This window comes from Rattus norvegicus, chromosome 1 (assembly GCF_036323735.1).
Source record: "Rattus norvegicus strain BN/NHsdMcwi chromosome 1, GRCr8, whole genome shotgun sequence".
NCBI lineage: Eukaryota > Metazoa > Chordata > Mammalia > Rodentia > Muridae > Rattus > Rattus norvegicus.
The window spans coordinates 35,315,078-35,437,937 of NC_086019.1; the positions used below are offsets into that span (position 1 = coordinate 35,315,078).

Consider the following 122,860-nt stretch of genomic DNA (forward strand, 5'->3'; position numbering starts at 1 on the left):
GGATTGGTATTTTGATGGGGATTGCATTGAATCTGTAGATCACTTTTGGTAGAATGGCTTTTTTTCTATATTAATCCTGCCAATCCATGAGCATGGGAGATCTTTCCATCTTCTGAGGTCTTCTTCAATTTCTTTCTTCAGAGTCTTGAAGTTCTTATTGTACAAATCTTTTACTTGCTTGGTTAAAGTCACACGGAGGTACTTTATATTATTTGGGTCTATTATGAAGGGTGTCGTTTCCCTAATTTCTTTCTCGGCTTGTTTCTCTTTTGTGTAGAGGAAGGCTACTGATTTATTTGAGTTAATTTTATACCCAGCCACTTTGCTGAAGTTGTTTATCAGCTTTAGTAGTTCTCTGGTGGAACTTTTGGGATCACTTAAATATACTATCATATCATCTGCAAATAGTGATATTTTGACTTCTTCTTTTCCGATCTGTATCCCCTTGACCTCCTTTTGTTGTCTGATTGCTCTGGCTAGAACTTCAAGAACTATATTGAATAAGTAGGGAGAGAGTGGGCAGCCTTGTCTAGTCCCTGATTTTAGTTGTCCCCAACTTTCAAACTCAACATCTGTAGCTATTATTTGCTTTTAAGGCTGAGACTCACGTAGCCCAGTCTGCCCTAGAGCTCAGTGCAGTGAGGATAATATGGGATGCCTGATCCACCTGCCTCTACTTCCCACTGCAAGGATTACGGGTTTACACAACAGTGCTTGGTTTATACAGTGGTGGGGCCTGAACCCCTGCACTTTGTGCACCCTGGGTAGCCACTCTGCCCACTAAGCTATACCCCCAAGCCTATCTTGGAGATTATTCTAGAAGGAGTATTGCTGACTAAATAGCTGTGTACACATCTCTCTGAGAGTGCTCCAAGGACAGAGACTGAGACTGTTTTCTCCCTCACGCTGGCTCGGTCATGATGGTGCTTCATAAATGGTGGACACATGACAGAGGAAGCCGAACCCTGACGATTGCCTACCCCAAAGGCCAGTACTTGAGCCGCCGAGACGCGCTTCTGAGATGTACCTTAGATATCACATCCAGACAAAGGTGTTCTGTCCCTTTTCACCCCGATCCTCCCTAAGGGACAGCTGCTCTTCCATCATTTATAAAAGGATTTCTGTGCCACTTTAGACCAGCACAAAGCCAGCAAAGATGACCCGTCCAGCCAGGCCTTCAGCAGGAGACACCTTGGACTCATGCTCACTCGCCGCCACTTTTAAAGTGTGTATCCCTAAGATCTGGTGACGATGTGGTGGCATAGAGTTCCCGCTGGCAGCCCTGTCAGACTCAGTGCTTCAGCTTGACTCCTGTAGTATAGGAGCCTGACAAGAAGCCTTATTCACAGTCTTCTGGAAGAGAGGAGGGCCTGGGACACTGCCTGTAGTCGGGGATGGATGGCGAGAAGTTGAGCAGAAAGGGCGCCAAGAGATCCAATAGCTAGCGCAGGATGAACCAGAGCTGCAGAGCTCCAGACAGGATGACAGGGTGGGGTGGCACAGATGTAGAATTTTTAAGTAAAACCTCACCTTTTTAATCCTAAGGCAAAGGGCAGAACTTAGAGAGGAGGGGGCAGGGGATACCTACCAGAGTTCCTGTTACCGATCATTGATAGTTCATAGGAAAGACGTCTGAGTGGTGGCTCCCTCTCCAGGGCAGAGCAACAACCACTACTGTGATGGATTTGCTGTTACACGTGAGACCTTCCCTGGAAATATGGCAGGAACAGGCAAGAAGGAGGCTGGTGACAAGGCGTTATCACAGATATACTTAACTCTTGGTGTGGTGGGCCACACGCCTATTCCCCCCGCCCACTACACAGAGGCTGGAAGCTGGTCCAGTCCAGTCTTACATCCCCGGGCCCAGCAGACAGTACACTCTGTGTGTTTGTTGATCAAGTGTATACTTGGCTCATCTTTGGAGACTTGGGACAGGAATGTCCAGAAAGCAAAAAAAGCAGTCACCACGAAATCTAAGTGTGCTTCCCAAGGTCCGCTTGTTGTCACCTTCACCTCCACAAAAAACCCTGTGCCTCTCATGTCTAGGCCTCAGGAGCAAATCTAGCAGGGGGAAGAAAGAGAGGAAAACAAATTACACAGGGTAGAGAAGGGACTGTTGTAGGCAATTCAAAGCAATTCAACAAAACAACGAAAGGCAGAGATCAGCAACAGTGTCTCCTGGCAGGTGCAGGGTCCAGGGATCAACCCACATCAGTGAAAACTTAAACCATAATTAAGGACAGTACACAAGGGCTAGAATCATACCCTCCATGATCTCTTGGTCTCCTCAACAAGGGACAGTGTTGTTGCTGATAAGCAGAAACATGACAATTGTTCTTACCATCATGTTCTGAAGGGAATGTTAAAAACTTCTGTGGTCACTGTAACAAATGACTAAAACTCCAGTGGTTCAGAAGAGCCTGAACTTGCTTCTCTTGAGTTCTGAAGTTAGAGTGAGTCTTACAGGACAAACATCATGGTGTCATTCATCATGGCTGCTTCCCTTGGGAGTCATCAGAGTAGGATTTAGTCCCTGACTCTTCCAACTGTGGAAGTTTTAGGGTTTTATTGCTGTGAACAGACACCATGACCAAGGCAACTCTCAGAAGGACAACATTTAATTGGAGCTGGCTTACAGGTTCAGAGATTCAGACCATTATCATCAAGGTGGGAACATGGCAGCATCCAGGCAGTCATGGTGCAGGAGGAGCTGAGAGTTCTACATCTTCATCTGAAGGCTGCTAGCAGAATACTGACTTCCAGGCAGCTAGGGTGAGGGTCTTAGAGACCATGCCCACAGTGACACACCTCCTCCAACAAGGCCACACCTCCAAATAGGGCCACTCCCTGGGTCAAGCATATTCAAACCATGACAGCATCTGTGTCTTGTCCTAATATTCTCTTCTCTGTATCTGTATGCTCAGCATCTCTCATTTATAAGGATGGGATTGATTGTACCCCTGAATATTAAAATAATACCCCTGTAGTCAGGCAAACTGATTGGCAGTCATCTTCCCATGCTGCCTTAACTTCATGACTGTAGACACAGCACAGCAGGGTTCTAGAGAGTAGAACAAGCTTTGCAGAGACATTGTTCTTCTTATTATATAAACATCATGGCAAAGTGGTAGGTGGGAACATAGGCATGCCTAAAACCAGGAGGACATCCTAAGCAATACAAACCCTCTCATGAGAAACACAGCAGGAGACCTCCCTGATATGACCTCCCATGCCTGATGAGTCATAAAAGAGGAGGGGGGAGATACTCATTAAATTTGTAATCCCAGCAAAGAAAAAGAAGGAGAAAGTGAGAAGGGAAGAGGAAGAAATGCTGGAGTATTTTTCAGCCATAAATGAAATCATATCGTTTGGATAGAAGTGAAATCCCATCATGTTAAACAAAATAAGCCGGTCTCAGAAAGACAAATATCGCACGCTCTATATATGTGGAATTTGGGGATTGGAGGAGCATGAAGGTCAAAGGGGACAACTGGATGGATAAAGGAGAATCTGGTGAGTTGGTTAAGGGTGACAGCCTAGCTACCGTTCTAATGCTCTACTGAGACACCATGACCCAGTCAGCTCTTTAAAAGAAAGTATTTAATTGGGGCTTGTTTACAATTTTAGAGGTTAGTCCACGATTTTCGTGGTAGGAAGCAGGCAGGCATGACATTGGAGCAGCAGCTGAGAGTTTACATCCTGTGATCCACAGACAATAGGAAGGAGAGAGAGACTCGCCCTGGGCTGGGCTTGTGAAATGTTGAGGCCTACTCCTAGTGACACTCCTCCAGCAAAGACACATGCCCCAATCCTTCCCAAACACGGCCACCAACCGGGAGCCAAGAACTCAAACATGTGGACACATTGGGACCATTCTCAATCAAACTACCACTGATGACAATAGAAACCAATATGATCAAAAGATATCACATCTGTGTATGGAAATACCATAATGAATCCCATTGTTATGTAACCAGTGCACACCATAAAGAAACGAAGAAACAGAACCAAGATGGATACCTTGGAGCAGGTAATCCAAAAACATGGCCTCTTCTACCATACAGAGGCCAGAAGCTCGTTATAGTCCCCAGACTTCCTGTAGTAAATGTGTAGATGAGTGTATGGAGACTGCCCCAGCCACAGGGCTGAAATAGACTGGGACTTGATATTGACACCAGGGGAGGCACCCAGTGGGTGAGCTCTGGAAAAGTCTGAATTTCAAGTACTTAGTTCCCAGTGGCCACGTTTTGCATATTCAGCTGTAGGACCTTCGAACTAGACTCTAAGAATGGAAGGTCTCTGATAGACATTTTCTCTCCCTTGGTGATTTAGGCCAGATTAGCGCAGATTTAAAGTAGATAAAGGCAAGTTTATTAGGAGGCAGCTCTTGGGTGGGTCCACTGATCCAGGTGAAGTTCAATGAAGCCACACATTCAGGATAAACCAAGGGGGTTTTATAGCATTTAGGTGAGGTGTGATGATGTGCCAGCCAGGAGCTGGGATGGTGTCCACTCATGGTCAAAAACCAAGCCCCTAGGTGGGCACTCTTGGGTGGGAAGCTGCAAACAGAGAGGCAAGAATTGATGATTTGTTAGCCCAGAGTTTTCTTTGTGCGAGCAGGGCTGGGGAAAGAAGGGCAGATGGGGTTTCCCAACTTGTTCAGGAGATGAGCAGGGGGTTCCAGCCTAACAGTCTCCAATGGAAGACTTGGACAATCTTGTACCCATGCCCCTCTCTCTCCATGACATCTACGAAAACAATGTGAGGTGAATTCAAGAACTTGAGTTGTGACAGATGTTGCTGCCTAACATGTCATTACCCACCACAAGAAAAGACAGAAGTTACCTACCACTGTGGCTTGAATGATTCTGTGTTGAAAACCTGATCTGATATGTAGATAAAGAGCCTGAAGAGGTGGCTGGGCCATGGGGCTCCATCTACATAAAGTACCCACACCATTATCACACAAAAGGGTCTTTATCTTCCCCCTCTCTCCCTCTCTCCCTCTCTCCTCTCTCTCTCTCTCTCTCTCTCTCTCTCTCTCTCTCTCTCTCTCTCTCTCTCCTTCTCTCTCTCCCCACCCATCTCTCTCACCTTGCAGTGTCTTCCACCATGTACCATGACACTAGGAAATCTGCTGTGATATTGAGTCTCTCAGAAATGACAGGGAAGCTTCACCCATGATGCCCTAACAATATGGCAGCCAAAAATAAGACTGAACAAGGACAACACCAATGTTACCATGGAAGGGGGAAATCTCGTGAGGCCTCACTCACTGACAAAAAAACTACAGGAAACTAAGGAATGCTGGGAGTGGTAGAAATAGTTTTCCCTGAAGAAGAGCCCGCTAACTGGTCATACAATACCAAGCAGTCAACACACAAACCACACTAAATGGAAGGAGCAGAGTGTGTGTGTGTGTGTGTGTGTGTGTGTGTGTGTGTGTGTGTGTGTGTGTGTGTGCTGGAGCACCTGCCTGTGTCGAATGTGGCTCAGCTTGGCCTATCTCATGTTTTCTCACGCCCAAACCCAAGCCAGAAAAACAAACAAACAAACCAGCTACATTCTTAGACAGCTGAGCCTCCGTAAGAAGCAGGAGCTGGAGGGCAAGGTCGAAGGAGTACATGCAAAGCTCTGCTCAGCCATGAAAATGTCTGCCCACTCACTTCCAAAGCCTGGGGTTACAGGGCCCACCCCCTCAGATGAGACACACTGCTCCCCAAAACTGCAGAGCTGAGACACTGACAGGAAGTGTGACCATTTTTCTGATGCAGATAGAGGCAAAGGACCAGAGCATAGATGCAGTCATTACTGCAGCAGAGTCAGCCCCTGGGCTCTGGCTCCTTTACTAGAAGGACCTGTCTCCCACCTGGAAGATCCCTCCTACTCTGACTGTCATTGATCTGAGCATTTGTTCCCAGGGGATGGGAGAGGTATTCTGGACTAGCTAATATGAGGTCTAGTCTCCAGACTCCAGACCCTCGTAGCGTTGTGGTAGGGCACACATGGGGAGTTCCTTGACTCTTAGAGTAGACTGTCCTCATCTAGAGGGCTGGTGAATGGTGGTGTGAGACACAGACAAAACTGCAGCCCTTGGACAGCCATGGGCAGGGTGACTGGCACTTCAGTCCTGCCTTGTCACCTGTGATTGGCAATAACTAAGGTAGATAGACCTCCCAGTCCCCAGGAAATGTCTCTGAAACTGGTGAAATGCCACATAGAATGACAAGAGTCCCTGGTGATCAAACACGCATTCTCTCACAGAAACCCAAAAGCAGCAAGCCCGCAGTCCGAAGGGCAAGACCACTCACACAGCCAGAAGCAGAACCAGATCTCTGCTAGGTTAGCGCCGATCTTCAGGGCAAAGCAGAGTGTGATCTTCTGTGGGCTCACTCACTTTTCCTCCATTTGCAACGCTAGGGATTGAACCCATGACCCCATACCATGCCTGCCAAGGGCTCTGCCTGTAAGCTATACCCCAACCCTTATACATTTCTCTTTTTCAAGTAGAGTAATAATTTACAGTAACCTAGGAGAGAGAAGTTCTGATGACTTCTTACAAAATGGGGCAGTGTTAGCTAGCATCAATCTAGTGTGTGTTTTCAAATCCAGAAAAAGAAATCTTGAGTGTTTCTGTGATAGAGAAATAATCGTTAGCTTTGGAAATGGGGAGTTTGCACCAAATTTGACCATTACTAAATGTATGCACAGAATGGAAACAGAGCACGGAATATTTTATGCAAATGTATGAGTTTGAAATAAGAAGATACAATTAAACATTCAAAAACAGGGAGGTTTTTGATTACTGTGTGCTTCCCTGAGCCACATGGGACATTCTAGTTATGCTACGTTTTACCAATATGCTTCAGAGATCAGTGCCAACAGGGTGTGTGTGTGTGTGTGTGTGTGTGTGTGTGTGTGTGTGTGTGTGTCCACATGTGTTGTCTTAGGATTTTACTGCTGTGAACAGACATCATGACAAAGGCAACTCTCATAAGGACAACATTTAATTGGGGCTGGCTCACAGGTTCAGAGGTTCAGTCCATTATCATCAAGGCGGGAACATGGGAACATCCAGGCAGGCATGGTGCAGGAGGAGCTGAGAGTTCTACATCTTCATCTGAAGGCTGCTAACAGAAGACTCACTTCTAGGCAGCTTAGGATGAGGGTCTTAAAGCCCACACCCACTGTGACACACCTCCTCCAACAAGGCCACACCTCCTAATAGTGCCACTCCCTGGTCCAAGCATACACAGTCCTGTGTGTGTATCTTTATGGGTCTGTATGTGTTCTCAGGTGCAACATCATAATACAAAGACCCGTGTTATTTTTTTTCTCTTTTCCATTTCCCATACTGACCTTGAGCCAGCTGCTGTGACTCTATGTCACAAGGCTGCTCATTACAAAATAAATTCAGCTTTGGCTTTGATGAAGGAGGTAAGCGACTTCCCTGTGCCTAATCACAGCAGAAAAACTGAACTGCTTCAAAGTGCCTGGCCACTGTCTTCTCCCAGGACTCCAACTGGATACACACCGCTATGCAATCGTCAGTCTTGAGGTGGCTGTTCCATGATGCTCTGTAATGATTCCCGGCTCTGGGCATCCATGTTTTCTGGGTAGCATATGATTTGCCATTCCTTGAGATGGTAAATTAGCACTTCTCAAAACTCAGTACTATTTATAGATGCTAAATTGGGCACATCTCTTGTACCAACCATGAAAGAAGTAATCTATTGCAGGCATTTTCGCATGCTACCATAATTAACGTTATGATTCCTTTCTTCTCTGCGACACCACCCAGCTCAGTCCTACAGCCCCAGGCTCTCTTCTCCACCCGTGACAGCCTCTGCCTCGCTGCAGACCCCTGGGTGGAGCAACAGACACAGGCTGGTGGTTTGTCTGTCTGGCTTGCCAGATCCTCTCCCAAGGAGAAGCGCTGAGGTTCGGGAATCTTGCAGTGATTAATTACTGCAGTGGAGGCTCACACTGAGGAGTGAGTCAGAGAGACTGGAAAAGTCCCCTCAGGTCATGTCCTGGAGGAGCCGGGAGATGCCTAGCATTTTCCCAGTGTGTGTGTGTGTGTGTGTGTGTGTGTGTGTGTGTGTGTGTGTGTGTCCGTGTCTGTGTGTGTGTGATCACATAGGAGTATGAATAACTGTGAATGTGTATGACAGAGTGTGCCACAAAACACTCGCATATTGAACAGGTTCTTTTGTTTTATTATTAAACTATTCACTCGACAGCAAGCATGGGCAGACCTAATTTGCAGATCCTCTTGAACACTTAGGAATAGAATAAAATGAGATTTGTGACCCACGAAGGAAGCGATGGGGCAGACACCTGTGCCTAAGACACAGTCAGCCTCCCACAGACACTCAGACGGCAGTGTCTGGTGAGGAAACAGGGCTTGGAGTTTATACCCAGAGCTGAGAGCACCATCAATTCTCCAGGACAGCCGCTCTCATTGGGCCCCCACCCAGCCTACAGAAACCTAGCAAACGTCCCCTTGTTACTGGGCGTGGTATGATATAATATGGTATAGTATGGCATAGCATGATGTGGTGTGGCATGGTACAGTGTGGTGCGATATAGTGTGGTATCGTATGCTATGGTGTGATATGGTGCAGTGTGATACGGAATGATTGGTGTGGGGTAGTGTGGTCTATAGTATGGTATAGCATGGTACATAGAGTCTGCTGTTAGGGTACAGCAGTGGTGTTAGAATGGTACGTTGTGCTGTGGTGTGGCATGTGTGGTGTACTACGTATGGTATACAGTGCTGTGGTTTAGTGTTGGTAGTGTGATGTGGTGTGATATGTTATGGCATGGTATGGTATGATATTGTAAAGAGGCTTTCAATAACACAACAAGATGTAAGAAGAGCGATAGCCCCATGTCATGGGCTTTCTGGTTCCCGTCCACTGCTGGCTCCTCGGGTAGCTTCTGACATCTCAGTGGTTATATTGATGTTACTGAACTTGTGGGTTACAGTTTTATCTATCAGTGAGATGCTTTAAAAGATGCACATACCCCAACTTATGTCCTCTCTACTGCATCTAGCAAAGTTCACCACCATTTCAACTTTCCTGTTGGCTCCTTTGAAAAAAATAACACATCATTCTTTCTTACTCTACTTCACAAAAAAAGTTATGTCCTGACCCCAAAACACACATGCATACCTTGTAATGTGTGGTGCCAAACACACACCAGTCCCATGGGCCCTTCAGCAGTTTTGCTGGGGAGTTGATTACAAAAATCCCACCAAGGGTACCTCCCTTCCCTTCCCTTCCTTTCCGTTCTCTCTCTCTCTCTCTCTCTCTCTCTCTCTCTCTCTCTCTCTCTCTCTCTCTCTCTCTGGCACACACACACACACACACACACACACACACACACCCACACACACACACACACGTTCTCAGACAGGGTCACGTGTACCCCATAGCTCACACTAGCTTCAGTTTCCCTATATGAGGAAGCTGCTGAGCTTCTGTCCCTCCAAGTGCTGGGACTAAAGGTGTGTGCACAATCCCTTACTAAGATTAGGACTGTGTGTCTCTGGAGCCAAAGAGCAGGCTTTGGTCTCATTTCTTTTATTCGAATGAGTATTGCGTTTCCTGGGCATTCTCAACAGCCTTCATTTTAAAAGGATTTGACTTCTTCACCATCTTTTATTTTGTTATTTGTTTAAACCTTCCAGGATATATGCTGTTTAGTCAAACTTTTCTCTGCTTCTAGGAGGTCCTTTTCCTGCTTAGCCTCTGACATCTCTCCAGGCCACATATCCTCTGTGTCCTGACCCCAAAACACACATGCATACCTTGTAATGTGTGGTGCCAAACACACACCAGTCCCATGGGCCCTTCAGCAGTTTTGCTGGGGAGTTGATTACAAAAATCCCACCAAGGGTACCTCCCTTCCCTTCCCTTCTTTCCGTTCCCAGGTCCTGGGTCCTCACAGACTGAAGTATATCCCTGGGGCTGGGCATTGAAGTTTCTTAGTCTGGTTCCACTTTGTCTTAGTTAGGGTTTTACTGCTGTGAACAGACACCATGACCAAGGCAACTGTTATAACGGACAACATTTAATTGGAGCTGGCTTACAGGTTCAGAGGTTCAGTCCAGTATCATCAAGGTGAGAGCTGAGAGTTCTACACCTTCATCTGAAGGCTGCTAGCAGAATATTGGCTTCCAGGCAGCAAGGATGAGGGTCTTAAAGCCCAAACCCACAGTGCCACACCTATTCTAACAAGGTCACACCTATTTCAATAGGTCCATACCTTCTAATAGTGCCACTCGTAGGCCGAGCATATACAAATCATCACACATTTCTTGACCTTTCTCTGCTATTTAGTTATGAAGATACAGTGATCATCTACCCCACACCCCTGCCATCATAAGTCGTGTCACGCTGCATCAGGAGCCACAGTAAACCCTTCCTTTCTTAATTTGCTTGTGTAAGGTATTTTATCCCAGAAATGAGAAAAAGCTAGCACACCTTCGCTTCTGAGCTTCCCCCATGCCAGGCAAAACCTGATACATCTGTGTCACTTTTCTTCTTCCTTCATCTGAATAAAATTTATGTCTAGGAAAAAACACAGATAGGTAATGTTTTTAAATCTGCACATATGTCATATTCTATAATCCTCTTTTCATGGTTGCTGTTAGTTTATCTGAGTACAGAAAGCTCATGTGTCTCTGATACTTCGGCTGGGTAAAGAAGCCTCAACAAAAGTCACTGCTGTCAGAATTTGGAAAAAGCCACTCTACCACCACAACAGGCACCGAAGATAATGGCAGACCTCATTTCAACTGTGTGCTTGTGGGTGGGAAGAGCCTTCCTGTGACCTTAGGCTTCCTCAGGAATGAAAGTATTGGACTTTGCCTCATTCCTGGCCCTAGGGACCCTGTAGGATCGTCAAGTCTAACCTCGTCCTTTAATTCTGGAAAATTCTCCGTGTCTCTCCTTTCTATGTCATTTCTTCCACTCTATACATCAACTGTTATCAAGTTTGTTCTTCCAAAGCCTTATGTATGCATGATATACCCTTTTACTGCTTCCTGCTTAGCAGGTGCTAAGCCTCATGCACTGTTCTTCAGTACCTTCTCTTTCTCCTCTGGTATATCTGGTCTATTTTGTTATTTTTTTCTAGTTTTGATTTTTCTATATTTAATGTCCAACCATACACTGGTTTGCGTTTAATTAGAACAATTACTTTTTTTGAAAGATTTATTTATTATATATAAGTATATTGGAGCTGTCTTCAGACACGCCAGAAGAGGGCATCGGATCCCATTACAGGTGGTTGTGAGCCACCATGTGGTTGCTGGGATTTGAACTCAGGATCTCTGGAAGAGCAGTCGGTGCTCTTAACCGCTGAGCCATCTCTCCAGTCTGAACAATTACTTTTTAATGTTAAAAGTTATTTTTCATTCTACGATCAGTCCCCTTTTCATTTGTGAAATACCTTTTGATCTTCAAGCAATCCATCTTGATGCTCTGAAAAGGCAAATTTATCTAGTTGATTTCTTCTTACAAGGAGAGATGCTCTGTGTCTTATGTCTCAGCTGGTCCTAACCCCAGTGCCCATGGGCATTCTCCTTTCCACTGTTTTCTTGTTTCTTCACTACGTTGACAGCTTTTTCTTCTCATTGGAATCTTCCCCATGCTGGATCAGACACAAGACCATCAAAGCTATGGTGGACTCAAATGTGTGGACTCAGGGTATGAGAGTGGGCTCACTCCCTGGCTGGTTTCAGGTCCCTTCACTTGCCTATGGTAGAAGGGAGTCCCCACTATGCCTCAAATACTCTAAATGCAAGAAGACAGAGTGTGCTAGTTGCAAAACTAGTTGACACGTTTCACTGCCTGTGTCCTCCCATACTAGGCATCTCCCTGAATTTCTGTAGAAGACAATTCTACTTTTCAGAAGGGAGTTTGATGTGGCTGTGAAAAATGGATGTGTCAGTTGTTGTTGTTATAATTTTTGTTCTTTTAATTTGGAATTAAGTTGTAGGAATTGGATTATTTCCAATAATAGTTCAGTAGAAGTCAATATTTAGGAAGTGTACAACTATGACATAACCCTCAGAATGAGGAGCAGAGAAACCAGCAGAATCAGAGGAATTCAAACCCAGACTGAAGTGGTCTGGTATTCTTAGGTCATGATGAAGTTTAAATTTTTATGACATCTGGGATGAATACAAAACCACGGTGCATGGGGAAACCCTAACAAAATAGAGCACTTCAATTATCCAAACAGCAGTGTGTCATCCCTCGGATGCATGGTTTTGCTATCCCTGGCTTTCCCTTGCTTCTGTGTATCAACACTCCTCGTGTGATGTATGAAAACAGATGGCCTCATGAAAGCAGAAAATGCCTTTGTGTTTCCTGATTTGTGTCTTCTAATTTAAAAATGAAGAAACTGAGACCCAGGGGATTTTCCAAAGGTCACACAAGAAATTAGTGTGATGAAAAGAAATATGAGAAGGTAGTAAAATCTTGATACTTGGCTGTGTGTGTGTGTGTGTGTGTGTGTGTGTGTGTGTGTGTGTGTGTGTGTGTGTGTGTGTGTGTTGAGGGGTGGGACAAAAAACAAAACCCTGAGTCAATCACCCATAGAGAACAGAACTTTATCCCTCTTGGTTCTTGGCAAGCTCAAAGGTCCAGCAGGACTCAGTGTTGAGTGAGGTATTGGCCTCTGCTTCCAAGGTCCCTCTTCTTGCTGTAACTTCACATGGTAGATGGGAAAGTTCTATTTTAACACAGAAGCAAAAAGGGAAGATTGGGAAGGGGTGGGCAAAGGACGGGACTTGTACTGCACTCCCTATTTTAAAGCACACAACCACTGAATCGCCAACCAGGGAGCATGTGTAGGGTGGACCTAGGCACTTTACACATATGTAACAATTGTGCAGCTTGGTCTTCTTGTGGGACTCCTAAAGCAGGAGCAGGAACTGTCTCTGACTCTGCTACCTGCCTTTGGATCCCTTTCCCCTAACCAGGCTGCCTCTCTAGCCACACAAGGAGAACATGCACCTAGTCTTACCTCAACTTGGTATGCCAGGGCTGGTTGATATCCACGGGAAGCCTCCCCCTTTTCTAAAAAGGAAGGGGGAGGGGGAATTTCTTGGGGGAGGGAAGAAGGAGGGACTTGAAAGAGAAGAGGGAGGGAAAGTTGAAATTGGGATGTAAAGTAAATAAATAACATAATGAAAAATTCGTGTCAATGAAAAGGTCAGAGCACTTATGGCGTAATCGCTTCCCAAAGCCTTCATCTCCCAACACTGTCATGTCAGATCCTGACTTCCCTCTCTCTACCTCTGCTCTTGCTAGTTTGTGTTAGACTTATCTTACAGAGACGGGAGCTGAGCTGTGCTTGTGGTCCATTGGGTCAACACATAGGACCCAACAGAGATCTGGGGCATCTCATATCTCAGGAGGAGCTGACAAGATGGCAAACCCTGGTGACCTGAGTCCTCTCCCCAGGTCCCACTCGGAAGAGAGAGAGAGCCGACTCTCACAAGGACACACACATACACAGAGAAACACAATACAAACACATATACACACAAATAAATACATGCACATATATATAACACTCACTCACACAGTGACATGAACACACAGAGACACAGAGACACACAGAGATACACACAGACACACTCAAATACACACGCACACATACACAGAGAAACACACAATACAAACACATATACACACAAATAAATACATGCACATATATATAACACTCACTCACACAGTGACATGAACACACACAGACACACAGAGACACAGAGACACACAGAGATACACACAGACACACAGAGATGCACACCTTACACTAAATAAAAAGTGTAATGAAAAATTAAATTCTAATAGATCATGCAAAATATCAAAATTATCTGGTGCCTTTGAAGGATTGAGAAGACATGTCTGTGAACATTTACAAAAGTTCGTTAACCATTTATCCAGATAATGCAGGTGAAATCTTTCAATCTTTCTTCAGTTCTCTTTGGTTCTTGTTTTTGTTAGTTAGCTAACTAGCTAGTCAGTCACTTAGTTAGTTAGCAAAAGTATCTTACTCTTGTTCCATACCAACCTGTAACTCAAACTGTCTTTGAACTTGTTGAGGTTTGGTCTGTTGCTATGCATAGTGTGTTAAGTATGGGCCCCTAAGGCTTGGTTGCCCCAGAGACAAGAGACTCAAGTAACACTATGTGATCTTGCCCCTCAAGTCATTGTCTGCAGCTATAGCTGGGCAGAACTGAGATACCAACTGAGGCTTCGTGTTCCCAGGCTTGGGGTCGAGGAAGACTAGGAGGAGAGAGAGAGAGAGAGAGAGAGAGAGAGAGAGAGAGAGAGAGAGAGAGAGAGCTGGGAGAGGAGAAAGACGCATGGGTTAGGAGTCAAAAGAGCATGGCCATGAGGACTGGCCAGTTGGAGTTAAGAGAAACTCAAATGAAACATAGTAAGTAATCACTAGGGGTTATCAATAGGAAATTGATTTTAATAGCATAAAGGGTAGATATCTTTCTAGTCTTGGTGCTAAACTGGTAGCAATCCCCTGCTTCAGCCTTCCAAGTGCTAGGCCACTTCCCCTTCTCCTGTCTTCTGATCATTTGCTTCTGAAATGAGGTACCAAGACCAATGGCCCTTAGGGTTTTTTGTCTAACCTTTAGTATCCCATTTTTCTATGATTCAGATTTTAAGCCTCTTTCCCTGATCACGCAGTTGCAGCAGCAGCCATTGAAATGTCTCCTTGTTCTGACAGTTTTAAGCCAAAACCTGCAGGTCTCGTTATCCATGTGCTTAATGTGTTCCAAACTCACAGATGTTGGAAATTGTATGTATTTGAGGGAGAAGTGCATTAACAACCTTTGAAAAGCATTCTCATTGACTTTTTTGGTCTTCGTATTTCAGGGACATATTTCATCCTGAACAGTGCTGTTGACATTGACTTATAAATGCCAGGAGTGCAAATACACACACCCAGTGACAGAATACAGGGGGGATAATACTGTTTAAATAATTAAGTTTGATAAAGTAAAAAATCTCAAGTATAACTCATGGATATTCATGGGTAAGGGGACTTCTTTTTGAATCAGCAGCTCAGGTGAGCAAAGGTCTCAATAAATCCTCCTTGACAGTCCCCAGGTTAATGCCATGGCCCAATCGCATGTGCTCTCTGGGAGATGCCCAAGTGATAACTTATTTTCAGGGATCAGATATTTAATTTGCATAGACCACTGTACATTTGCCAGGACTAGAATGCTGTCTTAGGGTTTTCCATTGTTGTGAAGAGACACCAAGACTAAGGTAACTCTTATAAAGAATAACATTTAGTTGGAGCTGGATTACAGGTTCAGAGGTTCAGTCCATTATCATCAAGGCAGGAAGCATGGCAGCATCCAGGCAGGCATGGTGTGGGAGGAACTGAGAGTTCTACATCTTCAACTGAAGGCTGCTAGGAGAAGACTGCCTTCCATGTGGTTGGGAGGAGGGTCTCATTGCCTGCCTCCAGAGTGACAAACTTCCTCCAACAAGGCCATACTGCCTAATAGTGCCATTTGCTGGGCCAAGCACATTCAAACCACCACAAATGCTCTTTTAAAAGCTGCATAGCTGAGCAGTCTTTGCTACTCATTAAGGACACATCAAGGAAAGGCACTCTGGCCCCATATCTCCACAATTCCTGTGGCCCCAGGCATTCTATGCCTACAGCTTCTCTAGGAAAGCTACATAAGCAAAAGCCATCTGAAGTTTGAGCAGTAACCCAGCTCAGCATTGTGACAAGGTAAAGCAAGAGCAAAATGATATGGGAATGAACCGAGACACTGGAGAACTACAGGACCAGATGGCAGCCTGTGCTTCTTACCTGGACCTCAGTCCCCAGTCAGCTGTGCGAATGGGTCTCTGTCTTAAATATGGAGAGAGTTCCATGCAGAGTGTTCGCTCAAATGTCAGCCCAGAAAAATCTTGGGAATGTGTCCGTCAATTTAGATGTTATGGGGCATGAGGACACGTGTGTTCACATAAAGGTTCCATTGACCAAACCTCACTGACCTCTGAACTCCTATGTGGCCATTCTTGCTGGACAGACCCCCAGAACAAAGCAACAACAGTCGTAGGAGAAAAGCAGAGAAACCTCTCATCTCCCTAAAACAAGCATAGACAAAAGCCAGGGGCTCCTCAGATAGTTGGAGAATCTCCGGAAGCTTTGTGTTCTCTGTCATCATGGTGGGCTCTTTAAAGATCGTAGTCTATATTGGATTTATCTCAAATGTCAATTCCAGAAGAGTCTGACGTGAGCATAAAATTAAGCTCAGACCAGAATAATCAAGAGTAAGAATCAAGTGTGGTCCCATCTGGAACCGTCCCTCCAATTGCTGTGATCATGATACGACGGTAAAAGTCACAATATCCCCAGCCCTGAGCAGAAAGAAGGGACAAACCCTGCCTCCTGTCACCTCTATATTCTGAACCTGCAACCATGTCCGAGAGGATAATAGCTCAGTCTTGGGATACCTTCCACCATGGAAACACATGCTTGACAACCTTTGTACTGTCCAAGAGTGTATGCCATGGATACAGGGCCTCCTCTGTGATGGAGCACTGTGATGGAGCACTCCATAGTAAGCACCTCCAGTGAGCAAAACCACGGTGAGAAGCATCAAAGTAGAGGAACAGAAGCCTCACCTCCCAGGCAGAGCTCTGTTAAGGACAGCAGAGCCTGTTCTATTTTGACTCACACTGTTGAGCTTCCCATGCAGAAATTTAATAAGAAGACAGTGCAATGGAAAGGCTTGGGATTTGGTGGGATTGCTCCCAGCTCGGCGACGTGGAACAATTGATAAAGACATACAATGGTATTGCATTGCTTTGAAGTATCCCCCTCCCACTGTAGACACAACAGCCCTTTGAGGGTTGAAGTGCTCTCTTGTAAAAACAACTCTGGAGCAAACCATCTCTGCAAGCACTCGTGTGAAAGTGACAATTGAGACCTAAGAGGGAGTTTAACAATATGTTTGTGACAGATAACTTTGAATATTCAGGAGTGGAAAGATAACATTTCTCAACTGCTTCTTTAATTACAGTCTTGGAAGAAGAGGCTGTCAGCTCCACCTTCATTCAGGAAGCTGTCTGTGATGTCTCCATTCATTATGACTGTCTATGTACTGCAGGGAGGTTCTCAATTGTCCTGTATCACTCCTGCCCTGTGGTGGGTCTCGGACAGATAGAGGCTGATCCTATGCCAGGGGGCAGAGGGCAGTACAGGTCTGCAAAAGAGGATGGAAGTCAAGGGTCCTATGTTTAATTGCACACAGCTCAACCTTTGAAGAGGTGTGCATCAGAGCAAATATCATGGCCATTCCACACCAGCCCACCAAACACCAACCTCCCTGGGTTTTTGTAAGCCAAATAATATGTAGGAATCTCCAAGAAGGATTAATCCCCTTCAACTATGAGTTTTATCTCATGATTTACTTCCAAGTATAGAAATGTAAAGCAGTAACATGCAGTGGTCGTGTAGACACACCGAGGCCAAGGGTCAGTAGCATCACAGTGAGAACATTTGCCTTTGGAGTGTGCACAGGAGACAGGTTAAAACACTACCGAAGGCTCAAGCAGCACCCCTCAACACTGCCAAGAGGACGAAAAACCATGAGAAACGAATGAGAAACTGTCACAGACAAAGTTAAGGAGAATGATGAAATGGAGGCTGGGGTATCCTGCGTGGGATGCTGGGCTGGAAAGAAGAACATTCGTAGACAAATTTTAGAAACTCAAAACTCTCAAAGTCATGAACCAATGTTTATCTCTCAGTTCGACAACCTCACGGTAATTAGGAACGATGTTTACGTGAGGAATATGCTGTTAATTTTGTCACCCTGACAGCATTTAAGAGTCACCTAGGAGACATACTGGCTGTCTCTGTGAGGGGGTTTTCAGAGAGATTTGACAGAAATGGAAAGATCCACTATGAGTGGATCTTTTAAATGATCGTTGTGTTGTTGGGTAACTGGGTTTTGGTTTGGTTTGGTTTGGTTTTAAGATAGGAGGTCTTTGCTGCTGTCCAGTTCAGGCAGAGGTATAGAGGCCGTATACCAAGATCAAACAGTCCCCTGGCCAGAAGGTGCCAGTGGCCCTGTCAAAGTCACTGAACCCAACAAGACAACAAAAATGAAAAACAAAGGAGGAATATATCCCCGGTCCTCAGTGTGGGGAGGTGTAGGGCTTTGGGGCTAATTCCAGATGGCTAATGCCACCTATCCAGGCAAGAAACACACCTGGAAACTGGTGCCGTTTGTTGGGGGATGAGGAGTATTTATGCCTCTGGGGAGGCAGTCTGAGTCTCTGGGGCAAGGTTTCTGTGGCCATGGGCCATTGGCCAGGTCAGAGTGTTGGAAGATGTTTCATCTGCATACTCAGGGACTGTGGGATCAGGGGTAGGGGGCTGGGAACCCTTAGAAGGTCAAACAAGAAGTAAAGCTGGATAACTGTCAGGGTGGGAGAAGGAAGGGAGCCAACTCCTGCCATCCTCATCTGAGGATTGAAGCTCTCCTGGACCTTTCTCCATAATCCTGGGCCATTATGGTCCCACAGGAAGCATCATTCAATGGGCCAGTGAGCATCAGCATACATCTCTCTCTACTTCCTGACTGCAGATGTGACCGACCACCTCATGCTTTGGCCTCCATAGCTACCGGGCCTCTCAGTGTCACTACTACTCCACAATGCCTCAAACACTGTACCCCACAATGATGATTGTACCCTCAAACATTGATTCTTTCTTAATTTGCCAAATAAAGCCTTTCCTTGCCAAGTTTGCTTTTGGTCACCGTCCTTTTCATAGCAACAGAAAACAAACTAGAGTTAAATCAGAAAAGCATAAAATATCAAATAATCAGCAATCCAACTCAAAGTAAGTACAACCAAGACGAAGCCATGCCCTCAATTATTAGAAATAAAAAGAAAAGACAAAAAATGAGTAAAATTCAGATTCAAAACTACGAATGTTAAATAAAGCTAGTATTTTTAATTCAAGGAAATAAAACTGATAAAACAGCACTAAAGGGGGAGGGAGGGAGGGAGGGAGGGAGGGAGAGAGAGAGAGAGAGAGAGAAATGAAATCAAAGATTAAAGAGAGAGACACCATAACCAGTACTCAAGGTAATCCCTATCAAAATATCAGAGTCATTCTTCACAGAAATAGGAAACAACTTCTAAATTTGAAGATCATGGAAAAACTGAAATAGTCAAAAATTGCCGAGCAAAAAACCCCAGCCAAACCAAAAACCTGGAGTTATCATAGCACCTGAATTTAAAACATACTAACAGAATCAGAGAGGCAGAATCAATGGGGTCCTGGCATAAACAGACACACAGGTCAGTGAAACAGAATGTTTTAACCCAGGAATAAATTCACATTTGTAGCTGTTTGTCAGCAAAGGCACCAAAAGATACACTGGACAAAGAGCAGACTCAGCAATAAAAACTTCTGGGAAATCTGGGTTTTTATGAAAGAAGAACAAAACTAGACCTCTGTGTCTTACTGTTCTACCTTACTGTTCTATTGCTGTGAAAAGATCCCATGAACAAGGCAACTTTTAAAAGACAGCATTTAACTGTGGGTGTGCTTACAGTCTCAGAGAGTTAGTCCATGTGAATCACAGCAGGACCGTGGCAGCAGACAGGCGGGCGTAGTGCTGGAGCTGAGCGCTTACATCCCAGTATCCAGGCAGGAGGCAGAAAGAGAGCGACTGGGTCAGAGCCCACCCCCAGTGACACACCTCCTCCCACCTGTGAGCCTGTGGGGCCGGTTGTCATTCACAACGCCACAGCATCTAAAATAATCAAATCGAAATGGGCCAGATATGCAAATGTAAGTGCGGGCGCCATGAAGCACAGGACAGATACTGGCTCTGGAAGGATCCTTTGGATGTGACTCCAGAAAAACACAAGATTCAAAAGCAGAAACTGGCAAGTGGGATTCCGTCAAACTATAAAGTATCAGAACAGTGAATGGTCAACCAACAGAGAAAATGGTGTGGGAGGAAATAACTGCAGACTCGTCATTTATCTGCTGGAAGGACAACATAAATGCCACTTGCTTCCATTTAAGGACCAGGCCTGATTTCAAAAGGAAGGCCATAAGACACCAGCTCCAGGAATAGACCAGAAAATCCAAAAACAAGGTCATAAAAGCCCCTCCCAAAGAACAGCCTGGGGATAACCACAAGAATGGGGACATATCCCAGAACGGGCCATCTGTGCTGGGCAGCCTTATCTCACCCTGTTGCTAAAAGTTCATGACATAGGAATGCAGACCCCTGACCGCCTGTGACCCCACCCCACGGAATTTTAGATTACCTAATCCTTCTAGAGAGTCTCCCCCGATCGATCCATATAAGAAGGCCTTTGTCTGGTGTCGCCATTTTGAAGAATGGTTCACACACACACACACACACACACACACACACACACACACACGAATCATACTGGTTGTCTCCGCAGAATAAATGCTCTTTGTAGTTGCAAACCATCTGAGTCTGGGGTCTTCCTTCCGCTATTTTCGGACCCTTACGCTGGTAAGGGGTTAGTCTCTGGGGTGCAGTAGGAACCCAGTTAAGGGGCATGAAAACTAAATAACCTGATTTTAAAATGTGAAAAATATATTTGTCAAAGGACACGCAGATGGCCTCCAGGAAAATGAAAAACATCCAACATTCTAGTCATCAGTGAGGGGCAGATCTAAACCACAACAGGAGTCACTTCACTCTGGTTACAATGTCTGTCATTACAAAGACAAAAAAAGAAAAGAAAAATTAATGCTGGCAAAGGCACAGAGAAGGGAACTCTAATATAATGTTCATGGGAAAGTTATATGTTATGGAAAATAAAAACTGTAACTTAGCAGTGAGATGGCCCAGTAGGCAAAGGCACTTTCCACCAAGCCTGAACACGGAGTTCTGTGCCTGGGACCCACATGGTGGAAGGAGATAATAGACTCCCAGAAGCCGTCCTCTGATGTACACGTGTGCACCATAGCACTTTTACACGTGCACATGCACACGTACACGCACACACAGAGTAATAGTAGTTTGTTTTGAGTTTGTTTTGTTTTATTTTTAGAGCTCTCATATAACGTAGTAATTCCAACAATGGGGTTCAGCCAAAAGAAATTAGCTCCGTCTCTCAGGGGCACACCTGCTCACCACGTTTACCGCAGCAGTAGTCTAAGCAGCTAACGTATGGATAGCGTACTGACTCAACTTAAACTTCCGCTGCCAGACAAACAGACATAGAAAAGGTGGCAGATAGACACAATGGGACAATATTTGGCCAACTAAAGATAAAGATACTGTCATTTGCAGAAACATGGTTGGTCTTGAGGGGATGTTGTGTTAAGTAAAGCAAGTCAGGGACAGAAAGACACCACACTCACTCATGAGGGGAAGTTCAAAAGGCTGACCTCCTGACAAAGGGCAGAAGCGGGCGGACGCTGGATGCTAAGGAGACGGAGACTTGATAGTGAACAGGTTCTGGATAGAAATGAATCAGAGCAATGGCTCCCAGTGTCTACAGCAGAGTCGCTGTGGCTGAAGCAATTAGCCGTAGCTGAGTGGAAGAACTTCCAACATTCCTAGCCCCGATGTTGCAGGCATCACTTATGTGATCCGGTGCACATGACACTGGCTTCATGAATATTCGCCAGTTGTTATTCTGATAATAATAATAATGTTCTTTGTGGTTTTTACAAAACCATACATATTTTTAAAAGATGTTTGCTTCCTCTTCCCTAAAGAATTGACTATGTGGCTGTACCCATGATGGGTGGCATCCAGTTGCATCCTGCATTCTGAGATCCATGTTGTTCTGGCCACACCTAGTGTACTGGTTTCCAGGGCACCACTGGGATGTCCTCTGTCCAGGGGATTCAGCCTTTATAACAATGGATGTGGACCACATGGGTTTCATAGGCTTTGTGTCCCATCCTGGACTTACTATATATACAGTCAGGAAGGTGAAGACTTGAAACTTACAAGATAAACCAAGATGTGGACTATGGTGGAGAGAGGGAGTGGGGAGAAGTGATATTCTTCCAAGGAGAAGAGCCACCACCTACTTGGATCGTCAGCTAGAGCCCACCCACACGTGTGGCTGCACATAACTTCCTGCGTGATGCCACCAAACACCCACATGCCTCAAACAGCCTCCAGGCGTGTCTCCTCGGGTGACAAGCTCTGAGGAGCAGAGTGGGAGTACCTGGCATGGATGACCACATGGGCGCTCACGCAGCTGCTCCTTCACAAGGCGGAAAAGAAAGTTCAGGATCTGGGACTCTTCCCCGAGGAGCCGCCAGTGCTGGCAAGGAGGACAGCATGGTTCAGACCAAAAATGCATTTTCCGGAAACTCTGAAATCCTTCCCCTAACACTTGCCTCCCTCTGACAGAGCTGCCAGGCTTACGTTTCTCACTATTTTTATTTTCTGGAGAAAGGATCATCCTTATAAATAGCCTTTTAAATGTCAAACGAACTGTTTGAATAATTTATCTTGACTTCCTATCCTGTAGAACTTGCTTAATTTTCTTGGGCATGTCTAAAGGTTAAGGGGAAAGTGTTTTACAAATAAGCATCACCCATGGGGTGTGTGTGTGTGTGTGTGTGTGTGTGTGTGTGTGTGCGCACGCGTTCTTGAGCATGTATTAGGTGCATGTGTACATATATGTGAATGCACAAAGAGGCCAGAGATCAACCTTGAATATCTTCCTTAGTCATTTGCTTTTTGAGACAGTGTCTCTAAATTTTACCTGGAACTCACCGATTTGTCTAGGCTGTCTGGCAAGAGAGCTCCAGGGATTTACTAATTTCTGCCTCCCCAGGGATGGAATTACAGTGTACATCACCACAAACAACTCTTTAAAACAAACAAACAATAGGTTCTGGGGATTAAACTCAGAGTCCCATGCATGTGTGCAATGCAGACACATGACTGACAGGGCCACTTGTCCAGTCCCAAGTGTGCTTCCTTTATTATTATTAATTCACTTTACATCCCGATCACTGTCCCCGCTCCCAATCTCCCCTCTCACAGTCCCTCCACCCACTTCCACTCTCCTTTTCCTCTGAGAGCGTGGAGGCCCCACCAGGTATCACACACAAACACACACACACACACACACACACACACACACACACACACACACACCTAGTCTCTGTAGGGGCCCTGTGGCAATTTTATGAAAACCCTTAATTTAATACCCAAATTTGTGTTACCATAGCTAATTTCACTGCAACTAACACAGCCCAGGGGATGTAAATGACCTAGAGAAAACTGAGGCCCAACTTAAATCTCTCCAGTAAGCGTGCACATTTTTCCCATGAGAACTCAGCTCTCACGACCTCTGGGCAGTTCTTCCTTGTGCCACAGGAAGTAAGTGGATTTCCTACTCAACAGCTTCCCACGTCTGTGGGCCTTTCCTCCTTTCAATTAACAGTCTGCTACATTAATCCACAGATCATCTTTATTGATTTCATTTCATCTCGATTTGTTCTGCTTGAGACAGGGTCCCAATTATTGCAGGTGATCTTGAGTTCACTGCATAGCTCAGGCTGACCCTGAATTCCTGGTCTGCCTGCCTCGAGCTCCCAAGTACCAGAAGTGCAGTCCAACTCCACAACATATGCTTGATGAGGAGTAATGGACTGAACCAAGAGCCCTGTGCATTCGAGGCAAGCACTGTACCAGCAGAACTACATCCCCTGCACCATGTCTGCCTGCGTGCCACCATGCTTCCCACCATGACAGTAATGGACTAAATTTCTGAAACTGTAAGTCAGCCCCAAATTAAATGTTTTCCTGTGTAAGAGTTGCCATGATCATAGTGTCCCTTCGCAGCAATAGAAAACCTAAGACACCAAGACCAACCGTTTTATCCATTCCAGAAGAGTTTTGAGTTTTTTTAGACGTTTCTTATTCCCCACTCTAGTCAGGAAGTCCACTACATTGAATGTCTTGTCCTGCACACAAATGCCCAGGCTACAAGCTGTGTTTGGAAGGTCCTGCAGACTAGATAAGTTCAGAACCAGAAAGGCTGGCTCCCACTTCCACTCTTGAAGAGGATCTGTGTCCTTCAGCACCCAGGCTCCTAGCCTTCCATTCGAGGCACTTCTACCCAGAGTTCCCTGGGAAACTAGTGCAAATTCCTGGGGCTATGCACAGTCTGGGAGAAGTCGATCCTCTCTTTCTCTGTACCATCCTGGTGTGAGAAGTGTCCTTGGACCTACACATGGCTCCAGTGAAATGACCCATCAAGACTATTCACCATGTTTGGCATAGAGGGCTCACTGTGCGTGTTGGAGTTGCACCCATGAAAGGCTGCATGGGATGAAGGGACCAAGGACTAACAAGGGTAGTCAAAATCATTTTAAACTTCAGAGAAAGTGCTGTCCAAAGACAAGGAGAATTCCTTAGGACAACAGGCCTTTCATAGATTTAGGAGCGTTTTAATAAGTTAGCAAATGTATTGCATCAGTGATTAACCCTGAGTAAAAGCACAAGCAATGTTCTTTCGCCTTTACTTGATGCTAATGTTTCTTTTGAAAAGGAGGGAAGAAAAGACCTTCTAACCAGACCTGTGCTAAGGAATTGGGTGTATGGCAGAGAAATGTGGGTCAGTAGAAAGGGGTCATGTGCCCCAGCACCCACCTAAGAGGTCAACAAGACTACAGAGCAAGCCTCTTCTCCACCTTCCCTCCTCCTCCTCCTCCTCCTCCTCCTCCTCCCTCTTCTTCTTCCTCCTCCTGCTTCTCCTCCTTCCCTCCTCCTTTTCCTCCTCCTCCTCCTCCTCCTCTATGAGTTACAAAGCTACTTTTAATACTTTGGGGTATGCCCCACAGGAATAAAAATACTCTGGAAAGGGGTAACTCCTCACCCCTAGAGTGTTCCAGAGGGAAGAGAGGAGGCTACCTGAGGGGAAGCACACAAGGAATCGGCTCTGCAGCAGGGCAAAGGGAATGCCATCAGTGCTAGGACCAGGAAGAAACTCCATGGTGAGACTGGCTCCAGGAACACAGGTGTAGGGTAAGAGGGTTGGACGCAAAGCCACAAAGCTACGCAGGTTCCCCCGTCTTCTTGTTTGCCTTTCTCTGCTTCTGCTGCATGATCTCCAAGTCCTTCTGCTTGTGGGCCACAGCAAAAAGCCCATCATCTCATCTCTTCCCCTTTTGCTCTGCTTCTTCATGATCTTCTGGCCGGCAAGCTCTCACTGGCTACTGTGGGTCATGACAGCCGGTCATGACATGGAGACAGCAGCAGCTTCAACCTGCCTCCGCTGCATCCCCCAAAAGCCCCTTCTTAAATACCACACAGAAGATTGTCCAAGGAGATGATCTCTTCAAAGAAAAGCTGGCCAGAATAAAGGGGCATTCATCAAAGCTGCAGCATTAGCTGAGAAACCCAATGGTCCACGGAGGGGCATAAGGAGAAGTACATAGACAATGTGGGCACTGGGACAATGGGGTAGGTTGTGTTACTACGAAGGAGCCATCATGTCTGCAGCAGGACAATAAGGTAGGCTGTGTTATTTCAAAGGAGGTACCAAGTCCACAAACAAGTGCCCAAGGACCGGTGACAGGGAATGGCCAGGCTCTGACTCTAACAATTGTGGCTTCCTCCCCTCATTCCCTTTTGCATAGGAAAGCTAATCAGAGAAAATGGTGGACACCAAGGACTTTTTTTTTTTTTTCCGGAGCTGGGGACCAAACCCAGGGCCTTGCGCTTCCTAGGTAAGCGCTCTACCACTGAGCTAAATCCCCAGCCCCTCCAAGGACTTTTATCCAGTGCTCCCTCAGTGATATCACAGTGCCTTCAAAGGCAAGAAGGTGAGTTCTCCATAAAAAGCAGGTGCTGGAGCCAAGCCTAGGAAGGCCTGCTCTTCTCACACCTGACCCACACCCACACCCATCCCCTGTACCAATGCCACCTTTCCCAATGCCACCTCTCAGGCTACCAGCCTAATTTTGATGACCAACTAGTTGATACATAATCTGAAGAACCTTCCTGGTATCATCAAGCTCAAGTCCAGAAACTCATCTGACAAAAAACAAGAACAAGGGGTTGGGGATTTAGCTCAGTGGTAGAGCACTTGCCTAGCAAGCCCAAGGCCCTGGGTTCAGTCCCCAGCTCCGGAAAAAAAAAAAAAAAAAAAAAAGCAAGAACAAAACAAACCAAAAGCAACAAAACAAACAAAAACCACCTGGCCCTGCTGCCTACATGAAGCTCTGTCTTCTTCCCAACCCTCTGGATCAACAGACTAGTATCACACGGTGCTTACTTACCGTGCATGGGGTATTCTAGTGGGGTGCGGGGAAGCTTTATTCATTCAGTTGGCCAAGACTGAAGGAGAAGGAAAATTGTTTGATACAAAATTCAGGTATTCCATACCCCAGCTTAGCGCTGAAGGGTCACAGATTTTGGAATAGTAAATGAAACGTGTGTGCTAATGAAGGGAAGGAATATTTGTGTGGTTTCTGGGGACAGGTGAAAATCTTCCAGGAACTCAAATGCCACCTTTTCTCAGACCTTCCATGGTATGCCATTTCTAGTCTTTCACTTGGCAGGGGTTTGAAAGGAAACAGAGAGACAAGGTAAACCTCAGATAACTCTGCCCTATCTTAGAATTCTGAATAAAACGTTTCTCTGCATAAATAACTGAATCAAGGCAAAAGATAAGAGCAGAAAGGGGAAAGAAAACATGAAGGCAGAGAATGGCCTTCCACCATTGGAGGCCAAAGTACAGGTTCAGTGTTCTCATAAATGACTTCCTGTCTCTGAAAAGTAACCTAGGCGACCATGTCATCACAATCCACATGACAGGAAGTAGTGCTGTCTGCAGCAAAGCTGGTGGGAGACTGAAGATGTGTTGTGGGCTGCATGAACTCCCAAGCAAGTGAAGCTGGGGGCTTATATGACCGCAATGACACCATGGGGGCTTTATGATGAGACTTGACCCTGGGCGGACTGAGCACTTGCCACGGACATGATGTAAAATGAGCCTTTGTCTTCTGTAGCATCCAAAGTCCTGCAATGTACATGGTTCTGTAGCCGGAGAAACCAGGAACAAAATGGTCCTCAGCACTACATGGTGGGGCTGTGAGAGGGCAGACTTGGTTTTAAGAGGATGGGGTCCATCTCTCCAGATTCATGGAGTCAGTGACATCCTGTGAAAACTCGTGCCTCTGGAAAGAAGAAGCCCAGAATTTACCAAGTTTGTCGATGACCACATGATGAGTTCCACCCCACAGGGATAAAGCTCCCCTCCTCAAGGGTCATGGGTAAATCCCACACTGTTGTTCTGGGACTGCGGGACCAAGTGTTGTGCAGCAGCTAGGATTGTGTGTTCAATCTACCGGTAACTTATTCAGCTGCATATGAGCCTTACCTCTTTATATAATCCTGGACTCCCATGGGGGCAGCTTTGCCCCTGAGGAGTCATGTGACAATATCTGGGGACACTTTTCTTACCTTTGTGTGTGTGACTACTGACATCTCCCTGCTAGGGGCCAGGGACCCTGATGACCACCCTGAGCGACTAGGACAAGCTCCACCATGTGATGGGCTTTGCCTCTATGTCCAGTGTTGAGACAGCTGGCTGTAAGCCCTAAAGATTCTAAACTTCCAAAATTCTTCCAAATTCCAAATTCATTCATCCAAGCTAACTGTGCTAGCTCCCATATTTAAATAATTATATCTTAGAGACCGAAGTGGCACATTCGAGAGAGGGAAAAGACAGAAAATACAGAATCATTCACTTTCTGGGAGGCTTTCATTAAATTTGGACAAACTTATCACACCATGGTGTGAATGAAAGATTAAGCCCCAAATAAGACCAGGATGATGTTTGCCTGTGGCCTATCACCTTGCCATAATCCCCGATGTCCCCACATTAACAACCATGGCAGGAGCCCCGGCAGTACCACCTGTAAACACAATGTCAACTGAAGGAGAGGCATGGAATTACACCAGGCCAGAGACAGCGCTCACCAAATCGCATGCTCTCCAGCCTCCCACCTCGAAGTTTAATAATATCGCCTGTAATTATAGAGTGCAGTAGCATGTGATGTCACGGACACACTCGATATGTGCTTTGGGGATCTTCAGTGGCCACACTATACATCCCAGGCTTCCCCTGCGCACAGCCTCCCTGTAGATTTAGTCAAGAACAAAGGAAGCAATAAGACAGCTGGTACAGAGGCACCTGCAATCCAAATGCTGTGTCTCCTCTGACAAGAGCCTATGAAGACCCTTCAGCAGAATGTCCCTAGCTGGAGCAGAATGTCCCAAGTGTGACCTGGACCCCCCACCCAGACATAACCAGGGCTATGGTTGTCCCATTGTGGTGTTCTGTCCCTCTGTCCTCCCTGTAGGTGTCCTGCTGGCATAGCAAGGTGCCACAGCCCAGAGTAGAACAAACGTATTGCTTACTGTTATGGAACCCAAAATGTCTGAGCGGGAAATGTTTGCATCGAGACTCTAGGGAAAAACCTACTCTAGGCCACTTTCTGTGGTTTGTGGGTGGCCACTCCCCTTTTTCTCTCATCCATGTGACCATTGTCTGGTGGAAATAATCTAAGTGAGAATTCTTTCTGTTGAGTCACTCAAGGGTTCAGTCTGTGGTCACTTGGTTACTCTGGCTCCGGTTGTGTAGGAGAACATGGTTGGAAGCTGAAGTGTGTGACAGGAAGTCAAAGCTAGAGGTATGTGAAGAGGCCATGATAAGCCAAACCCTCCAGGAGTATGTTCCTAGAGAGTCCATTCAACTGGGCTCTGACTGGTACCTTCCACTGTTTCTCACTAATGCCATCACCATAAGGAATCTTCTACTACATTAAGCCATTCACTGGGCAGCCCTCAGGATCTGATCAGTCCTGGAGATGCCCTCACAGACACCAGAGACGTGTCTGGGGGCTTTGTCCTCTCTATCTCTCATTGACCTTATAATTTGTTTGTGGTGAGGTCTCACTCTCTAGCTCATGCTGTCCTGGTGCCCTCTGGGTAAGTAGCTTAGGGCAGCCTTGAGCCCTCAACCAATCCTCCTGCCTCAGCCTCCTGAGTCCCGAGATCTCAAGTGTAAAGGTCCTTTTTAGTTCAGTCAAGTTGCTGGCTAGGTCAGACATACCTCTCTGTGTCTTTTCACACTGTCTCCTCTCCATGCACATTTGCCTCTGTATCCAAAGGTCCCCTTCTTACCAGGACTGAGCTCCTATTGAATTAGATAAGACTCTTCCCCCATATATATGACCTTGTTATAACTGGATTACTATAAGTGGATTACATAGACCCTACTTCCAAATGCCTTAAAGTATAGGTGTCAAGTTCACTTTACATTTTTCAGAGGGGACACAATCCAACCCATCACCTACCTCTTTTACTGGATTCCTCTTTCGCAAAGGTCCCAGGAAGTAGCAGGAATTCTCAAGGACACTCTTGCCAGAACTCAGACTTCAGCTACATGCATTTCCACTTATACTGAGATAGATTTATACCACTACAAGTGGTGAGTCAGGCTTAGAACCTGGGTCTGATGGGTAGCAAAACTTAGGTCCTTCCTGGTCCCACTTCCTGCCACTTCTCTATCCCTATAACTAAAACAATTCAGCCTTAATTTAGCTCTCTGCACACCACCCAGCCCTCCAGCAATTCTGGAGGAAAAACCCTGGTTTGTCATGAACATGATGTTGGGAAACTCACTCCTTACACTTTTCTATTTTTGACTTAGGCAGCAAAAGTAACCCTTCCCCTTTGTAGTTATTTTCCAGATCCAGCTATTATGCTGTTGGAAATGCAGCCTCTGATGTTTCTGTTTCTGTTTAATGCCAAGTGTCTGGCCTTTGGAGCAGGAGGAAGCATGTAACGCCAGGTAGCACACTCCCTCTGCCTCTCAATGAGGGTGAGCCTCTCAGGACAGTGGGCATCAAACAGCTGGGTTCCCCACGGGACTTTGAAGTGTGTGCCAAAAGACCAAAGTCCAGATGAAGTCATGGTTTCTTCCCCATTGTCTCTGCTTACCTTGACCCAGCTCTGGTTACCCGTCTAGCCACAACTTGACTAGAAGGCAAACTATGTGCTTTTCCCCACAAATCAAGATATTTAAATTCTATCCACTTGAATATCCACTCTCAGTGGCATAATCCTACATTTGCAAAGGCACGCGAATGGAAACCGGAGTACAGCGGTTGGGGGTAAACTCACGGTCACTGCTGTCTTCCTGTTCAGCATCCCCTTTGGCACAGGGTCCTCCTGCTCACCCCATTCTTCCTGCTACATCAGGACCGTGCCGAATGTTCAGACAAGTACCACTGCTGTATTTTTTTCTCACCTGAGTAGGCACGACCTGGCCGTAACCCTAGTGCCTACATAATTACCTGATTTGCAAACCAGTAAAAATCAAAATGAGGCCCTTAGTGCAGCCCCTGAGTGGAAGCTGGCATCCTTGCCAGAAGAGATTGCACATGCGCTGTCAGGTACTGCTGACAGGTTGCATCATCACCTGGGAGAGAAGCCTATGTGTCAGGAGGGACCTTGAAGGCTGGCCCCACTAGGGTGAGAAACACACCCTGACTGACTGGAAGGGAGAAAGTGACCTGGGCACTCATGTGTGTCACTTCTGCTTGCTAACTATGGACACACCATGGCCAGCTGCCTCATTCTCCAACTACTAGGCCTCCCCACCATGGTGGACCGTATTGACAAACAGTGAGATAAATTAACCCTTTGTTCCTTAAGTTGTGCCTTAGTTAGGGTTTTACTGCTGTGAACAGACACTATGACCAAGGCAGCTCTTTTAAGGACAACATTTAATTGAGGATGGCTTACAGGTTGAGAGGTTCAGTCCATTATCATCAAGGCAGGAACATGGCAACATCCAGGCAGGCATGGTGCAGGAGGAGCTGAGAGTTCTACATCTTCATCTGAAGGCAAACAGGAGAAGACTCACTTCCAGGAGGCTAGGGTGAGGGTCTTAAGCCCACACCCACAGTTACACACCTACTCTAACAAGGCCACACCTCCTAAAGTGCCACTCCCTGGGCAGAGCATAAAAACCATCACATTCCACTCCCTGGCCTTGAGATCAGAGATCTCCTTACCTTGATCTCCTGGGATTAAAGCCGTTTACTACCTTGCCTGGGCCTAAGCTTTTCATGGCCACTATGCCTCTAGATCTCCCCGCCAAGACCCAGGTCAGAAGCTTGTGTCTTCCAGCCTCAAGATCTGGATCACAGGATCTGGAGCCCTCCAATTCTGGATTGTAGTTCATTCCAGATATGTCAAGTTGACAACCAGGAAGAGCCATTACAAGTTGCTTTAGTCACATGATCTCATAGCAGTGAGATGAATTAATTAGTACAGATTCGTAACAGGAAGAATCTAGCCACATCCCAGCAACACCAGGGAGAGGTAGAAATGACCTCTGCCCACAGTCTTAAAGGGACCATGGCTCCACCACAGTGTGGCTTGGCCTTCTGGCCTTTGTGACTCTCAGAGCACATGTCTCTATTGTTTTGGGTGACCCGTTGGTGAGTTTTCGTGGTGACAGCATGGGACACTAATAGCTCCTCAATTCTCTCTGCTCTGTAGTTCTGTCAGGGCACAGTTGCTCCAGTTGGAGATCAGCTCAAAAAAGAGTTTTCTGGGGGAGGGGGGAAGAGGTGGGGACTAAATCTGGTTTAGAAAAAGGAGACTTTTTAGAAATGATTATTTTCTCAGCTTTAAGGTAAAACATATAATATCCCTACCACTTCCTGTTGATCACCTCCTTTTACCCTAAGTAGGGACTACAAATGAGCACTTTGTGCAAAGGGCTGAGCATACAAGCTGAAGACAGACTGTAGGAGACAGGGGTGGGCTCTGAGTCACCTCCCACCTGCTGCCTGCGTCCCAGGACTGAGTCATCACAGAGCAAACAGCACCATTTCTCCGCAGGCTCAACTCTCTCCATCAAAACAGAAGCAGCAGACAGGCCACAAGCATGGGGAATACAGGTGCAGACTCTCTTTAAAGGACAAAGAGCCTCAGATTAGGTCACTAGAACCCTGTCTGTTAACTACATTTCCCATCTCTATGACAAAGTACCTCAGAGGAACTACTACAGGGGGATGTCTCCATGAGTCTCCCAGTGTCACAGTGGGATGTGTCATGGTGGAGAAGGCATAGCAGCAGCAGTGTGCATCTGTTCCTCATACCATGGCTGGAGAAGAAACAAGGAATGAGACTTTAAGCAGAGCAGGGTTGTAACCTTTAAATGCTGCCCCCTGTGGTCCATCCCCAGTATCCTCTAGTATGACCTTAAAAGTCTTGACCTTGGGTTGGGGATTTAGCTCAGTGGTAGAGCGCTTGCCTAGGAAGCGCAGGGCCCTGGGTTCGGTCCCCAGCTCCGAAAAAAAAGAACCAAAAAAAAAAAAAAAAAAAAAAAAGTCTTGACCTCCTACAGCACTGTCTGAATTTCCGTCAGCGTTCTCGCTGGAATGGCCTCCTTGATCTTCTTCCTCTAGCACTCTAAGGCCGCTCTTGCCCACATGTCTGAACTCCCACCTTCCCCTGCAAACTATTCCCAAAAGCCCAAGAACACAGTATCAGGTTCATCACAACAACCCTTAGCCAGCAGAGAACATGGCCAGATTGATGGTCCAGCCCAGTGACACACCTGTCAGACAGGGCCTACCTCCAAAAGGTCACACAACCCCCTGGAACAGTGCCACCGGCTGGTGATCAACTATTCAAACCCAGGAGCCTGTACAGCAGCGATTTTCAACCTTCCAAAAACTGTGAACCTTTAATATAGTTCCTCATGTTGAGGTGACTCCAACTATAAGATTATTTTTGTTGCTGCTTCATATCTGTAATTTTGCTACTGTTATGAATCATAATGTAAATATCTGATATGAGGGATATATGGCCCCTATGAAAGAGTCGATCCACCCTGCCTCCCATGGAGGGATTGCAGTCCACAAGCTGCAAAGAAAGGTTCAGAATCGAACGTAGCTAACATGTACATGCAATCCTTGAAGGGAGGCTTTGCAGTCTCTCCAGAAACTCCCTTTGGAATATATTGTGGCTCCTCCCATGTGCTATAGAGGATCCCCACCTGTTGTGGGGATCCAGTGTATACCTGCTAGTATTCTTTAATTAGAGCCATGTACACCCAATGTTTCAGTATTAGAAAAAACACATCGCTATGAGCATGAGCAGCAAGGTTTCATCTCTGTCTGCCTACATTCCTGTAGAATTTCCTGTGGTCCAGGATCCCTGCAGAAAATCTCCATCATTGACCAGAACCACATGTGTCTAACTTGCCAACAAGACTATATAGATAGACCAAGGAACAGCTTCAGGGTAGCAAATGCCTAATATTGCCTAACCAATACCCTCATTTGGTAGAATTGCTAGCCTATGCTGATCTCTGTCAGAGCCAACCATGGACCCACCAGTTGCCTTTGGGGTTCTAGAGCCAATGGATGGCCATGTAAAATGGATCCCTCACCTCAGAGAGAGTACACTAGCCACTATCTCACTCTCCACAACAGCACAGCAGGTGAGACTCACCCAGCAGAAGAGCAACTAACTCATTTAGAGAGACTATTGTGTCACAAGAGCCAAACTCATTCAGGCTGTGCAGGCCTCTCCCTCCAGCTCCAACGCATCTTCTCTGGAGTGAGCTGCCCTCTCTGAGTTCCCCTTTAAGAACCCAGGCTCCTTTCTCCTCCCCTTCCTCCTCCTCCCCCTCCTCCTCTTCCTCCTCCTCCTCCTCCTCTTCCTCCTCCTCCTTCTCCTCTTCCTCCTCCTCTTCCTCCTCTTCCTCCTCCTCCTTCTCCTCTTCCTCCTCCTCTTCCTCCTCCTCTTCCTCCTCTTCCTCCTCCTCTTCCTCCTCCTCCTCCTCCTCCTCCTCCTCCTCCTCCTCCTCCTCCTCCTCCTCCTTCTGTCACCCACACCACATGGATCCTATAGAAGTTGTAATTAGAAGTCCATATATTAGGAGCATTTGTTCACCCACTTCTTCGGTTAGCCCAGACATCATACTTCCCGTGTGTGTGTGTGTGTGTGTGTGTGTGTGTGTGTGTGTGTGTGTGTGTGTGTGTGTGTGTGTGTGTTTGAGACAGACTCACTCTCACTCAGTAGCTCTATCTTGCCTGGAAATTTATGTAGACAAGGATGGTTTCAAATTCACAAAGATCTGCCTGCTTCTCTCTCCCAAGTGCTGGTACCAAGGCCATGTGCTACCACACATGGTCATTGTCAGGTCACGTGCCTGGTGAGATCTTCAAATTCTCCACATCTGAGTCTCACCCAAGAGGATCTGTTAAATGGGCCCTCGGGGTGCCTGAATCTGTCAGACAACCACACACATTAGGCAGGCACACCTGAGGTGCCCAAGGCAAGAGAGGCTGACTTGGAGTAGAAGCCCCTTCCGGTGTCTGCTACTCCATTCTTTTCCTCTCTTTGTTTTTGGGTTTCCCTCCCTTTCTTGTAAAAGCCCAGCAGAGTCTGTCAGAGATGACAAACACTCAGTGAAGAAATGGAATCTTTATGTTGTTTTCCTGTCTAAAAGGACAAAGCGTGTTAACCTTACCTACTTCTCCAGAGGAGAGATATAGGAAGGTCACTTTTCTGTCACATTTTGATTCCTGAGTTTGTTGTTTGGCATGAAAGGAGGGGAAAATGAATATATTTTTCACACCTGTGAAATTGACTAACAACAGACTTCATTTGACTCAAATAAACTGGAGTAATTTGGCTTTGGAATTGGGTTAAATTCTGAGAGTAGCAGACATAAGCTATGAGTTGTAAACACAGGGAGCAGATGAGAACCGGTAAGTGAGAGGCTTTCTAACAAACGTCGGTAGGCACAGCAGCGACACTGAGTGAGCTGGGCGTCGAAGCTGGCAGTGCTATGCCTACTAACCTTCTCCGTTCTCTGTACAGCAGAAGCCCCAGTTACATGACATCTTTGTTGCCAAACTTCAAACAAACAACATCACTAAAGTTATCCAACCAGGCTCAAACACTTATGCAGCAGAGAAAAATCCTTCAAACAAATGAGAGATTAAGAAATGATTTCAAAAACTAAGTACATGATAAAAGGAAGAGGTCATGGGTGCTCTGATTGCTAACCATGCAGGAGTTCCAAGGATGTGTGCGGAGTCTCCTGATGTCTTTTTCACTCACAGGCGAGCTGCTCTGTTCAAAATGTACCATGAAAATTCACACGCCCTTGGATGTGCTTACTGGGTACCACAGACCTCGAGAATAGGACTGGCCTCCCTGTTGTGTGGCTGGTGCTTGAGGCTGGTGCTGGGGGATCTAACCCTTGGCCTCACATGACCTGGGCATGAGATCTTCCACCTGACACACCCAGTCCCATGGAACTCCATCACCTCTGTCACTGCCTTGACAGAGCGCCTGACAGGCAAGTGAAGGCAGCCAGTCATACTGCATCTGCCCTCAGGAAGCAGAATGAGGAGCCATTGCTCAGCTCACTTTCGACTTTTGTAAGTCCAGGACCACAGCCCATGGAGTTCTACCATCCAGTTTGAAGGTGAGCCTTCTTGCCTCATTAACCTAATTCAGATAGCCCATCACAGCCATGCCTAGAGCATTACCTCTTCAGTGACTCTAGATCCTGTCAGCCCAACAATCAATATCAATGTCATACCACACGTGCCATTTTCTTGAACAATCTATACCCAGTGTCTAATTCTGACTACATCCTGTAATAACATATGTATACATAAGACGCAGGTAAGTTTATATATTTATGTATACTTAATTATACATGTGCTTGTTGATATTACACTGATATTAACTGCATTGATCTTTTTATTATTTATTTGTTTATGTCTTATTTGTATTTAGTTATTTATTTATTTATCTATCTAATTATATCTTAGTGCTTCAGTATTTTGCCTTCAAGTTTGTATATGTGCAGGTATTGGACCCCCTAGAATTGGAGTCACAGTTGTGAGTTGCCATATAAACACTGGGAATTCAGCCTGGGTCCTCGGGAAGAGCAGCCACTGCTTAACCACTGAGACATCTCTCCAGCCCCAGTGATGTTCAGTCTTCATCGTCGGTGCTACTGGATCTATAACCACCTGGCAGAAACACTCTAGGCATTGAAGGCAATTCCAGAGAGGTTGGACAGAGAGATGAGAACCACCCTGAGATGGGTGGCCTCATCCCACGGGCTCGGAACCCATGAGAGTGAACAAAAGGAATGGAGAAGGTAAACCAAGGTGAACTATCCATGTCTCTGCTTCCACAACCCAGATGCAATGTCACCAGTCACCTCACACGTCCACAGCCATGCTTTCCCTGCTAGGATCAACCGTTAGCCCCTCAACCCCGAGCCATGATAAACTCTTTCTTACTTTTGTCTTGTGTTTAATTGAAGCAACAAAACAAGTGATTAGCATAGCTGTTTTCCCTTGTTGGCATAAAAATGCCAAGTCGAAGAAACTTCTTGGGAGAGGTTTATTTTGGTGAATGCTTTTCAAGGTTCACAGTTGGTTGGCTCCATCGTTCTGAGGACCACAGAAAGACCAGGCACACAGGGCTCACATCACAGGAGCTGAGAGGCAAAGAGAGAGAAAGATGCTGAGGTCCCAGTGTGTTCACCAAAAAGAGGCCCCATGACCTAACTCCCTCCAACTAGGCTGCACCTCCTCAAAGTGCCGCTGCTCCAAAGGGCCTTGGCTTTTACTATATGACTCATTTAAGATCCAGAATGTGTCAAATAGAAACCAAGCGTCTTGAGGTCAAGAGAAGACACATCCAGGGGTGAGCCTGACCCCAGGAATGGCTGAGTGATGTTTGCAGTAGTTTGCAACAACTATGGCTGGAGAGCTACCAAAATACAGTAGGCAGAGACCACAGATGGGTTACATGCCCTATAATGCAAACAACAGCCTCAAAATCTAAGAATTCTTTTACTCAAATCACTGATAGTACCAAAGTGCTATGTTGAAGGAGTGACATGTTTGAAGAATTAGACTTCTACAATGAAGACAAGGCTGAAGCTGAGTATCATAGGTATCTTCCAGTTCACTTGGTGAGGGGCCACAAATGCTTACCAAGTAGCTAAGCTAGCCGCCTGTACTGGAAAAGCTATTAGGATGAATCTAGCAGTCATTGTGAGTAGGTGTCATTCTTATTTGATTGCTAAGACACTCAAATTTCACAGAAATTAGACCAGTTTCCTCCCAAATCAACTCCTAGAGTAGTGTCCAGGAAATCAGCCCAGGAGACTGCTCACCAACATTTCCACCTCAGCCACAGGGCTTGGCCAGACTATGAGACACTATGAGGTCAGGGCAAACAGAAGCACAGCCCCACTCGTGTGAGGAAAGTGATTGCAGTGCTCACTAAAGTTAACCATCGCTGAGAGTAAACACCATCACCACTGTGTGGTGCCTGAACTCATGAGCCATGCTGACAAGGTGGTGCTCTAGGGACAAAGAGCTGCCTGGCTACCTCCATGACATTGACATCATTCCTAAAGTCCTTTTAGGACTTGATCATGTATCTCCTACAATCACATGCCCACTTCCTCTGAAACTCTGTGCTCTGCTCAAACACAAAATGAGGAGCAGTGGATCATGGATTGTTCCAGATTTGAAACTCTTTATATTCAGATTTCTCTTTTACAAAGTAGCAGGGGGCATAATTAAGCCTATCGCAGACAAACTTAGCTTAGGAGGTAATGGGACACTGGGAAGTCAACTTCACAGTAAGCAGCGTTTGACAAAAGCCTGAGGTAATTAAATGTTTTAAGGCTTATTTCAAAACACTCTCCGTCTAAGCATTTCTAGCTTCATACTATTCCCAAGTCTCAGCATTTATAAACTTTTAGCTTTGTAAAATCCCCCATATCTTGGATCTTGAATGCTCCAGCCTATCTTGTGTCTCCCTGCCCTCAGGGTGTGACGCTGGAAAAGTGTCACGGGCTGAGTTGCATTTCCTCCTCACACACGGCCTTGTTCTAGGTCACAGCACAGCTTTTGTGTGGAACTTTTAAAAATAGCCCACTCAGGTTCCAAGCGCAAGCTAGCTCATCATTGCCTAAGCAGTGCCTTGGAGAGGAGCCCAGACTGGAGGCTGCAAGAGGTGTGGGAGCCAGGCAAGGGAGCCAGACAGATGGGCTGAGGCTCTGAAGGATGCGCAGACCACAGTGCAACCATGAACAGCGTGCTCCACTGTAGTCCACACCGAGGAGTCAGACCTTGAGTCCCAAAGTCAGATAGACAATGGGAGAAGCCCACACAGGATCCCACAGCTGGTTCTCCAGCCTCCCCGGACAGCCAGTCTCAGCTTACTGGTAACTCCCTCTTTGGTTTTGGCGTATGCCCTTTCAGTGACAGCAAGACCTGATCTTCCACCCTTCCAAGGACCTGGTGCCTCAGGACAGGGAATGGGTGGGTGGCCCTTGTATTTGTCTACATGTTATTCCCAGAGGCTCTGCTGGAAGTGGGAGGGGAGTACAGGGTGAGGAAAGAGACCAAGGCCTCTCCCTACCGTTCTCTCGGTTTGTGTCAGTGTCCCCATCCTCACCATAGGTACTTGATGAAGTCCTAGGTTCCAGTGCTTGGCTGGACACAGGGAAGAGGGTGTGACCCACTCACTCACAGGCAGCTCATGACCTACATGAGGGAAAAGATTAAGCAAGATCAGGTCTTAAATTTCTAGGTGAATTCTGTCAAAGAGAACTAACTGAAGAGAGTCGCAGCACATACACAGACACACACCACACTCACACCTACACATACATACCACACACATACCAACACATACACCACACATATACATACACACCATAGATACACACCACACACACATCACACATACACATATACATTCCACACACACACACCAACACACATATACACACCACACATACCAACATTTACACCACACATATATACATACACCATACATACATCACACACACATACACACATCACACATCACACATACACATACCACACACACACATCTACACATACACACCACACACACCAACACATATATACATACACCATACATACACCACACACACACATATACACATCACACATACACATACCACACACACACATCTACACATACACACCACACACACCAACATAACACACACACACACACACACACACACACACACACAAACACTGTCCTACCTAAGTGTCCAGGATGGCCCCAAATGACATGATCGGCAACACCAGATAAAGTAACAATGTAGTCATCTGGGATAGAGATTTCTCTTCAGTCTGTGGCTTAACTTACTGATGGATGGTGAAATCACACAGAGGATAGCTGGGAGTTAATTCTAAACTGTCAGAGTTCAAAGCTCCCGGGTCATCTAGAATCTAATCACTGTGCCACTGAACACAGGTGCTGCCCTCAGTCTTAGAAGTGATGGAGGTCCCATATGCAATCACCAAACCCAGACACTATTGTTGATACCAAGAAGTGCTTGCTGACAGGAGCCTGATATAGCTGTCTCCTGAGAGGCTTTGCCAGAGCCCGACCAATACAGAGGTGGATGCTTGCAACCAACCATCAGACTGAACATTCAGACCCCAATGGAGGAGTTAGAAAAAGGTCTGAAGGAGCTGAAGGGGTTTGCAACCCCATAGGAAGAACAACAGTATCAACGAACCAGACCCACCCCCAGAACTCCCAGGGACTAAACCACCAACCAAAGAGTACACATGGGGGAACCCATAGCTCCAGCTGCATATGTAGCAGAGGATGGCCTTGTCTGGCATCAGTGGGAGGGAAGGACCTTGGTCCTATGAAGGCTCAATGCCCCAGCAGAGGGGAATGCTAGCGTAGTGACCCCTAGGGTAGTGAGGCAGGAATGGGTGGGTGAAGGGGGAGCACCCTCCCAGAAGATGGGGAGGGAAGAATGGAATGGGGGTTTGCAGAGGGGAAACTGGGAAGGGGGATAGCATTTGAAATATGAAAACATAAACTAAAAGTGGTGGAGGGGTCCACAGCTGTCCCCCAAACAGATCCTGCCAGGACTTCACACATCCACTTTCTACAGCTCAGGAATGCTGAAATGAAAGCCACAGCCATCTACAGTGAGCAAAGGGTGCAGGCAGAAGACAGGGAGCAAGTGCCACTTGGGTTGACAGACTCCTTGGAGAGAGGAATGTTCCTTTGTTTGGGCTGCTATGCAATAGGGCCTAGCTGGGTGGCTTAAAGAGCAAAACCTGTCACCCCTCATGGAGGTCAGGAGGGATAGCATGAAATCTCTCTTTTTCTACACTCACACACACATTCACTCCTCCTCCCTAAACTTCTCCCAGATCCACTCCCCTCCCCACCCAACTTTGGAGCAACACAAAGTGAGCTTTTTTTTTTTTAATTCCCACATCTTAAATGAGCACCGACCATCTTGAATTAGGACCCATCCAACCTCCTTAACCTAAAGACCTCTTTGAAGCCTTCTCTTGAAATACAGTCTGACCTGTGGTGTGGTACTGACAGGGACTCTGACCTCAAACAGTGAAGAAGAGTGACTAGAAGCTTTGCAGGGGTGGAGAGGCAAAGAGAAAACCACTTTCTGCTCTTGCAGAGGACTTGCGTTCAGTTCCCAGCACCCAGATAGCAGCACACAACCTACCTGGTCTCCTCAGGCAGCAGGGCAGACACATGGCTCACATGCAGGCAGAACAGTCAGTTACACAATACAATAAAAGTTACAAATCTTTAAAAAGCATTAATTTTAAGGGCAACGTGGTTTATTCCACACTGGGGAAATTGGAATAGGGAGGAAGGAGTAGACACACCATTCCCCTCCCCACTACCCATGGGCTCAGACATAGTTGTGTCGAGCTGAAGCAAGTTGTCACGTTCTGTGATGTGTTGTTGCCAAAAGTAGATTCTATACAGAGCTGGCTGTAGCCCAGCTTCAAATATAAACAAGATGCTGCCTGACAGAGTGTGCCTCCCTGTAACTGAGCTACTGACTCTCAGCCAATCACAACAGTTGTGTTTTAACCAGTCACAAGCCAGCTACTGATCAGACCATGTTTACCTAAGATATGTACCCTCTGCAGCCAATCACACATCGCTTCCTTTCCTCTGGCTATCAATAGAAAGCTTTTGTGTGGGGTCCATTCTTTGATCTGGAAAAATGCCTGGTTCTAAATTTTTCTGGGTAAATTTTGTTAAAGTAAGCTGGTTTCTGTTTTTCTTGTAACTGTCTTAGTTAGGGTTTTACTGCTATGAACAGACACCATGACCGAGGCAACTCTTATAAGGACAGCATTTAATTGTGGCTGGCTTACAGGTTCAGAGGTTCAGTCCAGTATCATCAAGGCAGGAACATGGCAGCATCCAGGCAGGCATGGTGCAGGAGGAGCCGAGAGTTCTACACCTTCATCTGAAGGCTGCTTGGAGAAGAACAGCTCCCAGACAGCTAGGATGAGGGTCTGATAGCCCACATCCACAATGACACACCTACACCAACAAGGCCACAGCTTCTTTTTTTTTTTTTTTTTTTTTTTTTGGTTCTTTTTTTTTTCGGAGCTGGGGACGGAACTCAGGGCCTTACGCTTCCTAGGCAAGCGCTCTACCACTGAGCTAAATCCCCAACCCCAAGGCCACAGCTTCTGATAGTGCCATTCCCTGGGTCCAGCATATACTAACCATCACACGGTTGAATTATCCAAATAATTGTCACTCCTCAGAAACCACTCGTAGATGTGATAAGGTCATCATGGGAAAGATGAGGGCATCAATTTTAAATATTCTTTTTTATTTGTTGGGAATTTTGTGTCCAAGGTATTTTGTTCATATTCACCACACCCTTCAATTACTCCTGGGTCCCCAACACATCCTGCTCCCAACTTCATCTCCCACCCCACACTTTTTTTAATAACCAACCTAGTGTTGCCCATGTGTGCATGAGTGTGGAGCCATCCACTGGAACACAGGCAGCCAAAGGGCCAATAAGGAAGACAGATACTCCCCTGCGGTTGCAGCCATCAATCACCAAGAGCTCCTTAGCTGTGGGTGGCGCCTTGTGAGCCCGTGCCCATACATGCTGACCTCTAGACTGGCTTGCTCCTGTGCAGGTCTTCTGAAAACAACTTTAGCTGTGTGTTTTCATGAGTAAGAGGTCCTGTTGTGTCCAGCAGGCACCTGCACAGATGCTCCTAACTTGTGTTGCCTGAGGGAGAGTAGGAGACAGGAAGAACTGAATGTAGGAGGAAGTTTTCAGGAAGGGTGATGGCGAGAACCAGAGGACAGGAGTGAGGGCTTGATTTCTTCCACTTCTCAGTCTGAAAGTGAGCCTCGTGCTAGGAACGGATGGGGAATTCAGCTTGCACACTGGTTGCAAGTAAAGTAGATCAATCAAAAGGATCCATCCAGGATGCATGTATTCATCAGGGTTATCCAGTGAAATAGATTTTATAGAATGAATCTATAGAGAGGGAGAGAGAGGATTTATTAGAATGGCCTACAGGCTATGGTTCATCTAGTCCAATATTGGCTGTGTACCAGTGGAAACTCTAAGAATCCAGTAGTCATTCAATCTTTGAGGCTGGATGTCTCAGCTGATTTTCAGTATATGCTGGAGTCCCAAAGACAATAAAGGAATGGACTTACCAGCAAGAGAGAACACGTAAACAGAGAGAGCTGGCTTCCTTCTCCCAGTGATATGGCTCAGTAGTAAAAGTGCATGTAAAACCCCAGGACAAAGCCAACTCTTGCACATTGTTCTCTGACCTCCACATTCATCACACACACACACACACACACACACACACACACACACACACACACATACACACATACACACACCTTTTAAGGAAGATTTTTAAAAGGCATTCCCTCATCTTGAACAATTCCCCTTCTCAAAATCCTTTAGAAAACATAAGTATCTTTTTAAATTCTCTAAGTTACAAGAAACTTCAAGTCTAAACTCCTCTAGTCAGAACCAAAATGCTGTTTACATAATAAATTTGAAAATAAAAGGAAAGTATTAGCAGATATTTTTCATGAATTCCAATAAGGGTATTACTCTGTGCAGAGGCAACCTAATTATAAAGCTACACAATAAACTTCCATTCTAAGAGTTATTCTTTTCTATTAGGAGGATGGTAATTGCTTTTAAAAATATGTATGTGTGTGTGTAACTCACGTCTTATCTGTTTGTAATCTCTTTAGAGGAAGTAATATCTATCTTTTAAATTGCCTACTTTTTATTCTGCAAAAACTAACTCGGAGTAAATTATCTTCTGAGGATGATTTTGCTGGCCTAGACCAAAATTTTAAAGGCAGTAAAAAATGAAACAGTATTTTCTCGAAAGCGATGAGGTTGCAAAGTGACAATAACAAGAAACTTTTGCTACCTGCTACTTGGGAATGCAGAAAGCAAAACAAAACAATCTACCACGTGGCAGCTAGTCCATACCCCACAAGGAATTGTGTGTATTATGAATGACTTTGTGCAATTGTTCTTGCAGTTTTACCAGAGCCATTCTATTTCTTTGAAAATTGGATTCAGATCAACTATCCCAGCTGTCACTCTTTCCTGGTGCCATAGTTGGTCTTGTAAACCTGATAGCTTTTAGAATTACCTAAGAAACGTACCTCTGGATGTGTCTGCCAGTACATTTCTAGAGAGAAGAGCAGTCCTCAGAGGGATTAGGACCTTTTACTGGGAACCTTCCACCTTCCACCCTCCACCCTCCACCCTCCACCCTCCACCCTCCACCCTCCACCCTCCACCCTCCACCCTCCACCCTCCACCCTCCACCCTCCACCTTCCACCCTCCACCCTCCACCACCTTCCACCCTCCACCCTCCACCCTTCACCCTCCTCCACCCTCCACCCTCCACCCTCCACCTTCCACCCTCCACCCTCCACCCTCCACCCTCCACCCTCCACCCTCCACCTTCCACCCTCCACCCTCCACCCTCCACCTTCTCAATAGAAAGGGCTCATGCTGTTGGACACCATTTTTCAGCTTATCTGAAATGTACTGAGAAGACCTGGAACGCAACTCAAAGGAGCATCTTTTTTATTGGGATATTTTATGTATTTAAATTTCAAATGTTATTTATCCCCTTTCCTGGTTTCTCCTCCAGAATCCCCCTATCACATCCCCCCCTCTCATTCTATGAAGTTTCTCCCCTCCCACCTACCCACTCCCTACTCACCTCCCTGGCATTCCCATACACTGGGGAATCGAGCCTTCAGAGGACCAAAGACCTCTCTTCCCATTGATGCCAGACAATGCCATTGTCTGCTACATATGCCGCGGGAGCCATGGATCCCTCCCAGTGTACTCTTTGGTTGGTGGTTTAGTCCTGGGAGCTCTGGGGGGGGGGGGGTCTGGTTGGTTGATATTGTTGTTCTTCCTATGGGGTTGCAAACCCCTTCAGCTCTCAAAGGGCCATGTTAAGTGTCACATAGCATCGAGGCACATAAAATTCTGATGGACTGGGAGGCTCAGGATCAAAACTGCATGCTCTGTGCCTGGGTGCTCAGACACAAGAAACAAGCCAGCGGCTCTGTGTGCGTGTGTGTGTGTGGAGCTGGTGTCACTGGGGTGCGAAGGTAAGGGAAAGAAGGAAGGATGCTGTTGCTGGCCAAATAAACCCTTTCCTCCCCAGCTTGCTTTTGACTCGGGATGTGCACCAAAACACCCACATTTTAAAGATAGATATGAACCCTGTGACTGTCTTCAGAGTCTTTTTCCTTCCAATGAAGTGCTGCAGATTTTATCCTCATGATACCTGAGTGTCTTACACCTCACTTCTGTACCTTGAGTGCATAAAATACACTTCTTGCTAAATATTTACAGCAAAATTGAATTTTCAAAAATAAATGACAAAACTGAAGTTTAAATATGGGTATGGAGGACAGAGGTGGGGGTGAGGGCAGATGTGGGGGTGAGGGCAGAGTAGTGGATGAGGACAGAGGGGGCTCAGCTTCAGTTTGTGGAAATCCAAGAGGTCATCTCCTCCCATACTTTCCATGCTCACCCTGAGTCATTTAATTAAGAATTCTTGAGCTGTGGTAACTTTTAAACTCTGAAGTCCTAATAGGACCAGCAGTTATGTTCTATAACGCCCATCCGGTGTGTCGTGTTCACTGACACCATTGTGTTTGACAAACTATGGTAGTCCTGTCTTTTATTTCTCATGAACATCTACAAAATTTCATTTTTCTCCCCAGCCTTCTCGTACATTTGAGAGGACTCTATTCTAAGCTCCTCTGCTGATGTGGTCATCCAAGAGGCCCTTATTCCTCAGAGGCCTGAAATCCTTCCCTCAGTCCCGCATTAAGATTTCTGGTGGCTCTGGGTTCTATAAGAAAGCAAGCTAAGCAAGCCATAAAGAACAAGCCAGTAAGTAGCACTCTTCATGGTCTCTGGTCAGCTACTGCCTCCAGGATCCTGCCCTCTTTGAGCTCCTATCCTGACTTCCTCCAATGAAGAAATGCACCGTGGGAGCACAGGCCAAATAAACCCTTTCCTCGCCAACTTGCTTTTGATTCATGATGTCTCATTGCAGCAACAGAAACTCTTACGACACTTCTCCACCATGCACTGCCTGCTGATTTGGGGGTTATGTTCCCAACAGCACACTGCCTGAGCTGAGACACCCTGAGACCTTTGGGAAAGGCTGCACACACTGGGCCATCCATTTATAACTGAAAAGGTCAGTCAGGTGAGGGCTCAGTGACAGAGGCTGACCTGTTGTCTCCTGGCTTGGAACCGTAAGAGGAAGGCTATAGGGACGGACATGTCTGGAGAGAACATCACAAGCTGTGGTGTGACGAGGATGCAGGCTTTCCACTGGCGTATTCATTCTTGCATCGCTTCGTTTCAACCAAAAACACTCTACAATTCAGAAAGTGACGCGCCCGCTCAGAAAGCGCAGCAGATATTATCTGACATCTTCTCCTTCCCGTTCCGTGAGAATCTCAAACTGTATGCAATGGATTTTAAGCACACACCTCTTAATCCTTCTCAAACAGCTCTACCAACTGGGGACTAAGTACCTGCCTATGCCTCTATGAGGACTATTCATAGCATCCTTGGCAGAGAACTCCTGCTGTAGCCACACTATTCTTCCTAAGTTCCTCTGAGATCCATGCTTACAGGTAAGCTTCTTCTCCAACTCTCCCCAAGTGCCTCCAGTCATGGTCCCCTCTTAACTTCATGTCTTCTTTCCATGAAGCACTGAGTCTAATCACTGCTGTCCCTATGTGCAGAGCTGTAAGGCTGTTCATAGTTTCATTGACAGTGACAACCTGTCAGGGGTCACAGCCCTGGGGAACCATCACCTGCTAAATCTCCTCAGCCAGGAGTGGGGCTTCCCACATCCCTCTGTAAAGATGTCCCTTGCACATGTTAAAGTATATATACATAGTCCCCTTTCCTTCCCTTCCCCTTGATCTTCCTCTCTCTCCATTCTCTCCATTCTTCCTTCCCATTTAGCTCTGTTCTTCAGTGTTAGGCCTTGACCTTTGGTGCCCTTTTCTCAGATATTTGGTGGTGTGTTCATTCCTGAGATACTGGCTGGGAGATGCTTCTCCTTGATGACTGGTGCACCTCCAGGAGGGGAAAGTGGTACTTCCTATGGGTGGTCGGATTTCAGTTCACCCTGAGGCATGCAGACGCACCATGATTTCTCGTAGATGAGAAAGCCTGACAGGCAGGGGCGCAGGACCCCCATATCTTTGGGTTGTTTTCCACTCTACTGTATACAGTCTCATTGCCTGTCTTGGTTTCATTACCTGTATACAGTTTCTATTGCTGTCATTTAAAATATCACGACCAAAGCAACTTGTAAAGAAAGCATTTAGTTGGGCTTACAGATCCAGAAGGCTACAGTGCATGTGGACGGCAGGAACAGTTGAGCTCTCACACCCAACTGCAGCCTGGAGGCGGGTAGCACACTAAGAATGGAAAACAGAACCTTTTGAAACCTCAACACCCACCCCACTGACACCTCCTCTAACAAGCCACACCTCTTAATCCTTCTCAAACAGCTCTACCAACTGGGGACTAAGTACCTGCCTACGCCTCTATGGGGAATATTCATAGCATCCTTGACAGAGAACTCCTGCTGTGGCCATGCTATTCTTCCAGAGTTCCTCTGAGATCCATGCTTTCAGGTAAGCTTCTTTCTTGTTCTCTAGCAGTTATGTTGATGGGAATATAAAATACAATCATCTTGGAGAGTCTGGCATTACCACATGAAGTTAAATCTGTGAAGTTAAATCCATTCCCACCTCTTGGTATAGTCCAGGCCATGCTTTGCCATCTGTGAAGAGAAGTAAAAATGTATCCTAAAAGACCTTAACAGGATCATTCCAGAAGCCGTGAGCACCACAGCCCAAGCCAGACGCAAGCCAAATGTACTCCAATGCGAGATGGGTAAACAGTCTCTGGTGTCTGAACGCAAAAAAAAAATACTTCCAGCCATAAAAAGCAAACTATCCCACACACAAGATGGGCCAGGCTCAGGATGAGACTATAAACTGATTGACAGATGCTCGATATGTGCATCGTGTATTCTTCCATTCGTATGTCACTTGCACAAAGACAGAGACAGAGACACAGAGACACAGAGAGACACAGACAGAGAATATAAAACAAAACTATGGTGATAGGAACCAAAACAGTGCCTCTGGCGAAGGGGTGATATGGGGTTGGCTACAGAATGAGATGGGAAAACTTTTTAGAACTGTGGAAATCCTTCGTGTATTGACTGGGGTGTTTCCTAAATTACATATGTGCCCCCCTTTTTTTTCTTTTAAAACCCAGAGTTATGCAGTTAAACTCTGTGTCTTCTGGTGCAAGTAAATGACTGTTCTATTTTACACAATTTTAAAAACCAGCTTCTAATATCAAACTCCTAGCTGAGTTAGAGAGGTTATTCTTGATTGTATTCTTCAAAGCTGGCGTTGTAGCTATAGACATAGTGACAGCAAAATAAACAGCAAAGATTCTCTCCCGCTCTAACGCTCCGGGAATATCTAATGTAACTGTGAGGCACAGTCCTTGTTTCAGCTAATTATGGGATTTCAGTCACCACCCTCAGCAACCACAAAACAGAATCAAGTTTCTTTTCTCAGAATACTACGTACGGTAGGATCTATATTTAGACCTAGCACTGGAGGTGACATGGGATAGAGACACTATCTTGACACAATGTCAGCTGTCATCCTGCATTCCACACAACTGGAGTGCAACTGCCTTTGCCTAAAGCAAAGATAAAAGGGATAGGAGGGATGAGACTCCTCTTCTGGAAGTCTCTTTAGGAGAAAACCATGTCTTCCTCAGAAAAGAATGTATGATTCATCTCGTCACTCAGCTGCCTTAGAAAACCTATATTCCGTGGTGACAAAAATCTCGATCCCTTTTTCCCTGCTCCCAAGCTGAGCACAGCACGTGGGGCAGATACTGGGTCCTCTAGAAACATTGAACCCACCTGTGCCAGCACCTGACCACAGAACATCTGGAGGTCACAGATGAACAGAGGAGCTGTGATGCTCCTAAGGTGCCATAGTGCCATGAAAGGAACACATCAGCCATGCACACACTGTTCCGTGGCAACTCCAGGACCATGACCTAGGTATAGGCTTGTACTGTGGAAGGGGGTCAGGAGAATTCTCAGGATGCTAGCCCCTTCTACTTACTTTTCCCTGTTCTGTTTCTTCCTTTGCTCTTAAATATCCCAACATTTTGTGACCGATTATCTAGATTAAATTCTTCTATTGGTAAAACCAGTGTACCTTGTGCTCCAAATCAGAGTTTAACCTGAAGTTCAGGGCTCACCATAGGGAATGTATCCAAACACAGAGAGCTATTGTCTTAGTCAGGGTTTCTATTCCTGCACAAACATCACAACCAAGAAGTAAGTTTGGGAAGAAAGGGTTTATTGAGCTTACACTTCCATATTGCTGTTCATCATCAAAGGAAGTCAGGACTGGAACTCAAGCAGGTCAGGAAGCAGGAACTGATGAAGAGACCGTGGAGGGATGTTACTTTCTGGTTTGCTGTCCCTGGCTTGCTCAGCTTGCTTTCTTATAGAACCCAATCCTAAATATCCAAATGCAAGGACACCTACATTCATAAAAGAAACCTTACTAAAACTCAAAGCACACATTGTACCTTACACGATAATAGTAGGAGATTCCAACACCCCCATTGTCATCACTGGACAGATCATGGAAACAGAAATTAAACAGAGATGTAGAGAAACTATCAGAAGTTATGAACCAAATGGATTTAACAGATATTTATAGAACATTCCATCCTAAAACAAAAGGATATACCTTCTCACCACCTCATGGAACCTTCTCCAAAATTGACTATATAATTGGTCATAAAACAGGCCTCAACAGATACAGGAAGATAGAAATAATCCCATGTACCCTATCAGATCATCATGAACTAAGACTGGTCTTCAATAACAACAATAATGACAGAAAGCCCACATATACATGGAAGTTGAACAATGCTCGACTCAATGACAACTTGGTCAAGGAAGAAATAAAGAAGGAATTTAAAGACTTCTTAGTATTTAATGAAAATGAAGATACAACATTCCCAAATTTATGGGACACAATGAAACTGGTACTAAGAGGAAAACTCATAGCTCTGAGTGCCTGCAGAAAGAAATGAGAGAGCATATGTCAGCAGCTTGACAGCACACCTTAAAGCTCTAGAACAAAAATAAACCCAAGAGGAGTAGAAGGCAGGAAACAATCAAACTCAGAGCTTTTGTTTCAACCAAGTAGAAATGAAAAGGACTATACAAAGAATCAACAAAACCAGGAGCCGGTTGTTTGAAAAAAATCAACAAGATAGATAAACCCTTAGCCAGACTAACCAGAGATCACAGAGAGTGTATCCAAATTAACAAAATCAGAAATGAAAAGGGAGACACAACAACAGAATTTGAAGAAATTAAAAACATCATCAGATCCTACTACAAAAGCCTATATTCAACAGAACTGGGAAATCTGGAGGAAATGGACAATTTTCTAGACAGATACCAGGTACCAAAGTTAAATCAGGAACAAATAAATCATCTAAACAACCCCATAACTCCTAAAGAAATAGAAGCAGTTATTAAAAGTCTCCCAACCAAAAAGAGCCCAGGTCCAGATGGGTTTAGTGCAGAATTCTATCAGATCTTCATAAAAGACCTCATACCAATACTGTCCAAACTATTCCACAAAATTGAAATAGATGGATCACTACCGAATACCTTCTACGAAGCCACAATTACTCTTATACCTAAACCACACAAAGACACAACAAAGAAAGAGAACTTCAGACCAATTTCCCTTATGAATACTGACACAAAAATACTCAATAACATTCTTGCAGCCGAATCCAAGAACACATCAAAATGATCATCCATCATGATCAAGTAGGCTTCATCCCAAGGATACAAGGATGGTTTAATATACAAAAATCCATCAATGTAATCCACTATGTAAACAAACTCAAAGATAAAAACCACATGATCATTTCATTAGACGCTGAGAAAGCATTTGACAAAATTCAACACCCCTTCATGATAAAAGTCCTGGAAAGAAAAGGAATTCAAGGCCCATACCTAAACATAGTAAAAGCCATATACAGCAAATCAGTAGCTAACAATAAACTAAATGGAGAGAAAATTGAAGCAATCCCACTAAAATCAGGGACAAGACAAGGCTGCCCACTCTCTCCCTTCTTATTCAATATAGTTCTTGAAGTCCTAGCCAGAGCAATCAGATGACAAAAGGAGGTCAAAGGGATACAAATTGGAAAAGAAGAGGTCAAAATATCACTATTTGCACATGATATGATAGTATACTTAAGTGACCCCAAAAGTTCCACCAGAGAACAACCAAGCCTGATAAACAACTTCAGCAAAGTGACTGGGTATAAATTACCTCAAACAAATCAGTAGCCTTCCTCTACTCAAAGGATAAACAGGCTGAAAAAGAAATTAGGGAAACAACACCCTTCATAATAGTCCCAAGTTATATAAAACACCTTGGTGTGACTTTAACCAAGCAAGTGAAAGATCTGTATGATAAGAACTTCAAGCCTCTGAAGAAAGAAATTGAAGAAGATCTCAGAAGATGGAAAGATCTCCCATGCTAATGGATTGGCAGGATTAATATTGTAAAAATGGTCATTTTACCAAAAACAATCTGTAGATTCAATGCAATCCCCATCAAAATTCCAATCCCATTCTTCATAGAATTAGAAAGAACAATTTGCAAATTCATCTGGAATAACAAAAAACCCAGGATAGCTAAAACTATCCTCAACAATAAAAGGACTTCTAGGGGAATCACCATCCCTGACATCAAGCAGTATTACAGAGCAATAGTGATATAAAAAAAAACTGCATGGTATTGTACAGAGACAGACAGATAGACCAATGGAATAGAATTGAAGACCCAGAAATGAACCCACACACCTATGGTCACTTGATATTTGACAAAGTAGCCAAAACCATCCACAGCATTTTCAAGAACTGGTGCTGGTTCAACTGGAGGTCAGCATGTAGAAGAATGTAGATTGATCCATTCTTACCACCCTGTACAAAGCTTAAGTTCAAATGAATCAAGGACCTCCACATCAAGCCAGATATACTCAAACTAATAGAAGAAAAAGTGGGGAAGAGTCTCAAACACATGGGCACTAGAGAAAATTTCCTGAACAAAACACCAATGCCTCATGCTCTAAGATCAAAAATTGGCAAATGGGATCTCATAAAACTGCAAAGCTTTTATAAGGCAAAGGACACTGTCATTAGGACAAAACGGCAACCAACAGATTGGGAAAAGATCTTTACCAATTCTACAACTGAAGAGGGCTAATATCCAAAATATACAAAGAACTCACGAAGTCAAACTCCAGAGAGCCAAATAACCCTATTAAAAAATGGGGTACAGAGCTAAACAAAGAACTCACAGCTGAGGAATATCGAATGGCTGAGAAGCACCTAAAGAAATGTTCAACATCCTTAGTCATCAAGGAAATACAAGTTAAAACAACCCTGAGATTCCACCTCACACCAGTCAGAACGGCTAAGATCAAAAACTCAGGTGACAGCAGATGCTGGTGAGGTGTGGAGAAAGAGGTTCCTCCATTGTTGGTGGGATTGCAGATTGGTACAACCATTCTGGAAATAAGTCTAGAGATTCCTCAGAAAATTGGACATTGCACTACCTGAGAACCCAGCTATACCTCTCTTGGGCTTATACCCAAAAGATGCTCCAACATACAACAAAGACACATGCTCCACTATGTTCATAGCAGCCTTATTTATAATAGTCAGAAGCTGGAAAGAACCCTGATGCCCTTTAACAGAGGAATGGATTCAAGAAATGTGGCACATCTACACAATGGAGTACTACTCAGCTATCAAAAACAATGACTTCATGAAACTCATAGGCAAATGGAATGAACTAGAAAATATCATCCTGAGTGAGGTAACCCAGTCACAGAAAATCACACTTGATATGCACTCATTGATAAGTGGATATTAGTCCAAATGCTTGAATTACCCACATGAAACTCAAGAAGAATGGCCAAAATGTGGATGCTTCACTCCTTCTTTAAAAGGGGAACAAAAATATCCACAGGAGGGGATATGGAGGCAAAATTTAGAGCAGAGACTGAAGGATCAGCCATTCAGAGCCTGCCCCACATGTGACCCATACATATACAGTCACTAAAAATAGATAAGATGGATGAAGCTAAGAAGTGCATGCTGACAGGAACCAGATATAGATTTTTCCTGAGAGACACAGCCAGAACATGTCAAATACAGAGGTGAATGCCAGCAGCAAACCACTGAACTGAGAACGGGATTCCCTTTGGAGAAATTAGAGAAAAGACTGAACGTGTTGAAGGGGCTTGCAACCTCATAAGAACAATAATGCCAACAACCAGAGCTTCTAGGGACTAAACCACTACCCAAAGACTATACATGGACTAACTCATGGCTCCAACTGCATAGGTAGCAGTGAATAGCCTTGTTGGGGCACCAGTGGAAGGGAAAGTCCTTGGTCCTGCCAAGGCTGGACCCCCCAGTGTAGGGGATTGTTGTTGGGGGGATCGGTAAAAGGGGGGGTTTGATGGGGAGGGGAACACCCTTGTAGAAGGAAGGGGAGGAGAAGAGGTTAGGAGGCTGATGGACAGGAAACAGAGAAAGGGAATAACATTTTAAATGTAAATAAGAAATACCCAATTTAATAAAAATCGAAGAAAAATAAAGTGCGTTAAATTTAAAAAAATAAAATAAATCTCACAAGACTCACCAACCCCTCCTGGAGTTACAGAAGGGTGAGCAGCTCTTCAGTGGGTACTGCCTGTGAGTTTCATGAGGTTCCAACAATGCAGTGTTCATGAATGGCCATCCATGTTGGGACCAGCCTTTGGGTGGTGTTATTGCTCAATGTACCCAAGCACACATAAGTGATTCAATTAACCTTATTGGCTCATCAAGCCAGAGTTGGAATTGTTTCTTTGGCCTACCAGTGCCTTCTCTATCTGATGTGAACAGGTATAGATGTCCCCTTAAAAGAAATACAATACCCAGTGTTGACTGTACCCCTGCAAAGAATTACCTGCTGTCCATTGTCAAACCAGAGCACAGCAAGTCACTGGACTACCAATGCTGTGGGTGCCTCAAGAAGAGGTAGCTTACTTTCCCTGACGAATCACTGTGCATTGTCAACAAATCCTGGCAGGAACCTGAGTACCAACCAAGGGCTGTGGGGAGAATTACTCTAGCCCAGGTGGAAGAAAAGGCCAACAGAGAGAATGGTTGTATGTGGTCAGAAACAAATGGCTTCACTTTTCTCTCTGGAACTGAGCTATAAAAAGAGAAGAGCATCCCAATTAATTATCTAATTCCAAATGATCAACCCTGAAAACATGGGTACAATAACAGTATACGGTCTGAGCTGCTTGTATTTCTGTATTTAAGAACACACATTCATATACATATATGTGTGTTAACAATTAGCGATAAAGAAAGCCATGGACTTGAGAGACAGCAACGAGAAGTATATGGAAGGGTTTGGGGGCATGAAAGGGAAGGAGGAAATGATGTAATGGTGATGAAGATATTAAAGTCCACATAGGACAGTGACAAGGCAAGGGCTCTTACTGGCACCTGCATTCATTGTCCCCCGCTTCTTTCTAGTGAGGAATCACCTGGACTCATGCATCCCTTCCCCAAGACATGCTGTAGCTACGTGTAAATGGGGTCCACCACAGGTGCTGTGGAAAGGAACACTGGAGCCACTATGGGAAATGTGTTAAGTCCCCTATGCTATTGCATGGGAGAGAAATAAACTTTTCTGACTGACTCTCATTACAGCAAGATGCTCTAAAGAATATGAGACACATTGCTGTAAAGTATAAATTCTGCTGGGAAGCAGTGTGTTATTTAAAGTCCATATTACTTACTTTAACCAAATTTTCCTCTGGATTCCTTATAGTTAATTAGGTCCAAGTCAGCTTGGTATAGATATGGATTCTCCCAGTCCTAAGGGTAGGAGGGATTGCTGATGGTGCCCCTGCAGCACAACTGGTACATAAATCTTCCCAGGCTCTTTCAGGCTGCTGCCCCTCCCCTTGTCCTTACCTCCTTCGCCTCTTCTCTTTCTTTCTTTCCATTATTTTGATAAAAGTGCAGAAGCCTGTAGAATGTGGTGGCATGAGATAGTTCAGAGCTGTCAGATCTGGGGACCCAGCTCCCTTTCCCATGGCCTGCATGTAGTCCAGGCATGACACAGATCTCTGATCTCAGACATCTGTGCCAGGAAATAACGGACTGTGATTTTATCTCAACCAGGCCAACAGAAGTGAGTATGTGTCTACCCTGTTCCAAGCAAATGCAAAGTGGTTATATCACATTCCCTTGCATCTCCAGGGCCTGCGATGTAGCTAGAGAATGATAGTGGTGCTCTCTGTGAAAAGCTAGTACCAGAAAAGGGGGGCTTCCTTCCCTGCATCTCCACAGTGATGGTTCCTGGGGGCTCATGGAGCTGTGGTTTCAAGTGCCACCCAGAAGCAAAGCCTCCTTAACTGCTGGCTCCACTGGAACAGCCTGGCTTCTTTGTATTTAGCTCATCTGGCTCTAAAGTCCAGGTGGATGCAGAATCTGCCCAGTAGCATTGTGGGAATTAAGTGGGCTGTATACACAGAGTGCTTTTGGTGGTGCTTAAGACATGGTGAATGCTAACTAAATGTAGACATTTCTGCTAAAGATGGAGGAGTTGGTCCTGCAACCTCGTATATCACATATTCGTACATAGAAGCATTCATGTCAAAGTTCATAGTGACATTAATCCATTCCCGTATCCATTCCCGTGCAAACAAACAGTATTGCAAATTTAGGGCACGCGTTTCTTGACATGGTTATTGTTGCTGTCTTACTGTCCTTCAGGTGGAAGCTCATGAAGAAATAACCAAAAGCATCAAGAGGCAGTTCTTTTCCTTATTTATTTATCTGATCATCACTCACTGAGACAGTCTTTCTCTGTAGCTCAGGCTGATCAGGAACTCACAAGCCACCTGCCTCAGCCTGTCACTTGCTAGCATTACAGACATGTGCCACCACACTTAACTCTTGGAGACCATTCTTGAGGGCAAAGAATAAATGCACAAACCCTCATTATTTCTCTTTATAAAAGCCTCAACTAAAACTGAAGAACTGAAGTCAAGTGAGCTGTAGCCTAGACGGAAGTGACTGAAATAGAAACAACTCCGAGTTTGTCCTGCATGGATAGAAGCTCAGGGGTCACCTGCGAGCAGTTCCAGGAGCTTTAAGATAGACTCCAACCATAAAAAGGAAACTCTGGAGGCCTGGGCTGATGCACTCAAACTGACAAAATGAGACATTAAGATTTGGTTCCTTTCTCGAAGGAATGAGATGAAGCTCAAGTAGTTGTCCAAGCGAGGCCTGCAGTCTGAGCTGAAGACTATGTACAAGTCAAAGGACCACACTTTTGGGTAGCACTTTGTGGGAAGCTATGAGTTAAAGTCTTACCGAAGAGTTAGTTTAATATACCTCTGGCATAAGAATTGGGAAAGGTACTCCACACCCATAGGAACTGTCAGGCAGGACCCTGAGGAGTCTTCCCAAAATGACCCTGGACACCCCGAAGCTTTGGAAGCCTTGAAGAGGCTCACACCCTCTTCTAGGTGCCAAAGCAGGGATGGCACGTCACGGACTTCTGGCTCCAGAGCATAGGCTCTTTTTCTTCATTTTTTTCAACTTCCTTATTGGGGCAGGGGGCTGTTGGGTTTTTATGTCTGTTGATGGTACAGTAATAATAAACCTAGCTATTCCTGGGGGGAAAGCCTCAGCTAGAGGAATAACATGTAAGAACATTGATTAAATGCTCATGGGAAAAGCCATTGGCAGGTACAGCTCAGTTCTTATGTAGTGACCGTCTCAATTCCTTCCCATCCCTACTTTCACTCTTGACTGTAAACCCTCTAGTCACCACATCTCTAGCTGTCACTAGATGAGACCCATAGTTGTCCTTTGATGCTATCATGGTCAACTGGATGCACTCCCTTCAGCTAAGCCAAAGTTATAAACTTAATCACAAATAGAGTGCTGTGGTGCTTTGAACAAAAATGGCCCCCATAGGCTCGCAAGGAGAGGCACTATTAAGAGGTGTGTCCTTGTTTAAGTGGGTGTTGTTTTGTTGGAGGAAGTGTGTCACTGGGGGTAGGCTTTGGGGTCTCAGAAGCTCAGCAAGCCTATTGCTCTCTATCTCTTCCTGATGCCTACAGATCCAGATACAGAACGTTCAGCTCCTTCAGCAGCAGCATGTCTGTATGCTTCCCACCATGACGATGATAATGCACTAAACCTCTGAACTATAAACCAGCCTCGACTAAATGTTCTCCTTTGTAAGAGTTGCTATGGTCATGGTGTCTTTTCCCAGCAATAAACCCTAAGACAAGTTATTTTAAAAATTCTATACAAAGCCATTTTCATTGTGAGTATGGAATATCCTTTCAAACATCATCAATGTTCAAAACCAAGTAAGTGGGGGACGGGACAATTCTAACAATGTATGACCCCTCCCAAGGGGAACAATTGTAACAAAGTAACAAGGTGTTTCCTCCCACATTTGGGTGGAGTTAGTTCAATGTCCTCATTCCTCCTGTGAGGTTGAACTTGCTGAAATCTTCCAAGTTAGCAGTGAGGCAATGATAAACCCCAACAGCCCCTTTTTGCCTACCTCAACCAGCATCCTGAAGCTTGTAACTGTGTCCTTGAGAGAACAAAGATGACTGACAACGTCCGCCTGTTCTAACACAGTAACTCAAAACAGCCTTTCTGGTCCTTTTCTCTAGTATATCCTAGTCTGTTGTCATAGCTACTATGTAACAATGTGGACACAATTCCTCACTCTGCTTGCTCACTGTGAACTTTTAAACACTCCCACCCTCTACATAATCTGCTTAACTCTCATGCCTCTGCTACATGGCAAATCCCCAAATAGACAGTATGTGACCCTCTTAAACCTCTCTACTTAAAATTGTCCTATTTAGGGTTTCTATTGCTACAATGAAAACACCACGATTAATATACAGGACTGGAGGAAAAAGGTTTACTTGGCTTACACTTGCAAATCATAGTTTATCATTGGAGGAAGTCAAGACAGGAACTAAAGCAGGGCAGGAATCTGAAGGCAGGAGCTGATGCAGAGGCATGGCGGGTCCCTGCTTACTGGTTTGCTCAGCCTGCTTTCTTATAGAACCCAGGACCACCAGCCCCGGGATGGCACCACCCACAACGGGTTGGGTCACTAATTGAGAAAGTGCCTCATAGCTGGGTCTCATGGGGCACTTCTTCCTTTCTCTCTGATGACTCTAGCTTGTGTTAAGCTAACACACAGAGCAGTCAGCACACAGATTTTGTGTTTTGTTTTATTTTGTTTAACTAACACTTTAAATAATACTTTGTTTTAGCCATTTTTAAAGATTTTATTTTATTTTGAATTGTATGTATGTGCTCATATAAGCACATGAGTGGGATCAGTGCAAGGGCCTGTGGAGGCCAGAAGAGTGTGTTAGGTACTCTGGAGCTAAAGTTATAGGTGGTTGTGAGCCACTGAACCTGGGTGCAGGGAATCAAACTCAGGACCTCTGGAAGAGCTGTATGGTCTTTGACTATGGAGCTTTCTCTCTAGCCCCTGGCTTTAGCCTTGTATAGAGTTGGTCCTAGATTCTGTAAGTGAGGCAGATGACATATGAGTTAACCCTGGTGTCTGTAGGTTAGACAGTCCTGTCTGGGCCAAGTGTCCCAGCATCAGCATGAGTCCTTAACATTCTACTCTCTAATAGTGTATACAAACAGGCAAGTTCTATAAATGCTGTATTACTCTGTCTTCTCCTGTTACAATGAAACTTATGGCTCATCTGTAAAGAATAGATGTTGGCTTAAACACCATTGTGCAGGCTGAAAACCTGCACAGGCATCAGCTCTTTCAAGGTTCCTAGCTGACATGTCACAACATGGTGGGTGGCCTTCCACTGGCGGTGCTTACAGAGGGAGCCAAAGACCAGAGAGTGCCAATAATAATGTCTTATTAAACCATCTTTTGAAAGACACATAGCTCCTAAAGTAACAAGGGTTCCAACACAAGAACCCTTGGGAGACATACACCGTATCCATGAAGCAATTGCCCTAATGATAAGTGAGCCCAGGCACAGATGCAAATCAACACTGTCTGGGATTTCCAAGAGCAATACTGTTCTGGGAGAAAGGAATATCACTGTCCAAGTTCTCTTGTTTAGAGGTTATGGAAACTGCACTCAACTAAGCTTTCTCATCTCTGCTGGGACTAAGGCACAGCAAATCAGTCTCAGGCCAGCTGGTCAATAGCAAGTCTGGGAGCCTGAGGAGAGAGGTCCCCAAGGTCTGGGTCCCAGCTAGACCATCCCTCTTAGCATATGGCAGTGTGGAGATAGCAGATAGGTCTCTTAGGAACTTGGGGGATTTTTTTGCCAATAAAATGTAAAACTTGGGAGGGCTTCCACAGAAGCTAAATCATAAGCCATAGACTGTGTGACAATATTATCAACTTGGTGTGATTCAAAATTGCCATGGAAAAACACTTCTGGGCATGTTGATAAGGGCATTCCCAGAAAGGTTTAATTGAGCATGAAAGACCTACCCTGAATGTGGGTGGCATCATGCCACCAACCTGGGTTCCTGACCAAATAATGATGGAAACGGCAGAGAAAGAGCTGAAAATTGGTATTCACCTGTAGGATGATGTCACAGGTGAGGCAGGTACAGGATAGAAGGAGGCCTGTCATTGGAGGAGAAGGAAGGATGGTCGGGAGAGAAGTTTGAAGGAAGAGGAGGAGACTAGGGGAGAGAGGAGGAGAGAGGGCGGAAGAGAGGGGCTGAGAAGCCGGGGCAGGACAAGATGGCAGGTGATGTTAAGATTCTGCTCTGTGTATTTACAGGTTGTTATTAATGTTCTCAAGGGATGGATAGTGCCGGGCATTGTATGTTTAAGTGGGCAATTATATCTTACCAATTGGATCTAATATTATTGTGTTGTGTGTTCTTTTATGTGAGGGTTTGAGTGTAGGAAAGTGTGCGGCTGGGATGTGTTTCCGCCAAGATATCTAGCAGATATCTTGGGGCACCGCGGTACAGAGCTAGCGGGGTAAAAGACAATTACTCTTTTCTATTTTATATATTTTTACAACAACAAGAGAGAAAGCTGAAAATTGGTATTCACCTCTGCTTCCTGACCTTGGCTACAGGGTGACCACACCCCTCAAGCCACCTCCCATGCTTCCTCACCATGATTGATTCAAACTGTGGCTAAAACAAACTTTTCCTTCTGTCTTAGTTAGGGTTACTGTTGCTTTGATGAAAACACCATAACCAAAAGCATGTTGTGGTAGAAATGGTTTATTTCTGTGTAACTTCCATGTAATAGTTCATCGTCAAAAATCAGCAAGGGCAGGAACTCATGCAAGGCAGAAACCTGGAGGCAAGAACAGATGCAGAGAGCATGCCATGGAGGGATGCTGCTTACAGGCTTGCTCTTCATGGCTTGCTTAACCTGCTTTCTTATAGAAGCCATGACCACCAGCCTAGGGATGGCTCCACCCACCATGGGCTGGGCTCTCTCCCACCATTCATTAAGAAAATGGCCTAGGGCTTACCTACAGCCCTATTTTACGGAGACATTTTTCTCAGTTGAGGCTCTCTCCTCTCTGATGACTCCAGCTTGTGACGAGTTGACATAAACTAGCTAGCACACCTTCCTTCTGTTTTCTTTGCCAGACATTTTGTCAGAGCGATGAGAAAAGTAGTTGATAGAGACACCTACCTGGCCTCTCTGTGTCTCCCTTTCACCTTTTTTATGCAGCCAGCATGCTTAAAGGACACTGCAGGCAGATCTACCCTTTTACCCTTCCCTAGTGAGGATGATGATGATGATTGTGATGGTGATGATGATGGTGGTGGTGGTGGTGGTGAAGGAGGATAAAGAAGGAGGAGAAGAAAGGGAGAGAAGAAAGGGGAAGAAAGAGAGGGAGGAAGAGGAAGAAGCAGAGAAGGAATGAGAGAAGGTAAAGGGAGAGGAGAAAAGAGAAAGAAGAGGAAGAAGAACATGAGGAGGAGGGGGAGGAGGAAACTGCTGTAGAATAAAGTGGTAGAATGAAGTGTTAAACAAAGCAATCAGGAGCCCAGGACTAACAGACCCTTGATTCAGCTTCCCACAGATTCTACCAATAGTCTGGGTTGTTCTTAGTCCAAATCACCCTGTGGCTCCTACTGAAAGCCAAAGGACTGCCAGGCCCTCTGGAGAACCACCCTCTCCCAAGTGCAGTGCTGGGTGGGTGGGTGTGAACTTTCTGCTCCTCTATACCAGCGAGTTTGTCTCCCCCATTACACATCTATCCCCAGTCTGAACCCCCAAACCCAGGTCCGTGTCTTCACAATGACCTCACCAATTACTTTCCACAGTGAAAACTCAAAATTTTGGTAAAAGATGTTAGGGGCAGAAAGGCAAACGGCTGCCACGCAGAAGGAATGCCTGTCCTGAAGGACTGAGCTGCTCCCCCTCCTCAGCGTCCACACACCAGCAGAGGCAGTAGACTCTGACGGGCAGCGGGATATTCACAGTTCTTGAGAGATTGGTTTCGCCTACGCCATTGAGCCACAGGCAGCACACCGGAACCTTCACAGTTCGCGCTAATCTGAAATAGATTTTAGCTGGAATTTTCACCAGGTTTTAAGTGAGTTTCTACCGGCTAAAGGAAGAAAAAGTCAGGGAAGACTGGGAATCTGCAGGTGGAAGGCGGATCCCTCTCTCATTCGAGCATTATGGAGGTCCCTCACTCAGGAGAGCAGCCCTGAGGGATGACCGGGTTGCTGCTCCGAACCTTTCTCTCTCTCAGCACCGGTCAGCTCCAGAGAAGGTGTCTGGTGTGCTTCTCCGCCGCATTTTGGAAAGCAGCCACTATGCACAGCCTGGCTGTGGATAGCGGAGACGCTGCAGCCAGCAGGCAGGAGATGGGGTGGGGAGACCAAGCCAGTGAGGGCTGGGTGGGTTGACTAAAGGTTTGCTTTTACTCAAGTCGTGACTTTGAAGGGGCTGCTCTTTAAGTTTGAGGCAGGCTTGCCCTTTCATCGGGCTCTCCGGTCTGACTTTTTAACCAGTCCTTAAGAAAGTGTCCCTCCTGTCATCCTCCCACCGCCCAGAACTGTTGCGTAGAAACACTGGGCTCATCCGTCAGGTTGGAAGGCTTAATAAAGAGGTTGATTTCCACCTTTCCCCTTTACGTTGTCCTAAGGAGGTTAAATGGGATTTGAGACCCGGGCCCCAGCCACAGCATCTAGGTTTGAGGACCAAAGAATGCAATGATTCTGAGAGACCCTATTAGGGCGCTCAGGCCAGCCCTTCCCTGGCTCCCCAGCGTACGCAGCTAGCATGTAGCCCGGAGAAAACGGTGCGGGCACGCACCGCTGTCTCCCCCCAGCGGCCGTGCGTGTGTCGCCGCAGGAACCCGGCGGCGGGGGTGGCACGGTGCAGTCAAGCCCGCGGCTCCGCCCCGCGCTCCCCCTCCCGGCCAGCAGTGCCGCCCCCTCCGCGCCGGGCTCGGCTCAGACGGAGCAACCGCCTCTGCAATGTCAGCAGCCGCAGCGGCGGCGGCGACGAGAGCGGCAGTGGCCCGGGCCCCGCGGTAGCCGCCAGCGCAGCACGGCCCGGCAGGAGCACAGCGCGACTCCGCGGCCACCTCTCTGCCTCCAGGGCGCCGCGGGCCTCTGTGAGCGCCGCGGTGCAGCTTTTAGACTCCGGGCCAGCCGGTCTGCGGCCGCGCACAAAGGACCACGGACACCCGGCGTCCGGGGACTGCGCCCAGGGACCGGCCAGGGACAGCAGCTGCGCCGCGTCTCCACGCCTCCCCTCCCCGGGCTACCGGAGCCCTTGCCGGAGAAGACCCGTCATATGACAGCGGCGACGCGGCGGCCAGCGAGCGCTGGTGCTCCCCGCTCCGCTGCGCCACGGCCGCCGGCTCCTAAGGTGGCCCTCGCCGCGCCCCACTGAGCGGTCGCCTGCCTCCCCCCACAAGCCCGGTGCGTCCCAGCTATCCGGCTCGGGGATCAGGAGCCCCGGGGAGCTCCCCGCCAGAGCCGAGCCTAAGATGGCCACGCTGCTCCGTAAAATCGGGCTCATTCGCCTGCACAACCGGGACACCGAGGACCCCAAGCACCACCACAACCACCGCGGCGGAGGCGGCGGCCAGCAGAGCGCATCGCTGCGCGGCAAAGGTGGTGGTAAGAGCGGTGGCCACAAGCAGCAGCAGCAACAGCAGCACCCCGGGGGCTCCGGCGACGCCAGCCCGGGGCCCGGCAAGGGCAAGAGTAAGCGCGCGGCGGAGCTGGCCGCGCGCGACAAGCAGCCACAGCCAGCCGCGGGGGCGGCGGGGGTGGCGGGCGCCGGGGGCCCCCGAGAGCGGGCGGCGGGCGCCAGGGCGGGGCCGGGCCCCGCGGTGGCCGCGGCGGCGGCGGGCGGCAGCCTGGTGCCCGCGGCGCGCCAGCAGCACTGCACACAGGTGCGCAGCCGGCGGCTCATGAAGGAGCTCCAGGACATCGCGCGCCTCAGCGACCGCTTCATCTCGGTGGAGCTGGTAAATGAGAACCTCTTCGACTGGAACGTGAAGCTGCACCAGGTGGACAAGGACTCGGTGCTGTGGCAGGACATGAAGGAGACCAACACGGAGTTCATCCTGCTCAACCTCACCTTCCCGGATAACTTCCCCTTCTCGCCGCCCTTCATGCGGGTGCTCAGTCCGCGACTGGAAAACGGCTACGTGCTGGACGGAGGCGCCATCTGCATGGAGCTGCTCACGCCGCGCGGCTGGTCCAGCGCCTACACGGTGGAGGCCGTCATGCGCCAGTTTGCTGCCAGCCTGGTCAAGGGCCAGGTAAGGCAGCGGGGCCGGGAGCAGGGGGGCTGGATTAGGTAGGAGTTCGAGGCTAGGCCTGAGATGGAAAGCAATGTTTGATGCCTCTAGGCACAGGTGAGAGCTGGTCCAGCTGATTCTGAACAAGCCTGCCGGGGATGCTTCTCCCCACCTTCTCCGCTTCTTTTCCTAAAGGATCCCTTCCTGTCTTATTCTGTATCTGGTCTCCGACACTGATCCTAGTAGACCCACAAAACTCTCTGGTTTGTCTGTTCTCTTGCTTTCTGCCTTCTGCTCGAAGGTCCTCCCAGCCTTTCTTCATCCCTGCAGGCTAACCTTCACTCCCTCTTCTTCCTTCCCCTCTGATGGTCCTTCTTCCCATTCCTCTTCTACCCCTCCTTTCCCCCTTTTCCACCCTCCTAGTTTCCCATACTTTTCCTGCCCTACCCTACTTCTCTTCTCCAGTATGCTTCGGTGGTCTCTAGTCAGTGTAATTATCACGAAGGTTGTGAACTTTTTCTAAAGCCCGGGATCCAAGTGTCCAGCCCAGCACATCACACTCAGGTGCATACGCGTGCGCACACAGACACACAGACACACAGACACACACACACACACACACACACACACACACACACACACACACACACACACAGAGAGAGATAGTGAAAAGGGGTCTTCTTCGAATCTCTCAGGTGGGCTCTGTTTAGACCAAAGCTGGTGCTAAGCCCTCTCCCCTGTTCCCTCCTTCCAGCAGCTACCCTTGTAAAGGCGAAAGTTCTCCTGGAAGGCTCTATCCAGGCAGAGTGTGTTTGAGCCCTTCCTAGTGGTTACATCAAGCCAGAGGTCAACCAAGGAAAGCTGTTCTGGCCAGCCCACCTCCCAGCATAGCACTTGCCCCTTCAAGGAACATTTCTGGGACAGATGGTGAGCCGCTGTCTCTTTCAGACCTTGCTACTTTTCTTTGATTCCTGTCTTCCCCCAATGGGGGACAGGGGTGAGTTTCAAAGCTAAAGACTCAACCCAGCACGGACTGGATGCTGAGCAGGTCACTTCAACCTTTTCACCTATTGCACCACAGGGCTTCTTCCCAGACAAACAAGCCCCAAACTTACAGAGGGAAAGTAGACTTTGGATTTTGTGAGCTATGTCTCCCACTCGGCTTCAGGGAAAGAAGGGCAAGATGGATTTGTTCTCTCATGTCACGTTGGCCACTTTCAAATCTGCGGTGGGCATTTCCTAAAGTTGATCCTCACATCATTTTATCATATCCATTTCTATCTGGAACAGGCCTCTTCAATATTTACAGAGAATTCTCCTTTTCTTTGAAAGACCCCCAGTGACCTCCAAGTATGCTTTGTACAGCTATCTTATCAGAAGCGATCATTTCTTCTCCAGTGCCTGCCTCTGCCCCTTTCACGACAGGGTACACCACACTCATCAAATGCGCCTCATTCTGCCCATTTCTTTTAAGGCTGAACTCTGGGATTTAAAAAAAATCCAGCAAAAAGGTCACTGTGTCCTGAGCCATCGGGAGTCGGGCTCCCAGAAGGAGGAGGCTGGGCACAGGGGCTGTAAGGCAGGTGCTACAACACAGTAGCTTATGCTGTGACAGCCAGTTTCCTCTGTCCTACAAAGAAACACAAAGTGTGTGTGTGTGTGTGTGTGTGTGTGTGTGTGTGTGTGTGTGTGTGTGTGCCACTGAGAGAGGGGTCCTAAGCTTCTGTTCCAACTGGGCTTATCTGAGTGCAGTGGGAGGATGGTCCTCGGATGCCCTGCTCATTTGGTTTTCAGTCAGTTCTTCACAGAGGAGATGATTTGGAGGGTGGGGAGAGACCCTGTGGACTCAAGGCTATGGCATTGTGGACTTGGGTGATAGTTTAACCTCCAGCATGCATTCTGAACTCTGGGGGAATAATGGTTCTAAATGAGGAAGTGGGATTTGTAAAGGGGAATATTTCGATAAATGGTTTTTACCATTTTTTTACTTAATGCCGTAAAGGACAACATTCCTTGGTACCCTGCTACCTCCAGGTCTTGCTGTGTGTATGTGTTCTCTCTCTCTTTGTGACTGAAACTTAGAGTCATTGCAGATGAGAGAATTTCTCACTGAAAACAACATTTTCTCCATTAATCTGATAAGCAAGGAGTGCCCATTCCTTCCATTTAGTCGGTTGAGTTGTGCCATCTGACAGATGTGGCACTTTTAAAAATGATGGCCGAGACTTGGTGCTTTTTAGAATAGGGATTTACTTTCTCTGTGTTTCCTATCCCCTGGTGTCAATGTACAGTTCTCCACATGAAATATTCACGTGCAGTGAAAGAATTGAAGAGGTGAATAGTCATTAAAGTTTTAGGGACCTGGGTATGACAGAATGGCAGCATCGCCGGTAACCTGAGGACCATGACGTGTTCATCCCTTTGCAGATCCATGACCCAAGGGCTGGCCACTCCACGTGCAGCGGTTACTGAGCTATGTTCATAGTTGGAAGTAATGAGCTTGGGACCCATCCAAATACCTAATCCGCTATCCAAAGGAGGGAGGCTGCTGCTCACCCTGTGCTTACCTTAAAGGGCCTTTATGCTCTGTGACTGTCCTATTTGTTTGCCTTTCATTTTAGGGCTCATCTTCTTACGCTGCAGTTAGAAAAGGCTGCCTTGTCCCTTTCATATTGAAAAGCACTCCGCTAGCTTCCTGAATTGAGGAAACACCCCTCCAGTGTCTTCAGAAAAATTTCATGGCAGCTTTAAGGATTTAACATGTAACCTCCCCCAAAATATCTGTTTAACTCTGGGGTCTACGAAGTCAAAAGCTCAGGTTTGTCCTCTGGCTGAAGAATTCAGGGATTTCGTGAGGCTTTACTGAACTGAATGTGGGCCCTCATGTTACCAGAGTGGCCTTCATGTGCATTGTGGATTATTCTAGGTTGAATGGTTACATTTGTCTCTTATATACTCATTCTGGATATAAAGAGACAAAACTCTCTTACCTCCTTATGACTAAATCAAAGGATTCTAAATAGAGACGTTCTTTTTTTCCCCCCAAGATTGTGTGAACATGGAGCTGAAGGCAATCCTCTTGCATCAGCCTTCTGAGTGTTGGGGTTCCAGGTGTGATCCTGCACACTCAGGACGAGAGAGTTTAGGTAGTGCATGGTTCTCTACTGTTGGATGAACAGTTTCTGGACCTTTGAAATAAGCCAGAGCAAATGTTAAGAGCTTTGAGAGAAGCATTTTCCTCCTCTGCCACACATGAGCCTTAAGAAGACAATTCCGAGTTCAGTGTGCCAGTGTTGCCAGTAAAAAGCTTTCAGAGTTTTCTCTTTGAGCTGGAGGAACTACAGAGTCAGGACAGAGCTGTGCTAGCAGGTACCATAGGCAGTAAGCCCCGTGTCTGAGTTTACTGAGAACAGACCCTGCAAGCCGAGGCCACCAACTCCAAGAGTGAAGGAGACCTGTCACAGAGGCCTGCAGGCTCACCAATGTCTCCGAGTGGGGACAGACAGCCCACCTACAGCTGCAGATAAAAAGCACTTGATTATGCCCTAACTCAGGGTTCTCCTCAGACACTGGCACACCTCCTGAGTGTCCCCATTTAATTAATTAGCGATGATCGTCATCAGAGAACCAGATGGCCCATGAATGACAGTTCCTCTCCCTTCCTTGTCCCCTCAGAACAGAAGTGACAACAACAGCTAGCATTTTCTATTTTCAGTGCTACTGTCTGGTCCAGCCAAGCATAGAAGGCACCAAACCTCCTGGGGTGCATTCTTCCTGCGACCACCGCACAGGGAGAAACAGCCACTCCTGGAATTTCTACTTAGGGGTCTCATAACATCTCATAAGAGGTCAGACTCATGAGCCAAATGTGTGAAAAGGCAGTCTCAGCTGGGCTACCTAAGTTCCTTGCTGCTCCAGGTGGTCTGATTTTAGTTGTCCCCTACATGACCATCACTGTCACCCACGGAAAAGCAGCAGCAGCCAGCTCCCTGAAAGAGGTTTGCAGGCCCTCAGGACCAAACCACCCTTGAGTCTTAGTGTTTGGATAGCAGTGGGTTAGCAACTTCAAGAGTGCCACATTTCTAAGATCTTATTGGTGAGGTGAACCATCAGGACTCTCTGCTTGTGTGCATGTGATGCCCAAGTGGTGCTGTGCAGCCCAGCTGGGGCCGGTAAGATGTCATAGCCCAGGAGCCACACTAGAGCTTACAGTGAGCAGCCAGGCCTGTGTAAGCGTCTTAAACACACATGAATTTATACACGCCCACAGTGTATTTTGATCATACCTCTCACTTATCTAACTCTTCCCAGAGTCACACCACACACCCATCTCTCCCAAGTTCACATCTAATAACCTATTACCTGATATGCCGCTCATATACTCAGGGGTATGGGTCCATCAATTCGTCCCTGAATGGCTTGCCAGAGGCTAAACATTAAAGCAAATTGACGCTTCCCTAACTGCAGAAGCTATAAACTGCCAGTATCTTCTCAGCTAGGTATGGGAGCTCCTGCCTCCCCATTGCTGGAATGTTTACTGGTTTGATCTGGTACAGGTCTTGCAAAGGCAACCTTGGCTGCTGTGAGTTTATTAAGTGCAGGAATTCTGTCATGTCCAAAAGACACTATTTTGACCCAGTCCCGCTGACCTCTGGTGCGCTTTCTCTCTCTTTCTCCTTGTTGGTGGCTGCTGAGCCTTGGCGGTCGGAGGGGGCACACACTTGTCACTTACTCTGCACACTGACTGGTCATCAGTTTCCATCCTGAATGCCCTCTGCCCAGCCTTTTGACATTTTAATACCATGTTTCTATCTACAATATTCACTCAAGAATAGCAACATATACATAAATATACACATATATCTTTATATATACACATATATAAAACTTTAAAAACTAAATGTGAAGTTTTGGGTCATATTCATCACTGTCCTGGAGCATGTGTGACCTGTAGACTTCAGGTTGGACACATCACACTGTGTCACCACTGCTGAGTGTCTAAGTTCTCATGCACACACAGAGTCACAAACCTTACCTTCCTTAGACACCCTTTTCTTTAGCCCTGCCTCCAGAGCAGTAAACCAAGCAGCAGCATCTGCTTCTGGCTGCATAAATCTACATCATCATAAAGAATGACCCAGGCCATCAGCCACTGGACCCCTCCAACCTATGACTTCTAAAACATTGGGTGTTCACAGCTCGGTTAATTTGCAAGAGCTGTCGTCTGGAGGTGCTGGTGGTTCCCATGACAAACCTCCATTCTCTCACAGCTCTGAAAGCTAGACAACAAAGGTCAAAAAAGCAATAGAGCCTGCTTCCCCTGAGGCCTCTGTCCTTGGCTCGTAGATGACATCTTCCCTCTTGGCTCTCACACCATTGTTTCTCCGTGTGTGCCTCTCTGTCTGGCTTCTTGGGATATTAGTCCTGCTGCATTAGGGCATATCCTGATGACCCCAATTTAACCTGATAACCTCTTAAGACCCTGTCTGAAGGTAAGGTCAAGTTCCCAGGTTCAGAGGGTGTGGGTTCCACATTTAAACTGGGATGAGGGAGACACCCATAGCCAACCCATACAGGGATTTATTAACTAGTTCAACATCTTAGTTCCAGAGAGCTTGCTGCTGGTCTGTCAAGCATCGTATGCCAGGCTTTAGAGGCACAGGATGGTAAATCTTGCCTGTGGTGCCAAGCATCCTGAATAATGTCAGGTAGAGTTGGGGTGGTGAGTGTCTGATTCACCCCAAGGGACAAGGGTTTTAAGCTTATGAGTCACTGTGTTGTTTTGTCCTGTGCTGCATGGAAGGGACAGAGATAATTACCAACGACAATGACTCTGCAGCTTGAAGTATCGATACGCCCGACTATTTGGAGAAAAAAAAAAATAGCTACTTGTTCTCCTATCAAGTAGGGCAGGCAGGAGGACACCGATGGGACTTTGCAGCCTAAAAATAGTCCCATACCCGCTCCAGTGCTCCGCCCCCAGCACCTAGCACAGTTAATAATAGGAGCTACCACCTCTCCTGCCTTGGAAGTCCAGAGTTAGAGTTTGCTACAGCAGATGGTAGTGTTTGCTTCTCTCTCTGATTTAACTGAAAGGAGGGTATTTTTCTGTTTGAAGAGACGGCATGTAGGGACCATTGTGTGATGGAATACCACCCTGAAGTCTGACAGTGACATGGCCTAAGGCTCCAGCATCTCCTCCACATCTCTTTTATCCCTGGGACTGATTCTCCTGGACCCAGGTTTAGAGGTAGAAGCACCCTAGCACCCTACCATGTTGGGAATAAATACGGGACCAGCCATAGCAGCCGCCGCTTACCTTGCGGGTTTTTTGTAATTGCTTGAGGAAGTGCATGTTCATAAAGTATTCTCAGACCTGGCAATAGGCAATTCCCCAGATGTGCACAGGAAGTCTCCTATGACTCTCAGTGACATTTTCAAAGATAACATCTAGCTTAAGGTAGCCAAACCTTGATGGGAAGCCTGCTTATTCCTCTGATGTGTTTTGTTGCTAAGAAGCTGAAAGGTGGAAATCTCCAACAGCCCACCAACAACTATAATGGCAGCTGCACTTCCACAGGAGCCAGCCACTTTTCCTAGTAAGTGGCTCAGGTGAGCTGATATTTCCTCATTGCCACTTGGTGGATGGGCTATGGTTTGATTGATTAGCTATTTACTCCTTGTCCTCCACATCAGTCCATCAGTACCCACTTGCCGAGGGTCTACCATGGTTTGTAGTAACATCACTCTTGTCTTTCCCAACATTGTAAATTGTCCTTGGTTCTTTTCGTGACCTGTTATCCTGTGAACCTTGAAGGAATCCTGTGAGCAGGGCCACCAGGGGCACCAGACTGGGAAAGCTAAGGGGGAAGGAGATTTGGGGACATCCAGGAGGAAAGGTTCATAGGTGAGGGGTCGGTGAGGCCCTGAAAGCAAGGAAGGAGCTAATGAGGTGTGCCCTTCCTCAAGCAGCAAGGCAGCTGTATTCAGGGGACCCATACACAACAGGAATCATCATGTGTGCTCCCCCAAGCTCCAATCTGCTTCTTTCTCACACACACAGCATTTGCATGACAGTGCAATGCTCACACTATACATTATGAACTTTCCAGAACACAGCCAGAGTTCCCCAGGACTGCCCACTACAGTGTCAATTCTTCAATTCCCACAGCCCCCACTGGGGTCCTACCAGCCTTTTCTCCTGGAATGCCTTCTGGCTCTGTTCATCAGAAGAGCCCCTGTCCATCCTTCAGAACTCTGCCTACATGCCAGGTTCCTCCAGCCGCAGCAGTGGCTTCCTCCGTGAGCCCACCTACATTGACTGTGAAATACTCCTTTCTTGCATGTCCTGCTGGATACTATATGTCGACAGTTGTCTTTTCCTTGTCTTCACAGTGTCTGTCTGTCTGAGCAGACACCCCCAACACCCTTCCCCTCCCCAACTGCAGAATAGCCTAATAATGAGGATGTGCATTGGTTTCCTCTATTATCAGTGAAGGAGGATTGCGTTTGGGAAAATTCAATGGTGGCCATCCTGGGCTTTTGTTGCTTTGAGAGTCCAATCCCTGAGACCCAATGGTCTGTTGCTCCGAGCTTTAGAAGCCAGAGACTTAATGGCTCTGACCTCTCTAATTAGAGGCTCTCTGTGGGCGTTAACTCCCAGCTCCGTTACTGGCAGCTACCAGGAACCTCTATTAGCAGTGGCTCGCAGCAGCAAGGGATGCTTTCTGGTCTACAGGCACAGTGTGGGCCTCAGGTGCTGGGCCCTCAGTGCTACATAAGTGTGAAAGCTCTGAGGTCTAAGGTGCTGAGATGCGCAGCCTTTGACAGCGACTGGTATTGCAGCTTTCAGACCCAGGGTCCCTGAGACCTCTAGCCCTTTGGTATCTTCCAGAAGCCAAGACCTACAGTTTCTCATCTTCAGCCCTCCGTCATTTCTGCCCCCTGTATGTCTGCCCCAGAAAATCACCCAGATGCCTCAGCTGTTCTCCCGGTACTATTACAGCTGTTGCCCGAATTGCTACATCTTCCTTCCTTTGTGTTACCAGCTCAGCCTGCTGAGAAATGCCTCTTGCTGTCCAGATGTTGATAGTCCAGATGTTGGACAGCACAGGAGGCTACTCCTAGCTGACTTCAGCATGAGGAAGCAGCCTGCACTGAGAGCCAGAAAAGGAATTTGGTAAGGCCACCTGCCAATCATAGTCTTGGATGCACCACTCACTGCGGTCCCTCATGGAAATCATACTAGCTACCAGCTCCTCCTGGGCCACTGGGCAAAGTGCTTCACCTCTAACCTAGCAAAAATAGCCTGCAGGGTCATCTAGAGCTCCCCACAACGTGCTAGCAAAAAGCACGGTGAGCACTGTTTTGCAACAATCTCTAGCAGAAAGCAGCTGTGATTGCCACGTAGCTTCCTCAAGGCATCGTGAGTGTTCAAAGCAGCCAGAGGAGGGTCCAGCTGCCTGCTTGGCTGATTGTCCTTGGCTTGAGGCATCTACATCTGGGGCAAGGGATAAGTATCTAGCAGCTGTCAATCACAGTTAAAATGTGCCAGCACTTTAGTATATTTAAAGGAAAACTAAGCATTAGGGGGAATGATTACAGTAAAGACTCCTCATTAACGTTAACAGTGCTTTGAGAGTATTTAATGGCGCTCTGACTACCTAATGCCCACACAGTTACCCCAGGGAGCATGGGGTCCCTCTAATTGGTCCCACTTCCTTTGAGCTAGTTGTTTCCCATGGATCATTTCATTAAAGCCCTGCAGCAGCCTCTGAGGTGGGCACTGGTTTTATTCTTACTTCACAGAGGAGGAAACTGGGGATCTCTGGTGAGTCTACATGTGCCAGAGGCAAAAGGGAGCAAGAGCCAGGGCTGAGTCACACCAGCAAAGGCGCTGGGGCCACAGCCCTGCATTCTAGTTAGCAGCAAGAGGCACTTAACCAAATGTCAGACAAAGCTAGTTTGTTCACCGGTGGGTGGTAGAGTGGCCCTCGCAGACTGCCCATGTTGCTTCCACTCCCAGGGCTGAATCATAGGGGGACAGGCAGAGTCCCCATCAAATCGGAGCCATGGCTCTGAAGTGCAAGCAGAACCCGCATTCCACAGAACTTGCTGCGTCTATTGTGAGAATGGTAAACATGCTTTAATTCTTTGAAACTGTAAGAGGAAGATAATTATCACCATTTTATTTCTTCTCTGTACAAAAGAGAAAGGCATTTTTAAAGGTTCTGAAAACAACGCAAGAATGGAGTACTTTTTAAAGATAATTACCACATTGGAAAAATCGGTAAGATTGGAAAAATTACCACTTTAAATATAATTTTTGAAAAATAAATACCAATTCCCCGTCACAATATTTGGCAATCATTCCCCTCACCCCCAGAAAATTTGTTAGGTTTTTTTTTTTTTTTTTAACCGATAAGATCACACTTCAAGTTAAAATGTGCCCTGCCCATTCAGGAATAGCAGAGAAAAACAATCTCCAGAAAAATGCCATTAGGGGTGCTTTCTGATTTTAGTCTTGAAAATCAGACTTTCCAAAATTCAGAATACAGAGTGACATTTTTCCTTTATCATGGCCGTGGTAAATCACAGCTTTGGGGGGATAGTATCTGGAGCTGCTCAGAACACAGTAGTTAGAACCCTGATTCTGCCCTTCTCACACCCAGGGTGACTGAGCCATGTGATGTGACTTTCTGGGAGAAGGTAGCTGGAAACTGGGTATAATTGTATCAAATATATACTGATTGCTGCAAGAATTCATTTGTCTGGGGTTCTGGGAGGCTAATGGCAGACCTCATTAACATACCCTCCTGGCAAAGGGGAAATAAATATCTTGCAGGAGAAACCCACCACATGCAGTTTGTTATGAGTTTGTAGGAATTGTAGGGAACCAGACAGTGAGCATATTGAAAAGTCTCTTTGAAGAGTCATTAGAGTATCTCTTCAAGCACTACTTTCTGTTCCCTGCCTTGGAAGATACACAGAGTAGTACTGGGGGTTTTGTTGTTTTGTCGATTTGCTGTTTTGATTTGTTTTGTGCGTGGAGGAGGGGTGCCTGCATTCCCATTCCCGAGAGAGGCAGAAGACAATCTCAGGTGTCATTCTCCAGTGTTCATTAAAACAGAAACAAAAACAGAACAAAACAAACAAAGACAGTCTCTTCACCAAGCTTAGAACTCACCAGATAGTCATCAAATAGGCTACGCTGGCTGGCAGAGGTGGGGAGCTGCCTGTCTCTTGCTGCCCAGTACTAGGTCTAGGGCTCCAACTCAGGTCCTCAGCATCAAGGCAAGCACAAGGTGGCAGTTACTCTACCTCCTCTTGTAATCAGAAGCCATGCCTGCAGCTCATGCCTGCAGGTGTCTGACACGACCTTGTGGAGTAAGTGCCCAACACCCCTCCTAACCCCCACACTGCATCTTCTGGCCCTTCCTTTCCCTTGAGGTTGACCTGGAGGGGAGAAAGGGCAAAAAGGAGGTTTCTGGCCCACCCGTGGTAGCAAGTTCCTTGTTCTCCAGGGATAGTACCTGCATTCCACATACAGGACAAGTGTCCTGCGCACGAACAGGACACTGGGGGCTTCTGAACGTAGCCCTGTGCTCGGTGCCCTCTGACCATCTTTATGATGGGTGTTATACAGCATGACAGTCAGAGAAAATGTCTCCAACTGTATCAACCCATAAAATCACATAGACTTTAAGAACATTAATAAATAAAAATAACCCAATCACAAACAAGCTTGAACTCTGCTGAATTGAATTAGGGTGATGATTTTATTAATAATTTTCTTTTAAAAGGATCCTGCTGTCCACCTTTTCATTAACAGGAGAGATGGACGTCTCCTGGTTATTCCTGAGGAGCAGGCAAGGAGAGGCAGAGATCCCTGGAACCTGTCCCCACAGCACATGGCCCCTACAAGGTCACCTACACAGAAAGTCTTCCCTTAGAAACACAGAATAAAAACTGTCATGGCTGGCTATGGTCACTACACTTGCAATGTGATGAGCTGAGCTGTGAGGTCAGACAACACTCCACTAGCACACTCTCAGGGCTGAGAGGCACAGCCATCAGCCCCCAGGTCTCACAGACGTGAGCCTCTACCATGTTTACAAATACAGACTACCATGTGACTTTTTTAAAATGTGAAGTGTAGGCATATATCTTTCTCAACCTACTTTAATAAGGGTTCAACTTCCCCTCTAGCCCACCACCCACCAGAGGTTATTAGGATACCAGGAAAATGGACCTGTTTAGAAATAGTTCTTTGGGTCCATTCCAATCGTCATTGTTCGCAGTCCAGTCTCCACTAGCAAACACCAGGCACAAATCAACACCTGCAATTCAGTCCACTCGGCAGATACCACATGAGATACCAGCAAGGGCAGTTCAGTCCAGAAGAAACCACAAGGCTCTCCAAACAGCCTGAGTCAACAGGAGAGTCAAGAAGTTCTTTGGTGAGTTTATCTCTAAGAAGTCACCACAAGCAGAACTCAGCAGTGTGATGTAGGCAGAGCAAAGTGAACCAATACTTGAGCTCCCAGTGTCTGTGGAGTCATATTTATATTCTCTCTATTCATCCTCTCATGTGTCTGCTTCAGCAAAACATCCTTTCACCCATGTGCTCTGGCAAAACATCTTTGGCATCTGACTTTCCAAAGAAACCAGAAGTTTTCACTTCGGTGGAGTTCTGTTTTTGCTTGTTCTGTTGTTTGCATCAGAATCTCACTCTTAGTAGAAACTGGCCTGGAACTGATCATGTAGCCCAGGCTGGCATGAAGCTCATGGCAATCCTCCTGTCTCAACTTGCCAAGGGCTGGGAATTCTATTGATGACAAAGTCATGCTGTTGTTATTGTGGTTTAATTCAAGCAAGTTAGGGAAGGTAATGAAGTTTTCCCCATCCAGAGTGATAGCCCCTGCAAGCCCTTGGTTCAGACAAGAAGCTTCAGGGGCATTGCTACAAGATGGTGATAGTCTTGGGAATGCTCTGGAAGCTTATTATACAGGTCATAACCAGAACCTTTGGGAGAGAGGTTTAAGAGACACGCCTGTTTTGTTTTGGTTCTGTCATGTTACTGTTACGTGGGGTTAAGCTAAAACTCTGGACCTGGTGGCTCCAATCACATTATTCTCTTGGTCACACTTTAGCCCTGGCTTAAGGTGCTGCCCCTAAAGGTGAAAACCACTCACCCCTGCACAGGGGAAGCCCACACTCAATGCCAATGGTGGACATGGTAATAAGTAAGTGGAAATGCCAAGTAGATGGACTAGAACTTTCTACAATACAATAAAACTATCACCACAGGCCCAGCCACGCATTTGCAAGCAACACTCACTATGCAAAGAAATCTGCTGTTGTTATCAGTGTCTCCTGATCACATTGATATCAAGCTGACTCAGATTTCCCCAACTCATTCTGAAGAAGCACTGATAACCACTCTTTTGTTCTGGAACCACTGATGCCTCCCAGGATGGGCCCTTGTCATGGCCTTCATGGACTTCACCTCATCAAAGCATTGTGCATGACGAGTCTCTGACAAACAGCTGAGGCAGGCGGGGCTCTAGTCATTACCCAGCTACCTCCCCTTGCACTGTATTAATTAAACTGTGCTTTCTCTTGGAAGTTAGGAGCTCATACCTTTATAACTCTACTCAACTCTGCTGGAAGATGGCCCAGTGGCTGAGAACACTTGCTGAGCAAACATGAGGACCTCAGTTCAGATCTGAGCACCCATGTGTAAAGCCAGGCATGGCCACTCACGCTGTACTGCCAGTACTTCGAGGTGAGCAGGGGAGCTGCAGGGTGCAGAGGCAGAAGGATTGCTGGGGTCTGATGGCCTACGGACTAACTCTAGGACAGGGTTCATCTTTCCATGGTAGTGGAGCCTACAGAGATAACTGAGAACGGGGCCTGGGTGTGTTGCCATAACTACCAGTGTAGGCATGACGAGGTTTTGAGCATCATGGTTAGCAAATAGAAACAGTTCTACCCAGCAGCTCAGACTGCTTCCTCGTACTTATTTTTTCATTTTAAATTCCTTTTTAACATTTCTTTGACTGGATTGATCCTCACTTGAAAGCTTTTCAGTTGTCCTATCTGACCTGAGATCTTGAGAGTCTTGCATCTCCACTTTTGCTTCTAGAACGCATACAAGCTCTGTGCCTCTCTGTGTCTCTATCTCTCTTAGTATCTCTCTGCCTCTATGTCTCTGTCTCTGTCTCTGTCTCTCTCTCTCTCTCTCCCCCCCCCCCCCAACTTGTGGATAAAATGTAAGCCCTCAGCTAATGCTCCAGCCCCATGCCTGCCTGGAGCCATGCTCTCGCTTCAGTAATGGTTAAGGACTCACCCTTTGAAACTGTAACCAGGTCTCCAGTTAAACGCTTTCTTTTGTAAGTTGCTTGTTCACAGTGTCTCTTCACAGCAATGTAACAGTAACTAAGACAATCAGTATCCAACTGCAAAACAGGCCTACAGCCCGGTGACCTCTAACCCAAATGTGGGAGGAAGGAATTTTGGTATAAGAAACAAGAGTCCAGCAGTCATGTGAACCAAGACAAGGTCATGCTTCTAATAGTGACATGGCTGAACCATGATATACCAGGCTCTTAGGGGACACTCTGGGGTGTCCCTGGTTCATTTGTCTTTCTCTTTAGCACAAATCCAAGACTGACAGACCTCTAATTAGAGCCTAACCTAGCCTGCAGACAGAACAAGTAAGCCCATCAGAGGATTGAGAAAGTACAAGACTACCCAACCCTCACCCATCTGTACTCAGGGCAAAACAAGCCCCTCTACAGTTATGGGACAGTGGGTCTGAATCTGATGGGAGCGCCCAAATTTCACCACAAAGTTAAGACTCCCAGCAAGGCTGAGAGATAAGGTCATTGCTGTGGGGAAATGAATAAAATGTGCAACTATGAAATACACTGTGCAAGATGATTTTGTAAAAGTTGGGTCTCAGTAAGGATGACACGCTGGTATCAACTGGTCCTGTAAGTTAAGCCGAGTGGAACAGAGCAAAGGACAACACATCTTGCCCTCCAGAAGCACGTGTCTGTACGTAATGCAATGTTTGCCATTTAACTTTTCTTTCACATGTTGTTCCTTCTACATAATTATAATTAAAATTGGTGCAATCTTAATTTTGTACCCAATCTTAATTTTCTTCACCTTCCTTTGGTTTCTTTTATTTTTCTGTCTCCTGCTGTTCTTTTAAATGAGTAAGTCATAACATGGGTGATGTTTTGGAAAACACTGCAGAATATTCAAGGTCTTACTTTGAAATTGGGCGAGTAAACCCTTTATACTTTAGCAAGCTAGATTTTGAATGTGGCATGAGCATAGGGGAAGATTATGAATTTGGGGAACAGAAATTACTGGAAGAGAATGAGCCACATGAGGAGATACAGAGATGCTGTGTGCTCAGAACAAACATGGGGTCGGAGGTGGGACCTGTGACATGTGACACGCTCCTCATTGGCTCATGGTAATGTAGTGCAGATTTATGATGGAATTTTATACCAGAGTTTCATTCTAGAATACTCTTAGGACTTTTACAAACAATGCCTTGAGCCCCACACTAAGCAAAGTTAGGAAAAATAGGAAAATAGGCCTAGTGACCAAGGGTACATGCAAGCCAACAACTCAGTGACTTGTGCTGATCCCAGAAGGACTTAGCACCATGTCCATAACCTATGAATTTTTCTTCCTTGTGCAGTGCTGAGTTTTGCATATGAACAACAAGTCCCACCTTAGACGAAATTCCAAATACAAGGTGAGAAGATACAGTGTCTAGACAAAAGAGAACTGAGAAACAACAATGCCTGTTGCTTTCCTCAGACACCACATACACCTCCTGGGCACTTCTCCACTTGTCTGTTTAATGTTCCAAGGCTGCTTTGCTGGTGTGATGGAGGGTGCTCGCTCATTCCTGGCTGCATTCCTCAGCTAGAGAAAGCCTTGGACAGCTTATGAAGGTCACCAAGAAGACAAGATAGCTCTTGCTTTTGCTGTACCCCACCTGGATCTCAGAGCTGCTGACAGATGACAGTCTGGAAGGCATGACAGGAGAGGCTATCTTAGCCCAGGAGACTTCATTGGCTGTACCACAACTGTCCCAGGGAACCCAGGTGCAAAGCTTAACATATTAATGACCTTTGACAGTAGATTCATTCTGATTGGGGGGAGGGGTGGCAGACCTTTTTCCCTCCAGGTGTTTTTAACCTTTCATAGAAGGGCATTCAGAACATTTAAGGACCAACGGTTCTACTGCCCAGAGAAAATCTATACCTTGGAGGGTTAGACTATCACCCTTTTACAGGACCTGTGAAGCCTCATCACGAGAAGCAGGACACTTTTTAAATGTAACTACCAGTTTTTATTTCAGAGTCCCCAAATTTCAGAGCTAAGGGGGAATGTCCAGTGATAAGGAACTAACTGGTGTCTTCATGAGAGAAAACCTTTTACTTTCAAAGCAGGAAGTCAGAAGGGGAGGTTGTCCCCAAGTCATCTGTGCCAGAAGTTTGGTTAGCACCTTCTGGGTCACTAAGGACCGCTATACCAAGTTAGGACAGACTCCTTGCTGCCATGCCTCTTTAAGCTTGCCTGCACTGAGAATGTTTCTGTGGGCCCAAATGTGAACAACACACACAGAGGCACATCTCACAGTCTTAGCGAACCTTCACCTTCCCGTTTCCCCTTCAAATGTAGGAGCAAGAGTATGCCTGCCGTCTTCATCAGGGCCCAGTAGTCTGAGAGGGAAGCATTTTGCTTGTTACTACGTATATACGAACAGGTCACAGGCCTCTTTCAGAACCCTAATGTCAAAGCCCCCTTTTGTGTCCCACTTGTCCACCAGGGCTACCTCATTGTCCTTCTCTCCCCTTCTTCCCTACCACCCCAGAGCATCCTCTTGCAGTTTCCCATGAGTTCCCACACCCTGGGTGAAACAAGCCCTTAGTAGGTCTGCATGGTGGTATCCACAAGCCATTGCAAATGATGTCTGTGGAGGCTACGCTGTCCAGCCATCTGTGTTCAGATTTCATTCTTATTCCTCAGATGTAGAGGAATTCATGAAAATAGTCCCCCAGAAGAAGGGCTGGCAGGGTCATGGGACTCCTTGGACAAGCCCAGACCTTGCACCTCGAGGACACTTGGTAGATGTCACCAAATGAAGCAGGGCAGGTGCCCTTGGGATCCAGCAAGATTATGATTCATTAGAGAAAGCTGGAGGGTGCTGAGTGCCTGGTAATTGCAGTGTCGGGAGAGTGGACATTTTTAGCAACAAAGCCAAACTCCACGCAAGGACGTTCTGTGGTTGACACCAAGGACAGAGTGGTTTCCCTCCTGGGACCATGCACACACCATGCAACTGGAAGTTTCTGCCTTTCCTTTGCTCAGCATCGCATGTACCAAAGACAGTGCTTGGGTGAATTTAGATCAGCTCTGTGGGGATGGTTTGTGACTGAGCCTTTGAAGGGTTGTTTTGCCATGTGCCCGGACAGACGAGAGGGGTGAAAGAATTGCTCACTGGCCTGCACCGGCCAGGCAGCAGCACACTGTGTGGTTTTCATTTGTAGGGAAATTCAGTGTGAGACTTAGTAATGCTCGAAGAGCTCTGCTCTTGTCTTTCATTTGTTCTTTGAATTGTATGATGTTACTTGCCTGGTTACAGTCAATCTGAGGACAATTAGTGATCAAACAATTAGTTTTATCAAACTGGTTGCAGCAAACACTGAATAACCCTGAGCGAAACCCCAGACCACTGCAATGCACCTCAGGGAAAACATCTCTTTTTGTTAGTCTGCACATGTGTCTGTTCTTACCATCCTCGAAAATAGAGACATGTGTAGAGTATTCCTGATTTCACCAACAATCTACCTCCAAGGCCCAGGAACAGGCTAGGATCATCCTTCCTTCTGGCTCCCAGCAGAGACTAACAGAGTCCCTCTCTCCAGTGCCCCACACTCTCCTCTGTATTCTTCTCATTTGACAAACCTCCTGCCTCTTGACTCCTTGCAATTGTGAACTCTGCAGGAATGAGGCAGGCTTGGTCCACAGAGGTTATCAAAACTGCCAGAGGCCTGGCTGCATCTCACAGATGGCCCAACTGCTCAGCTGCCCCAGTGGCCCTACGCCTGTTTCTGCACTTGGCTGCCAAGGCAGACCAGCCCCCAGACATTTAGGAGATTCTCCATATACCTGTCGAGATAGCTAAGGTTCTCTGTGTGTGCAGACATACATATATGCATGTATGTAAATTGTGTAAATATAGTCACATATATATATATATATGTAAGGCATTTGTAAATTTAAAATGAATGTTTAAAATACTCACATAAATTTTTATTCAAAGTGAATGCATGTAAATATTTATATCTCAACTTCAGGGTGTTATTCCCAGTGTTTGCCACATGACAATTAAAATGATGTATAGATTTTCTTTCTTCCTCTAAATGTACCTAGCCCTATAAGGCAATTAAGTCACAAATGGCATAAATACATTTTATCTGTTGCTACTAACTTTAGCCATGAACCCCCATGGTGGTGATGGTTTAATGAAGAGATAGATGGCTCCCCAGTTCCATCCCTCTGTGATGCTTTATGATAAAGCTAGAGTGGGCTCCATCTTGATCTACAACTAGCCAGCCATGGTAGCACAGGCTTTTAATCGTCATGTTTGGGAGGTAGAGGCAGGCGGATTTCTGTGAATTTCAGCCAGCCGGTGCTACATACCAAGATATTGTATTAAAATTTTAATTAATTAAATGATTTAATTAAATAAAAAAAGTGCACGCTTTGAGGAAGTGGGTTTTAAGGGGCTGCCTTGCTGTTTCCATTCAGTGTGTGAGCCAGCAATGAAATACAGGATTTCAGGCTGGAGCGATGGCCCAGTGGTTAAGAGCACTGACTGCTCTTCCAGAGATCCTGAGTTCAAATCCCAGCAACCACATGGTGGCTCACAACCATCTGTAATGGAATCCTCTCCTTGTATGTTGAAGACAGTGACAGTGTACTCATAAAATAAATAAACAATAAAAAAATATGTTTAAAAAAAAAAGAAATACAGGATTTCTCCAGAGATTCGGAATTACCCAGAAGACATAGCATCTTACAGATAACGTCTCACAAGGCCTGTCCCTCCCAGGGATCGTCTCTAAGAAGGTGGCTCTGTCCTGCTCCACTGGTCCTCCTCCACTGGTCCAGAGCTGTCCAGGCACCAACAAGCCAACAATAGTTTGTTACAGAGGTCAGTATTACACCATAGCTCTCTCTGTGACTGTCAGGGGTTTGTTTCTCCCTGAAAGGGTCAGAAAGCTCCTGGACAGGGTGATAGTGTGGGAGATTATGTTGGCACATTGCTGTCTAATGACTGTAGCTCTTAAGAGGTTTCTCCTAGTAGGGAAGATCCTAGGTTACTGTCGATGTCTATGCAGCAGTATAGCTTGAAAGTAGAAAGTGGGCATTCTGAGTTTCCACTTGTCAGAGGACGTGGATTTTCTCTGCATTCTAATGTGCTCACATGAGCCACACACACTTACCCAGGAACACAGGGCCATCCCTGCACAGTGGTCTGAAGCTCACACATCTTTCTGCACATATCCACCCACCTTCTTTCCAGTCAGTAACCTGTTTAAAGATGGTTAGTGTCCACCCCCACCCCACCTGAAAGGACAGGAGTACTGTGGATGACTGACCAGACAGACAGGATCCTCTAGCCCTTCCCTGAAATCAACAGTGTGCATAGAGCATAGACTGTCCTAGTGTGCACAGTACACAGACTGTCCTAGTGTGCATAGAGTATACACAATCCTAGTGTGCATAGAGCATAGACTGTCCTAGTGTGCACAGTGCACAGACTGTCCTAGTGTGCATAGAGCATAGACTGTCCTAGTGTGCATGGTGGATACACTGACCTACACATCAGGTTTCCTCCTGTGCTTTCATTATGTAAAGGAAGCCTCAGAGGTGCTGGATAGAGGGTGGGGTCATGCTGTATACCGATTGGATACACAACAGCCAACTGCCCTCAGGAGAAGTTACCATGAGCATCTCATCATGAGCCAGAGGCTGGGGCCCCTGGCTTCTTGACCCCCAAGCAGGGCCTACCTAGTCTCCCTGGTGAAACGTGACTCGTTATTTAGCATATGTTCTTATAATATGTTCTTATAATATTGAGACTTGGCATCTGTGCATTGTTTCCTGGCTGTATGGCTTTTACCAGTTTCTTAGAATTTCATTATTTCCCTGTGGGCTTTAGAGGTTACCAGTGTTTCCTACATTTTCTCTGCTCTCCTCCTCCAGTGTTTTAATGGAAAATGTAGTGGTTTGCATTTGCTTGGCCCAGGGAGTAGCACTGTTAGAAAGTGTGGCCTTGTCGGAGGAAGTGTGTCACTGAGGGGGTGGGCATGGAGACCCTCCTCCTAGCTACCTGAGGATGTTCAGTCTGTTCCTGGCTTCCTTAGCGTGAAGATGTAGAACTCCCAGCTCCTCCTGCACCATGTCTGCCTGGATGCTGCCATGTTCCCACCTTGATGATAATGGACTGAACCTCTGAACCTGTAAACCAGCCCCAATTAAATGTTGTCCTTTATAAAACTCTTGTTGGTCATCGTGTCTGTTCACAGCAATAAGACCCTAAGACAGAAGTTGGTACAAGGGAGTCAGTCGGGCATTGCTGTGAGAGGCCTGCCCCATGCTTTTGTTTGGAAGAATGTGGATTTTGGGACTTTGGGTTTGGATAGCAGTGGAATGCTTTAAATAGGGCTTACAGGGCTATCTTAGTAGGAATTCAGAAGTCTTTGTTTTTATTTGTTTTTTTTTGTTGTTGTTGTTGTTGTTGTTGTTGTTGTTGTTTTTTTTTTTGGTTCTTTTTTTCGGAGCTGGGGACCGAATCAGAAGTCTTTGTTATTGAGAATAATTTGAACTGTTCGGACCTGGCCCAAGGTGGTTTAGTGAAGAAGAATTTCAGTATGTGGCCTAGAGACTGTTTCTGTGGTATTTCGGGGAAAAATGTGGCTGCCTTTTGCCGTTGTCCAAAGAGTGTGCCTGAGGTTAAGGTGAAGTGATTTAGATTAATTGCTTTGAAAAAGGAAGGTGTAAATTCTGTTGTGTGGTTACTAAAATTCATTCTTATGAAGAGCATTTTAATGAAAAAAGGGAAGTTGAGAAAGGAAAAATACAAGGAAAAAGGGACACCCAGAAGTAAAATGGAGCTGAATCCTGTGCTCAAGGATATAAAATTGAATTAAGGAAGTAATGACCTTGGGGCAAGATCCCACCCAGCTAGGTTAGCTCCAGGCAACTGAGTACAAACCTTTAATCCCAGGAGTCAGGCACATGGATCTCTAAATTCAAGGTCAATCTACAGAGCAAGATCCAGAACAGCCAAACTGAGGCAGTGAAGGAGTTCGAAACGAGGAAGCTAGTGATAATGTAATAGAACAAGGAGGCCATGTTGCAGCTTCTGCGAGCAGCAGAACTCAGCAGCTTTAGCCATGTGTCTCTGGCTTTATAGTCAAGAGGAGAAGGAAACTCCTGGGACAATTGACGCTGGTTAGCTGGAGCTAAGAAAGATCAGCATCACTGAGGTGAAATCTTCTGGGAAGTGGGTTTTTTTGTTGTTTTTTTCTTGTTGTTGGTGGTGGTTTTTTGGTTTTGTTTTTTTGTTTTTTGGTTTTTGGTTTTTTTGTTTGTTTGGTTGGTTGGTTGGTTTTTTTTTTTTTTTTTTTTTTTGAGAGCTGTTCTCCAGAGATGCCAAGGTTGTACCTCGTGCTGTGGCTGGACTTGGTAATGTGTAAGAGTCACCCAGGTGGAACTGGTTTTGAAGGCTTGAAGGGGTCATGAAGAACAGCTGAGGCTGGGCACTGTGAGAGGCCATGGAAGGCCAATGGTGAAGGTGCAGCCTCAGTTGCAATTGATGGCCCAGGACTGAAGAGGTCAGGAAAAGTTGTTGAGGCTTGGCACCATGAAGAGAGCCTGTGAGAGGCTATTGGTGAAGCCTAGGTGCAACGGAAGACACCGATGTATTGGAGAAGCCAGTACCATGGGATGATCACCAAGAACAACAGCAACAGTGTAGTGTGGAACAACTGAAGTTAAACTGCTACAGAGGGCAGAGCTGAAGAAGTGAAGTCAGCCCTGTGGAGGATCATGTGTGGATCTCAGACACTGAAGCTGCCTTGGAGACCCAAAGATGTTAAAGATGCCAGAGTCACAGGCTATCTGCTGAGGAAAGTTGCTAACAGGGAGTGGAACCAGTTCAGGAGAAAGAAATTTGTTGTAGTCAACAAAGATGAAAAAGGAGCTGAAGATCTGAAGACCACTTTGACATCAGACATGGAGATGGCAGAGGCTGAAGTTTGCCCAGCTGGTTGCCGGTCTTAATTTGGGGATTACAGTTAGGTGATTGGATGGGTCTTGGAAGAGACTTTGAACTTTGAACTTTTAACATTGTTGATACTGCTATAGATTATGGGGACTTTGGAAGTTGAACTTAATGCATTTTTTATTATGCTATGTTTAGGTATGGCCTCCATAGACTCATGTGTTTGAACATGTCTATGGAGGTCAGGGAGTGGACTGTGATGGTTTGCATATGCTTGGCCCAGGGAGTGGCACTATTAGAAGGTGTGGCCTTGTTGGAGGAAGTGTGTCACTGTGGGTGTTGGGCTTCAAGACCCTCCTCCTAGCTTCCTGGGGATGCTCAGTCTATTCCTGACTTCCTTTGGGTGAAGATGTAGAATTCATCCCCACCGTGATAATGGACTGAACCTCTGAACTTGTAAGCCAGCCCCTATTAAATGTTGTCCTTTATAAAGCTTGCATTAATCATGGTGTCTGTTCACAGCAATAAGACCCTAAGACAGAAAAGCAAACTCTAGGTTGGAAGTAGATCTGTCCATCTATCTTTGGTGGGAGATACTGTGTCTAGATCTCCCCTCTCCAAGCTCTCATAGAATGGATTCATCTGCACCAGTGGTCTTAGATTTCCCTCCACTTGGAGTCTCTCTGTACACGTGAGCTAAGATCAGCTTCACTTCTGTGCAAACAGTGAATGCTTTCTTGTCCAAGTTTTTTGTGGCTAATGAAAATATTTCAATTATTGTCAAGAATTTTAATCATAGCAGAAAACTCTGACCCCAACAGGTAAACAGAGTCAAGTCTGATGCAGGTAAACAGAGTCAAGTCTGATGCAGGTATGGTTTCTATGTCACGTTCCTGCCCGACGTGAAGCACGTGGGTATCAGGCCTACCGCACATGAGCTCGTGTTGATTATCTGGACAGCACAGAGCCTGGGCTCCCAAAATGTTAACAGTGACAGCATGTATGGCTTGGCAAGAGCTGGCTCTTCTGTAGCTCAGTGAGGTTGACATGTCCTGGTTCAGTGAGGTATTGAAGGATTTCAGGAGTCCACAAGGGGCTGACATTTCCAGTGAATATTCATGCATTATAAGATCTGGCCATGATTCTAGAACTGGACAAAGGTTTAGGGTGCTGCTTGTCCTTCACAAGAGAAATGACCTACCCCCAATTCTTCATTTGTAAAAGCTAACTATTCTTAAAATTACCCCAACTATCATATGTGAACCATCAAACGGAACACATTGAGAAATGGCGATGTGTCCATCATCTTTCTAGCAGTGATATAAGGTCTATACTTCCAGTCTCTAAAGATGGGCTACACTTACAGCCTCTAAGGGCTACTCTTCCCGTCTCTAAAGGCTATACTTCCGGTCACAGGGGGATAACTGAGCGACAGCCATTGTGCACTGCCCCATAAGCTTGCCAGAGCATACACTGGATACTGGAAATGGAGCTGTGCATGGCCTGCAGGGCAGAACTCAGTGCAGTGAGAAGCAAGCCCGGTCATGAACTCTGTAACCCAGCACTGCTCAGTCTACAGATGGCCGTGTGACATGGTGCCGCTTAGACCGTACCTCAGTTTCCTCTTCACCAGGAGAGATTATGGAATTCTTCTACGTGACTCCTTTGAGCGGGGACTGGAACAAGCTTTACCTGTGCTAGAGTATACAGTAGGCCTTGTTTGAAGGTTTCCATGGGTGCTCATGAAATCAGATAAAATTCTTTTCTCTACTTATGTAATTCCTACCCAAAAAGCAAACTATATTATCACATATACACACAAATTAAGGAACTGTTACAATGTATCCCCAGAAATTACTTGGAAGTACTAACATTCTCCCCAGTTCCTTATGGAGAATGTCTTTTTAGTTGTATTAGGTCAGCTAAAAAATATATGTTCCTTGGTTTTCTAAGCTTTTGAAAAGCAACTAGAAACTGGAATTGAGAATCAGCATCCTTTCTTGGCTGCAATCTTAAGTCTACTTCCTGGTAATAGAACACTATGTTTCATACTGACGTCCCCAACTTGTTTAGGAAACACTCACTAAGCTGTTCCTCTCCCCGTTTCTCTGCCCTGTTTCATTGGCAACATAAAAGCGTGTGGTTGGGTCTCGTCTTCTTGGGAGCCAGCCCCAGGTGCTCAGAGCACCTGTGTAATGCCAGCAGGTTTGAAAGCCTGCACAGCCCCGACGATGTCATATGGAGCCTTTCTTCTCCAACTGGTTGCAGCACCCTGTGTGGTTGGCATTTTCCTGGGACTCTGAATTGCACAAGATGTCATGTTAGTAGACAGTGGGGAGTAGGAAGGCAGTGTGGGTGGGGGAATGAAGAAGTGAAAAAACAACTTGGGGTGGCTGAGGTGGGCTGGAGGGAACATCATTCTCAGACCATAAAATATAATGTTCTTCTGGGCGTTGCTGGTTAGGACTTGGGATTCCCCAGCCTTACAAGAACTGCATGCTTTGAAGATGCAGGGTGAGCAGGCAGAATAATCTAGAATCACTGAGGTTCCAGCATGGAGGCATACAAGCCTCCAGCATTAGCCTCTGCTGGTGGCTGCCAGATTTCACAGCCAGGCCTGCCATAGAGCAGTCTTGGGGAGAGAGACTATTTCCCTAAAGTGTATTGAGGGCATCACACCCATTGAAATGACTCAAAGCAAGCACTTTAGGGCCTTTGAAATCGGGGTGGTAATCTGCTGAGTCATCTGGAACCCAAGGGATATGAGACTGTGGGCTCCTCCTCCTCCTCACAGCCTGGAGTCCTGGCAGGGAGGGGAGGAGTCTTCATTCTTGCTGAGTGGATGTTGCTTCTGCACCTACAGACTGCCACCTCATTAGCACCTCATTAGCAGACACTGCACAAAACAATCCAAAGGGTGTTCTCGGGGCAAATGTATCCAATGGTTACAGCATCTTTATAGAAAATTTGGTCATTAAAAGTTTTTCAGGGCCTAAAGGTCCAATTTTCTCTGAGGGGATTGAGGGACATCACATTTTAAGATAGTGTTCAGGACTTGCCCCCTGGATCACGGAGTTGTTGAATCTTTGCTGTCTCCATGAGAACACTGCTGTGCTTGCTCATTAGGGAAATGGGTAGATGAACAGAGAGGTTCAAGGCCAAGGGCAGAGGCCTGGACAAGTGCTCCTGAGCTCAGCTAGTTTTGAGAAAGGGCTGCAGGAAGCCAGCACCTGTGAACACACAACACATTTGTGCGACATTTAGGGCATGCATGGTATGGTCTCCAGTCCACTGGCTAATGGCATTGTTTCCTCAACAGGAAAACATTGTTGAGCTTCTCAATAGTCACCTCACACTGTCCTTGTTACATACTCCCTGACATCAATAAATAAACCAGTGACCCACCGCCCAACTCCAAGGATTACGAATTACCATGTCTATCCCCCAGAGTTTCCCCAAGGTAGCCTCACATCTAAGCCCTTGGAATTGTAGCCAGCATTGACACTGAAGTTTCTAGGTCCTTGAAAATCTAGGCTTGTCCAGGGCACCAAGAGCATCGAAAAGTATCCATGTCACATGTCCACACTCACTCAGCCACCAACATCCCTCAAGAACAGCAGTAATAATCACTCTGTGGCCTCTAACTAGCCAGGTGTCTATCCATGTAGTGAGTTTACCTAATGGTTGTACTATAATGTTAATTTGGGCCCCCCAAAACTGTCCCAAAGATGAGTCCATATGTAAGATATTGAGGGATCCTGTCCCCTGTTAATTCTGATTGGTAAATAAAGATGATGCCACCAGCCAATAGCAGGGGAGAAGAGACACAGGTGTGGTTTAGGTTTCCTGGGCTAGGGACCACAAGGAAGAGGAAGGAGGAGAGAAAAAGAAGAAAAGGAGAAAGAGAAGACAGCAGCACCGTGGGTTAGAAAGGACATGCAAGAGAGAAGAAAGGAAAGTCGCCATGGGCTAGAGGCCAAGAGAATGTGGCCCCGAGGGCCGCCTAATTGGAACTAAAGGCAGGCCGGATGAAGCATAGCCAGTAACAACTTGGGTCACGGACAGGAAGGTAGATTCTAACAGCGTGGAGGGGAGGCGGCTGCCCAGCTACTGTGCTGCTTAAGGCCTGTTAAAATATAAAGGCTGTGTGTCTTTCATCCAGAAACATAAATAGGTTAAGGCAGGAAGGAACCCTGCGCTGGGACTTTATATATTTTATACTACATGTCCACTTTCACGTACATACTCAGACTCACTAAACCCCACGACCTGAGCTCGGCCCTGGCCATGATTTTCTCCAGATCATGCTGATGTAGAGCCAGCCACTATGGGCCACTGTGAATCCAGCCATGGCAAGAATTCTTAACAGTCGCCCTGGAGCTCAGCCCATCATGCTAAAGTAGACCGGCAGTAGCTCACTGTCATAGTGGGAATCTGAAACCAATGCCTGTGGAAACCTCCAGGTATCCCTCACTCAGGATAGCCATGGTTGCACTGGGCATGTACTCTTGCCCAGAAGATGAAATACCTCACCCAGCTTCTTGGTGACATTGCGGCCTTTAGAGAAACAGCTTCCTGGAAGTTGCTTTTTAAAATGTGTCATGAGAAGGAGACACTGGGAAGAAAGTTGATCATTTGGACCTTAGCGATGTCCTGTGTCCATGATGAGACAGGGACAGTGGCCTTGTTGTGAGTCCGGTGGTAGTGAAAGTGGCAGTTGGATGGGTAGTGAATACTGAAGCTGTAAATGCCATCCCTGCACACAGTGGTAAACTGAGGACCAGGTGATTGTGAGCAGTGTGGGCTGCTCTGTAGAGACTCCTACATGCAGGCTCAGTCCTTTCCCACAGCACGAGTTCAGTGTTCACCTGACATGGTATGAGACAGCCGGACACTGTGTTCCATTCCTAGAAACCAAGCCACAGAGCCTGGTAAACTCCCGTGGCTATGCATAGTGGTCAAGAGTTAACTCCCTGTCCTCATGAATATATTTGATAACGGAGACTAAATACAGGTCCCTGTAGGCTCGTTGCTGTGTTTTTATACCAAGAACAAACTATTCTAAAGAGCAATGTGTATTTTATGCAGTGCGTGCCCAAATCATAACATTTTCTCACTTGAATTTCCCAGAAAACATATCTCAAGTTGGTTTTATTTGTTTAATGTGGTAGCTCTTTCTCCATCTGCAAATGCCAGTGCTGTGATATGCATTGTGAACTTTCTCTGTCGTTGGGAGTCCTGTTGCTTAAGAAACAGACTACAGCCGTGAAATGTCACAGCAAGTGCAAAGGCAGACCTGTGCCTCAGGGTTGGAAACCATCTGCAGAGGGAACTCCAGGCCTGCTGCCCTGGCTGCCTGTGAAATCCTGCTCTTCTTCTTAAAGCAGGTTTTCTAGAACAAATATTTTACCCCAAAATAGCGCTGTTCTGCTAGCAGGGTGCCCCTCTACTGGCACCCCAATCTCCTGGGACTCTCTGCAGTCACTTTATCTAGTGTTGACTTGGCTCCCCCCATCACTCCACCCCAGTTAAGAGGAATTTCTCTTCAAAGGCATTTCCTATTATCTGTGCTAGGGTAACCCGAATAATGGGAGCTGTGGGACAGGAAAATGTTCCCATTGCTTGATGGTGAGAGAGTGATAAAGTCAGTGGAGGCCAGCAGCTGATGGAGAAGCGCCTATGGTCACTGGGGGAGGGTGGGACTTGCCAGTGTTGAGCTTCTGTAGGAAAAGGGCAGCGGGCAGGAAATGGGAAGGGTGAGTAACTTTCCTCACATCCTGACTCCCTGGAAACCATCTGCTCTGCTGTGTGTACCACTCAGCAGTGTGTCCTTTCTGGAGACGAAGGTGTAGCCTCTTCCACAGGATGACTAGCCGTGGGGTCTGTCCATTTCTACGTGAAGCATTATGGGAAAGCCCCTTGGACAGATGGAGACATTCAAGTCGTCATGGACTTACAGCATGCGATGGCCACAGACTGTAGGGAGCAAAGTTGTCCCCAGCCCCAATGGGAGAAGGGAAGTGAGAGTGGATGAGTAAAAGCCCATGCAGCACTGAGGGATGCGAGTTTGACTCTATTTTCCAAATGTCCCAAGGAGAAGGGAAATTGTGGGACCTGGGGAAAATCTACAGGTAGGGAAGGAGTTGACAGAAAATCTGAGGCAAGAGCAAATTGGCTGGTGAACACCATTGTTCCTTAAAAGTCACTCACAGAGTAGCAAAGTCCTCTTTAGCTAGGGGACCAGAGGTATTGCTGAGAGTGGTGACATAGACTCCCATGGAGCTAAGGCCTTGCCTAAAGTGTTTATGTAAATGCAGAAATGCAAATGTGTACAATATGCCAGTCTGCCCATGACAGTGAGGTGGGTATATAAGGATACTTAGAGAGTCACTCATATAGAATCGAGAAGTATTGAAGAGAAAGCACAGGGTGTCTGTGTCTCAGCTTGGCCCATGTAAAGTTGTAAAAAATAATAAGCAGGGCTTGGGAATGTCTCTTGCCTGGTAGATTGCTTGCCTGTCATGCACAAGTCTGTGGGTCTATGCACAAACCAGGTGCAGTGGTGCCTGACTGTAGTCCCAGCACATGGGAGGAGAAGGCAGGAAGAGCAGTCAGGATTGTTCCTTATTTTGATTGAATTTGAGGCTAGCCTGAGGTACAGGGAGCTCAATCGATCCATTCATGCATAGGGACATAGCCTAGATGTAAAGTGTTTGCCCAGCCTGTATGAGGCCCCAGGTTCAATTCCTAGCACAGCACAAAAGTAAATATTCACAACAGTGGCCATTACTCCTTATCTTGGAATAAGACTATCCCTGATACTGTATCGACTGTCAACTCGATGCAGCCTAGAATCCCCTGAAGTCTCAGCAGAGTAAATGTCTCCACCAGGGCCTGTCTGTGGGGAAGAGACTTGATTGTGAATTGATGCAGCAGGGCCCAGCCCTCTGTGACAGCATCAGTCCCTGGGCAAGTGGTCCTGAACTGTGTAAAGAGCTGGCTAAGTATGTGCCTGAGAGCTTTCAGGCAGTCTTCCTCATGATTTCTCATTGCTTGCCTGCCCTGACTTCCTCAATGATGGGCTGTGACCTGGAAGTGTAACCCACATAAACCGTTTCCTCCCTTAAGTGGCTTCTGGACAGTGTTTTGTCACAGAGACAGAAGGGAAGCTAGAACAGGTAACACAAACAGATCAAGTCCTGCTGGAGAGGAGAAGAGGCCAGAAATGGCCATAGAGCAGAGCCGACGCCTTGGAAATCTTGAGGTTTATGCATAGTAGTAATAGGGAGAAACAGGCTTAGAGCTCCGGATTAATGGGGGGTTACCAATGGCAGGACAGAGCTCCTGGGGAGAGAGCACCCAGTGTCACTGAGAAGCCAAGACAGGAAATATGTGGGGGATAGGGGCTACTGCCTTGCTTGTCTGTCCTGTGGGAACCCTTCTCTCTGTGCTGTGAGAACGTTTCACAGCCAAAGATTCTTTTGTTGGGACCTGGCTCTGTGCCCTGAGCTTTGAAGCATCCAGCACCTCACTGGTCTGTCTGTGTCTCAGTTACTTCATGTGTGTAGATGCTTGAACAGTCACTGAGCCCAGCTGCTACAGTATCCTGGCATGTCCAATGTGAAGACTGTCCCAGCCTGAGAACAGTGCTTGGCACATGATAGGCCATGTGTACCTTCAGTGGAGTCTTGCTGCCTCTCCACCACATTGAGATACACCTCAAAACAGCAACTTTAAGATGATCATCTGATATCGGGGACATTTTTAGCAGAAATGTTGCTTTTTCTGAGCTTGAGTCCTCCAACAAAACACCATCTGTTTCAGTGCAGACTCAACAATTGCTAGAACTTTCTTTAGGATGAGAGGAAAGTGATGTTCTGTGTTTGTGAGAATCTGTGAACTGCATCTTTAGCATTGCCAGTGGCTGGGGGTTTTATGGGAATGTTAAATAAAGTGCCTTCACTTTATAAGATCCTCAATTAACACCATCAAAATGTACACAAAACCAATGATGATTTCACAAAATTTAGAGTATGCTGAATATGTGAATTGTGTAAGAATTTGGAAAATACTTGCGACTGGGTTAGATAATCTTTGGTCTCATAAGATTTCTCTTTGAGGTTCTAATAGGAAACATTTCCTGTTGAGTGGAGTGGCTTAGTGTTAAGATGCTGTCCTCCTGGGTCTGGAGAGAGGGCTCAGCAGGTAGGAGCACTGGCTCCTCTTCTAGAGGACCCGGGTTCAATTCTAAGTGGCTCACAAGTATCAGGGGATCTGATACCCTCACACAGACATGAGTGAAGACAAAACACCAATACATGCTAAAAATAATAATAATAAAATAAATTTTAAAATACTGTTCTCTTACCTGCACCAAGGAGAGTCAGATTCTTTCAAAATTGTTCCATGATCCTTCTCATCAGGGTTTTTTTTAATCTGCCTACTGCATTCATTCATTCATTCACTCACTCACTCATTCACTCATTCATTATTTCCTGTACTAACTCATTCAAGTGGAGGCCCCTTTCACTGGGGGATCCCAACTGAGTGAGAGGAAGCCCTGTGCAGTTTGCTTTTCCAATGTCTCTTGCACCCACTGGAGTGCTAGGCAATGACAGTTACTTTACCAGCCCTTGGGGACTCTAGCCTGCCTGCTTAGGGCATGGTTAAGCTGCACTTTCAGTTAAAGAAACATTTTTATACCCAAATGCAGCAGCTATTAAAACAATAAAAGCAGGAGAGTTCTCAAGTTTTGATGCTTTTTTTAGCCAAATAGCCATCTGCATGGGTTAAACTTTTCTTGTCTCTGTAATCAGGGTCCTGACACAAGAAGCCACTTCAGGGAGCAAGGATTTATTCTGGTTCACAGGCTGAGAGGATGAGGTCCACCACTGCAGGAAGGGCGTGGCAGAGTGGCTCTGAGGAGGTGGGAGCATCTCAGTAGCATCAGGAAGCAGAGGTAGACCTTGGTCCCTCACGGCTTGCCTCCAGCAATCTACTTCCTTCAGCTAATCCTGAGGCCTAACCATTCCACCAAGCAGCACCACCTGCCGGGGACAAGGGCTCAAAGGCATGAAATTGTCTTATTCAAACCATCCCTTCACACATCTGAGGTTCCTTAAGAGCTGGCCCTGTGAAGGGGTTGGGGATTTAGCTCAGTGTTAGAGCGCTTGCCTAGGAAGCGCAAGGCCCTGGGTTCGGTCCCCAGCTCTGAAAAAAAGAACCAAAAAAAAAAAAAAAAGCTGACCCTGTGGGTGGTTTGGGGTCATCTGACCTATGTGCCCTCTCTTGCTCTTCCCACAGCCCACAGAAGGTGTTCACTATACTGATCCAGAAGCTCAGGGGTTATTGACACACAGGACACAGGGCAAGTACTGGGACTGGGAAAGAGTGACTTCCCCGGGGTACCTGTGGTCCACTTGAGAGGGAAGTGAACTTCCTCACACCTGTGCTAGGTACCCTCTTCACAATAATTGCTTGAATTCCTTGCTGTGGGCTCCTGTACATCCTGTCATCCCTACCACTCCAACCTTCCAAAACCCAGCTCCAAAACCCAGCCAGCACCTAGGCCTGGAACTCTTTGTTTTCTCTCTTAGCCTCTCTGGTCTTGTCCTCCCTGATCCCTCCCAACCCCTCTCAATGTGTGCCTCGTTGGACTTACAGTGTTGCCCCAGCCAGGGATTCAGCCATTTCTGCACTGTGACAGTAGCTGAGCTCACCACTGAACCTCCCACCCCAGTACTCTGTCTGACCTCGGGCTCGTGCTCGTCCTGGCTGATGCGCTGCATCCCACTGGGATTAGAGGCTGCTGGAGATCGGAGTCCGTTCACTCTAGTCCCACTGCCTCCATTTGTATTCAGAATTACACCCTCTGAAAACACAGAAGTGACTATTCTTACCCAAAATGCTGGAGACACGAACAGCTGCAAGTTTCAAAATGTCTGGATCATTGTACCTGAGGGCTTTAAGTGACTCTGCGGGGGTCAGAGGGTGTCTAAATCATGAAAGGAATCCTGAGTCATTCTGGGCAGGCACCTTTCAATGAAATCCCATCGGAGAAGCCAGGGAGCCCAGATGCTGGTGACTAGGACCGAGCAGGTGGCTGACTGGGATCAGTAGTCACTGGAATACCCTGGGTCCCTGAAGGTGACCCACCACATAAATCTTCCTCCAGCCTTCCAAGAAGCCCTTCTGCCTGGTGCACCCAGGGGCCTGACCATGATGTTCCTTCCTGGTTCTTGCCAAGGTCTCACAGGGTGCAGACCTCCAGTCTCAGTACCCTCTGCTCTTCAGTAACCCTGGGAGTGGATGGTGGTTCCAAGATTGAATATCTGAATCCACACAAGTCCTGAATACCATGTGAAGTCCCTGAGATAGCCGGTGTGAAGCTGGGAACAGCAGCCACTCACCAGTAGCAGTGGGTCTGTGGCCATCCCTACAGAGGCGTGAGGGAAGTTAGCACTCTGGGCAGTTTACTTCAAACAATCTCCCACCCGGCTTCCCAAAGCAACCCATCTGCTCTAGGACGTGATCCCACCGTCTCACCCCTTGGTATATGTCCTCATGGCTCCCAGTGTTGACTGAAATTGGAAAGCGTGACTATGCCTGGGCCTAGGCACAGAGCTGACTGGCCTCCAGACTGGGCCACTCAGCCTGGGGCTCCATCTGTTCCACTAAAACTGACCTTGAGGTAACTGCCAGGCTCCAGTCAGTAGTTATATCCTTTCAGAAAACTTACTCCTGTCCCCAGAGTTTGAAAGCCACCAGTATGGTGTAACACTTGCACATACACACTAACAACAGGCTCACATGTGACAAGATACGTGCATGTGTGTGTTACATACATGTGCATTTACCCATACATTAATATATACACATGCTAAAGGTTACATGTGCTCTGAATCATTCCATCTGATACCTCACCTTATCCATCCAGGAAGGTCTCCTTCCTGTGGATCTGATGTCCTTTTCTGTGACTTCGAAGCCATCTTTTCTGTGTCCTGTCTTACCTGCCCCTTCAGAAACTTACAAATGGATTTTTGCTTGAGATTTGCTTTGAATGTCCAACCTTTGAAGAAAGTCTACCCAGGTGGGCCTCCTTTCAAGTTTCCATGTGCCTGGTGTCTGTTTGCTTCAAGCCAGAAGCCTGTGAGCTTTATGCGGCTCCCCAGGGAGCAGCACAGCAGAAAGGAAGGCTGAGCTACCTGGGTTTGGGAACCTGTGCTGGAGAACAAAGTTCCTGGCTCCCTGAAACCAGCAATTACACCTCCAAAGGTTTTGAGCGTAAGGATCAACTCTGGAATTGAGGCTCAGAAAAAAATGTTTGGGAGCCCTGAAACTCTTTAAGAGGACTCTGGAAACATTAGCATACACTCACAACTCACAGGCGAATAGAACACAAATACCACAAAGGGTAGTTTGAACATAAAACCTATGGAAGTAAGCCATACAGAGCTGAGGTGTTAATGTCAAACTCGAAGGGCAAAGGCTGGGAAGTCAGACAATGCAATGCACCCAGGTTGGCTGAAGGCAGATTCATAACAAGCAAACGAGACCTGAGCCGTGATGTCCACTTAAAAGTTGGAATTGTTGTGACTTTTTTAAAAGAAGGAAAACTGACATTTTGCTACAGGACAAGGGATTCAGGATAACTTGGCAATAAGACCCCAGTCTCTGCTTTGCACATCGAAGCCCAGAGCTTGCCAATTGGACTATGATGCTTACTTTACAGACGGTGAAACTGAGAGCCGGTAGCTTGCCGAATGTCACTCATGGAGGGAGTGCTAGAACAAGGATCTAACACTGAATCAGTTGAATTCTGCAACTCCTCCCCATCCAGTGCATGTACTCATGTGTAAGCATACACACACGTGTGCGTGCATGCACCACGCAGCCTAAAAATTCCATATGTAAGCCCACAGAGCATCTGGACATGGCTCCCAGACTACAGCAGTCTATTTCAAGCCTTTACTTGGGGTTACATTTCAAAGCTAACTCCAGAGCTATCAAGAAAAATCACTGGGGACACAAGTACATCACACTCTTCCAGGCTCCTCCTTCCCGTCTTCCTTTCCTAAGCTGGGCTGGAAGATGTTTAGGACCTGATTTGTCCCAGCAGCCAGCACTGTCCCCACTCCTGGGACACAGCCACATGCATCTGCTGGGCCCCACATCGTATATTGGTTGGGAGTGACTGTTCTCCCCAGGACATTGGACACCATCTGGATAAGTGTACTGCCTTACCTGGCACCTAGTGTAATGGAGTCGGATGGGATCTTTATACCCACTCTGACAGAATAACCTAGGGTAGACTTATCACACTCAGGCGTCACTAACACCAATGAAACCACCACACACTTGTGCCCTATAGCGTTCACATCATAGTTCCAGACTCCCAAGGGTGGCCTCACTTGATCAGCCCAGTGCCCAGCACATTAAATGAATGAGGCCACAGGGCAAAGTGACGGTGACTCTGACAACTGAAGGACGGTATGCAGGAGGGTACAAAGGGAACTGTGCAAAATCAAACAAGGCCAGTCTTTGGATTCACCTATTAGCCTGTTGGCTACAGGGGGATGTCTTCCTGTTTAATCATTTGGCCTTCCCCCGCCCCCTGCTACCTAAGTCCAGGGCTCAGTAAAGTATTATCAGTGTGAGTCTAAGTCTCTTAGCCTGACTCCCAGAACCCAAGTGGAAAAGCATGGTGGTGCTTGCTTATAACCCTAGTACTGAGGAGACAAAGACAGGAGGATCCCTGGACTCACCAGCCAGGCAGCCTAGCCTAATCATCGAGTTTCAGATAAAGGGAGAAATCGTGTATCAAAATACGCAGTGGATCACACCTGGAGAATGACACCTGAAATTGCCCTCTGCCCTCCACACGGGAGCCCACACACCCAGGTAAACACACACACACACACACACACACACACACACACACACACACCACACACCACACCTATATGTTTTAAAGCCTGTAGCAAAGCCAGATCAAACCAAAAGCAGGTACAAGTTTTTGTTTCACAGGGGAAGTCCAGCTCCTGTGTTCTTGTTAACACTCTTCTTATTCAGTGTTGGTCTGAGCCCCTAAAGGTTGGGGAGGCAAACACTATGTTCCCACAGTCCTTAACAGCCTGTAGCTCTGGAGAGAGAACATCAGGAATATCACAGACTCCAAAGGACGATGCCAAGCTCTTGTAGTGAAGGGGGAAGTGTGCCACATCTGAGTCTTTTCTCATGAAAGTACAAGTAGATGGTTGAGAAGAAGTGAGAGTTAACCAAAAGAGACTAGCCTCTGGTCATTAAATGGAAACAGACAGAGGCAGTGGGCACTCTGAGAGTAAGACAGACAGACAGACAGACAGACAGACAGATGTTAATTGTCTCTCTCACACCGTTCTCAGCCTCTCCAATTCCTGCTCTTGTCCCAGTGACTCTGTAACAAGTGCTTAGTTTGCATTCTTATCGCTGCCACAAAAGTTTCAACAAAAGAAATTTAAGGGAAATTTGGGTTTGTTTCAGCTCACAGACCCAGGGTAAGGTTTACAACCACAGGGAAATCCTGTCAGCAGGAACGAGGCTGCAGCCTTACCGTCCATCCTTTGTCAGGAAGCAGGGACAGATAAGGTCTGCTCAGCTGGTTTCCTGCTCTTACTCAGTCTGGGACCCCAGTTCATGGGATGTTGCCAGCCCCTTTCAGGGTGAGTCTTAGCACACAGTCTGGAAGCTCCTGTATGAGTCAGCAGTGGCCACAGGACAGATGAGAGCAGGGTCTCCTCTCCCGGACACACCAGTGGAAACAAGTCAGCCACCTGGCAGGACTGGAAAAAGTAGTGCTGCTTCCGACATCTGGTCTTGCTGTGTGTGATGGAGAAGTGGCCAGTCTGGAGAGGGTAGCAGTGTGGCTCACTGCAGGACCCGTGCCTGGGGACTACTGGGCGCTGAGAGCCAGCCTCTCACTGGCTCTCACTGGGGAGAAGGCACTGAGCTGCTGACTCCTGGCAGCCCCTCTCTGACCATCAAATTGACTTCGCCCTGGACTCTTGTTCATGATTCTCCCAGGAAGGAGAAAAAAAGAAGCAAAGGGCCGCTTGTTCCTCTATGGTTTGTTGGCTGTATCTTCTAACAGTTGGGACTTTCACAAACAGGCAAAGTTTATGTTCATGAAAAAAGCCAGAGTATTCCAAAATTACTGCAAGCCTGCTTGTCTGGGTCCTTTAACTCAGAACTCTCTGTCGGAACATCAATTGTCCATCTGTGCAGAGGAACTAAAGAGACGGCTAAAATATTCACATTGTCCAAAACTATCTGTCCTCGCTGTGTACACAAATCAACTTCCTTGCACAAATACCTGTATCTGACACCAACGCCGTGGGCTTTGACCTGTGTAAGTTTTAAGGCTCAGTGGCCCCTACCACCCTTCATAAAAGTACAAGACTATATAATTAAGCATAGGACTCATACCCTGTCAAGACTCGGGAACATTACTACAGTCATCAAGCAGCTAATTCCTTCCCTCCCCTCAAGTTCTTTCTCCCTTTGAAAGCTCACTGGGTCTGACTGGAAGCCTTTATAAAGGGTGTCATATGTCGTGATAGCAGAGAGATGAGCAGGCCAGGGGCCATTGGATGCACATAGCATTCCTCCTGGAGTTTCTCCCTTGTGAATGAGAAGAGTCCCATTGGACAGTAAGTGCAAGCTCTGAATTCATACCTGCAAGCTGCTTCTCCACCCCAGGTTCCTGGGGTCTGGCACTATCGGCCATTGATTCAGAAGCCAGTTCAGAGCCTCCCACTTGGTTTACCAGAGAAAGCTAGACAAGCTACAAGCTGCAAGCTGCTAGCCTCTGGTCCCATAGCCTGGGTCGATGCCACCCTCTCTGTATATGGTGGAGCGGGGCTGTGGTGTAGTATGGAGGCCGGATTCCAGTTCAAGGCCCAGTACAAGCACACTCTGACATGAGTGTAGCATCCTGGGAGTGCAGACAGCCCATGCAATCACGATGAAACCACAAGAAGTAGCGAGCACCTGAAGGAAGGTATTGGCTGTCTGTTAGAAGGCAGCCGTATTTGATGGGGGTCTTTGTTGCTCAAAGAGAGACCTGTGCCCTAGAGAAGCATGAGCCTGGTTAGGAAGTGAGCACAAGTGTCTTCAAGGCCAAGGAGACAATTCAGGTGAACTGCCTTTTAAGAAGCCAGAGCCTAAGAACTTCCACGGGCTGTCCAGTAAGAGCCCACTGTCACTCCAACTGCTGGTGACAACAGGCTCTTAGATATATGTTCATTTTGTTTGTGATACCTCCTTTCTCATTCCTCGTGGTCTAGCAGGTCCACGACTCAGCCTTCCTTCAGGCTGCATGTGGCTGAGATTAGCTATGAATTTGACCCAACATGAAAGTGTAAAACCCCTAAACATATTGTAAGGGTTGGTTGTTGTTCTTGTTGTTGTTTTAACTTTCTTTGTCACTCAGTTATGTGGTTTTCAAGAGTGAACTTTGTAAATGAGACCATCTTGTCACAATATCAAAAGGTTGGACACACCTCACTTCTGCTCAGCGTTTTCTCAGCTGCCTTAAGATGAACAAGTTCCTTCCTCTTGTCCATTGCAGGACCCAGTCTTCAGTTCTTCAGAACACACACAGTCTTTTGTGGATGTGGCCCTGACCTCTGACCCCTACCTGCCTCCCAACCTATATAATGCATGAAAACGCAGAAGTCCAGTAATTGTTCCCAAGCGGATTTTAAACTTTATTTTTTTATGGATTTATTTATTATATGTGAGTACACTGTAGCTGTCTTCAGACACACCAGAAGAGGGCATCAGATCTCATTACAGATGGTTGTGAGCCACCATGTGGTTGCTGGGATTTGAACTCAGGACCTCTAGAAGAGCAGTCAGTGCTCTTAACCAGTGAGTCATCTCTCCAGCCCTAAACTTTACTTTTTAACTGCATTGTGAACACATCATATACGTATCTATATATAAGTGTATTTATTTCCATGATGATCACAGAAGACCCAGAAGTTATACTTGAAGTGTGAAGTTCCCGTGAGAATGCTGTTTGCTTCTGTCTGATCTGATGCTATTCTCCTAAGGGATCCTTCAACTGTATGGAGGCAGACCGCCTTCCAGTCTCACAAATAGAACCAGTTTGAACAAAGCAGAGTCTGCCCTGCACCCTAAATGGTTTACAGTCCCTGGCTCCACAATGTGCCTTCCACCAAAGCTGTAACGCCCCACGTCTGACCTACGACAGTGCCCACCCTTACTTGTGGTCAAAACATCTTGATTCAAACATCAAAAATTACCTACCACCCTATGTTCCTTTGACAACCCTATTAGGAGACAAAGATCTGCTGCTGCGCCTCTAACCTGCTGTCTCTTTCCATTCTCACACAGGGACGGATCTGCAGAAAAGCCGGCAAGTCAAAAAAGTCCTTCAGCCGCAAGGAAGCTGAAGCAACCTTTAAGAGTTTGGTGAAGACACATGAGAAATACGGCTGGGTCACCCCGCCCGTGTCTGACGGCTGATGCCTGCACGTGCCCCAGACACTCGAGCCGCCCGTCCACACTCCACCCTGCCATCTCCTCCACCGCTGTGCATCTTCTACCCTTTTCTACTCCAGCCAGAACTGTGTTCTGAATGCAAAGGACTCACTTAAGTTATTTATGAACTGACGTGTTTACGGAGAGAAAGAGCAAACTGTTCGGGGATTGTGTTTCCATAATAAATGACCGTCTCTAAGTCACTTTAGAACAAACGCGGAGATGATGACGTTTCCCAGCCCGCCTCCTCTACCCACCTATCGAATTGCCCTTGCTTCTTTCCACGACAGCAGCTGCGAGCAGCCCCAGGGAACTCAATGCCCCGCCCACTTCATTTCCATATACAAGGGGGCTGTTCCCAAGTCTGGAGCGCCGCAAGCCACCGGGCCGCCGGTCTGTGTTTGCTGAGATCAGGTCGACATAACTTGAAGACATCTCATTCTCTCTGTGGCCTGTGGTCCTCTGTGATGACATTTAGACCTCACGAAAACACAAATCTAACATTGCCAGGTTTTAGTGCTGACTTAAAACTACAACTGCCCACTTGATTAAAATGTGCTCCCATGCTTAACTTGTTCTGTGCTGCTGTTCAAAAATAAATCAGTGCCATTTGATGAGAGGCAGGGGGTGCTGCGCCACCAGGGGGGTTCAGGACATAAGGTGCCCCTCCCTGGGTGCTCAGATCGGTGGACGGCCAAAGGGAACAGTCTCTTCAGACATTAGAGAACGCTCCAGCAACCACGCTTCTGTGTCTGTCTCCTCTCAGCCACCAGAAGACAATTTCCCCTTTGCCGATGATGCTGTCAGACTCACTTTGTCTTCTGTGCTAGTGACAGGAGACGCCAGAACTGCCAAAGGACACCAGGTGACACAAGGGGACTTGCATGACCCGGTCTGTTACTTCACCCACTAGTCACTTGTGTGTCCCTGACTTGAGGCAAGAGCACCCTCGCTGTGCTGTGACCTCCCTGTTATTTAATCTCCCCACACTTTCATTTTACTCTTCTGTTACATCATCTAGAACTTTCTAAGAAACTCCATGAAATGAGGAGATAATGTTTATGACAACATGCAGAAAGAGGTAAAAAAAAAATGTTCATTCCAAGTGGAAAATCTTATTGGAGACATTTTAAATAAAACCATGCATACCTGACACCCAGACTTGAGAATCAATCATGGTGGGCTAGGCTTCTACTGGAAGTCTGTCTCTTTCTTCTTAACTTCCTTCCTTCCTTTCTTCCAGTCCGTCTGTCTGTCTATATATCTTTTTTCCTTTATTTTTTAATAAATGTAGATGGTTTGCCTGCATGTATGTCTGTGGACCACATGCATGCCTGGTGCCTTCAGAAACCATTAGAGGGCATCGAATCTTCTGGAACTGGGATCACAGATGTTTGTGAGCCACCATGCAGGTGCTGAGAATTGAATCCAGATCCCCTGGAAAAGCATCTGGTGCTATTAACTACAGAGCCAACTCCCCAGCCTCACTGGAAATATTTCATCTGCATTTGAAGTGTTAATAATTCAGGCAGGGCCGACACCAACACACACATGTCACAGGAAGCATGTTACAGGCGGGAGCCCACACTCTTACAAACACCTGGTGGACTGAAACTGACTAGAACCTACCAGAAATCACAACTGGCCATGCTCAAATGTTGGTTTTCTGCTATGAAGGGAAAGCCGGCTTCTTGGCTAACTCCATGCAATTACTTGGGCAGTGGAGGCTTCTCCTTGTTCAAGGATGTTTAGGGACCCAGAAAACCTCACCTCAAAGGACAAGGGGTCTTCCAAGTGTGTGTGGAGGCCAACCAAGTATAGCCAGTCACTTTACTTCTTATCACTGTTTCTTTTGAGACAGGGTCTAGTGTATTCCTAGCTGGCCTCAGTCTCATTACGTAGGTGAGACTGGTCTCAATTTCCCAATCTTCCTGCCTCCACTCCCAAGTGCTAGGACTGTAGACATGCATCCCTTTGCCCAGTTCATTCAGAGCTGGGACTTGGACACCATTTCCTGGATGCTAGGCAAGCACTGTACCAACTCAGCTACATTTCCAGCCTCTGATACTTTCTTACTCTCCCCAGATACACACAAAGCAGCTGCTAGGCTCAAAGGACAAGATATTAAAAAGAATTTGCCCATTCAAGTTCCCCCAATGCAGTCATCGACCACCAAACTGGATGGCAGTAAGCATGTGCAGTTCTCTGTCCTGAGTACTGACTGGCCTTTGTACCTGCAGCTGTCGGCTGTTCCAATGTCCCTTCAGCTTTGGACCTTGAGAACTCAGGACACAAACTTCCTCAGATATCTAGGGGGGCCAATCTCTAGGTAATCTCCTATTGCAACCAACACATTCAGGAGAAAAGAGGATGCAGGTGCATTTTATCTGCTAGTGGAGGGAAGAACTTTTCTCTTGTTATTCCAGGGTGGGCTTTACCAGAAGTACAGCCAGAAGACTTGGTATCGCTCCAGTGGCCCTGTGACTGCCATCCACCAAGAGGGAAGGTGTTACACCACATTTTACTCTTTCTAGTGCCTGGAGTTTAGTTTATTTTGCACGGTATTTCTATTATTTTGCAGACATGTGTGGAACAAATCAATTATTTGCTTTAAGAAATGCAATTTTCAGCTAGAAAGATGGTTCACTCTCCTGACTGCCTGCAAGTTGGAAGACCTCATCCAGATCTTCAGAGCCTATGTGAAAAGCCATGTGTGGTAGTGTGTGCCTATAACTACAGCCTAGGAGGGAGTGGAGGTGACACAGAAGATCCCCGGGGCTCAGTGGCCAGCCAGTGTAGCCAATTAATCATTGAACTTTGTGTTCACCGAGAGACCTGTCACAAAACAATGAGGTGAACATCAACCAAGAGCAGACACCAAACACTGGGCTCTGGACTCCACATGAGTGTGCAATGCCACACGCACCAAAAGGAGTTTTTAAATAAAAAATTTTAAAAGGTTGAATGAAATGGGTGATTTCTAAAAATTTTAAAAGCAATAGGGGATCCCTTAAAACACAAATATTGCTATGGCTCTGTCAACCAGAAGCCACCTTTCCTATGGACTGTGCCATGGCAGACCAGTGTAGATGCACCATGCCTACTGCCAACCACATGGCTGTGTCCTGGTTGGTTCTCACAGGGCCCTTCCTAAGGTCATGTCTGTTACAGAGCCCAGTGTGAGGAGAAAGCTCACTCCAGACCTAGAGTGTTCCTCGAATCTCATTTCCACAAAGCTAAGAAATCTATCTCCCTTCAGGCAAAAGTAGGTAACTGGACAGTGAGCAGAAACTCTCATCTCCCATCATCTACCCTTACCAGCTAGAAGTCAAATCAAGCCAGAGGTCACAAAGCCACGAGAACAAAACACAGAGACAAGTGAGCTTCCTCACAGGGAAGAACCCCTTCTTCGGCAAAGCATCCTGAATACCCACCTGCAGACACCATCCTGGGACCTCGAGTAATCCATCAGGTAACTTTGTAGAAGATGAAGTGTTGCTGGCATCTTAGAACACCCTGAGTAAGCCCTGTTTCTACACCGACCACCACTCCAGCTACACAGGTGATAGTCCTGTAAGAGCCATATTCATAAACGTTCATCATTTTATGATCCAAACTTTAGCTCTCAATTGTTCAGTTTCCATGTGCATGCTACCTATAAAATTGGACCTCACTGCTGTTGGAGAAACAAGCCTATAAACCAGTGAAAAATACCTTGGATTGCCTTTGGAAAAACCCCATCTATTCATGTAATTCTGATGGGTTCATTCACTGGCCTCAACCTGGGTTTTCATTGGATGCAATCTCTTAACTAGATATGTGCCATGTTGACACAAAGGTTGGAAAGACAGCACTTTTGAGACCAAAGACTATCATGTGCACTTGAACGACCCATGTCACTGCATTTGGTAAGTTTATCGTGCAGTGACATGCTGTAAACAGAACACGATTAGCAAGTATGGTGATTAAATTATAACTATCCTGTGCTCCCATTCCTTCACTTACGGCCAATCCTGTGCATCAAATCAGACCCGGTGCCTCTCTGTGACATCAGTGTCCTCTCACACATGGGGCAAATGGGAGTCTGAGAGCATGAGGGTAACTCATAAAAAGAAGTAAAGCTGTCGCAGATCACATCACTCAAGTTTTCGTCATTTGTCCAAGCCAGACACTTCTTCAACAGGAGGCTTTGACTGAGAAAGTGAGGTTTATCCATGGCTAAGTGAAGGAGAGAAGGCTATGCCTACTCCCATCAATACTGGGGTCCATATCCTCGCTGCCCCCATACTGGGTACTCATGGTTCCTGGCTCTTCTCATTCAAGGACCCATTTATAGGCCTCATCTCAGAGGAAGGACACAGCTCAATCCGACTGCCCAGCACCCATGGAAGCCGCCCTGTGTGTAGAAATTACACATCAGCATGTTAGCCGAGCCCTTCTGAGGGTGTGAAGAATTTTAGTGGAATTAGCTCTGTGGGAACCTAGGAATCATTGTGCCAACCATGTGAATGCACAGCATCCCCTTGATGCACTCAACGGAGAAGGAGCCAAGGCCACAGAATAAGTGACTTAGACTGGCCAAGCCGAGACCATCCTGCATGGCTTTCCATAACTTCGTGGTGCTTCTCATGAGACAGTTCACATGGCACATACTTTTCTCCTAACATTAGATCAATGCAGCACCAGTCCTCCATGGTGTCTGGGAAACACCCAGGTTAATCTGCTCCAATCTAAAGCAGTAGGTACGTGGATGGAGCCTCCACAACTGCGGCTTTGGAAAGCCACTGTGACTGGCTTGTAATCACGGTTATTTATTTACTTACTTACTTGCTTACTTACTTGTCCAAGATCTAGAGGCATTATTTAGAGATTTATTATCTAGACTTATTATTATCTGTTTTACCATCTATTAACTATTATTATTTATTATTATCTAGAGATTTACCTACTTATTTTTTACTATGTTCTGCCTCACTGCTTTTACAGCCTTTTGTTTACATGGTATTAGCTATCATTAAACCCTAGAACCCATCTGACCCCCAACATTGTGACTGATGAACTAGGAAAGCCAAAAAGTGTTGACACTTGGAAAAGCAATGAGTGAGGTTTGCTTGCTTCTTTTGAGCAAACATGGGAGCTAAATGTGCTGATCAAACAGATGAAATTGGAGCCTTCACCGAACCAGGAGGAGGCAAGATTTTAGTCCAGATTGCAGCAATCTATTCAAAAGCAGAATGGACTGGGGGGTGTTCTGGATGGTTTTGTGTCAACCTGACACAAGCTAAAGTCGTAAAAGAGGAGAGAACCTCAATTTAAAAAGTATCTCCGCATGTTCAGGCTACACACAGCGTGTAAGATATTTTCTAAATTAGGGATTGATAAGGGAAGGGAAGGTCCATTGTCGGTGGTGCCATCCCTGGGTTGGTGTTCCTAGGTTCCATTTAAAAAAGCAGGCTGAACAAGTCACGAGGAGCACCCCTTTATGGCCTTTGCATCAGCTCCTGCCTCCAGGTTCCTGCCCTGCTTGAGTTCCTGTCCTGAATTCCTTTGGCGATGAACAGCAAATGTGAAAGTGTAAACCAAATAAATCCTTTCCTTCCCAACTTGCATTTTGGTCATGATGTTTTACTACAATAGTAACCCTAAGTAGGACAGGGGTCAAGCCTAATGGGTCTCCAAGGAATGCACAGTTAGAAGTAGAGCCCTTTGCCAGTTCCCAGGAAGAGGTAGGATGGCCCCACTTGGTAGACCTACAGCCATTTTGTGCCTCTAGATCTTGGCAATGACTGGTAACAATATGAGCTCTGCTAAAATCAGGGCTGCTGTAACCTTGTTGCTTAGTTTGAAACTGTATGACTTTATGTGGTGGCAAACAGTATTGCCGTTTGGACAATGGTAGGATGGGGTGCTGGCTAAATGTCATAGATTGCTGTGAACTTTTAAACCAGCCCCATAATTCACTCTGACATTTTAGTGATTACACTTTTCAAATGTGTTCTGTGGTAGTCCTCAGAAAAACAAAATGTACACATCCGTACAATGCAGAGGAAGAAAGGATTTGTCTTTGGAAAGTAGCAAGTGCACAAGTCTATAAAGCTACTCCACCCTCGTGGGAAAAATAACAATTTTTGGAAAGCAAGCTTTTAAAACCAATAAACGAAATGCCTTCTCAGGGAACATCTGCTGTGCCCCCGGTGCTCTCTGCCTGGTGACAGTTGGGATCTCCAGGGTTTTCCCTGTGTGTCATCCTCTGAAAAGTGTTGGAGCAGATTTCTGCCATGTCATGCCCTTGGGTTTTCTGTGCTTTGACTTCACCATGGCTTGCTAAATGGAAATTCTCAAGCACGTATGGGTCTGCTCCTTACAAATCAATGGAATGTAACAGAACGAAATCGAATCACGCATCCATGTGAGATGGAAGTTTTTTTCCTTCCACTGCACTCTCATTGTAAAGATGTGTAGACATTTTTGCTGAAGAGCTTCATACAGTTTCTCAACATAATTGGAATATTGTGCTCCACACTAGACATAGCCTACAACAGCACCGAATTACACAGACCTAGGGCACGGCAATTCCAAAAGTGGCAATTTAAAAATATCTTAAGCATAATTTATTTAAAAGGCACTTCAACTCTTTTTTTTTCTTTTTTACATTGATACGTAAGTCAAGTTAGGTTCTACTTTAAGCTCTTTAACAGAGGGGTTTCTCAGTTCTTAAAAATAATCATAGGACCCAAATCCCGTGGGAGGGAGAGCTAAACCTTCAGAGAGGCAGACAAGCCTGGGAAACCAGAAGAGACTGCTCCCTGCACACACATCTTGGACGCCAGAGGAAAAAGCCAAAGACCATCTGGAACCCAGGTGCACTGAAGCTCCTGGAAGGGGCGGCACAGGTCTTCCTGGTTGCTGCCGCTGCAGAGAGCCCCTGGGCAGCACCCCACGAGCGAACCTGAGCCTCGGGACCACAGGTAAGACCAAATTTTCTGCTGCAAGAAAGCTGCCTGGTGAACTCAAGACACAGGCCCACAAGAACAGCTGAAGACCTGTAGAGAGGAAAAACTACACGCCGGAAAGCAGAATACACTGTCCCCATAACTGACTGAAAGAGAGGAAAACAGGTCTACAGCACTCCTGACACACAGGCTTATAGGTCAGTCTAGCCACTGTCAGAAATAGCAGAACAAAGTAACACTAGAGATAATCTGATGGCGAGAGGCAAGCGCAGGAACCCAAGCAACAGAAACCAAGACTGCATGCCATCATCGGAGCCCAATTCTCCCGCCAAAACAAACATGGAATATCCAAACACACCAGAAAAGCAAGATCTAGTTTCAAAATCATATTTGATCATGATGCTGGAGGACTTCAAGAAAGACATGAACACACTTAGGGAAACACAGGAAATCATTAATAAACAAGTAGAGGCCTACAGAGAGGAATGGCAAAAATCCCTGAAAGAATTCCAGGAAAACACAATCAAACAGATGAAGGAATTAAAAATGGAAATAGAAGCAATCAAGAAAGAACACATGGAAACAACCCTGGATATAGAAAACCAAAAGAAGAGACAAGGAGCTGTAGATACAAGCTTCACCAACAGAATACAAGAGATGGAAGAGAGAATCTCAGGAGCGGAAGATTCCATAGAAATCATTGACTCAACTGTCAAAGATAATGTAAAGCGGAAAAAGCTACTGGTCCAAAACATACAGGAAATCCAGGACTCAATGAGAAGATCAAACCTAAGGATAATAGGTATAGAAGAGAGTGAAGACTCCCAGCTCAAAGGACCAGTAAATATCTTCAACAAAATCATAGAAGAAAACTTCCCTAACCTAAAAAAAGAGATACCCATAGGCATACAAGAAGCCTACAGAACTCCAAATAGATTGGACCAGAAAAGAAACACCTCCCGTCACATAATTGTCAAAACACCAAACGCACAAAATAAAGAAAGAATATTAAAAGCAGTAAGGGAAAAAGGTCAAGTAACATATAAAGGGAGACCTATCAGAATCACACCAGACTTCTCGCCAGAAACTATGAAGGCCAGAAGATCCTGGACTGATGTCATACAGACCCTAAGAGAACACAAATGCCAGCCCAGGTTACTGTATCCAGCAAAACTCTCAATTAACATTGATGGAGAAACCAAGATATTCCATGACAAAACCAAATTTACACAATATCTTTCTACAAATCCAGCACTACAAAGCATAATAAATGGTAAAGCCCAACATAAGGAGGCAAGCTATACCCTAGAAGAAGCAAGAAACTAATCGTCTTGGCAACAAAACAAAGAGAATGAAAGCACACAAACATAACCTCACATCCAAATATGAATATAAAGGGAAACAATAATCACTATTCCTTAATATCTCTCAATATCAATGGCCTCAACTCCCCAATAAAAAGACATAGATTAACAAACTGGATACGCAACGAGGACCCTGCATTCTGCTGCCTACAGGAAACACACCTCAGAGACAAAGACAGACACTACCTCAGAGTGAAAGGCTGGAAAACAACTTTCCAAGCAAATGGTCAGAAGAAGCAAGCTGGAGTAGCCATTCTAATATCAAATAAAATCAATTTCCAACTAAAAGTCATCAAAAAAGATAAGGAAGGACACTTCATATTCATCAAAGGAAAAATCCACCAAGATGAACTCTCAATCCTAAATATCTATGCCCCAAATACAAGGGCACCTTCATACGTAAAAGAAACCTTACTAAAGCTCAAAACACACATTGCACCTCACACAATAATAGTGGGAGATTTCAACACCCCACTCTCATCAATGGACAGATCATGGAAACAGAAATTAAACAGTGATGTCGACAGACTAAGAGAAGTCATGAGCCAAATGGACTTAACGGATATTTATAGAACATTCTATCCTAAAGCAAAAGGATATACCTTCTTCTCAGCTCCTCATGGTACTTTCTCCAAAATTGACCATATAATTGGTCAAAAAACGGGCCTCAACAGGTACAGAAAGATAGAAATAATCCCATGCGTGCTATCGGACCACCACGGCCTAAAACTGGTCTTCAATAACAATAAGGGAAGAATGCCCACATATACGTGGAAATTGAACAATGCTCTACTCAATGATAACCTGGTCAAGGAAGAAATAAAGAAAGAAATTAAAAACTTCTTAGAATTTAATGAAAATGAAGATACAACATACTCAAACTTATGGGACACAATGAAAGCTGTGCTAAGAGGAAAACTCATAGCGCTGAGTGCCTGCAGAAAGAAACAGGAAAGAGCATATGTCAGCAGCTTGACAGCACACCTAAAAGCTCTAGAACAAAAAGAAGCAAATACACCCAGGAGGAGTAGAAGGCAGGAAATAATCAAACTCAGAGCTGAAATCAACCAAGTAGAAACAAAAAGGACCATAGAAAGAATCAACAGGACCAAAAGTTGGTTCTTTGAGAAAATCAACAAGATAGATAAACCCTTAGCCAGACTAACGAGAGGACACAGAGAGTGCGTCCAAATTAACAAAATCAGAAATGAAAAGGGAGACATAACTACAGATTCAGAGGAAATTCAAAAAATCATCAGATCTTACTATAAAAACCTATATTCAACAAAATTTGAAAATCTTCAGGAAATGGACTATTTCCTAGACAGATACCAGGTATCAAAGTTAAATCAGGAACAGATAAACCAGTTAAACAACCCCATAACTCCTAAGGAAATAGAAGCAGTCATTAAAGGTCTCCCAACCAAAAAGAGCCCAGGTCCAGATGGGTTTAGTGCAGAATTCTATCAAACCTTCATAGAAGACCTCATACCAATATTATCCAAACTATTCCACAAAATTGAAACAGATGGAGCCCTACCGAATTCCTTCTATGAATCTACAATTACTCTTATACCTAAACCACACAAAGACACAACAAAGAAAGAGAACTTCAGACCAATTTCCCTTATGAATATCGACGCAAAAATACTCAATAAAATTCTGGCAAACCGAATTCAAGAGCACATCAAAACAATCATCCACCATGATCAAGTAGGCTTCATCCCAGGCATGCAGGGATGGTTTAATATACGGAAAACCATCAACGTGATCCATTATATAAACAAACTGAAAGAACAGAACCACATGATCATTTCATTAGATGCTGAGAAAGCATTTGACAAAATTCAACACCCCTTCATGATAAAAGTCCTGGAAAGAATAGGAATTCAAGGCCCATACCTAAACAGAGTAAAAGCCATATACAGCAAACCAGTTGCTAACATTAAACTAAATGGAGAGAAACTTGAAGCAATCCCACTAAAATCAGGGACTAGACAAGGCTGCCCACTCTCTCCCTACTTATTCAATATAGTTCTTGAAGTTCTAGCCAGAGCAATCAGACAACAAAAGGAGATCAAAGGGATACAGATCGGAAAAGAAGAGGTCAAAATATCACTATTTGCAGATGATATGATAGTATATTTAAGTGATCCCAAAAGTTCCACCAGAGAACTACTAAAGCTGATAAACAACTTCAGCAAAGTGGCTGGGTATAAAATTAACTCAAATAAATCAGTTGCCTTCCTCTATACAAAAGAGAAACAAGCCGAGAAAGAAATTAGGGAAACGACACCCTTCATAATAGACCCAAATAATATAAAGTACCTCGGTGTGACTTTAACCAAGCAAGTAAAAGATCTGTACAATAAGAACTTCAAGTCACTGAAGAAAGAAATTGAAGAAGACCTCAGAAGATGGAAAGATCTCCCATGCTCATGGATTGGCAGGATTAATATAGTAAAAATGGCCATTTTACCAAAAGCAATCTACAGATTCAATGCAATCCCCATCAAAATACCAATCCAATTCTTCAAAGAGTTAGACAGAACAATTTGCAAATTCATCTGGAATAACAAAAAACCCAGGATAGCTAAAGCTATCCTCAACAATAAAAGGACTTCAGGGGGAATCACTATCCCTGAACTCAAGCAGTATTACAGAGCAATAGTGATAAAAACTGCATGGTATTGGTACAGAGACAGACAGATAGACCAATGGAATAGAATTGAAGACCCAGAAATGAACCCACACACCTATGGTCACTTGATTTTTGACAAAGGAGCCAAAACCATCCAATGGAAAAAAGATAGCATTTTCAGCAAATGGTGTTGGTTCAACTGGAGGGCAACATGTAGAAGAATGCAGATCGATCCATGCTTATCACCCTGTACAAAGCTTAAGTCGAAGTGGATCAAGGACCTCCACATCAAACCAGACACACTCAAACTAATAGAAGAAAAACTAGGGAAGCATCTGGAACACATGGGCACTGGAAAAAATTTCCTGAACAAAACACCAATGGCTTATGCTCTAAGATCTAGAATTGACAAATGGGATCTCATAAAACTGCAAAGCTTCTGTAAGGCAAAGGACACTGTGGTTAGGACAAAACGGCAACCAACAGATTGGGAAAAGATCTTTACCAACCCTACAACAGATAGAGGCCTTATATCCAAAATATACAAAGAACTCAAGAAGTTAGACCGCAGGGAAACAAATAACCCTATTAAAAAATGGGGTTCAGAGCTAAACAAAGAATTCACAGCTGAGGAATGCCGAATGGCTGAGAAACACCTAAAGAAATGTTCAACATCTTTAGTCATAAGGGAAATGCAAATCAAAACAACCCTGAGATTTCACCTCACACCAGTGCGATTGGCTAAGATCAAAAACTCAGGTGACAGCAGATGCTGGCGAGGTTGTGGAGAAAGAGGAACACTCCTCCATTGTTGGTGGGATTGCAGACTGGTAAAACCATTCTGGAAATCAGTCTGGAGGTTCCTCAGAAAATTGGACATTGAACTGCCTGAGGATCCAGCTATACCTCTCTTGGGCATATACCCAAAAGATGCCTCAACATATAAAAGAGACACGTGCTCCACTATGTTCATCGCAGCCTTATTTATAATAGCCAGAAAATGGAAAGAACCCAGATGCCCTTCAACAGAGGAATGGATACAGAAAATGTGGTACATCTACACAATGGAATACTACTCAGCTATCAAAAACAACGAGTTTATGAAATTCGTAGGCAAATGGTTGGAACTGGAAAATATCATCCTGAGTGAACTAACCCAATCACAGAAAGACATACATGGTATGCACTCATTGATAAGTGGCTATTAGCCCAAATGCTTGAATTACTCTAGATCCCTAGAACAAACGAAACTCAAGACGGATGATCAAAATGTGAATGCTTCACTCCTTCTTTAAATGAGGAAAAAGAATACCCTTGGCAGGGAATAGAGAGGCAAAGATTAAAACAGAGACTGAAGGAACACCCATTCAGAGCCTGTCCCACATTTGGCCCATACATATACAGCCACCCAATTGGACTAGATGGATGAAGCAAAGAAGTGCAGACCGACAGGAGCCGGATGTAGATCGCTCCTGAGAGACACAGCCAGAATACAGCAAATACAGAGGCGAATGCCAGCAGCAAACCACTGAACTGAGAATAGGTCCCCTATTGAAGGAATCAGAGAAAGAACTGGAAGAGCTTGAAGGGGCTCGAGACCCCAAAAGTACAACAATGCCAAGCAACCAGAGCTTCCAGGGACTAAGCCACTACCTAAAGACTATACATGGACTGACCCTGGACTCTGACCCCATAGGTAGCAATGAATATCCTAGTAAGAGCACCAGTGGAAGGGGAAGCCCTGGGTCCTGCTAAGACTGAACCCCCAGTGAACTAGTCTATGGGGGGAGGGCGGCAATGGTGGGAGGGTTGGGAGGGGAACACCCATAAGGAAGGGGAGGGGGGAGGGGGATGTTTGCCCGGAAACCGGGAAAGGGAATAACACTCGAAATGTATATAAGAAATACTCAAGTTAATAAAAAAAAAAAAAAAAAAAAAAAAAAAAAAAGCTGAAACATAAAAAAAAAAAAAATAATAATAATCATAGCAGGTTGTTTTTTCCTAATAATGAGCTCTTTTTTCTTTTAAGCTCTAAAAGCATGGGTTTGGGATTGGCTGGGCATGCGTTGTGGAGTCACACAACCTGCCTTCCCCTTCTGTGCACCGATGTTAGGGAACGGAGCCCCCAACACTCAGGTTCATGCTTTCCAAATTGAAAATTTGGCATGAGTGTCTTTTCTTGAGGACTGCTGTGACAAAACCATCAGTCTGTAGGAAGAGAGGAGCTCATCAAAGGACTGGGTGCAGCCAAGGAGGTGCCCGAGATGGCTGCTGCAACCACACTACTCTCTTCTTGCTGCAGTCTTTATCTGAGGCACAAGACACAGATCAACAAGTGCTGGCAGCAATCCCTAGAGGGTAGAGGGATGAGCAGAGGACAAGCACACAATGTCACACATGTCAGAGGCAAGCCAGCTATAGTTGTTTCTGAAAGTTGGCAGGTGGTAGCTGGCATCCCTAAATCCGGAGACACCATTTTCTTGAGGCAAGAGTATGGAATCTGGGCTCTGATAACAATTTCAGGTGTGTTTGGTGTCATCTGGGTGCTGGGAATGATATAATATAGATGGATGTTCCAGAGCCTTCCTTGATTGCCTCGATGTACTGTACAAGTCTGTTCTCCCATCAGACCACAGGTCCCATCTTACTAATAACAGGAAAAGTAGAAGGAGGATCAAGGCAGATCTACACGCAAGCTGTTTGCCAAGTGAAGGTGAACTGTGTGGCTGTTACTTTGATTCAGGGAACGGGTTATGTATGTAACATACAACAGTGGTCTGGGGGGTGGGGGGGTGGGGAGGGGGAAGGGGTGCTGTGGCAACCTGAACAGTTCTGAAATAATGTCTACTTTTGAGACAGACCTGTCTGTCTGTGGCTGCCTGAATGTAGCCCAGACTGCCCTTCACCTTACTGCATCCTCCTGCCATGGGCTCCTGGGTAAAGAATAACTTTTAAAACCTGTTTCTGGTCACTTCAAAAAGGCTTTTTGAGTAATTTGGAGCAATTACTTCCTATAATTTTGAGCATCAAACTGAAGTATTCTAAGCAGCACGTGTGAGCATTTCCTTTTATTTTCCTTTCCTGTATTTGCTACTACCTCAGACCTGTCTTTTCTCACCTACATGGACAGCACAGAGAGGGAGTTGTGGTCACAATAGCAGATAGGCTTAGAGACAGGAACAGATATTAAGTGTAATTGATTTTTCTAATCTGATTCTACTTAAATGTGATCAATTACTTTCCCTTGTCACTAAAATGTTACATCATGTCAATCCAAAAGCCACATCTCATTCTAATTCTAGGGGACATGCCAAGCTAAAACTTTCCAAAGTTACACACCTTTTCAAATAGCAGCAACTAGCCGTTAGCAGTTCTCACTTTGATCAAATATTATGAGATACACAGGTGCACACATGACTTGTGTGCTTCCCATGAATGTTTCCATAATCAAACAAAGCAATGGGTTCATTATGGCATTTTCATAATATATATTCCTATATATTATTCCTCTGGACCACCCACATTCCAGAGGCTGTCTTCTGGATTTAGCTTCTGAACTACATAAGAGTTGCTTTCCCACAAAATATTACTTTCCAACATAACACACACTTCCCTGTGCTGCTTCCTGGTCCTTCTCCCCCCTTCTCTGTGACAGAGTCTCCTGGGGACCTTGGAATTCACCACTTGTGTCCAAGAGCTCTGGACATTTTGACATTTTGACATCTGGTTAGACATCTCCATATCCAGTTGTCAGAAATGAAGACCAAGTTTGTCAAAATGTTTTCTATCATAGGAAGCAAAGCAAGCGTTTGGCTTCTAACCCCCCTGTCGATTGTGTGTTAAGTGAAGGCACTTGGAAGAGCCTCGGTGGTCACTGGGGTGCTCCCGGTCAATGGTCATTGACTACTGCCCAGCTCTCTGCTAATGCCTCAGCTCCCAGCTAACTTATCCACACTTTCATTCTGGCTCAGGGAGACTTTCCAAGAAGCTGAATTTGATATCTCCAACTGAGAAAAGGAAACTCTACAACAAGGAAAATAAACTTGAGGCCTCACTTTCAGAAGAGCATTACAACATAGAAAGTAAGTTCAGACTCTGTGGTCCTCACCGTAAAGCTGGGAGCAGAAATGGGGGCCCATTGACTCTGGTCACACCATCTGGTCATACCCCATTCACCTTCACAGATATGTTAAGTAATTCCTGATAAGATAATGCTTGGTACAGGCTGGAGCCACAGTCCAGTAGCCAGTGTCTTTCAAAGGTAGACTCAAGGTGAGGCTTAGAAAGTAGACACACAGGGTAGACTGCCCTTGAAGCTTACAGGCTCTGAAAAGTTGAGTCCACGAGCCAAGGGCTACAAAAGATGACTGAGCACTGAAGGCTAGTAAAGAGGCAACCATGACTGCTGCCTTGTGTATCCAGAAGGGACTGGCTATGATGATATCTCAACTTCAGGCTTCTGTTATTAAGAACACAGAGAACAAGGGGCTGGGGATTTAGCTCAGTGGTAGAGCGCTTACCTAGGAAGCGCAAGGCCCTGGGTTCGGTCCCCAGCTCCGAAAAAAAAGAACCAAAAAAAAAAAAAAAAAAAAAAAGAACACAGAGAACAAATTCCATTATTTTAAACTGCAAAGTTCGGGTTAATGTGTTATCCTAGTGCTTATATAGTGAATAGTGTCTCTTCCCTCAGTAAGGGGAGGGAGAAGAGGAGAGGAGAGAAAAGGGGAAGGGAAAAGAGGGGAGAAGAGGAAGTGGGGAGAAGAGGAGGAAAGGAAAGGAGAGAAAGAAGGAAAGGGGAGGTGGAGGGGAAAGGAAGCAGGGAGGGGAGAAAAGGAAGGAGAAAAGAGGAGAGGGGAGAAGGGGAAAGTGAGGGGAGAGGAGGAGAGGAAAAAGGAAGAGAATTTCCTCTGCCCCAGAGGAATCCCCTCTGTGACTTATGACAGTACTTCAGAACTGTCATTCATACCAGGATCTCGTCAGATAATGTCAGTTCCCATAGCAGCCCTAGGCACTAACTGCCAGAGGGTATCAAGGGACCCACCTGGTAAGTAAGGAAATGTAGTAATGGGAAAATTCAGATTTTTGTACAGTCCCTTGGTCAGTTATCACTGTGCCCTTGGTATAGTGCTAGTTCCCTCAGGTTGCTCTAATAAACACTACTAACTGATTAAATTCAAACAATAGGAACTGGCTTGGTATATGGCTCAAACAAACAAGACCTGAGTTGAATCCTCAACATATCCCTTGTCCCCTCTCCCAATCAGGACTGGGGAGGTGGCCCAGTAGGAAAAGTGTCTACTGCAGTAGTATAAAAATAAGAGCTCTCCACACCCATGTAAAAAGCCGTCTATACCCATGCACCTGAAATCCCAGCACTGGAGTAGAGGGATAAAAAGGATCCTGAAGCTTGCTGGCTAGCCAGTCCAATCAAAAGGGTGAGCTCCAGGTTTAAAAAGATACCCTGTCTCAGGAAATAAGGTAGGAATTAACAAAAGTAGGCCCCCCAATATTGAGAGGAGTGATCTAGATCCAGTTAGTCTGTGGGGAATTGTCTTGGTTGTTAATTGATGTAAACAGCTCAGCCCACTGTGGGCAGCACCATTCCCTAAGCAGAGTCCTGAGCAATATAAGGGAAAAGAGAGCTGGCTAAGCACAAAGCAAGGATGCATTTGCTCTCTTTGGGTCTCATTTTTTCTCAGCTGTGTGTGTGCTGTGACTAGTCCTGCCTTGACTTCCCTGCAATAATGGATGTAACTTGGAATTAAAGACTTTCATCCCTGTGCTGACTTTTGTCACAGCAACAGAAGTGAAACTAGGACACCTGGCTTCTGGATGCATCACTTCCACACCTGCCTGGTCCTCACCAGCCTCCTCTGCCACCTTCCTCAGTCCCAGCACACTCTAGGCATTGTTGCCAGCACAGAAATTTGTTCCCACATCTACATCCTGGCTTGACCTGCAGAGCAAGGCCCTCCCCTCTCTCCCTCCCCTTCCCTTCCTCTCTCCCTCCCTTTTCCCCTTCCTCCTCCTCCTTCTCCTCCCTCCTCCCACTTGTTCCTCCCCCTCCCCTCTCCACTGCTCTGAGACATGTAAATCACCCTCTCATTAGAGCACTGCCCATTCTTAGTGCCCCACCAGCCTCCAGCCTGCACTCCAGGATTCTACCTGACTCCATCTTACAAGCAGGCTTGTGTTGGGGTGCTGCAACCCCCAGGACAGCATTCATGGCCAGTCCCCAAACCTGTGAATACCAGGTACTGTCAGCGGGTCAGAACAGTATGACTTGTTAGTGGGAGAAGGAAGAACAAGCAGGACCATCATGGTGCCTTTCGGTCTGGGATACCCCCACACTCAGCATTTCAGTAGGAAATCAATTGACTCTTTGGGAACCCAGTTCCCAGCTGCTAAAGAGCATCTTTCTCTGATAATTAGTTTTTCTTCAATCTTGTTTGCTCTAAGTAATGAAATGTTTGCCAAGTCACCAGCTGATGGTCCCAGGCCTGCCACTCAGTGTTGAAGATGCTCCTGAGCCCTGAGTTGTCTGCCTACTCCTAGTCCTGGCTGGGAACACCATCTTGTTACAATTATAGCATCAGGAGAAGAGGAACAGAAAATAAAACTAGTTTGGGTGTAAAAGGATCAATGTTCTCCAAAATGGAAACGATCACAGGAATGTGTACCCAAACTCTGAAGGATGTTGCTGTGCTTGAGGGAGGGGTGGCACCTCCCTGTTACCCTACCCTGGCTCTGAATCAAACAGGAAAGTCCAAAAAGAAAAGATCCCCATCTTCCCAGGTTAGTGTTCCAAACCCCAGGAGCTAAATCTTCACACAGCACAGACCTTGGAGGTCTGGAGCACATACAGGATTTGCTTGTGGCTGAGAAGCCCCAGGGTCGTCGTTTCTTTCTCATCGAATCCAGAATCCAGCGGCACACAGCCCTGCTGGTCTTTAGCATGATTGGTGGATTCGGTAAGGTTTGCGGAAGGACTAGGCAAATGTCAAGGGGACAATTTACCTGAAGGAAGCCAGAGACAGTCACCAAGGGCGAGAGTCTGAGAAGCCAGACACCGCCCCCTTGTGGCCATCTGCCTCTGACTGCATAAGCATGCTTGGGGCTGTTGAGGGACCACTGTTTCCCAAGTTCATACCGGCCAAGGCAGAAGAGATGTAAGTCATACATGAAATAATTCAGCGCTGCTTTGCCAATTCTCTTTTGAGAGAGATTATCCCTGCATTCCTACTTGGGAACTCACGACCATATTAGACTTAGGTACCTTCCAGCCCCGGGACAAATAGAAGACCCAGAATCCTCAACCACAAGCAGAACCCAGAATAGCCACACAAACAAGACTTGGGTAAAAATATCCATCTAGTACCCACCCTGTGATTTATGTTCTTTCTTGTTTCTTTATGTCTCTCCCAAGCTCCCTCTCTTTCTTGTCATTGTGAGCAGCGGGCTGAAATAAGGTATGCATCGATAAAAGATGTTTGATCCCCTTTGGGGTCGCTCAGGCTGCATCTGCATTTCACATGGGGCCCAGCAGGGACCTCAGAAATAAAGAAGCCCTTGCAGGGAGCGGGCTGTGTGGGCCCAAAAATGAGAGAGTTCACACTAAATGGGCTCAAATTGCCCACTTGAGCTTCCTAACATCTTATTTGTGTGGGTTCTTTTTTCTTCCCACTTCAGTAGGGGGCGAAGCAGTATATTTTCTGTAATTTTTTTTTTTTTACTTAAAAAGAGAAAGGTGAAGGGGACAAAGAGAAACCATAAATGAAAAGGAGAGAGGTGGTCAAGCAACTGGGGGTGGGAGGCTTAAAATAGCCAAGGAGCTGGTGCTTCGGAGGAATAAAGAGCTGGAGGGATGGACTGACCTGCTTTCTCCAGGACTGGTCTTGGTCTGAGGATAAAAGAAGGAAGCAGACGTTCTCAGGATGGGCTGAAGTGAGTGTAAGGTGTGAGGTATGTTAGGAGTCTACAGGAGATCTCACATCAGTGACTCAGGGTCAGGCTGGGGCTCTGTGGTGGTTTGAACAGGTATGGCTCCCATAGACTCCCATGTGTTTGAGTACTTGGCCCATAGTGTCATTCTTAGGAGGTGAGGGCTTGTTGGAGGAGGTGAGGGCTTGTTGGAGGAGGTGAGGGCTTGTTGGAGGAGGTGAGGGCTTGTTGGAGGGGTGTGGCCTTGTTGGAAGAAGTGTGTCACTGTGAGGGTGGGCTTTGAGGTCTCCTATGCTCATACTGAATCCAAACACAGACTCCTCCCTTCTGCCTGCAGATCAAGATGTAGAACTCTCAACTACCTCTCCAGCACCATGTGTGCCTGAATGCTGTGACACTTTCCACCATGGTGATAGTGGAGTAAACCTCTGAAACTGCAAGCTAGCCCCAGTTAAAGGTTTTCCTTTATGAGTGACTGTGGTCATGGTGTCTTTTCACAGCAATGAAAACCTAGCTAACACAGGCTTTATTTACCCTAAGAAGTGGTATCATTTCCAGGTGACCAAGAACCAGACTTAGTGGTAAGTGACCGATCTGAAAAGATATCTTACAAGCTCCTCTTGAGACCATGAACAGATCAAACCTGTACACTGTGGCTGTCACGTGTGGAGGCCTGATGACCTGTACCTGCCTAGTGTTCCTGAGGATGTCCTAGTAAATGCCAACCCACCTCGCTAGCAACAGAAACTAGGGGTTTGATGAAATCTAAGACCTCGAGGTGGAGCCTCAAGATGGAGCCTTATTCTGGACAGCTCCATTGTCCTCTCAGGGTCACTGGAGGAGGGTGAGAGTCACAATAGAGGAAGATGTGAAGACAAAGAGCTGGAAGCAGCCCGGCAGTCATTGGAAAGGAACCACCAGGGAGTAGATGAGCTATTGCAGCCTGCAGAAGGTTCTCTTCAGCCCTGGGCCTCAGGCTGTCCTGTGTGATGAAACATGTTGGTTCTGTATACTGCCATGTTTGTGCTCTGTGTACTGCTACAGAAAACCAATGCATCTGCCCCCTGAGTGGGTGAAACAACACGTTCGAGTTCCTAGGTTCCTAGGGTGACCTGCTGAAGGTCCTAAACAGCCCCAAACATCCAGCTGCTCTCAGGTCTGGGCTGTGCCTAGGATCATCACACGAGGCTGTCCTCCAGCAGGGCAGCCAGGAGACAGGTGAAGGTTTTCAAAGAAGATTGGACAAGAAAGGCACAGCCTGGATGTAGGGGATGGGAAAGGGAAGAGAAACCTGCTGGGCTGTCGCTGCAGCATTGTGGGCACAGGAGCCCACTGTTCTGCTCCAGAGGGACAGCCAGGGAAGGGTGGCGGCCATCTATGCTTCACTCAAAGACTGGGACAGATTCCTTCTCACCCGGTGCCTTCTCCCTGGTCCAGGAGATTATGCTCCCTGTATCTGGGCCATTTTTTCCCTGCCTCTTTGGTTTATCCAGAATACTAGGAAGTTTCAACTGTGATGCCCACAGTGAGAGTGGATCTTCTGTGCTCGTTCTGCTGGTGGGAGACAAGCCCTGGGGAGGACAGGTGATTTTTGGAGCAAGTATACACAGTGCTCAACAGAAGTGTCAGGGGCTTGCTTGCTCTACAACGCTTCTTGGTCTTTGCTGATCTTCGCTTTGTCGAGAGAAGTACAGTCAAGAACTTCTCCTGCTCTTCCTCCTGCTGACTTTTGCCAAGGCCTCGCTGTCTCTGCTAGGATGCGCCACTGCTGTAGACTTGTGCTGCTCTCCCGACTCTACCGTCCTCGACGGCTGGTGTATTCTTGAAGTGTTTTCGAGTTCATTGAGCTGCCGCTGTTAACCTGTGAGCTGAACTGCCGACTTCCTGATAGAGCAGATGGGGTTTACTTCAAAGAACCATTTCTAAACAGGTCCACCCCCCGCACTCCCCGCACTCCCCGCACCCCCCGCACCCCTCCACACCCCCCGCACCCCCCGTACCTCCCGCACCCCCCCGCACCTCCCCACCCCCGTATCCTTTCTTTTTCACTACCTCTGGTGGGTGGTGGGCTAGAAAGGAGGTTAAAACATTTAAGAACCACCATAAAAAGTAGGCTGAGAAAAAAAAATTATTTTAAAGCTTAGTTTGGTCCAGATAGTCAGTGTGCTGTCTATCTTACAACACAACAGCGTTGGTGAGGAGACCGTAACTGAGAGCTGGGTCCCAATTTGCACTTCTGGTTTGGTTTCCTTATGGGGTTATAATCCCACCTAGAGCAGGGCTTTCTGGCACAGGCTCTGCCTGCTGGCCCACTCAAAAGTGAAGTGAGGAGCTAAAGAAACCAAGTCGGATCCCTTAGCCTCATTCCTGGCGCTCAGTGCTGCCACCACCGAGCCTGGAGCCTGCCCTTTTCCCTTGCTTCACTCCCTGCAGAAGATGGCACCTGCAGCAGACACAAGCTTCTCTCTTTTCCACACCCGGCCCCTGGGTGCACCACCTTTCCGGCCCTAGGGATTTGTCCTCTCTTCTCCACACCAGGCCGACAGGTGCCCCTCCCTTCCAGCCTCTC

General features: G+C 46.2%; 1 protein-coding gene and 2 long non-coding RNA genes across 4 annotated transcripts; 2 read left to right on the forward strand and 1 right to left on the reverse strand.

Moving 5' to 3' along the window:
* Nucleotides 1-26,970: 26,970 nt before the first annotated feature.
* On the reverse strand, nt 26,971-28,020 carry LOC134484985 (uncharacterized). Its single transcript, XR_010062857.1, has 2 exons — nt 27,527-28,020; nt 26,971-27,240 (listed from the first exon to the last, which is right to left on the reverse strand). It is a non-coding gene; the product is annotated as an uncharacterized LOC134484985 (long non-coding RNA).
* A 249-nt stretch (nt 28,021-28,269) lies between these two features.
* On the forward strand, nt 28,270-36,429 carry LOC108348755 (uncharacterized). 2 transcript variants are annotated; one of them, XR_001836366.3, is made up of 3 exons: nt 28,270-28,758; nt 35,227-35,594; nt 35,970-36,429. It is a non-coding gene; the product is annotated as an uncharacterized LOC108348755 (long non-coding RNA). The 2 variants fall into 2 exon arrangements; XR_001836367.3 differs by having other exon boundaries at nt 35,985-36,429.
* Nucleotides 36,430-62,186: 25,757 nt separating this feature from the next.
* On the forward strand, nt 62,187-102,547 carry Ube2ql1 (ubiquitin-conjugating enzyme E2Q family-like 1). The gene is made up of 2 exons (NM_001145163.1): nt 62,187-63,537; nt 101,246-102,547. Exons 1-2 carry the CDS (start codon nt 62,755-62,757, stop codon nt 101,375-101,377), a joined length of 915 nt encoding a protein of 304 aa, NP_001138635.1. The 5' UTR covers nt 62,187-62,754; the 3' UTR covers nt 101,378-102,547.
* The last annotated feature ends 20,313 nt before the right edge of the window (nt 102,548-122,860 follow it).

Excerpts from the sequence above, each read along its gene's own strand:
- Ube2ql1 (NM_001145163.1), top strand. The coding sequence starts at position 62,755 with ATGGCCACGCTGCTCCGTAAAATCGGGCTCATTCGCCTGCACAACCGG. Across the intron at positions 63,538-101,245 it reads CCAGCCTGGTCAAGGGCCAG|GGACGGATCTGCAGAAAAGC; the intron begins GTAAGGCAGCGG and ends ATTCTCACACAG.